The following is a 144179-nucleotide window of genomic DNA, read 5'->3' on the forward strand; positions in this document are numbered from 1 at the left end:
GCGGTGGGGTGGGTGGTCTGCTGTGGCCTGTTGTGGGGTTGTGAACCACTGAGGGCTATGGCGGGACGAAGCCTCTCTGTCGTTACTAGGTTCCCAGTACAATACACAAATACATGAAAGAAATATCATCAAGTAGTTTTAGAACATTTTTACGCATCACCACATTCTCGTCCCCTCCCAAAGGAGTAACAAAAAAATGGTTCAATTGGCTCTGAGCACTATGGGACTTAACTTCTGAGGTCATCAGTCCCCTAGAACTCAGAACTACTCATACCTAACTAACCTAATGTCATCACACACATCCATGCCCGAGGCAGGATTCGAACCTGCGACCGTAGCGGTCGCGCGGTTCCAGACTGTAATGCCTAGAACCGCTCGGGCACTTCGGCCGGCCGAGGAGTAACAGTAGTATCTTATTCTGACATAACTTTTATACAGAAAATGAGTTCCGTACATAACAAATTTTGTTTGGAATCGCTCCAGGCACATTGGGTTATGCTTTTGTGGCCACCCTTCCACCGCCGGCCGGAGTGGCCGTGCGGTTCTAGGCGCAACAGTTTGGAACCGCGAGACCGCTACGGTCATAGGTTCGAATCCTGCCTAGGGCATGGATGTGTGTGATGTCGTTAGGTTAGTTAGGTTTAAGTAGTTCCAAGTTCTAGGGGACTGATAACCTCATAAATGAGTCCCACAGTGCTCAGAGCCATTCTGAACACCCTTCCACCGCACCTTCGGTACTATAGGTGGTATAGGAATCCTACTTTCTCAGCTTCCCTCTCTCCAGATTGCAAATGATACACATACAAAGGTTGACAGAAACTGTTCAGGCGCTCCAGAAATGGGCTAACGTCTCACTGTCATTGCATCCCACACCTCTCTACCCCTCCCCTCAGCCTTGTAAATCCACTACCTCTCCTCTCTGTCTACCTCCTTCTTTCTCCCTTTTTCCACCTCCTCCTCCTCCTCCCCTCTCCGTTCATCTTCTCCTCCTTCCTCTGTCAGCCTCGTCTTCGACCCTCTCTCTGTCCATCTCCTTCTCCCTCGCTTTGTACAACGCCGCTTTCTCTCTTTCTCTGTTCGCCTCGTCCTCCCCTCTCTCTGAAAATCAACTCCTTCCCCCATCTCTTTATCCATGTCCGACGCCACATCATTTTCACCCTACTCGTAGGGCGTTCTTAGCCACACAGTGGTTCTCTTTGGGCAGCACTGTACCAAGTTTGTTTGTAACCGATCTAGTGGTTCAGAAGGAGATGTGGAACATACAGCCACCCGTTTTAATATACAATTTATATATAAATGTATATGAAGCTCGTAGAAGAAATGGTCTGATCTCATTGTAATTTCCTACATATGCATACCAACGGCAGGTAAACATACAATACCAGTTGCACTTCTCTGTGACATGTAGATCGACCACCAAAGTGCTTTAGTGTTGTTCGTGCTTAGTGTTGTTACCGGGCCTATAAGGCTATATAAAGTGAATGAACAGTCTCAGATGGGTTATTGCTGTGATGGATACGGAGAAGCCACGTGCTCGTGTGATAGAGGGTTATATGCACCTGACAGGCCTCGTTTTTGCACTGTATTTGGTTGGTTGGTCGAGTTCTGTAGTATCCCAACTTGTGAGGCGCCCGGATGTGACACTGACCCGTCGCAGGAAAGTCAGGCAGGCATGCTTGTCATCAAGTTTATGGTCCTCCACTCCTGAACTCTAAAATGAAGGATCGTTGTATTCTGCACGTTTCTTTTCTTTGAGTCCTCAGTCTTCTGACTGGTTTAATGTGGCCCACCACGAATGCCTCTCTCGCACCAACCTTTTTACCTGAGAGTATCACATGCACCATACATGCTCAGTCAGTTTTTGCGTGTGGTCAAATCATTGTTATGCTGTAAAGTTGCCACCCTCCACAACTCCCTCTACTAGAGTTATCTCACGACGTCTTAACACCTTTCCTATTATCATATCTGTGGTGTCACCGCCAGACACCACACTTGCTAGGTGGTAGCTTTAAATCGGCCGCGGTCCATTAGTACATGTCGGACCCGCGTGTCGCCACTCAGTGATCGCAGACCGAGGGCCACCACACGGCAGGTCTAGAGAGACTGACTAGCACTCGCCCCAGTTGTACGGACGACGTAGCTAGCGATGCACACTGACGAAGTCTCGCTCATTTGCAGAGCAGATAGTTAGAATAGCCTTCAGCTAAGTCAATGGCTACGACCTAGCAAGGCGCCATTAGTAGTTTATTGCATGTATCTATGGAGTCTCACTTATATCGTCAATAGCGATGTACCAAGGATGGATTAAAGTTAAGTATTCCAGAAGCTACGTACTTTTCTTTATAGCCTTCATTACGTATCCTGTTACAGACCTATCTCTTGCCTGCGTGAGCTACACGAGTGCCTTTCGGCTTCCTCTCATTGTGTCTAGGCTGTCTTGTCTAGACACAACAATATCCCTTATTCTTATCACTTTTTTCCATACGCTCCTTTTTTGACGATTGTGAGAAAAAACGAGCTCATTCCTTATGTTATCAATCCATCTAATTTTCAACATTTCTTCCGAAGCACGACATCTCAACGCTTCGATTCTCTTGTCCCGGTTTTCTCGCAGTCCGTGATTCATTACATACAAAGCTGTGTTCCAAACGTACATTTTAAGAAATTTCCTCCTCAAATTATTAACTAACTTTGACATTCGTGCCAACGGCCTTGCCGCAGTGGTAACACCGGTTCTCGTCAGACCACCGAAGTTAAGCGCTGGCGGGCTGGTCTTGCACTTGAATGGGTGACCAACCGGTCTGCCGAGCGCTGTTGGCAAGCGGGTTGCACTCAGTCCTTGTGAGGCAAGCTGAGGAGCTATGTCAGTTTCCGGTCTCTAAAATTGACATATGGCAGGGAGAGCGGTGCGCTGACCACATGCCCCTCCATATCCGCAAAAAAGACCTGTGGGCTGAGTGTAACACGGCGGCCGGTAGGTACCGTTGTGCGTTCTAAGGCCTGTTCTGGTGGAGATAGCAAGAGTTTGATATTGGTGGACTTCTCTTGGCCAGGAACGCCCTTTCATGCTAGTGCTAGTCTGCTTTTTATATCCTTCTTGCTTCTCCCGTCATGTGTTATTCTGCTTCCAAGACAGGAGAATACCTTAACTTCATCTACTTCGTGATCATTAATTTAGATGTTACTCCTGGCGTCGTGGGACTGATCGGGTGTGACTTCAGGTCGAGGCTGGCTTTGTCTGATGTATCTCTGATGGCACGACAGTACATCAATCACGGACTTCCTGTTTTCTTCTGATGCTACGATTTTGTAATACCAATTTTAAATGCTGGTTCACATGTGGCACATATCCGTATGAACTGTGAGTGGTGTTCAGGACGTGACCAGCAAGATTCTTAGATCAGTCTCAGACAAAACATACGTGGGACCAGCTCGGGAGTAAACTCCTTCTCAGTGGCAGTATCCGGGATTTTCTAAGTTCAGTTAAGCCCTGCCAGACGTCAACCAAAGTGTGTTTCGGTTCCAATACTGTACCGAATGAAGGGAACTCAACTTTCTATCAAATGCCTGTATACAAAGTCTATTTCTATTCACTTTCAGGATATGAAATGAATACTGTTCGAGCTGGACTTAACCAGGATGGGAAAATGAGCGGGAAGCGGGGCGTTCGGTGGTGTCAGCAGAAAATCTTCCAAAGAAAAGACTATTTCCAGTCACCAGTGGAGATTTTATTTCTCAAAAAGTCTACGCGTAAGGGGTACGGTAAGCTCAAACTCGCAACAGGAGGATGCTGCAGTTAAACAGAAAGGCATTGCGCCAATAAAGGAAAGAATTAGTGGACACGTCTGGTCGCGGACGGAACTGGCAAGCAAGAGAGTGTTCTCAATACCGGAGCATTCTCACCAACCCGTCCGTCGCCTCCCTCGTGACTGACCCCTCTCACCCTCTCCCTCCCACCCATCGACCACAGTCCTCCCATTCGTGGGCAGAGGGTGCTTCAGTGGGCGTCTCTCCCTCAGCGATCTCAAACTAACGTCCACAGTCAGCAGTACGATGTCCACATGGACTAAGCATCAGGTAATATGCCAGCCCTGGCATATCCTCTGTCCTACGAAAGAGGCAGTACAGTACATCATACCATAGACAGTTGAAATGGAAAAAATTGAAAAAAACTGTTTTTCCTCTCAATAAACGTGCTCACCACACATACCATTTTTTTCTCAATTTGCATATGTCCTCTCAGATGTTCACCAAAGAGTTTGTAGGCTCCAAAAGTATTCGCTAAACGAATAAGTCTCAACTTCCTGAGTCTGTCAATACTTGAACGCACCGTGAGTTGCTATCCAATTCCAATATACACAACTAACATTGTTTTTCCCAGTTTGACCACATCCATTCACATGTCCGTTAGACTGCAAGGAGGAGCCTGTCGATCCGATAAATGGATAAAGCTCCACCTTCCGATTATATCAAACATCTATATCAATAGCCAGTTCTATTCAGGTTGGTGAATTTCGAACAAACAAAATTTCTCTTGTCTTGGCACCTGTCAGCAAATTCTGTCGAGTTTCTCTATCAAGAATGCTGCAGTGCACTTTCGATTCTAATTTGTAGAAGCAGAAGTTCTTCTTAGTTCTATTTGTTGAATGTGCATACAGATGGCCAATTTTTTCCGTGGTACTGGTATTATATGTTACCCTGTGCCTATCCTGAAGCCCCCGATACAGTGCATTACCTTGAACAAGAGTGTACAACTAAGAGGTGCAAGCACCGGGTGTTACTGAATTATTAACTATTTTATTCCATTTGGGGACCAATTTAACTTACGTTAATATCTGTACTTTGCGGTGGATGTCCATTTTATTATAATTTAATAAAATTCTATCTGGAATTTCTCAGAAATCGACACTTACTATTTTCATAAACCTCCTCCTGCTCCCCTTTTTAAACATACTTATTTACGCGTTATGTGTGTGGTATAGACCGACGATTGCGGTGCCACACCAAAGTCAACAATGTCCCTTAGATACCAGAGAAATTAGCGATGTCTCTCTGCAATGCGCAATGACGAATGGGAAGCACTGCTGAAGACAGCCATTGCACAGAGCTTTATATACATCAGAGTATGGGCTCGCTCTGCCCAGTTCATGACCTCCAAAGCAGCTTTCAACGTCATCTGGTTAGGCCACCAGTGCTATTCAAGTCTCACGGGGGACTGTATTTCAGTAAATGTTGAACTTACAGTTCAAGACAAGAGTTTCTAATTGTGTCCGTGAAGTGTGTGTTCAAAGAAAGTTGTAAATAATCGTCACACTCCTGTAGCAATATATTTCATAAAGTTAAGTAGCTTTTTATAATTTTTTGTGATAAAGTCAATTAACATCCCATATTCTAAAACCAATCAGCCATCTCACAGATCAATCAAAGACCTCGCACTTATAACCGGACGATTATAGTTACGTCAGGTCATAACAACATGTTTCTTCAAAAGAACGTGAGTTCAGTGGAAACTGGTCAACCATGGTCAAGAGGATTTGTTTTAGGGCTATTCTTTGTCTACATGAGGTAATTGTGTTATCTACTGCCAGATATAAAACCATCAAACAATTTTCTCATTTACTGAACTAGAGCGCCCTATGACGATACGAGTGAGCTTTCCATTAGGCCAACAGATTTAACTTGTTTGATGTGCATGACCCTCCAAGTTATATGACTCTTTCATTCAACACAAAATTTTTCGTTATGATATCAAAAACTCGTCCCGTTCTACCTTCACGTTAGCTTCCACATCCAATATGAGGGTGGCTTAAAAGCTGTACATCACCGCCTTCCATGTCAAATGTGTCGTCAAGGTTGTTCTGAATACGAATGCACAGCCTCTTCCCTGTGCACAACTGTCAGTTATGCACTCGTCAACACACACAAACTGTATGGTTTCAGAACTACAGAAAGGGAAAGTCCTGTGCTATTATTTTCTGGGAATCCACGAGAACTTGCTCAGCTCAGTTTTCTTCGCCTGCGTACAATGGACCTTTCTTATGTGTCTGAAGTTGATCCATCAACTATTTCATGAGGCACTGCAGACAAGTTTAGAATTTAATTTATGACATTGGTGTGAAGGCTGCTGATCAAGAACTTTACGCCACCATCTCTTGACCTAGGGCCAGGCAAACATCAGTTGTGATAGTTTTTTCCAGCATCAGGATTCAAAGCGGCTGCTTCCAAGTTGAGCATCACGGCTCGGGTGTGTGTTAGCGACCCAAGTATATCTATTTGTTTTAACTACTCACTATTCACCTCTTTAGCTCGGCCTTGTGTTCGCTAAAGTGGAGTTCTTCGATCAAGGTACTTTACCTGCAATCACAGACGCAAACAGCGTTTACCACTTGTTGAGGTACATCGAAGTTATTAATTCTTGAATTTCCGCATGAAAACTCCTCTTGAAAACTTACAAGCTCTTCTTCGAAAGACGGAGTAACTATCCTTTGAAACAGGGTAACTGTTCTTTGAAAAAGAAAACAATAAATCTTCATCGCAGAACACTTTCTTTGAAATTTAAAGCTTTTCTTCGAAACTATAAAACTCTTTTGGAGTAATACTAAAACTATTCTTTGCAGTAATTAAAATTCCAATTCAAGAAAATTAATTTAAAAAAATTATTTTTCAGAAATAAACGAAAATCTCTTCGTTGCGAAAACTAACATCTCTTCTTCTAAAAACAGAACACCAATTCTTGGATACACAACGAAACTCCTCTTTAGAGACTAAGAAAACTTCTCGAAAGAACGAAAAGTACTCATCGAAGAATTAAAACTGTTTTTGGACAAAATTAAAACCCTTCGCGGAAAAACTAAGAACTATTCCTGAGAAAAATCTAAAAACTTTTCTTTAGAGAGAAATTGAAACTCTTCTTCAGAAAAAAAAAACTAAAACTCCTCTTCGGCAAAACTAAATCTATTCTTCAGGAAAAAATTAAATACCCTTCTTTGAAAAAAAAAATAGAAAATCTTATACTGTCTTAAGTTTCCTGAGCGTGATTGATTAATGGTGTGCCTCGGACTGTTCTATTATGTTACTGTCTCCAATTGTACCTATGAACGAAGAAACTTGAAGAGTTCATTAAACTTTTGAACTCTATCCATTGTAAAACGGAATTCACAATGGAACGTGGAAAAGAGGACCCGCTACCTTTCCTTGAGGCGTTAGTCACAGTGTTAACAGAAAACCCACCCTCTCTGATCTCTGTCTTCGCATGTCGAGCGTCCGCTGTCCACCACTAAGAAATTCAATGGAAACAATCTTAACCATAGAACTCAGACAAGGAGAGCTTTGCTGAAGAAGTACCACACGTAGGAGTAGGAATGGATAATCAGATCGTTAAAATGGAGGGGCGTTGCAGTAAAAATCAAGAACACCGAGAAAGACGTTAAGATTGACAGAGAAAGGAAAACCGTGAATCGTTCATCTATAAGGGATAATCGAATGAAAACGAAACAGACGGAAGAACTAAGTAAACTATTTATTATTTCAAAAGTAACCGGTATAACTGTTGATATACACTCCTGGAAATTGAAATAAGAACACCGTGAATTCATTGTCCCAGGAAGGGGAAATTTTATTGACACATGCCTGGGGTCAGATACATCACATGATCACACTGACAGAACCACAGGCACATAGACACAGGCAACAGAGCATGCACAATGTCGGCACTAGTACAGTGTATATCCACCTTTCGCAGCAATGCAGGCTGCTATTCTCCCATGGAGACGATCGTAGAGATGCTGGATGTAGTCCTGTAGAACGGCTTGCCATGCCATTTCCACCTGGCGCCTCAGTTGGACCAGCGTTCGTGCTGGACGTGCAGACCGCGTGAGACGACGCTTCATCCAGTCCCAAACATGCTCAATGGGGGACAGATCCGGAGATCTTGCTGGCCAGGGTAGTTGACTTACACCTTCTAGAGCACGTTGGGTGGCACGGGAGACATGCGGACGTGCATTGTACTGTTGGAACAGCAAGTTCCCTTGCCGGTCTAGGAATGGTAGAACGATGGGTTCGATGACGGTTTGGATGTACCGTGCACTATTCAGTGTCCCCTCGACGATCACCAGTGGTGTACGGCCAGTGTAGGAGATCGCTCCCCACACCATGATGCCGGGTGTTGGCCCTGTGTGCCTCGGTCGTATGCAGTCCTGATTGTGGCGCTCACCTGCACGGCGCCAAACACGCATACGACCATCATTGGCACCAAGGCAGAAGCGACTCTCATCGCTGAAGACGACACGTCTCCATTCGTCCCTCCATTCACGCCTGTCGCGACACCACTGGAGGCGGGCTGCACGATGTTGGGGCGTGAGCGGAAGACGGCCTAACGGTTTGCGGGACCGTAGCCCAGCTTCATGGAGACGGTTGCGAATGGTCCTCGCCGATACCCCAGGAGCAACAGTGTCCCTAATTTCCTGAGAAGTGGCGGTGCGGTCCCCTACGGCACTGCGTAGGATCCTACGGTCTTGGCGTGCATCCGTGCGTCGCTGCGGTCCGGTCCGAGGTCGACGGGCACGTACACCTTCCGCCGACCACTGGCGACAACATCGATGTACTGCGGAGACCTCATGCCCCACGTGTTGAGCGATTCGGCGGTACGTCCACCCGGCCTCCCACATGCCCACTATACGCCCTCGCTCAAAGTCCGTCAACTGCACATACGGTTCACGTCCACGCTGTCGCGGCATGCTACCAGTGTTAAAGACTGCGATGGAGCTCCGTATGCCACGGCCAACTGGCTGACACTGACGGCGGCGGTGCACAAATGCTGCGCAGCTAGCGCCATTCGACGGCCAACACCGCGGTTCCTGGTGTGTCCGCTGTGCCGTGCGTGTGATCATTGCTTGTACAGCCCTCTCGCAGTGTCCGGAGCAAGTATGGTGGGTCTGACACACCGGTGTCAATGTGTTCTTTTTTCCATTTCCAGGAGTGTATTTATCCTATTATGGGACAAGGTGGTCAGTGGCTTCAAGGAAAAATGTTTGCTGTTACCTACGTAACCATGATTGTACCCACGTGTGCACCTGTTTGTCTGAAGCACGAATTTAGGTCGAGAAATGTGGGAATTGCATGGGGAGAGATCGGGAATTAATGAAGAATGTGTAAGGACTTCCAGCGAATCTTTTACAGAGTACTAAAAACTACATCCAGAATGAATACTATCGTGATAATATTTACTTCTGAGGTCGAAAAGACGCAGCTCCAGTTCATATTGTTCAACAAAAATACTCACTCGCTCTTGGCACAATGGCCGCATTCTACTTTCCTTCCTCGAAATCATTTCGGCAGCGCGGCCCACAGATTTCATATTTACTTCTGAGGTCGAAAAGACGCAGCTCCAGTTCATATTGTTCAACAAAAATACTCACTCGCTCTTGGCACAATGGCCGCAATCTACTTTCCTTCCTCGAAATCATTTCGGCAGCACGGCCCACAGATTTATGTGATGTGCACAGGTGCAGACGTTCTTTCTCACTTGAAAGCTCACGTGCGTGTAAACGATTCGACTTCCATACACAGCACCCGTATGATAAAGTATGTTCTTAGACATGTGGATATATACTGGGTTACTCATAAGTACCTGCGAGGTTTTAGAAAACGACTGCGAAGAAACTACAAAACACACTCAATTTTCACTCTGCTGATGTGTGTGCTGATTTGAAATCTCCTGTTGTACAAAAACTGCGTGCTAGATCGGGACTCGAACACAGAACCTTTGCCTATGGTATGCATGGCAAATTGGCATCGTTGGAGAGTGGACCACTACGGGGCACGGTTGCCAGAACATTTAGACAAGTAACTTGCTCTTTATTGTTGAATTAAATTGGTTCACGCCTGCAGATAGACAACCCAGATTACCAAACTTACTGTAGTTGTAGCGACTTGAATGAATTGCACTTTCATGCTCCTCCGCCTTTATTGCCGTTTACTGCAACACAATTGGCGCCCACAAATAGCACTTGTAATGTGACTTAAAAGAAATGCTCTCGACGCTGTTATGTTGCAAAATCCCGTGTGTGTATAAATGAATTTAAGCGAATCATATTTAATCATGGTACAAACAGCCTTCAGTCCCAGTGCTGAATGAAAAATTGTCATTCTAGCAATGAATCTAGAGGTGGGGATTTTGAATATTGTCTTTTAAAATATTAAATATGATGAAAAAGAAGATTTGAATGAACCCTTTTATTTAGTAAATAAGGGAAATATTAAAATGGAAAAACATCTAAATCAGTCCCTAAATCAACAAAATTACAAAGATAGAATTAATCATAAGATTTAGAAAAGTGGAAGTATCGGTAGTCAAAGTTACTTAAAGGGTTCGTAAATGCTAGCAGTCACGCACCTGATTTTATAATTCTTATTGATGTGTCGACAGAAGTGCCGACACAGTGTTATTTTGAGGGGGCCGATATGCAAGCTATAAGCTCCCGCAGAATATCGTGAAGTCTGAAACAGGACGCTCAATGAAAGCTATAAAGAAAAGTACGTTGCTTTTGGAATACTTAACTTTAATCCATCCTTGTTGTATACATCGTTCTTGTTGAGACATGCTTTAGACGATAATCATCAATTGCTATGTAAGGCTAATGGCGCCTTGCTAGGTCGTAGCCATGGACTTAGCTGAAGGCTATTCTAACTATCTGCTCGGCTAATGAGCGATGCTTCGTCAGTGTAGTCGCTAGCAATGTCGTCCGTACAACTGGGGCGAGTGCTATTCCGTATCTCGAGACCTGCCTTGTGGTGGCGCTCGGTCTGCGATCACACAGTGGCGACACGCGGGTCCGACATGTACTAATGGACCGCGGCCGATTTAAAGCTACCACCTAGCGAGTGTGGTGTCCGGCGGTGACACCAGACTTATCTCATCCTCTGTACAAATCGATTGCAGTAACTGTTTGACTGAATAGTAAACCCATGCATCTGATGATGCGCTGGCAAATGCGAGATGGTGGATCTTATCATAGAATTCTACTACAAACATGGGATTGTCTTAACATACCAGAGCTGATAGCTATGTTCAACATATTCTTCAATGAAAAACGAGCAGAGTGGTGCCACCATATCTGACATCCACGAAGCATGACATTAGAATCGTTCTTCCGAGGATTCAAACACTGGGTCGCAGTTGGCTATTCCAGACGAGGATACAGCCTGTGGAGTGCTGATGTGTTCAGCGCCAAGCCCCGTGACAATGTCTTTTCTAAATCTGTAAGGAATGGACTCCTTCTTTGTTCCCGCCAAGGAAAACTCTTAAAAACTATATCTGTCCACCAAAGGCGTAATTGTCTCTTTAATAAAATATCCCACCAAGAACAGACAAAAAGTTAAAAACCGCAATGCCTTCAGTTCCCTACCCTCTTTTTTAAAAAATCTTGCCTCTATGTGTTATGTCTTCATGATGTCACATTATTTTCAACCAACAGCTAGACTTGCATCACTGGTTCTGGGAAAAGCTGCAAACCGTGCTCGAAGGTAGCCACCAATTCTGCGGCACCTAGTAAACCTGTCATGGCTGTTTTGCCATGCGTTTTGGAAAGCTGGGAAATGTTTGTCTGCTGCATGCGCTTTTGTTAACATGGTCCGTGCACCAGCCTCCACCTGACAGACTTCCATCATCCATAATAAATGCTTTCAGCTCAACTGTCCAGGATGTCCACGTGCCATAAACAAAACAATACGCGGGACGCCAGCATGATACTCACCGAGTTGGCTAACACCCTGTCAATGTGAATCCCGGTATACCTGGACGTTCTATTATCTGCATTTCTGTGGGACGCCGTACTCCCTTGGCTTACACTGACACCTTTTTTGCCATGCCTGTGACTCCAGTACTATATCTTCAGCACTTAACGCTTCTAACACTCATCCCAGAAAGGAATTAATATGGTCAGCACCAGGTTAAATTAGAGAATGTTTGAAAAAAGGAGATGAAGCCAGCCCATACAATCACTGAAATGAAATGATCGTATGGCATTGTTGGATGGGAGGCCCTATTCGGGGGAGTTCGGCCGTCGTATTGCAAGTCCTTTTTATGTGACGCCACATCGGCGACTTGCGAGTCAATAATGATGAAAGACACACAAAACCCAGGCCCCTGTCAAGAATCGAACCCGGGCTCCCTGCGTGGTAGGCGGCAACGCTACCGCTACGCTACGGAGGCGGACACACAATCACTGTAATGTCGTTACTCCATCAAGACTTTTATATTGTCAGAGCCTGCATGGACTTAACTCTCCTCTAGTTGAATTATTTACCACAAAATAAAATGAAAAGAGACATGCCGAATGGCTTGCCCGTTTTCAGTGTGTCATTTTTCTGTTCGTTTCGTAGTTTTGGCGCAATCGTCTTCTGAAACACACAGGAGCCAAATGAGGTTAGCGGGTTTAGTGCACCATTTCGTGGAATCTTGTCGTGCACCAAGAGCATCATGTAAATAGGCGCACATGGAGACGTTCAGCAAATGCCACCTCCATTTCACCTAGCTGCTGCGTGTTGCTCCTAGTGCTGTGTGCCTCAGCCAATCCCCAGCATGATCCTCGCTGAAGCGACTTTCAGATGGTTCAAATAGCTCTAAGCACTATGGGACTTAACATCTGAGCTCATCAGTCCCCTAGACTTAGAACTACTTCAACCTAACTTACCTAAGGACATCACACACATTCATGCCCGAGGCACGATTCGAACCTGCGACCGTAGCAGCAGCGCTGTGCCGGATTGAAGCGCCCAGAACCGCTCGGCCACACCGGCCGGCTGAAGCCACTTCCACCCAGACAACGGGCGACTCTGAGGTTCACGAAAGTCCATGTTTCTCCTGCTCACCGGGAGGCCTTTTTATCGAGCCTGTGACTCCTCTCTCATAATCTCAGCATTTAATGATTGTAGAGCTCACGCAGAAAAGCAATGAATATAACAAGTATCAGGTTAAGTGTTAAAAAGAAAAAGAGATGAAGTTAGCACACACAATCACACTGTAATGTCGTTAATGCAATAGAACATTTAAATTGTCGGGCCCTTCCTAGCTCAACTCTCCTCGAGTCGGATTATTCATGAAAAAATATAACGAAAAAAGACGATACAAGCGGCTTGCCCCTTTTCAAGCAGTCTGTTTTCTGTACCTCTTGTGGTTTTAGCGCAGTCGTATTCTGAAACACTGAAGGTACTTATGATTAAAGTTGTACTTGCGTACAGTTCCGTGCAACACAGCAGGCAGGTGACGGTAGCGAGTGTAGAGCACCACTCCGCGCACTGGACTCTTGTCGCGTTCTAAAAGGACCTGCGCAGAGAGGCACACCTGGGGACCTGTCAGTATATGCCGCCACCAACACCACCATTCCGCCTGGCTGCCGCGTGTGTTGTGCGCCTCGGCCAGTCCGCGCACCCAGAGCGCAGAGTGCCGCCGCCACCCCCTCCCGCTACTGTACTGCCCGGCGGCTCCTCGCAGCCGGTAGGCAGCCCCCCGGTTCATTACAGCGCCGGCGGGTCGGCCTTTGTGCCGGCACGCGACTGTTTTACGAGAGTCCGGCGCCGCCACCTTGCTAATTAGACCCGACCCGCCGCCTGTGTACACGGCGGGCGCCGCGCATAATTCCCGCAGAAAGGACAGACCGGCCGGCCGGCCGCTCCCCCACCCCTTCCAAATCGCTGCCGCCGCCGCCTAATCCCCCGCAGCACACTCACACCACACCCCCTGGCCCGGGGGCAGCTCGGCGACAGCCCGGCCGCACTCTCTTTATTTTTAGCGCCTGTCGCTGTCACCGAGGGCGACTTTTCCCCTCACAGGGCCGGCCGGCGATCGATGGCGCGCCATTACGTCCCGAATTAGCTGACACCTCGCCGAGCGCCCCGCTTTTGGAAACGCCGTAATTTAATCCGTCACTCCAGCCAAGCAGTCTCCCCGTGGAGAGGAGAAACGTTTGAGGTGGACAGATATTGCCGCAAGCACTCACTAACTCGTGCACATGGCCGCCGGTATAATTACTTGTAGGGGTGCATAGGCGGGTGCGAGGGAGGAACTAGAAAAATGCTTACCACCTCAAACGATGTAATTTACAAGAAAATGAGTCTTGTTTCGACGTTAACCCTAAAAGTAAGATCTGCTGTTATTCTAGAGTATCCAGCGTTGCCCAATATATTACTCCATGTTTTCCACCCCCCCCCCCCACTTCCTCTCTGTCTATCTCATTCTCCACCGCGTCTCCATCTCGTCGTTCCGGCTGGTCCCGGCGGACGTTCGAGTTCTCCTTCGGGCATGGGTCTGTGTGTGTTTGTCCTTAGGATAATTTAGGTGAAGTAGTGTGTAAGTTTAGGGACTGATGACCTTAGCAGTTAATTCCCATAGGATTAAAAGAAAAAATCGTCGTTCCCCTTTCATTGTCTGTCCTGTCATCTTCCCTCTCCCTGTTCAACTCCTTCTTTCTCTCTCCATCTCCTCTTCTCCCTTCTCTCTGTCCATGTCTTCGTCTCCCCTGTATATGTCCATTTCCTCCTCTCCCTGTCTCTCTGTTTATGTCCTCCTCCGTCCTCTCTCTGCCTCTCTCTTCCGCCTCCGTCTCTGTCCATCTCTTCTGATTTCCTTTTCGTATTAGAGTAAGTCGGTGAACAACTTCTAGACATTTTTTGCTAATAACTTTTCCCTATTGTAAATGTGGTGTCACCGCCAGACACCACACTTGCTAGGTGTAGCCTTTAAATCGGCCGCGGTCCGTTAGTATACGTCGGGCCCGCGTGTTGCCACTATCAGTGATTGCAGACCGAGCGCCGCCACACGGCAGGTCTAGACTAGAGAGACTCCCTAGCACTCGCCCCAGTTGTACAGACGACTTTGCTAGCGGTGGTTCACTGCCTGCACACCCTCTCATTTGCAGAGACGATAGTTTAGCATAGCCTTCAGCTACGTCATTTGCTACGACCTAGCAAGGCGCCATATTCAGCAGTTAGAATGAATTCTGAACGGACAATATTGTGAATCATGTACCATCAAGAGCGACGTTCATCATTAATGGATTAAAGTTAAGTATCAAACTAATTACGTACGCTTTCTGAATACTCATTCCTTGTCATGTTCCAGACGTCACGTCAGTATAGTTCTTCCATCCTCACGCCAGCCTGCGTGAGGTAAAACGCGTGCATTTCGGCCTCCTCTAGTAACAAGGTGTTGGCTCTTTTGCCAACAGTATATTTTATGTGAAAAGTATTTAAACCGACAAACTCAGGGAGGTTGTAGGGGACATCAAAACAAATATTTTTGCCTAATGTCATTTTTTCCTAGGATGATTATTTAAACCGGTGGAGGCCGTATCACGATCTTCAGTTGTCAGAGGCCGTATTACGCTCCTCAGTTACAGGCAACAGCTGTCCACCAGTGTAGTAGAGCATTGTCTGTACTACGTAGCGCACCACAACGGACGAGCTGCACAGCGGGTTTATCAACAACAATATCCTAATCGCCGTATCCCACATCATACGACCTTTGCTGCAGTGTACCAACGTGTGCGTGAGACCGGGTCATTTAGCAGACTGCCTGGACAGGGACGCCGTCGCACGGTAAGAACGCTGCAATTTGAGGCAGCTGTCTTGCAGCATGTCGAGCGGGATCCTTCACTCATGCAATTCCACGTAACATGGGGACGAATCAGACGAATGTAAGAACACTCCTTCGACAGCAATTGTTAAATTGTTACGTACATTTCACTTACAGCTTGCCCACAACCTGGAATCAGTTGACTATCCACCCAGAGCACAGTTTTCGCAATAGTACCTGGAACAATGTGAAATACATCCTACATCCTCTGTGTTGTTTACCGATGAAGCAACGTTCAGGCGTTATGGAGTCTTCAACATGCACAGTTCGCATGTTTGGAGTGAGGATGACCCACATGCCACAGTTACTACAGCTCATCAGCTGCGGTTCATCCTTAATGTGTGGGTCGGTGTAGTTGGGGACTGTTTAACTGGACCGTATCTTCTACCTAGGGCATTAAATGGCAGGCACTCTTACAATTTTCTCCTCAGAGCATTGTCAGAATTGCTGGAAGACGTCCCGCTCCCTACAAGACAACGCATGTGGTTCCAACATGACGGGGCGCTGGCACATTTCAGTCGTCGTCTGCGTCGATTCCTGGACCGAGGTTCCCAGAAACGTGGACTGGCAGAGGTGGTAATGTACCATGGCCTGCTCTATCCCCAGATATGTCCTCTCTGGACTTTTTTGTATGGGGAGAGATGCGGAACCTAGTTTACGCAACTCCTTTTGCATCAGAAGAGGATCTGGTTGCCCGCAGCAGCAGGAACAATTTAGGATACTCCTGGGGTTTTTGTCCGTGTCAGACAGAACATGATCCGACGTTATAACCTTAGTTTATGTGTCATTGGAGGCATTTTTGAAAATCTATTGTAACTGAAAATGGATTGTGTTAATGCGTTGTCCCTTGGTCATAAGAAATGGAAAAGTGTTTGTTGGTTTAATTAATTTGCCGCCAGAGAAATCATCCTCTACCGGTTTAAATACTCCTCATAGGAAAATACGACATTAGGGAAAAATATTTGTTTTGATGTCCCCTACAACCTCCCAGAGTTTGTCGGTTGAAATACTTTTCACACTGTATATTTATACATTATGTATATTAAAACTATGTGGGCCAAGACCACCCAAATGATTGTTAGAATATCGTGTAAGAATCTGCGGTACTCTTTCCTTTCTCTGTCCATATTTTCCTTTCCCCCCTCTCTATCCATTTCCCCCTTCTCCCTCTCCCAGTCCATCTCCTCCTCCCCTATCTGTGTCCGTCCCTTTCCTCCAGCTCGCTATCCCTCCATCTCCTCGTGTCCCTTTCTCTCTCCACGTTATCACGCTCACATCGATAACACGCTGATGGTTCTTTCTTCCACAGAATTTATTTACAGCTTGTACCAGATTTGGCTGAAATCATTCCAGAGGTTTACGATGAGATTTTAACCCATGTTCATGCCAAGGAATAAACATCTAAAATATATTTCACATATATTGAACATATTTCACAAGTAATTGTATATATTTTCATCTGTATCTCTACCAAATTTCGCAATGCTGTTTCTTTTTCACGCAGCTTAATGTTTATGAAGTATCTCCTGAACTATGTGTTGAATAATGCTATAATTTGGCAGGAATATCCAGTGGTACAATGTGGATATTGTCTGCGAAAAGTGTTGTAAATAGAGTCAGTAATTACGAAGTAATACATGAAAACGCCATGCATGATGGCGCACTTTTTCAAACATCTTAGTGTGGGTGACGTCGTATTTTCTGAAATAAGAGTCGTACAATGATATATGTTTCTAGGTACATTCAGTGGCATATGTGGATACTGTCTGCGAAATTATTGTAAATTGAGTTTGCAATAAAGGACTAATAAATTTAAACGTATTTCATGATGTGGCGGTTTCTCACGCATCTCAGTGTTTATGACGTCATGTATCCTGAATTATGTGTCGTGTAATGATATAATTTTGCTGGTACACTTACAAGGGAACCTCCCCATCGCACCCCCTCAGATTTAGTCATAAGTTGGCACAGTGGATAGGCCTTGAAAAACTGAAAACAGATCAATTGAGAAAACAAGAAGAAGTTGTGTGGAACTGTGAAAAAATAAGCAAAATATACAAACTGAGTAGTTCTTGGCAAGATAGGCAACGTCAAGGACACTGGGAACGCAGGAGCGCCGTGGTCTCGTGGTAACGTGAGCAGCTGCGGAACGAAAGGACCTTGGTTCAAATCTTCCATCGAGTGAAAAGATTAATTTTTTATTTCCAGTTTATGTGACAAACTCTTTATGTTTTCATCACTTTTTTGGGAGTGATTATCACATCCACAAGAAAACCTAAATCGGGCAAGGTAGAAGAATCTTTTTACCCCTTCGCCAAGTGTACAAGTTAGGTGGGTCGACAACATATTCCTGTCATGTGACGCACATGCCGTCACCAGTGTCGTATAGAATACATCAGATGTGTTTTCCTGTGAAGGAATCGGTTGACCTATGACCTTGCGATCAAATGTTTTCGGTTCCCATTGGAGAGGCACGTCCTTTGGACTACTAATCGCACTGTTTTGCAATGCGGTCGCAAAACACAGACACTAAACTTAGTACAGTGAACAGAGACGTCAATGAACGAGCGGACAGATAATAACTATGCTAAAATAAAGAAAGTAAAATTTTCACTCGTGGGAAGATTTGAACCAAGGACCTCTCCTTCTGCAGCTGCTCACGCTTCCACGGGACCACGACGCTCCTGAGCCTACTATGTCCATTATGTTGCCTATGTGACCCGTGGACTACTCAGTTTGTATATTTTGCTTATTTTTTCACAGTTCCACACAACTTCTTCCTGTTTTCTCAATTGATCTGTGTTCAGTTTATCAAGGCCTATCCACTGTGCCAACTTATAACTAAATCTGAGGGGGGTGCGATGGGGAGGTTCCCTTGTTAGTAGTATATGTGAATGCTGTCTGAAGAATGTTTTGCGATCAATAAACTGGTAGCCAAGATCGCAGGAATTCTTTTTATTCCATGATTACCGGTTTCGGCGAACCTAAAGCCGCCATCATCGGATCGTAGGACACATACAGGTTACAACATCAAGGCAAACAATGGTGATATTAATAGTTGCCTATAACATGCAGACCTTACAAAATTGTCGTTAAGTAGTACATAGGCGTCCAAGAGAGATGACATTATAAATGTCAAGTGTCTCCATCACATACAAGCGCAAGGTACCTAGCTTGCGCTTATTCCGCCTCAGTTACAATAGGTCAGCGATTGCTGTCTCCACGTACGCGTACACCATAATTCCTCTACCCCACAAACATCTGGGGTTACACTCGTCTGGCATGAAACGTTCGCTGGGCGGGGCGAAGGGTTGCACTGGGAGCCGAACCGCACAATAACCCTAGGTTCGATGGGGGGCGTCGGTAGGGTGGGTGGACTGCTGTGACCTTTTGTGAGGTTGTGAACCATTCATTGATACCAAAATAGACAGAAATGTCATAAGTAGTGGCAAAGGGGAAGTAAATCCTCGATGAACACCTCTATAGGATGAATGAGAACAAGATAAGGTAACTTGAATATCATGGAGTACATAAAAGAAAAAGAACCAGAAAGAAACAATAGCATAAAACTGGAACTAATAGAAAGAAACTCTTTCGAGATTAAAATGATGAGTTTAGAAGGCTTTCACGGCCGAGGAAATAAGATCATCATCATTGGTATGGCACAAACATGCAGTACATTTATGATATGTAGTGAATGTCATTGCACAAAACAAAACAAAAATAAAACGACCAAATATTAATATCTAGGTTTCGAATCCACTCCACAGCTGTGTCACTGCCATTCATTCCACGTGCCCTTATGGTACAACAGGACTTACGCCTCACTCGTATGTCTGACAGATTGTTTCAGTGTACCACAGTTACAACTCGGGAACTCCACAATAACCCACTTACAGAGTGAGTCAATGCACCAACCACATCCATTGCGGATTCTATGTAATTTCACCCATAGTTTCCTGTCAAGTTCGACACCCGCATTATCACAGATATATTTCTTGGGAATTTCCGATGTGTTGACAATTTTTTGTTCCTGAGATCTACTTTGGTGTTACTGTTTAGCGTACAGTAGTGGCGGCTGTCTCGAACGAAGCCAATTTCTTCATAAGACAGGCATATCGTGAAGAAAGTGTGGCTCATTATTCTCTTGTATATTGTGGTAATCTCTAGGCAGGGTCTCAATTCTGCGATATGACAACTATTACACCACACTGAAGATCGAAAAACTCAGGGCAAGAGCCGATGTGCGCAAAGCCTCCATTGGAGGCACCAGGGTTGTGCCACATAGCCTTTAAATGACATTGTTGCCCGTTTTTATCTTGGCTTACGTGTTTAGTAGATTTTTGTGTAAGATAGAGCGCGGTCGAGTGTAATGCCAAGCCACATGGATGCTTGTCGTGACAGAGAATATTGCCATCAAATTGCACCTTGAGCTCAGTGTGGGCTTGTTCGTTGCTAAGGTCAAACGCACAAACCTCGCTCTTAGTGGTATTGGGCTTCAATCTCCATTTTTTGAAATATGGATCTAGGATCTGTTAGTTTTCAAATGAGCCCACCGCCATTTGACTGTACTGCAGTTTATTTAACTACGACCCAGGTTTACGCCTTTTATGCGATTTCCAAGTGTCTGAGTTTATGTCATCAACATATATTACATGATATCAAGCTCAAAATAGACCATAAATTAAGAAAAATATTCGCCCCCCTGAAATGCCAGATGTAAAATCATCATCTAGTAAAAAGATCAGTAAATAATAGTATGAACTCCATATTTAACAAAAACAGGTTTACTTTGATATGTAAAAGATCTTCTATATGATGTGCTCCCACTATTATTTACTACTCTTTTTACAAGATGATGATTATACATCTGGCATTTCATGAGAAGCGAATATTTTTCTTAATTTATGGCCAATTTTGAGCTTGATGTCCTGCAATATATGTTTATGACATAGACTCAGTCACTTGAAAAATGGCATAAAAGGCCGAAACCTGCGTCGTAATTAAATAAAATCAGTACAGTCATAAACAACAATGCAGCCAAATGGTGTGTTCATTTAAAAATTATTGCATGAATGTTGGGCAGCAACATCAAAAGCTGTCCTCTGTTAGTGTTCCCTCCGACTGACGAACTTCTTTTGATTGACAAGCCAGAGCGAAGATCAGAAATATAAAGGCTTAACGGCAGAGGTGCGAGAACTGAGCCCTGTGGCTGGCCATTATTTAGTTTCCTTTTTGAGCTTCTGTTTTCCCCCAAGGAAACCTGAACGTATCGATTACTTATCGTGTTATTAATTAGGGATGCTGTTGTTCGGCATTTAATTACTGTCAGTAATTTGTAAATCAACCCTTCCCTCCAGGCGGTGTAATTTGCTGCCGAAATGTCGATAAACACCACAGATGCTTTTAATTTTTCCTGGAATACAGCTTCTAGGAAAGTTGTCAGATCTCGGAGCCTTACCACTTTTAACCTCTGCTAAAGTTATCTTTATTTCATCTCGTATGAATAGGGAAGAGAATTTTGAATCTCTTGGAGACTGAGCTTTTAGATTTTACCTCTTTTTTGATCGTGGAGGTATGCTGTTTATTCCTGGGCGACCTGAACGTTTCTCCTATATGGTTAACAATATGACCGGCTGAAATTCCACGCCCATGATCAAATTTAATAAAGGAGGCACTCAATTTACGCAAAAAGGACTAAACCGCCCTACGTGAAATTCTGAAATTCAAGTTTTCTGTCGCCAGAGGCGAGCGCACTTTCCTTGCATCATTAAGACTTTCAAGGAGTTTATCTGCATTGTCATTGTGTCCACTTCTGTTATACTGTTCATAGAGGTGTTCACATCTCTCATCCCACCCCGGGACATATTTTGTCCTGTATCTAGGAGGAGTATGTTTCTTAGCAGATGCAAGAAAAGCTCCAAGAAAACGTCTATAGCCCTGGGGTTCTCGTGTACTGAAACAAATATGGATACTTTTCCAGGTGGTCCGAGAAACCCTATTAGTTTCCCTTTCTAAAGTGCCATGTAGATTGTGGCTCTGACTTAGCCAATAGGGTAGATAAGGAAATACTGAGACTAACATGTCCGTGTTTGGGAAGTGTGACAAGACTTTTCTTGATACAGGAATCGGTTGGCCTTTACAATCATGCGAGACAGAACAGAGGTCTGGGCTACAGTCTCACTGCCATGTAGTTGATCTAAATGTATCCAAATCCTTGAGAAAATGAGAAATTATGATATAAGGAAGGAAAAGAATAGTGGAGAAGTGAAGGAAAAACAGTAAGCGGTAAATAAGAAGGAGGAATTGAAATAGGCACGTTATCCCGATTCATAATTAGTTGCCACATACTCCATGTGGCTCGGTGCATTAGTGGTTGTCTGCCAAACTGCGAAATGCAAACGCCTTGGTTTCGATCACTGGTCACTCCTATGATGTTATCTGTTACTTACCACTGCTTTCACCCTTGGGAATGGTTCTAAATGCGAAAAATGAAGAGTTCTGTCGTGATACGAAGCGTAGGTTAAGATGTAGGTCTCCTTACAACTGACTGCGAAAAATCGGTTCAAGTTCGGAGAAAGGCAACTGCATGTCATCTCCAAGAGGATGGTGCCTAGTCAAAGACGGAGGTGTTTAAAGTAATCTGCTGGATGATGACAGCTTTACTATTTCTTGTCCTGAGGTAATCACATAAAAAACTAAAATTTCTGTTATTTTGCACGTGTTTCTTCAGACAAAACATAACAAAGACAAATGCTTTAACTTATAACAAAAACAGTCTCTGATATTTATTTTCAAGTGATAGATGGCACATAAAAACTATGAAGTTTAAAACTTTGTACTCCATTCTCGGTCTCACACAGAACAGTTAACGTACAGTTTCTTTAGAACGTCCACAAAGCGTTTTTAAGTGTAACGGAAATTATTTGATTTTAGCCATTCACTGAAGATGTAAATTAATAACAGATTTGTTTGTTTTAATGTATGTGGGTCCCTATTAGCTATTTATTCACATATAATCTACTAAAAATTTTGTGCTGGTTTACCTTCGGCGGACAGGTGTCTGTTAGAAATGACTGACAGGCTACAAGACCCATTACAAATTTCGGTGTGCTACCTGGCCCCCGAAAAGTAACCACTACATTATTTAATCTCACAGAGTTGAGACGGCTGTCTTTTGTTTTCCGGCTGACATACAACCAGGAGGCTTGTTTTGCCATATTCTCATCTGTGATCTTTCAATAAATAGGCGTGTTCTCAATATAAATACCACTTTACACATTATTTTCTTATATTAAGTAAATCCCACGTATTTTATTCTTGTAAAAAAATTATAAATGATTCTCTAACATTTTCTTGAGACGTCACTACTTTCCTGCAGCAAAACGAACGTAAGCTGGTGATGCCGTTGCAAACTAAAATACATCACTGATTCTGCGCGTCCGACAGTTTATTGGTAGATTTTTCGAGGTATATGGCATTAGATATCTGCGTACAGCCCTTGTAATTCGGATAAACAACCGGCCGCTGATTTGCATACGCGGTGGTGCCGCCCGATAGCGATCCAGATGGGTTCCATAGAATTTACTACAGGCGGATTTGGTTGTCGAGACGTCAACGTGACTTCACTATAATGCTTCTGAAAGCACTGTAGCGCGGTTCTGGCCCCGAGTCACGGAGATTTATACTGCTGAAGAATGACATCGATGTCGGGGAAGACATCAAGTATGATGGGATGCAGATGGTTCGCAGCTGTCAGCGTGTATTCGATTACTACCACAGGTACAATGCAACAGCGGGGGAATGTCTCCCATAGCATAATACTGCTCCCACCAACCGGCGTCCGTGGCGCTCTGCACATTGCAAGCAGCCGTTGTCTTCGATGTCGGCGTCTGTGGAGAGGTCCATCGACATAGTGTTGCAAAAACGTGATTCAGTTGAAGAGCCCACACATTTCCATTGATCGACAGACGTATCCCGATGGTTCTGTGCCCACTGCAATCGCAACTGACGATGTCATTGGGTCACATTTGAGGACGTAGGGATGGTCTTCTGCGGAACTCCGTGTTCAACATCGTACGATGAACGGTGTGCTCCGAAACACTTGTGCGTGTACAAGGATTATGCTCTTTCGACAGAGATGCCACAGATCACCATATATCCTACTTTAGAGAGCAGACAAGCCTCCGAACTCCACGTTGTGTGAAGAGTCGTCGAGGTCCAACCATTTTGCGTCTAGTGGTAGTTTCACTGTCCTTCTACCTCTTTCCTAAGATGCCCAGCAGGAGCACATGAACATTCGACCAGCTTCTCGATTGTTGGGATACTCGTTCACCGGTTCTGCGTAGTAATAATCTGCTCTTTGCCAAAGTCACTTATCTCAATGGATTTCCCCATTTGCAGCTCATATCTTTGGTAGGATGATCCCCGTCCGTGTCCGCTCTGCTTACATTCACTTGCTACCGCGTCACGTGCGCGCAACGCCAGCAGGTGCCTTCCAACGTCACGTTGGGCAATCGTCAGAATGTTTTGGCTGATCAGTGTAGATGTAGATAGATGAATGTAGATATATAAATATACAATAAAATATGTTGTTGTTGTGGTCTTCAGTCCTGAGACTGGTTTGATGCAGTTCTCCATGCTACTCTATCCTGTGCAAGCTTCTTCATCTCCCAGTACCTACTGCAACCTACATCCTTCTGAATCTGCTTAGTGTATTCATGTCTTGGTCTCCCTCTACGATTTTTACCCTCCAAGCTGCCCTCCAATACTAAATTGGTGATCCCTTGACGCCTCAGAACATGTCCTACCAACCGATCCCTTCTTCTGGTCAAGTTGTGCCACAAACTTCTCTTCTCCCCAATCCTATTCAATACTTCCTCATTAGTTATGTGATCTACCCATCTAATCTTCAGCATTCCTCTGTAGCACCACATTTCGAAAGCTTCTATTCTCTTCTTGTCCAAACTATTTATCGTCCATGTTTCACTTCCATACATGGCTACACTCCATACAAATACTTTCAGAAATGACTTCCTGACACTTAAATCTATACTCGATGTTAACAAATTTCTCTTCTTCAGAAACGCTTTCCTTGCCATTGCCAGTCTACATTTTGTATCCTCTCTACTTCGACCAACATCAGTTATTTTGCTCCCTAAATAGCTAAACTCCTTTACTACCTTAAGTGTCTCATTTCCTAATCTAATTCCCTCAGCATCACCCGACTTAATTAGACTACATTCCATTATCCTTGTTTTGCTTTTGTTGATGTTCAACTTATATCCTCCTTTCAAGAGACTGTCCATTCCATTCAACTGCTCTTCCAAGTCCTTTGCTGTCTCTGACAGAATTACAATGTCATCGGCGAACCTCAAAGTTTTTATTCCTTCTCCATGAATTTTAATACCTACTCCTAATCCGAATTTTTCTTTTGTTTCCTTTACTGCTTGCTCAATATACAGATTGAACAACATCGGGGAGAGGCTACAACCCTGTCTTACTCCCTTCCCAACCACTGCTTCCCTTTCATGTCCCTCGACTCTTATAACTGCCATCTGGTTTCTGTACAAATTGTAAATAGCCTTTCGCTCCCTGTATTTTACCTCTGCCACCTTTAGAATTTGAAAGAGAGTATTCCAGTCAACATTGTCAAAAGCTTTCTCTAAGTCTACAAATGCTAGAAACGTAGGTTTGCCCTTCCTTAATCTTTCTTCTAAGATAAGTCGTAAGGTCAGTATTGCCTCACGTGTTCCTGTGTTTCTACAATAAAATATAAATATACAATAAAATAGGCCAGGGTAAGCGAGCCATAAAACAACTAAATGGTATTCTCTGGAACAGAAACATAACACCCAGAACAAAACATACCATCTACCACACAATTATTGAAAGTATCACAACATATGGTGCAGAGTTGTGGGAACTAACTCAGAGGCAGAAAGATCGCCTGCTGGCTGTCGAGATGGATTTTTGGAGACGGAGTTGTGGATACTCCTGACCTGACCATATTAGAAATGATAGGACCAGAGAGGTTATGAATGTCAAAAGCACAATCCTAGACTACATAGAAAGTGTTGTGACTTGGCAAGACAGCCAAGCCACTATGAGAGGAAGCCGAAAGGCACGCGTTTAAGCTCACGCAGGCTGGCGTGATGTCTGGAACAGTTAAAGTAATTATACTAGCAAAAAAGGTACGTAGCTTCTGGAATACTTAACTTTAATCCATAATTGGTGAACATCGGTCTGACGGTACATGCACCACAAGATAAATAGCAAATGATAATGGCGCCTTGCTAGGTCGTAGGAAATGACGTAGCTGAAGGCTATGCTAACTATCGTCTCGGCAAATGAGAGCGTATTTTGTCAGTGAACCATCCCTAGCAAAGTCGGCTGTACAACTGGGGCGAGTGCTAGGAATTCTCTCTAGACCTGCCGTGTGGCGGCGCTCGGTCTGCAATCACTGATAGTGGCGACACGCGGGTCCGACGTATACTAACGGACCGCGGCCGATTTAAAGGCTACCACCTAGCAAGTGTGGTGTCTGGCGGTGACACCACAGAAAGGAAGCGCCTACTCTGGTATGGTCACTTACTGCGTATGCCAGACACAAGATGGCAAAAACGGGTATGGCAATGGACTCCACATCAAAGAAGAAAACGCGGAAGACCTGCGAGATGCTGGAAAGACTACGTCAAAGAAGCAATGGCGGCGAGAGGTCTTAATGAAGGAGACTGGAATGACCGTGAACGATGGAGATTGGGATGCGAGAGGCGGCGGCAGCCGAAGAAACCTCGCTCATATATATATCACTTAACAGCCAAATCAGCATGGATTGAGGGGGAGGCGATTGGTGTTTAACGTCCCGTCGATAACGAGGTCATCAGAGACAGAGCACAAACTAGTATCAAGTAAGGATGGAGAGGGATATCGCCCTTGCCCTTTTGATGGGAATTCAAAAATGGTTCAAATGGCTCTGAGCACTATGGGACTTAACATCTATGGTCATCAGTCCCCTAGAACTTAGAACTACTTAAACCTAACTAACCTAAGGACAGCACACAACACCCAGCCATCACGAGGCAGAGAAAATCCCTGACCCCGCCGGGAATCGAACCCGGGAACCCGGGCGTGGGAAGCGAGAACGCTACCGCACGACCACGAGATGCGGGCGATGGGAATTCACTGGAAACCTAAATCAGGGTAGCCGGAGGCGGGTTTGAACCGTCGTCATCCTGGATGTGAATCCAGTGAACCTTGAATTGACACCAACGTTCGGGTTGATATCAACTTCAATCCATCGCCGAAGGGACTTTAAACCTCATTCTTCCTTTTTTTTTCGACAGCTTCGATTTTGCAATTATTTTTTTTGCCGCTGAAAATAACGAACGTACAGGAAGTACTGTACAGATAGTTATCAGTGTAATGGAAGCTCGATGAAAGATTAAAACGGCTTCGGATGACCGATCGTGCCGCTGAAATTGATGGCGGTGCGAATGTGTGTATGCAGCCAGTGAATCATTTCCGCAGGCATTTTGTGATATTTGCACAGCATTTTGTCCGGTCAGTGATGAAGGGGGAAATAAATAGAAACCCAATTAATTCTCTTCTGTGTAAGCAACGACAAATGTTTGTCTGGTATTCTGTGTGGATTATGAGACAGTGCAGACGGAACAGTGGAAGATTATCGACACGTTTCTCAGTTTGCTTCAGAGAGGGAACTGGGAAACTGTCACCTCTAGAGAACCTTGTTAGGCAAACAAGGCAAATGTCCTCATGATTCTTGACCATAATTATTTCCTCCAGAGAACTAACTAAACACCCATCTCCACTGTTAAGGCCGGCCGGAGTGGCCAAGCGGTTCTAGGCGCTACAGTCTGGAATCGCGCGACCGCTACGGTCGCAGGTTCGAATCCTGCCTTGGGTATGGATGTGTGTGATGTCCTTAGGTTAGTTAGGTTTAAGTAGTTCTAAGTTCTAGGGGACTGATGACCACAGCAGTTAAGTCCCATAGTGCTCAGAGCCATTTGAACCATTTTTCCACTGTTAATGGTAGTAAACACGCAGTACGATACATAAAATTTTTTAGGTGTCCACGATCAAGCTCTACCTCTTTGCTCCGTGTTACTGTCTTTGATGCCCTCTTTGGCCCACGTGTGGGTTGCACTTACGCGTTTCATGATCTTAATCAGATGATTGGTTGCGGTGGGGCCGGTCGCTCCCTCACTATCCTGTAAACAATCTGTCCACCTAGCTGGTTAGTTTTCAGGTTGTCGGCCCCTTCACTCTGTGATGATAGGTACTGGTTTAGCTGATAAATGCAGCATTGACGAAAATTCGACTAAATACCTACCGCGCAATGGCCACATAACTCAAGTCTTTGAGCACTGCTGAAAGTTAGTTAAACTATCGAGCGTTCGGGATTCTTGCATGACTCGTCTGACAGAAATGTCTATACTTTCCTTGGTTTATGTTTTATGGCTGTCAAGCCCGTATTTAATATTTCGACATCAATTATGCAAAGTTACTAATTGCCTCTGTTACAAGTTCATACGGGAAAGCCGCCAGAAGATTCGACTGTTGGAACGTCCTAAACAGTTACTGGTCAGCGACTGCTTGCAAGTTAACACATTCAATCGTTCAGTAGGCTTCCTGTAAAGAAGAGTTCGCCATAATGTCTCGTAATCTGCACGAAACGCCGTGCGGAGTTCATGTACGACACGAAATGCTCACGTGCGAGTATCTCCTAAAATCAACCACTCACAACGCTCAAACCTTCACAAAATACTCAATACTATAGTAACTTTTCGTCAAACACACGAGAACCGATGAAACGTGCGAATTTCTTCGTTTTGGTACAAATTTGATTAGCGCTGTTTAATATAGGTGTTTACCAGAAGACGGCTCCCGAGCGAATATCTCGACTGATAGATCTGTGGCACAAAGTTCTACACAAAGGCGCGGGATATGCTGAATTCCTATTGGCTAGTGTGCTAAGCACGCACTCACATTAACTCGAGCACTCCTATACTCGTAGTATTTCTAACGTCAGCCAATCAGAGTACCACAAGTAATTTAGTCTAGAAATCTCATAATTCCGAAACTAAATAAAACTTAATGAAAACAAAATAAGATTTCTTTGTTCAAAATAAATTAGTAATAAATTTAATAAATCAACTCCCCTTCTGGATGCCTTTCCCAAAATGAAGCTCACTCGAACATACGTCACCAATTCCTATACATCACAACACCTTTCTCACGCATGCATTTTCATAGGTTTCATAAAATACTATATTCTCGCCTTACGTATGTCCTACATTCTCGCTGTCTCTCTCTCTCTCTCTCTCTCTCTCTCTCTCTCCAAAACACTCACACAACCAAAACACGATGAAATAATAATCTTCCAAAGTGTAGGACATTAACTATTCCCGGCGAATTGAATGTTCAAATAATTTACGGGTTTGCTGCCGGGTGACGTCGTCGACCACCGCCGATATTTCAGCAGGAGCACACCCTGCCATTCTCAAGGCACAACTGCAAGGAGGAAGCAATGTGCAAGAGAATTTAATACCTCGGTTCACAGAGGAGAAACAAGGCAGATAGCACACATAGAACAAATAACCGTAAAGTCAACACACAGCCAAAGGTAACCAACATCAGAAATATCGATAGTGACTGTTAATCAACAGGTGAGGTAGTCCTAATTCTGTCCCTCGGTGTTTTGATGGGAGACAGAGCCGGATTCCAAGCAGCATCTCTGTTTATAAGGTTGCTTGATAGTTTCATTTCAACAGCTTCCTTAATGACACTATTCCAATAGCTGGACAGTCCAACTACCAAGAGGCCAAACAGCAAAAGTACCGTCTACATATCTGAAAATACTCAGGTTTCAAGGTCGCTAACTCCAATACACGTTCCTCGAAGTCCTCCATAAACAAATAGGCCACAACAGGTGACAACGGGGTTTTCATTGCAGCTCCATCAGTCTGTTGGTAGTATTGACCATTGAATAATGGAGGACTTTGAGGAACGTGCATTGGAGGCAGCGACCTTGAAACCGGCGTGTTTTTGCAGATATGTGGACGATACTTTTGTTGTTTGGCCTCATGGTAGTGACAATTTAAACCGATTTTTGGAGCACCTGAAATCAATTGACCCGAATATTCAGTTCACAATGGAGATGGAAATGAATGGATCTCTTCGCTTCCTTAATGTGTTGGTTAGAAGGAAGACTGATGGTACGTTCGGACATTCTGTTTATAGGAAGCCTACTAACACTGACTTATATCTGCGAGCTGATAGTTGTCACCATCCAGCTCAGGGTGAAGGAGTACTTCGTACCTTAGATCACAGGGCCCACGTTACCTCACACCCTGAAAGTTTGGCAGCTGAGCTATCACACCTCGAAGTCACCTTTCGTCAGAATGGTTATAGTGAGAGGCAGATCAAACGTGTGTTGCGCTATCAGCCTTCTGTGCAACGGGTCAGTGACGATAGCAACGAAGTGGCACCTAAGTCTACGCCCTTTTTGCCTTACGCAGGAAGAATTTCTAACAGGATTGGCCGTATTTTGCGGAAATATGATGTGTAATGTGTTTTTCGACCACCTACTAAGATTAAGGCCCTATTGGCGTCCATAAAGGATGATCTTGGTTTGCGTAAGGCTGGTGTCCATCGTATTCCTTGCAGTTGTGGCATGTCATATGTCGGTCAGACAGTCAAGACTGTTGAAGACCGGTGTATTGAACATAAGCGTGACACACGCTTACAACAGCCGAGCAAATCCGCTATTGCAGAACATTGCCTTGACACCGGTCATCCTAAGGAATACAACACGGAGATTCTGGCTTGCACGTCCTGCTATTGGGATAGTGTCATTAAGGAAGCTGTTGAAATGAAACTATCAAGCAACCTTATAAACAGAGAAGGTTGATTTTGTCTAAATGCTGCTTGGAATCCGACTCTGTCTCCCATCAAAACACCGAGGGACAGAATTAGGGCTGCCTCACCTGTTGATTAACAGTCACTATCGATATTTCTGATGTTGATGATCATCGGTCGTGTGTTGACTTTACGGTTACTTGTTCTGTGTGTGGTATCTTCCTTGTTTCTCCTCTGTGAACCGAGGTATGAAATTCCCTTGCACATTGCTTCCTCCTTGCAGTTGTGCCTTGAGAATGGCAGGGTGTGCTCCTGCCGAAATATCGGCGGTGGTCGACGACGTCACCCGGCAGCAAACCCGTAAATTATTTGAACGTCTTCCAAAGTATTTTTAAGTCAGAAATATGTGGTAATGGAACTAAAGAAAATACCAGAAAATTAGATTACATGAACCTATTCTCTTGGTTGTAGTTTCAATTGATACTATAAATGAATACATTATAGTCTCTAACTCGGTTTCACAATAGCACCACGGTTATTATGTGTTTTAGGTAAAAACTTATTCTCCGAAATTAGTGAAATTATTGAACTGAAATTTTAACAGTATGGTTGTGCTATTCATAGAACTTGGTATAGAAAGTATGAAACAGTTCGACTGATATTTAATAGTACTTCTTTGGATTCATAGAGAGTGAGTGTAACGTATTGCAAGCAGCGTTATTCATGTAAACGGCTTGCTGGGCCCAGTAGCCAGCGTCAGCTGTGCCAACATTAGAACCAACCTCTGCGCTCCTCCCGGCTCCACGACAAGCTAAGCTTTCAATGAAAGGTGACAGCCCGTAATAATTTGCTACGTTACGAGGTGACTGTCAATCAGTTGCGGATGCTATAACAAATTACTGGACCTGCCTATTTTGAATAGCATCCGTTTGGCTGGCAGACCAGGTCAGTAAAATGCTAAATCTCCTTCTCTTATGATCTCGTCAGTGACAGAACGTTGGATCCTAATCTTTGAGAAATATTACTATTCGCAGTTCATCACAGGCTTCACGAACACCATTTGCCTCAACATTGCAAAGACACCCAGACATGTTTGACACTGTGTCATCTCTTCCATCCAATTTTGCTTGTAACACTTTATCAGAGAATGACCTTGGCACTTCCGTAACCTTTTGGTTGACTGGGATTCTTCCTTCAAGCATCGGTACATCAGAATTTTACAGATGCTTACTATTCATCCAGAGCCATTTCATATGCTCATGACTTGCCACAAGGAACCATTGCTCACCTAAATGGGTGTCCAGTAGTAATGCCTGTACCACTAACATCCAGAAACCCCTATAAGATGTCAGTATCAGAAACCGTCTTGATCCAAGAACTGATACATTGCTTTCAAGGAATAGGAGGAAAAACCTTAAAAAATGTTCGAATGTGTGTATAAATCTTATGGAACTTAACTGCTAAGGTCATCAGTCCCTAAGCTTACACACTAATTAACCTAAATTATCCTAAGGACAAACACACACACCCATGCCCGAGGGCGGACTCGAACCTCCGCCGGGACCAGCCGCACTGTCCGTGGCTGCAGCGCCTAAGACCGCTCGGCTAATCCCGCGCGGCGAAAAATCTTAACAGAGGATCCTGTTTCTCAAGGCTTCCCTAATCTTCCGTCATAAAATTGATGAGCACTCGATCTGACTTTTATTACCATATATCATGACGAAAGATTCTGTTAGTTGGTGATATCTTTTGTGAAATGTTTGATTTCAAATACACTGTACTATCGCCTCTTGAGGACACTAATTAGTTGTCATCTTGTGATCGGCTAATAAGGCGAAAACTGGTTTGTGATAAACGTTAGTGGAATAAAATTCTCTTTCTCCTGTATCCGCTACATTCTAGGTTATGCATGCCTATATACAAATACCTAAAGACTATAATTTCGACGAGTACCCGGTGTGAGAGTGTTCTATGAGTGACGCATGTGAGGAATTGCGTATGGCTGTAGTTCATGTTTTTGTTGGCTGATGCTCGAGCCAGTTAAGTGGTGCTCCCCTTATGTTTTTGCACCCACAGCTATTTTCATGGTTACGTTGTTGATACACGTGAAGGCTAAAACCGATTGGTAGCACAAAATATAAAAAAAAGTCTTATTCTAAATGAGAAACCTTTGCTGGATCGATGTTGTCTTTCTTGTGAGTCACTTACAGTGAAACACTCATTATAGTTCTCACCTGTTCTGCTCTGTCCAGGAACGCATTACTAAAGTGTGTTGAATGAGGGAACGGAAGAATGCAGAGAATGGCTGTCAGGGTCTGCGATTGATCTCAATGGAGCGGAATTCCGCTATCAGCAACGGACTCGGCGGACTCAATCACGCCGCGAAATTAAATCCTCCGACTGGCCGGACCTCCAAATTCACGCAGGTACAGCAGCTCTGCAGTTCCCTCTGCTGTCGTCGGCGGGTAGTAATGCGTCCCGGTCGATTCATTCCATGAATACATCTCTCTAAACGTCCCTTCTATATCCGGCGGGGAGTCATTACTTAGGAAGCACAAACTGTTCGTAGAGTGAAGTAGCGTCTTTGCAACATGACCGATGTTTATGTTGACTGGAAATCTAGCTTCTACTGTAGTAATAAAAAATGTAAATATCACGTGACAGGGCCTCCCGTCGGGTAGACCTTTCGCCGGGTACAAGTCTTTCAGTTTGACGCCACTTCGGCGACTTCCGCGTCGATGGGGATGAATTGGTGATAGTTAGGACAACACAACACCCAGTCCCTGACCGGAGAAACTATCCGACCCAGCCGAGAATCGAAACCGGGCCCTTAGGATTGACATTCAGTCGTTCTGACAACTTTTTTCTTTTTCTTTTTTTTAAATACCGTTTTGTTCGCTTCATCTGCTGGGGGCGGACCTCGTAAGACACCCATTTAAGTTCGTCGTTGATAGATTAACTTAGTTTTTATTACAGAGGGCTGCTAACCCTCTGACCAAACACTCAGAGCTACCGTGCCGGCATCCACTCAGCTACCAGGGGCGGACTACTGTAGCGATGTGAACACTCGAGTAACAACTCTTCTAATTTCTCGCAACAGCTTTTTCGGGTTAAACTTAGAGACTAAAATCTGAGAGCGTGTGAGAAATTATATTATCAACTAACAAATGCACTCTGCATATTATGAGAGACATTATCGAAGGAGTAGGGCATAACCTACCAATGAGATTTATTTCAATGCCTGTTTGTAAATTTTCTAGACTCGCTCCGGTACACTTCGTAGGAACTTGGTTACCGAAGTCAACTCGGCTAAAAAAGAGTCATGTGACTTCAAGTTAATATTTTTAATGACAAATTTACTTAAATCCACAGAAGAAAGGGGAAAAACAACAAGAAAGAACATGACTATTGATGCATGTGAAGTGCTTTTCTGGAAATACCTTGTGTTACACAGTAAGGAAATATTCAGTATACAGAAAAATCAAAATAAATTGTTGAGGTTTTAAAAGCAAAGAAGTGTCTATAGATAGAGTGCACAAGGAATCCACTGTTAAATGCAAAGAAACGATGGGGTACACGTAGAGAATCCATTTCGTCGAATGGGAGGAGTGGGCGCAGGGAGGGGGGGGGGGGGGGGCGGGTTGAGCGTTAGGGTGCGGGAGGGGCAGCGTAGAGCTACCGACTGTCTGCTCACGAGATAGAATTTGAAATACATGTCGATGTGGAATACGCACAATGTCCAGTATTAGTTTTAGATCAAACAAGTTAGAAGGGAGAGATAAACGTATCTCCGTAATTTCTAAATTCCGTGGAGGCTGTGGAAAAGAATATATTATTAAAGTTAGTGTGTAGAATCTAAGCGACTCATCACGTACCATTTGAGTTTTCGGAAAAATATAATCTGCAAAATCCCGGTGATGGCAATGACAGAGGACTGCCGTACGATCAGCTTGACGACCCGTGCTTTGATGTTTGCTAACAAGAATAACAAGCAGAAGAATGCACGGTTTGACTTTTGTAAAAGGTAAAAAGAACCAGGGCCGCACTTCTGATATTATGCTTCATAATAGAACCAAGACCTACGGAAAATCAAGGCACAGAAAACATTCGACAATGTAATGAGGTGCAAGGTGTCTTGACCATCAAAATAGATTCGTGCTGTGTATCTTACAGTGTACACACTAACCAATAGGGACAAATATCAATGAAAAACCGAGACCGAAGCGCTTCGATTAAGAAGCGCGTAAGGTGGGAACGGATATTTTTGGTGTGACGTCAAGTGTGCTGGACTGCTGTTGAAGTTGCTCGTAACTATTTTATAAAGTTTTAGGCTTCAGTTAGTTATTTTAAAGTTTATTTGTGTTAGTATTTACTGTAAAAGTAAGATATTAGTGTTTGCTATTAATCTCCGTCTTTTTTCCGTGTGTTATTGACTCGAATGGTCTATTATTCGTGAGTGTGCTTACCTCGTTCATCCAAGCCTCAGTAGTGTGTTTACATTTTGCGGGGTGCAGTTGCAGCTGTAGCGGGTATAAAGCTATGTACTGACAAAGTTGTTTGTGCACTGTTTCACAGAGTTATTAAATTTAGTAACTTTCAGCGGTGTTTCGTGCTGTTTGTGGCGAAATAACGGTTTAATAAGCTTTGGAAACGTTCGCTCGCTGTGTTTTCTATGAGTTGAAGTCGTTTAGTAAATTTCGTGCTTTAGTTTTTTGCTGACTTTCTTATTGTTTCTAGTGAAATATTTCAGTAAAATTTTCATTCAGTGTTTTAACGTCGTTGAGTTTTCCAGTGGCCGCTTGAATGTTTGGTTTTAGCTAATAATTTGGTGAAGTTTTGTTGGTATTGGTATTAGCTGTGGTGTATATTATTAATATAAGTAGTTGCTCTCTCAGTAGACAGAAAATTTCGAGACCGCTATTGTTAGTGTAACTGGTTTAACTGAACTTAGGTAACTCAGACATAGTTTTTTTTTCCATAAAAATTTACCGTGAGTGAGAAGTGTGGGCTCTGTCGTAGGTTTGTGAGTACTAGATTACAGCGTCGGATTTGTTCAAAGTATTTTCATTGGGGGATGCAGTGGGGAAGCCAATGGGCATTCTAGTGAGATCCTCTCCTGGGAATGCAGAATCTGTAGAGGAGCAGGAGCGTAAGACCTGTGCCCTTCAGGTGCAGTTACAACGCACAAAGAACTAGATAGGTTGAGGAGGGTGAAGGGTGGTGGGGAATGGGAACTGGCAGTTGGCAAGGAGGCAGCTAGGAGGAGGAGGTATTCAGACAGTTACACTTTGCGTATATGCAATAGATTTGACCAACTGTCAGAGTTGACTGGAGAGGAGCCTCTTGCAGCTGTAGATGTAGGGAACATGCAGCAGTCCTCAGCAGTTAGCAGACCTGGGTTAGTTGGTATGTAACATGTGATCGGGTAACGCGTAATTCCCAGCCCCCCAGATAGAGTTCGCACGTCCCCTGTCAGATCGGTAGGTGTGACATGTGGTGTGAACAATCACCTAAGGAGGGTGTGCCTCCTTGTGAAGGGAGCCCCCAGTTGGAACGAGCGCGCCATCCGAGACCCTGGCAATCGTGGGAAATTTTCTCGCAATGAGTCACTCATCTTCCCAATCGACGACTACAACACGTAAACGTAATGGGGCTATTATTTCGAAGACCCTTCCCGCTGCTCCACGGTTCCTTGTCGTCTCACGCACTGAAGACGGTCACTCCTTTGCCACGGTCTATCAGTTTATTATTCATAAAGGTGTTAATGCAATTGCTGGCCCTGTGAAATCCTGCTCTCAGTTACGGAATGGCACTTTGCTTTTGGAGACGGCTTCTGATTCTCAAAACACACCACCTACTTCTTGCCTCGTTTCTCCACGGCTACTCTGTTCGCGTCGAGGGCCACAGAACTGTGAATTCTTCCTGTGGTGTAGTTTACACCAGGCTGCTTCATGGTCTAACCTAGACGGTAATACAATCTTATCTCTCTGGTCAAGGTGTCAATTCCGTTCATCGTGTAATGAAAAAGGTAGATTCCTCCTTAGTGCCCACCCGCGCTCTCTTCCCCACCTTTGATAGGGTGGTGTTGCCGTCAAAGCTATGAAATTATCACAGTCTGGCCTTACATTCTGAACCTGATGCCCTGCTGCCAATGCCATCGTTTTAACCACACTAGAACATTTTGTCGACACCCAGCCAAATGTGTAACCTGTGGCAGGGATGCACCCGAGGGTGACTCTCCGCCTCCTTCTCCCCGCTGTATCAATTGCGGCGTGGCCGCCTTCTCTCTGGATTGTCCGGTATATCTAGGTGAGTGGGCTGTCCAAGAGATTTGGGTAAAGGAAAAAGTGCCTTACCAGTAGCTCTCAAGTTACTGGCTAATCGTAAACCCTGTGTTCTCCCGTCTGGCGCCTATAGTTCTGTCCTTGTTACCCCTCGCTCCATGAAGGATATGGCCACGCAGACATGAGGCCTCAAATTGGGCTCGGAGATTGTGAAATCGCCCAGTGTCAAGGTAGCATCGCCATCCCCCCGTTCCACTGTGCAACAAACCGTCGAACTCTCTCCTCAAGGGGCGAAGCCACCGACTAAACAACCAGTAGGCAGGAAAGGACAGCAGGAATACTCCGGTGAAGACCTCCTCCGGCCCTTCAGCCAAACAACACCTGAGTCTTCCTCTAACCAGAAAGTCTCGGACAACTCCTCTAAAGGCAAACGGTCTTCTCCTTCACCAACTCGAAGATCCTGTTCGACGGTGTCGCCATGTGCTACCTTAGCCCGACCGGCCTCAGTCTCGCGCACCAACAACCGTTTTTCGTCGTTGGACTCCACGGACCGACCGCATAAGCAAGCCGATGCTTCTGTGGACCCCATGGAGCCTGTAGTAGCGACTCTACACCGGATGTCACTCGGCGGCCTCCTAGTTGACACCCCTCCATCTCTTCCTCCTCATGACTGTCCTCCAATAGAACGTTTGTGGCCTTCGGTCCCACAAAGAGGATTTACAGCTGCTTTTAGCATCGCAGCATCCCCTTGTACTCTGCCTTCAGGAAACGAAATTGCGCCCTCAGGATCGCTTTGAGCTTTCACATTACTTATCGATTCGTTTTGACCTTCCCCCTGAGGTCACCATCCCATCTCAAGGAGGCATCATGCTGCTCATACGGGATGACCATCAAAGTCAACCAATCTCCCTGACTACCCGTCTTCAGGTTTGCAGTTCGCCTTTTCCTTCCCCACCTGACTTTCTCCCTCTGTACCATTTATGTACCTCCATCCTTTGATGTCACCAGGGCAGACTTCCTTCAGCTTATTGAGCAGCTACATCTCTCGTTTTTGCTGCTCAATGACTTCAATGTGCATCATCCCCTCTGGGGTTCTCGCAGAACCTGTCATAGAGGTCCCCTCTTGACTGACTTAACCAACTCAACCTCTTCTGCCTTAACACTGGAGCACCCATTTTCCTTGCCGACTCCTCGCACACCTATTCCCATTTGGACCTATCCTTTTGCACTGCCCAGCTTCCCCATCGTCTTGAGTGGTCAGATATTTCTGATACCTACTCTAGCGACAAATTCCCATGTGCTCTGAGTTTGCTGATTCCTGCCCCATCCACAAGCACGCCCAAATGACAGCATACTAACGCTGACTGGCAGCTTTACTCCTCCCTGTCGACCTTCGAAGAACAAGATTTCCCCAGTTGTGATAACCAAGTGGGCTATTATACAAACATTATCCTTACTGCTGCAGAAGGTTCCATTCCTCGCACTTCCTCTTTATCATGTCGTGTTCCAGTCGCTTGGTAGACTGAGGCATGCCGAGATGCAATTCGCGCGTGGAGACATGCTCTCCGCGTTTTTAACCGTCATCCTACGATGGTAAACTGCATTCATTATAAACAGATGCTTGCAAAGTGTTGTTGCGTCCTTTGGGAAAACAAATAACCTAGCTGGCTTTCATTCACTAGTTAACAGTTCCACCCCTTTCTCTGTCGTGTGGTCCAACCTCCAGTGGCTCTCTGGGACCAAGAACCATTCAGCTATTTCCGGCCTTACAGTAGCGGATTATGTTATTGTGGACCCTATTGATATCTCCAACATCTTGGGCCACCATTTTGCGGAAGCTTTGAGCTCTTCGCACTATCACCTTGCCCTCCTCCATCGGAAACGAGCGGAGAAGGCTTGGGCGATACCCGTCTCTTCTCTGAATCGTGAGTGCTACAATGCCGCCTTCACTATGAGGGAGCTCGATCATGCTTTCAATTCTTCTTGCTCCTCCGCCCCAGGGCCGGACGCCATCCACATTCAGATGTTGCAACACTCTTGCGGGCAAGCACTTCTTGCTTAACTCGTACAACCGCATCTGGGCAGAGGGCAAATTTCCCGAATGCTGGCGTGAAGCCACCATCGTACCCATACCTAAGCCTGGCAAGGACAAAAACCTCCCTTCTAGCTACCACCCCATCTCTCTTACCAGCTGTGCTTTGATGGAACATATGATTCATGCCCGGCTGGTGTGATGACTCGACTCTCGGCATTTATTAATGACTGCACAGTGTGGATTTAGAGCGCAGCGTTCTGCAGTTGACCATCTCGTTACTTTGCCCAACCATGTCATGAATGGTTTTCTGTGGAAACCAGACTGTGGAGTTTTGGAGAAGGCCTACGACACCTGCTGGAGAACTGGTATCCTCCATACTCTTAACACGTGGGGCTTCCGTGGGCATCTGCCCTGTTTTCTTTGGGCATTTTTACAAGACCGACTTTTCAAGGTGCGTGTGGGTTCTGCCATGTCAGACACCTTTAACCAAGAAAATGGTGTGCCTCTGGGTTCTGTCCTGAGCGTTCAAAAAATGGCTCTGAGCACTATGGGACTTAACATCCGTGGTCATCAGTCCCCTAGAACTTAGAACTACTTAAACCTAACTAACCTAAGGACATCACACACATCCATGCCCGAGGCAGGATTCGAACCTGCGACCGTAGCAGTCGCGCGGTTCAGGACTGAGCGCCTAGAACCGCTAGACCACCGCGGCCGGCTGTCCTGAGCGTCGTCCTCTTTGCTATAGCCATTAATCCTGCAATGGCCTGTCTCCTTCTCGGCATTTCCAGCTCTCTTTTTCTAGACGATTTTGCTATCTATCGCAGTTCTCCACGGACCATCTGTCTCACTGAGCAGTGTCTTCAGCACTGTCTTGATCGTCTTTACTCCTGGAGTATGGACAACGGCTTTCGCTTTTCCCCTGACAAAACCGTCTGTATGAATTTCTGGCGGCGCAAATGGTTTCTCCCACCATCTCTACATCTTGGGCCTGTTGCCCTACCGTTCATTGAAACCGCGAAAATTCTGGGGCTCATGGTCAATAAGAAACTCTGTTGGTCCTCCCATGTCTCTTACCCGCTGTACGTGGTCTCTCAATCTCCTACGTGTTCTCAATGGTACTTCCTTGGGTGTCGATCGAACCACCCTCCTCCGTTTGTACCGTTCCCTTGTCCGTTCGAAACTCGACTATGGGTACTTTTTTTATGAGTCTGCACGTCCATCCTTCTTACACTGTCTCAACACTATCCACCATCATGACATCCATTCGGCCAGGGGGCTTTTTACACCAACCCAGTTCTCTATGCTGAAGCTGCTGAACTCCCACTGTCTTACTGCCACGACTTCCTCCTCAGCAGTGTGAGCATGGCGTTGGTTGCTATTCTGTTATTCTGCGCAACGGATTAATTTGAGATTTACCCTTTACCCTGTGGCTCCTGCAAGATGCAATTTCCACGCCCACACTACTACAGAAGTCAGACAGACGCTCCTAACGTTATAAAGAGAAATTCCTGAAAAACTTTCAGCAATAAATATCTTCTGGAATCGTCCGCTGTAAGGAAATGACACAAAAATTCACAAAATTTCTTACGTAACTAGTGAGATACTTAGTTAGTGGAGTAGTTCTAGTTAGTGTAAGAAAAACATGAAACTAACGAAAATTATTATTTATGTTGCAAAAATTCAGAGAAATCACAATGGCACTTTTAGTTGTGAATTGAACAAGTTATATGTTGGTTCTTTTCGGAATGTGATGTTACCTCTCAAGGATAGGATTCACTAATGAAATTTCTATACAAAGTTTAAGATTGTTATGACTTGGCAGAATGGCTGAGAGGCACGCCTACTCAACTTGAATAATTATCCTTTAGAATGTTTCTAGGTATGGTCGAGGCTGTCGCGCGTGAAATGCAGTGAAGTGAACTGTTGTGGAGGAAATACGGGGCTCGCAATAGCTGTAGCGCACAATACCATAAGCTGCGATGACTGCTGTATGCGCCGCTCACTGCTGACAAATAAGATAACTCTCGTTCTATCTGGATTGACTTTCGCCAATCAAACTCTCCCTATGCCTTGATGAAGTCAAGGATTCCTATTCGCCCCTAGTCTATTGGCATGGTACACTGGTCAAATAACTAGTCCACCGCAATGCCACTCAAAATTCGCTCACAGGCGTTTAACTATAACTCTGTCCGTTTACACCGCACGATAAGTGTGTCGGCCAACACGGTGAACAATGCTTAATCGCAAGGACTCAATATAGTGTCTCACTTTGATTCGCTCTCGACAGAGGTGCTCTCCCAGTGAAGTACTGAGGAGAGACTTGTTCCTCACTTCAAGAGCGACAATGGAACGGCGCCACTCCACGCCAGACGTGAAGGGGTATATCTTTCGGTCTCTTCCATCACTCGTTTAGCTCAAGGCGTCAGAAATATCGTCTGCCAATCAGCATTGCTCTTCTAAAACGGGAGAATGACGTTTAGTTTAAGGCGACCAATCTGGAAATCTGTAGTATCGGCGTTTGGCGTTTGCTTTCTCCCTGTGAAAATCTCTGAAACTGCGTGCTATGTGTAAAGAATGCGTAGGTTGGACGCTCCCACACAATGTAGCGGAATTTGCTTTTAAGCTAAACACGGGGTCGTTTCCCCCTTTCACTCGGGCACACGCTGTCTGCTCCACGGGCAGCCGAGGTTGACTCGTCCTCTGAAGGGACCGGCCTCCCTGTGTGTGGTCTGCATCTCTCGAACTAAAAGCTCCTGTGACCGTTGTGTCAGGAATGTATGTGTGTATCCAGCCTCGAGTGTTTCAACTCTGGTGCGCACTTGTTATTTGCATATGGTTTACATGAATTCATACAACATTGACTCTATCTTATCGAGTTCGGGTTCGAATGAAGCGTCTTGATGTGCGGAATATGATTGTATGGACGGAATATGTAAGCAATGAAGGTCAGGAGACCACGACGTCTTACAGCAGGTATGCATGCTGTTTGTCTGCCACGTGTGGCCACTCCTCCTATGCCTCCTTCTTTGATGACTTCTTTGATCGTCAGTAGAGGGCGTGCCCCTCTTCTCTGTTACCTCCTGGAGTCTGCTTTCGCCACGTGCTACGGCGGCTTAACTTCACATTACCTCCAACTTACCCAGTGGGTGTGAACCCTTTACCACCTTGGCTTCATGAAGCAGCCCATGCTGACGGCCTGTATTTGCTTCCTAAGGACACTACTCCAGCCTCGATCTATCGCCTCCAGTTTCAGGACCTTCTCATGGATCTTTGCGATACTACCTTTGTCTACTGTGATGGCTCTCAGACTGACCATGGTGTCGCGTGTGCATTCGTAATTGACACCCGTGTCTTCGATATCGGCTTCTGGTACCCTCCTCAGTATTTACAGCCGAGCTCTTCGCCTTGTATCAGGCCACGGAGTACATCCGGCGACCCAGCCTTTCCAGTTGTGTCCTCTGCTCGGACTCACTCAGTCCCCTCCAGATTCTATGTGCGCTGTACACTGCTCATCCCTTGGTGCAGCGGGTGCAGGAAAACTGTCAGTTGCTCACTTTTGGTGGAGCCAATGTCATGTTTCTGTGGGTCGCTGGTCATGTCGGTCTGCCAGGAAACGAGGCTGCTGACGCTGCTGCCAAGGCTGCAATCCTCGTACCTCAGCCCGCGATTACCTATATTCCCTCCAATGATCTCTGCTTTGCCATCTGTCAGGAGGTGGTGTCCCTATGGCATCGGCAATGGTTCTCCCTTCATAGGAATAAACTTCGGCTCATTAGGCCTCTCCTAGCGCCTTGGAGGACAACTTCTCGACCCTGCCGCCGGGGAAAGATTATTTTAACTCGGTTGCGTATTGGACACTGTCTTTTTAGCCATCGTCATTTGCTAAGTGGCGCTACCGCATCGCTTTGTACACAATGCGCCCAAATTTTAACTGTCCACCACTTCCAGTTGGAATGCCTTTTTTTTAAGAATTTACGTTCGGGCGCCCGGAGTGGCCGTGCGGTTTTAGGCGTTACAGTCTGGAACCGAGCGACCGCTACGGTCGCAGGTTCGAATCCTGCCTCGGGAATGGATGTGTGTGATGGCCTTAGGTTAGTTAGGTTTAATCAGTTCTACGTTCTAGGCGACTGATGACCTCAGAAGTTAAGTCGCATAGTGCTCAGAGCCATTTGAACCATTTTTTTTAAATTTACGTTCCAGCTTGGGTTTGCCGTCTGATTAATCAGCCGTTTTAGTCAATGACGCGTGTGATGTCGACTGCGTTTTAATTTTTATCCGCCGAAGCGATATTGCGAAAGCCATTTAGTTTTTAGTTTTGGATTTCCATTTCTCCATGGTGTTTTTTTAGCCCTTTTTCCTCGTGCCTGTTTTTTTGCTGCCTCCTATTCTGTCCATCGGGGCTGACGTATAGTCGTTTAACTCCTGTGTTTATGTCTATAGTTTTGACTTGGGCGCGTATGAGCCAAGTTGTTTTTTGCGTCATAAAGCAAAACAAAACAAAACAAACCATCACGGTATAATAAGCAGTCTTCTTCATCGTCTGCTCATGCTGTATGTGATTTCCATGGGATAAAAAGGATCCATTGGATTTCAACGGAGAAGAGACGACTGAATAAGTCGGTAGTGTGTGCAAGTGTTGGGAATTGTTTCCGGACTTCGAATCGGGTTTGTTGCTTCTCTGCAGTTTACGAGTGCCACGTAATTTGCATGCCGTTCCCTGTATATCTGTTTTTATCTGCATCTTTAAAGGCCGTTTGGGCCTCCGTTAAGAAAATATCTCCACTTTCATGATTACCTGGCGAGCATTACATTCTATACAAGGTGTTACAAAAAGGTACGGCCAAACTTTCAAGAAACATTCCTCACACACAAATAAAGAATAGATTTTATGTGGATATGTGTCCGGAAACGCTTAATTTCTATGTTAGAGCTCATTTTAGTTTCTTCAGTATGAACTGTACTACCTCGATTCAATGGAGCACATTATCATGATTTCATACGGGATACTCTACCTGTGCTGCTAGAACATGTGCCTTTACAAGTACGACACAACATGTGGTTGATGCACGATGGAGCTCCTGGACATTTCAGTCGACGTGTTCGTACGCTTCTCAACAACAGATTCGGTGACCGATGGATTGGTAGAGGCGGACCAATTCCATGGCCTCAACCCTCTTGACTTTCATTTATGGGGGCATTTGAAAGCTCTTGTCTACGCAACCCCGGTACCGAATGTAGAGACTCTTCGTGCTCGTATCGTGGACGGCTGTGATACAATACGCTATTCTCCAGGGCTGCATCAGCGCATCAGGGATTCCATGCGACGGAGAGTGGATGCATGTATCCTCGCTGACGGAGGACATTTTGAACATTTCCTGTAACAAAGTGTTTGAAGTCACGCTGGTTCGTTCTGTTGCTGTGTGTTTCCATTCCATGATTAATGTGATTTGAAGAGAAATAATAAAATGAGCTCTAACATTTTCTTTCTTTGTGTGTGAGGAATGTTTCCTGAAAATTTGGCCGTACCTTTTTGTAACACCCTGTATAGTAATGCATTACTTTAATAACAAAACGTAAGGACTTGGTAAACGATGTAGTGCAGATAGATAATAATAAAACACACGTCACTTCACAACACACGTTCGTGGTATAATGTGTCTTTTCTCCTGGCAAACTCTACAATAGATTCTGCTAACACCTCGTCTCCCTTTGAGCACATCTCAGCCATAACGGAGAGATGACACAGTTTTACAGATAACCAAGAGAGATTGTAAGGTGTCAGGCAAATCCAACACCTTCCATGAAAACCCTGACATGATAAGCAAATCCAGTAGTATGTCACATAGCTCCGAATAAATCGTGACATTAAATTAACCTAAGTAATACGAGTAACGAGTGAGCAAATGGAATACCACAGACTAACACATCAATGCCTAAATGCATGTCATACCTTCCCACCGTGAGACAGACGCACTTCCGAGGGGAGAAACGAGAACAGAAGCCGAGAGCAGAACCGTGTTAAGTTAGAAGGCCCTACGATAAGGGACGGACACCCACGTCGCCAGCTAACCGTTAGGACCACCCCCCAGCCCATGTTAAAAGCTAGAGCCTTAGTGTGAGACTTTTCGCGTCTGTTGCGTCAGGACCATCCCCCAGCCAATGTTAAAAGCTAGAGCCCTCCAGAAAAACAGTATAGATCTTACGATAACACAAAAACGGCCACCGCAGCCGCATGTTTTAGCGTGAGACTTTTTCGCGTCTCTGTTACGTCAGGACCACCCCCTCCCCCCCCCCCCCCCCCAGCCCATGTTAAAAGATAGAGCCCTGCAGAAGAACTGTACAGATCTTACGATAACGCTAAAAGGACCACACCAGCTGCAAGTTTTAGCGTGAGACTTTTTCGCGTCTCTGTTACGTTGCAAACTTTAAAAGCATTGCCCCACCACAAAAAGTATAACGCTTCTCATTGGATAGACAGAATTTTTGTAGGCAGAGCTTACGGTTAACATTGAGACCCTGACTGGTCAGATGAAAGCACAGCCAGATAGTTTTTTTAAACCAACTTCGGTAAATTGTAGTAAGGAGAAGTTAGGAGAGAGTTGCTTCCTAGACGGTGAGGTGAGCGGAGCTGTGCTTCCCGCCGCCCCCTGACGAACACCGACAAGGTAATGAACGCACGCGATGCTGCATAACAGCGCATAAAGCTTCACTCAGAACTGCAGAAGTCTCATCTGTTACACCCCCTTTTTGCGTAATACTAGTGTCGGTCGTCAATTAAAGCTCATGGTGTTCACATTTGCCACTTGAAGTAAAAATCTGAAACGCGATGATTTTTCTGTTATATAGTTATTGAGAAGCCACATCAGCCACTGTAATTTGCGACAAGTTAGATAAGTAATTAAAGATAATTGAGGGTCACTGTAGACCATTTTGATAGTTTTCTCTTTTGTGAAACTTAATTTAAACCTAGATTATAGATGTGATATGGCATAGGTCATCCTTCGATCCATTGTAGAACTCGGAAACCCATTCAGGGAATATTCGTTCACATTTTTGTTGACCGCAGTTGGTTTTTACCATCCTGTATTAAAACATTTCCTTCTATCAATAGTGCAATTTATAAACAATGTTTTGTGAGTAGAATAAAATTTGCAATGGTAAACTTAACTGCTTTTTCGACGTTATTTTACCAGCTAACTAAAAATAGGAAAGCCTTGAACCCCTTCCACTAAATTTAGTTAGTATTAAGATTCTTTTACAGGGAGTGCAGTGGAGCTGACGCTGAAATCATTAAGTATTATATCATCGCTAGTCTCACTGAACTCTTCTGAATTCTACATGTCATGTGTGGTCTGGCGTCTCCTTCCCAGCAACAGGTCCCAGGTTCAAACTAGTCAATTCCCTAAAAAACACGCTCAGAGCGTCGTTGCGCGAAAGTGATAGGGAGACACGATATAGAACAAACAGACACCACGCGGAATGTTAGAAGATGTTTGTGTGTCCGGTACAGATGCCATATAATCGTCAAACTCTGAATGTCAGCTGATAGTATATATATATATATATATATATACACATATATATATATATATATATATATATATATATGTGTGGGTGTGTGTGTGTGTGTGTGTGTGTGTGTGTGTGTGTGTGTGTGTGTGTGTGTGTATGTATTATGTTCCGCATGCAGTGACTGGTGTTCAGAAATAAATGTAGAGTATAGTGCCAGCAATTTATATTACGAAATTTTTTTTCCAAGGATGCGTAAAGAAAACGGTATGCTACAATAAGGAAAAGGGAACGAGGCTGTTGCGCTGTTGTTCACCAACTTACCTTCTCTCTAGGGGTGATGGAAGCAGTAAACTCCATGCGTCAGTCGCCGAGCAGCCGCACGAGCAGCAGCACGTACACACCGAGATGCCGCGCTATTACACGAGGAGGAGGCGTACACGCCAGACGGTTTATAAAGCTATTGACAGTATTAATATGAATGTTAATCACACTAATGGACAGGTGTTTCTGCACGGCCCTTCTGTTTTTTGTGGAGGAGTGCTAAATTTTACTCTAACAAATAATGATACCAACCAAGCTGGAAATGAATGGGTGACTGTAGCAATTGTACGTTACCCAGCAGACAAAGTGGCTAAAGTAGAAGGACTAGAGGCATTTTATGATAGAGGCATAATGGCCTATCGTAAGTATCACATAGCTGAAGTGTATAACAGAGACATGGAAGCCTCGTATTTTATGTCGACAATGCCACTTACTTTAAGGACAAAGAATCACCGTAAAGTCGGTGAATATGAATCTGTATGTGTCTGGGCTAAAAGGTTCAGGGAATTGTGCTAATGTTAAAATTGTTGGTGATTTGACTCACTATTGTGTAAGAAATAGTTATTATGTAAGAAATAGTTATTACGTAAAAGCCAGTATGCTTTTGTTTGAAATGGAAGTGACTCTGGGTAGTGGTAAAAGGTGGCAAGGGCGAATTGACGCGCTACCTAGGGCAAGCACGGGAACTAAGTCACACAGTGTGTAGGCAGCAGTGATTGAGGCAACACCCTTGTGGGGCAGGAGAAGGTTTGCCTGCAAATTTGCACAAATATGCCTCGGATGATGACTGCTAACGGCTTGTGGCACAGCTGCGAGTGGTTGGGCTACCGTATATAAAACTGAACTACAACAAGAAGAGAGATTGAGCCCATATTGCAAGATACTCGCAGGCCGTACTGTGGGTAGCTTAACCGTCATAATTGTTCGCCACACCTAGGACTACAGCAACAAGATAAGATTTTTTTTTGTATTTTTACTTTTGTACAGCGTGAGCCATTAATTTAAATTGTGTTTTGATGATCGTTATTGAACTTTAAAAAAAGGGTTTCACCCTGTTATTTCATCCTAATCATACACCTATACAGGGTTCCTAACTGGTGTTTGATTAATCCGAGTATCCTGTTTTACAGGCTTATGAAGTGACAAGTTAATGTAAAGAGGCACCATTTAAATTGTTTTTGTGTTTTATTAACTATTGCGAAGTGTTATTGTAAAAGTTTGCTTACGTAAAATTGAGAGTGTAACCAATTTACTAGAATCTGTTAAATGACTATACAGAGTAAGTTCAAAGAATAATAGCTTTTGAAAGTAAATTCCAGTAGGAAAGAGGTTTTCTTGAAGTGAAATGTCCAGTATAAAAAGTGTGTGCTTTAATATCCAATTATTTTAGTATTTAAGTTTGTTGGTTATGGAAAGTGCTTTCTTAAAGGTCCCCCCTGGCCAAATTTTTTTAGCTTCCTTGAAGTTATCTACTGGACTTTTTCTCTTTTAAAAACGTAATGTACAAGGGTGTAGTCCAACGTTGTTTACCTGGAGTAATATTTATTTTAAGAAGCAACTTAAGAGACTGAAGAGACCTCATCTAAAAAGAGAGCCACACTCACCGTATTAATAAAGGAAAAAATTTCCCTAAATGAGACTGCGATCACTGTGTCTTTTTATTTCCGAAGAAACCCTTAGCGATCGCATAACGTATTTATTCCTTTATTTATTTACTTATTATGACGTATAGGCTACTTCTGTCACATCAGCATAAGTACACATAATCGATCACGATTTTGGTAACGACCATCCTGTCCGAAGTTTGAAACATCTAGGAACAAATTTTAAACTTGAGACAAATGTTCATTATCGAAACAAGGATTTTTCTCAGTTAATTTTAAAATGTGCACAAAGCGTCCTTGCAGGGAGAGAGTCACTGCAGTCAAAAGCATCACAAAAACAAGTGCTTGTTGGATCAGTGTTTTAAAGAGAAACACTACCTAATAAGAAATAGGTAATCAATTAATTCGATTAAGCACGTGATTTTCTGATGAACATAATGTGAATGCTAACTTTAGAGCCCCGTATGACATTCAATGTTGCATTGGAATGAGGGGGGGGGGGGTGATACCCGACTACATCACATGGGGTGGAACAGGACACGACAGTCCAGTTTTGCTCCATACTTCAGAGAGAAAGAGAGAGAGAGAGAGAGAGAGAGGGAGAGAGAGAGAAAAACCACAATGCAAAACGCTACAGGGGGACGTATCAGTAGCTGTGACGCTCTAGGTGACGTATCTCAAGGCAGGGTGCTCCAAGGCATTCTTCTAAAAATGAAAAATTTCCGGAACCACGAGATGAATTGAAAGCTGATCCTGGGACTTCGGAAATGACATAAGGCCTACTTATTATGGCGCTTGGAACTTCTGGTAGGCCGTCTTCATCCCTTGTGTCACCAAAGCTTCTAAAGATTCCTAAAAAAAATTACGTGGTAGAAAGTGAAAACAAAATCACCAATAGGGAAAAGGGCAGAACAGTAATACTAACCTCCTGTGCATACAAAAATTATTTGGGATCTGATGGAAAACGAGCAAAGAAGAAAATTCTAAATGAAACCTGTTTATTTGGAAGAACCAAAGGACATGGCCACAGTGAAGGTGAAGAAGCAGAAAACGTCAACTGGGAAGCCTCGTCCGGTTGGACGTTAGCCGTGTCCAAGTGTACGGCCTAGCGTTTAAGACCTCCAGACAGATGTGCCATGCCATCTGCCGACTTTAACAGCTGATGGGAACTTTACAGATAGACTTATTCTCTATTTAACTGTGTGTTTCTTTGCTTCGAACTGTCGTGGAACTGAATCGTATACAGCGCCTATACCAACAATTAGTCAAATCTCACACGTACAGAATCACTCACATACTAAATAACTTCACACCAACGGTCTCCTTCAAACAACACATTTCTTTCGCGGGAGTACAGAAGTTCTACAAAGTGTGCCGCTCCACCCATCAAAAATAATTATACAGCTCCACCCCTAAAAACGTCGACGGCTACAGAAAAGAAGGTGTCAAACAAAAGAATATACGTGGATATAATTTCTAATTGGTGTTATGGTTCAAATGGCTCTGAGCACTATGGGACTCAACTGCTGTGGTCATAAGTCCCCTAGAACTTAGAACCACTTAAACCTAACTAACCTAAGGACAGCACACAACACCCAGCCATCACGAGGCAGAGAAAATCCCTGACCCCGCCGGGAATCGAACCCGGGAACCCGGGCGTGGGAAGCGAGAACGCTACCGCACGACCACGAGATGCGGGCAATCGGTGTTATGAATCGCAGCTTATTCTAAATGTGGAAAAACTATAAACAAAAAAACTCCTCCCGAACAGGCCATTAAGGCCCAACGGTACCGACCGGCCGCCGTATCAGCCTCACCCATAGGCGTCACTGGTTGCGGATATGGAGGGGCTTGTAGTCAGGACACCGTTCTCCCGGCCGTATGTCAGTTTCCGAGACCGGAGCCGCTACTTCTCAATCAAGTAGCTCCTCAGTTTGCCTCACAAGGGCTGAGTGCACCTGGCTTACCAACAGCGCTCGGCAGACCGGTTGGTCACCCATCCTAGTGCTAACCCTGCCTGACAGTGCTTAACTTCGGTGACCTGACGGGAACCGGCGTTACCACTGCGGCAAGGCCGTTGGCCCTGAATGTGGAAAACTGTAGATTAATGCAGATGAGTAGAAAACCAGTCCTTTAATATTCGAATACAGCATCAGTGGTGTGTTGCTTAAGGCAGTAAAGTCGATTAAATATCTAGGCACAACGTCGCAAATCACCTAAGGTCGGCTGTAGGTGAGGTGAATGGTAGACTTATGTTTTTTTGGGAGAATTATAGGAAAGCGTAGTTCGTCAATAAAAGAGATCGAGTACAGAAGACATATACCACCTTTTTATGAATACTGCTCGAATGTCTGGTATCCCTACCAATTCAGACTAAAGGAAGGCAGCGAAGCAATTCAGAGACATACTGCTAGATATGTTACTCGTTGCCGATATTTTCGATCAACAAGCAAATATTGCGGAAATGCTACGTGAACTCAAATCCCCAGAGGAAGAAGACGTTCATTTCGTGAAAGACTGTTGGGAAAGTTTAGAGAGTTGGCATTTGCAAAAAAATGGTTCAAATGGCTCTGAGCACTATGGGACTTAACACCTGAGGTCATCAGTCCCCTAGAACGTAGAACTACTTAAACCTAACTAATCACACACATCCATGCCCGAGGCAGGATTCGAACCTGCGACCGTAGCAGTCGCGCGGTTTCGGACTGAAGCGCCTAGAAACGCTCGGCCACCAGCGGCCGGCTGGCATTAGCAGCTGACTGCAAAGCGATCCTACCGCCACAAAAGCGCTCTTACGTAAGGACAGCGAAGACAAGGTAAGAGCTCGTACGGAACCATACAGATAGCCGTTTTTCCTCTGCTTTATTTGGGAGCGTAACAAGAGAGCGAATTGCTAACAGTGGTACGATGTACTCTCCGACATACATCGTATGTTGGCTTTCAGAGAACTTATATATCAGTAGATGTAGATCTCGTACTGTCTCACTGTTTCCTCATTACAATGCGTCGTTTAGTGAGGTCAGTAACCTAAAGAGGTTGGTGGAAGAAACACGGAAAGGAGGAACACTGTACGAAAAAACAAGGGAAAGGTACTGACATGTTTCGTGGTGATATGTGCCGAATGCAGCATTTCGGAAACACGTAGGGGTCACATTTAGTTAACGGGCAGAAGCAGCAGGTACGGAATACCGGCAAGCTTGCTCTCCAGCGACGCAACCCCAATTACGCCGAAACGGGTGGCCAAGAAGTGCGGTAAGAAGCACCGGCACGACTCTTCTAAGCTCTCCCGCGAAAAGAATGGGCCGATTCTGGAAATCCGAGACAATCCGGCGGCGTGCGCCATCAGTATGGAGGAGGCGCGCTAATTAACGCAAGAACGCTGCGGCATTTCCGGCCGAGTCGATGGCCGAACCTCTCAGCGAGGCGGGCGCGCTCCGAAAAATCCGTGGGCGGACAGAGCAGCAATGCCGTACTTCCGTAATTAGCGGACGCACACAAAGGCATCTCGAAATCACGCTACAAGATTTATCACAACAGCTAATTAAAGGAAATTCTGAGCTGCTCAAGAAGTCGCGTCAGAAGGAAACGCGATATCACAGAGTAAAACAGTTAGTTTTTCGTACTGGTAGGGTAATGCTTATTACAGTCGTTTGCGAAGTGGCTTATGACAAAGAACGACTTGATTCCAAGGAAGCTATATAGTCGGAGGCAAATGCGTATTACAAACTGATACTGATTCATGAATTTATTCGCACAACACTTCTTCCCTAACCACCAGTTTTTCCATTTCCCCGAATTTCCCATACACTTGGAGATCTTTCTGCAGCTACTGACCCCCCACTCTATAATTACTGATTCAAATTAATTATTGAAATTGTGTTTCTGCTGATTTTCAGGACGTATATTCCGTCCTTCGTAACAGCACACAGACCAAACAGACTGGAAAGTTGAGCTTTGCTGATTGACCAAAATAGTTGGCACTTAGCTGGTAAAATTTTTCGTCGTTGTTTCTCGTGGTTTACGTGTAGGGGTGTTGTTTCTCGCTTTCATTTAGAATACTGATGAAATATTTGGATTCGCAGGAGTTCACGTCTTTGATCTTGTTGTATCAATTCTAATCAAAACAGTGAACACGTTTCAGTTTTCACTCTGTTGATATATTCTTGAAATCATTCCACAAATTTTAAATAACACTTATTCATTGTGGTTCCCAATTATAAAAAGATACTTTTGAGCATGGTTATTTAGACATAATGAGCGACACTCGCCCAACTGTGACCACATGCAGCCATACACAACTTCTCTCAGCTTCACAGCAGCTCTCTTACTTTTACCCAGTGATTGTCTATAGATAGTTAAATACAAAGGTAACAACACATTGGTGTAAGATTATTAAATTTCTTCATGCTTACATACCTGTCTGACATCTACATTCGTGAAAATAATCGAGACAAATTTTTTTGTAAGAAATAGCTACAAAATTTATAACAATTAAGAAAGGGTATCACAAAATTTCTGATAAAAAATCTTGTATCGAAGATTACACCTGGTACATAGAACACAATGTTGTCACCAATTCCACTACAAGCTGCACGTCACATCAAGCGACACAATGCCATTCTCAGTTGCTTTACATAATACAAAATATTCTGTCTGCCTTTGCATCTACTGTCACTATCAGAAATGCAGTACTACACCTTTATCAAACACTAGAAAGCTAATATTTACACACAGGGTGGTTATAAATGAAGTTGAGCTACTCTGTGAGCTGCAAGCATCGTATGGTAGTGGGACTTGGTAGATATTCTAACGTGTCAATGCAGAACCGATAAACGTTAGTTCTGATTGAGGCCACCAGGTGCAAATCTGGCGCTTTAGAATGTTTTTCTGACGGTATGACAACCACGCTGTTGTCTGAAAAAACATAGCGTGAGTGAACAATATGGCTACCGAGAAGAGTAAAACAGTTTTGCGTGAAAGGTAGTAATTACAACGGTGCACTGAGAGAACATCGCCTACCGAAAAGTCTGAGGAGAGGCCCCATGTCACTGAATGGTTTAAAGAAGATGACAATGAAATTTGAAAACACGCTTGAGCTTGATGTGGCATCTAGGAGAGAAAGACGTCCAATTCCGGTGGAAGTTTTTGACGAGGTTGCTGTGGCTCTAACTCATCATGTATCACGTGCCCAGCGCAGTGCTGGAGCTTGTGCAGTGTCACGAGAATTGTCCACAGCATGGTCAACAGTATGAAGAGTTTCGAAGTCTATTTTACGCTGGCACCCGCATAAGATCCGCAGCAACGTTCCGAATTTGCTCTTCGGTTGCTGGCACTGATCGAAACTGACGACATGCGGCCGCGAAATATTCTATGGAGGACGAGGCACATTTTACGTAACACTGTGCAGTGAACGCTCAGAACTGCGAACTATGCGGTACAGTTAAAACACATGTTGTGATTGAAGAGGCAGCACACTCGCCGTATGTGACTGTGTGGTGTGCATTCACAAGCACCCAACGGAATGTAGCCGGAGGGCGCACCATGTGCACCAAGACCTCTGCAGTTTATCGAGACCTCCATGTTCAACATGTGATTCCTGCTTTGGAAGATCGCAACTGTATGGAAATCACTGATTTCATGCAAGATGGGCAACACTTAACGGTCATCATCAAATGAAAGATCTGCTTAATGCAATCTTCCACGAACGAGTTGTCTCCAGAGGTTTTCCAGGTGCGTAGCCTCCAAGATCACCTAATCTAAATCCATGTGATCTTTGGCCCTGTGAGATATCTAAGAGAACGCGTTTAACAGAGACACGCTCGGCCTCTGACTGATCCGAAGGCCTGTATATAAGCACACGTTGCTCAGATGTCAAAGGAACTGCTGCGAGAAACTGTTGATCACATCGTTTTACTGATGCAGCATCTCGTCGATGTCTCCGATGCTCATATCGAACAAATTGTGTAAGGGGGGTTAATAACAAAATAAATATTATGCCTTCCTCACTTGTTAGACCATCTGTCCACGTCCCCCACACAGTCCATTGCGTAAAGAAATATTTCTACAAGCCTTTCCTGAATTCACAGCGCCATAATAGCAACTGGTGGCCAAAATTGGAACTAATTGTTTCTAGTGTAAATCGGTTCTGCATTAACACGTTAGAATAGGTACTGAGTTTCGCTGCCTGATGATAATCGCAGCCCATACTGCATCTTTGCATTGGACCTCTCCGCTGCACTTTAATTCTACATCTAAATCTACATTTACATGGTTACTCTGCAATTCACACTTAAGTGCCTGGCAGAGCGTTCATCGAACAATTTTTATAGTACTTCTCTACCATTCCACTCTGTAATGGCGCGTGGGAAACAGGAACACCTAAAGCTTTCCGTTCGAGCTCTGACTTCTCTTATTTTATTATGATGCTCATTTCTTCCTACGTAGGCGGTTGTTAACAAAATATTTTTGCATTCGGAAGCGAAAGGTGGTGATTGAAATTTCGTAAATAGATCTCGCCGCAAAGAAAACCGCCTTTGTTTCAGTGGTTGCCACCCCAAGTCGCGTATCATATCAGTGACACTCTCACCCCTACAGGGCAATAACACGAAACAAGCTGTCCTTCTTTGCACTTTTTACATTTCCTCCGCAGATCCTACCTGGTAAGGATCCCACACCGCGCAGCAATATTCCGGCAGAGAACGGAGAAGTGTAATGTAGGCTCTCTCTTTAGTGGGTTTGTCGCATCTTCTAAGTGTTCTGCCAACAAAGCAGCGTCTTTGTTTCACCTTCCCCACAATATTACCTATGTGGTCTTTCCAATTTAAGTTGCTCGTAATTGTAATTCCTATATATTAAGTCGAATTGACAGCCCTTAGATTTGTGCGATTTATCGTGACCGAAAATTTATCTGATTTCTTTTAGTACGCATGTGGATCACCTCGCACTTTTCTTTGTTTAGCGCCACAGCCAGTTTTCGCACTAGACACATTCTCTCTAGATCATTTTGTAATTGGAATTGATCGTCTGATGATTTTACTAGACGGTAAATAACAGCGTCATCTCCAAACAATCTAAGGCACCTGCTCAGATTATCACCTATATCATTTATGTAAATCAGGAACAACAGAGGGCCTATGACACTACCTTGCGGAACGCCAGATATCACTTTTATTCTACTCGATGTTTTACCGTCTATTACTACGAACTGTGACCTCTCTGAGAGAAAATCACGAATCAAGTCACACAACTGAGACGATATTCCATATGCACTCATTTGATTAATAGTCGCTTGTGAGGAACGGTATCAAAAGCCTTCTTGAAATCTAGGAATATGGAATTGATCTGAGATCCTTTGTCGACAGCGCTCATTAATTCAAGGGAATAAAGAGCTAGCTGTGTTGCACAAGAACGATATTTTTCTGAATCCATGTTGGTTATGTATCAATAAGTCATTTTCTTCAAGGTGATTCATAATGATCGAGTACAATATATGCTCCAGACTCCTTGCATCCTTTTGGGATATATTTATTAAAATTTTATCCTTAAGTGAGAAATTCTTGCAGATGAAGAATGGTATAAGTAAATAATAGCTACTGGGTTTATCCACCATTCCTGGAATTCTTCGGGTGGAGACTGCAACACGATGTGTCCAGACAACGTGCATGTGTAACACATCGACGTCTTTCCGGGTTTAACACGGAATAATTGACATGAAGGACATGGTAGCTTCACACAGAGAAATCATGCAGACTGTTGACTGTCATGCAATGCCTGCAGAGCGAATGGCGACGAGATGGACTCAGGAGAGGAGTGAGGTAAGCAGAACTGGCACGGGTCTCTCTAACCGGATAGCTCCACGAGAAAATCGCATGATTGTCTGCCTTTCTCTGGCGAATACACAGATGAACACAGCATTTACCTGGGAAAAGGATATGAGCAGAGCATATGCACAACTGTCAGAACCGATTACTGGAAGCTGAACTCTAGTTGCTACCAAACATTTCCCGCTGATTTACTACAGAGAACAGAGGCCTGCAGCCAGAGTCAACCGGAACGTCGAATGGCATTCTGTGGTAATCTTTGGTGAGTGTCGTTCCTGTATGTGTCTGTCAGGTGGACGCCATTATGTACGTAGGCCGTCTGGCGAAGTGTTACACGAAGCAGCGATTCTCAAGACCTATACCTCTCCAACTCCTGCAGTCATGGTGTGGGGAACTACTGGATATTGAATATAACCACAGGATTGACTTGGAATTCATTGAATGAAGGCTGAGTGGTCCTCAGAATGGAGCAAGGGTGATAAATCATTTTGTCGTACCTATCATGACCGGGGAACTGAAATGCATATTCCGCCAGGAAAGTACAAACTTTCCAAACTACCGTTACACTTAAAACGTGTCGAGGAATGTATAAATTCTTGACAGGACTGAACTGATTTCTCTCCTATAGAGCTTGTCTGGGATGCGAGTGGAAGACGTATACTTTCATACGAACTTCAGGCACCATTCTTCATGTGCTGGAACAATAGACACTACTGACCATTAAAATTGCTACACCACGAAGATGACGTGCTACAGACGCGAAATTTAACCGACAGGAAGAAAATGCTGTGATATGCAAATGATTAGCTTTTCAGAACATTCACACAAGGTTGGCACCGGTGGCGACACCTACAACGTGCTGGAATGAAGAAAGTTTCCAAACGATTTCTCATACACAAACAGCAGTTGACCGGCGTTGCCTCGTGAAACGTTGATGTGATGGATGCCTCGTGTAAGGAGAAGAAATGCGTACCATCACGTTTCCGACTTTGATAAAGGTCGGACTGTAGCCTATCGTGACACTGCTGCTCGCGTTGGTCGAGATCCAATGACTGTTAGCAGAATATGGAATCGGTGGGTTCAGGAGGGTAATACGGAACGCCGCGCTGCATCCTAACGGCCTCGTATCACTAGCAGTCGAGATGACAGGCGTCTTATCCGCATGGCTGTAACGGATCGTGCAGCCACGTCTCGATCCCTGAGTCAACAGATTGGGACGTTTGCAAGACAACAACCATCAGCACAAACAGTTCGACGACGTTTGCAGCGGCATGGACTTTCAGCTCCGAGACCATGGCTGTGGTTACCCTTGACGCTGCATCAGACAGGAGCGCCTGCGATGGTGTACTCAACGACGAACCTCGGAGCACGAATGGCAAAAGGTCAGTTTTTCGGATGAATCCAGGTTCTGTTTACAGTATCATGATGGTCGCATCCGTGTTTAGCGACATCGCGGTGAACGCACATTGGAAGCGTGTATTCGTCATCGCCATAATGGCGTATCACCAGGCGTGATGGTATGGGGTGCCATTGGTTACACGTCTCGGTCACCTCTTGTTCGCATTGGCGGCACATTGAACGGTGGACGTTACATTTCAGATGTGTTACGACCCGTGGCTCTACCCTTCATTCGATCCCTGCGAAACCCTACATTCAAGAAGGATAATGCACGACCGCATGTTTCAGATCCTGTACGGGCCTTTCTGCATACAGAAAATGTTCGACTGCTGCCACGGCCAGCACTTTCTCCAGATCTCTCACCAACTGAAAACGTCTGGTCAATGGTGGCCGAACAACTGTCTCGTCACAATACGCCAGTCAGTACTCTTGATGAACTGTGGTATCGTGTTGAAGCTGCATGGGCAGCTGTACCTGTACACACTATCCAAGCTCTGTTTGACTCAATGCCCAGACGTATCAAGGCCGTTATTACGGCCAGAGGTGGTTGCTCTGGGTACTGATTTGTCAGGATCTATGCACCCAAATTGCGTAAAAATGTAAGCACATTTCAGTTCTAGTATAATATATTTGTCCACTGAATACTCGGTTATCATCTTCATTTCTTCTTGGTGTAAAAATTGTAATGGCCAGTAGTGTATAAATGTGGTTTTGACATTGTAAGAATTGTAAGTAGCTAGGGCATAACCACCTATGGCAAGCTAATATGCACCAACAAGCGACAAACGTCGGCAAGCCCCTGCGTATCAGCAACGTTGACTGGAAATACTAGCTGCTATTAAAGCCGACCAACAGGCCACAGCAGGACAACCGACGAGATCGCCCACTGACGCACAAACAAATCGCCAACTTTTCCCTACACTGTGCATCCAATATATGACATATCGGACACAAAAACGATGATAAACGTAACCGTTACAGGTATGCTGACGCTGACCGAGACCTCAACACCGGCACCCAGCGGCAGCCGCCGAGCAACAGCACCGCACAACGTCAAAAGTATCGACATGCATGCTGCCCACTACTAACAAAGCCTACCCTTTGCACGACCTATCGCAGGCAGCAAGACATCCGCTACTGCTCTTACCATCCTACCTAACTATCGCAGAGGTTTTTTTTCCCTTCGCTCTTGCCTTGACGCTTTTTTTTCCTCTGTCCTTCAAGCCGCTACCCTTCAACTTCGACCCAATCTATCTCCAGATGAGCGCGTATTAATGGTTAAACCTTAAGCAGACGTACGCAAACATCGCAGTACTCACATCATGCGACACTTCACTCTAGTGAAAGCTAACCCTTATACAGATATGGTAGTAGACCTTTTGAGTTGGCCATCTTGCCGGTGTGGGCCTGGAGGGGCTCCACCTCTATTTAAAAAAAAATTGTAAGTAATTTCTCACGACTTGTTTCTAAGATTGTCTGTTCAGACATCACAATTAATAAAATAATATATTCGTGCCAATGTGGGTCACACATCATACTGATACTGATAATGGTCATCAGTTCCGAGTATGGTGATACTTTATTCATTTGATACACAACTGATATGCTGAAAATATCCAGAAAGTTGGATAAATACTGCAATGGTTCTTTAAAGTGTAACGCACTATGTTTCTGTATGTACACAGATACTCATCAAAGTACACGTACACCGCTATGTAACGCACAGTCCACTACTGGATATCACGAAGGGAGGACCAGTCAGTGTAAAAGGAAGTGGACAGTATTGTGTTGTCATTACAGAAACACTAACAACAGAATAGGACTGTTTGGAGATATCAGTGACTTCAAACGCCGACTTGCTCTGGACGTCACCTGAATAACAAGTCCATGACGTACAAATAGACCCTTTTAATTCTTGCAGAGTCGACAGTTAGTGATGTGATTGTGAAGTGGAGCCGTGATGGAACAACCAGAGATAAACCAAGATCTGGCAGATCTCACGTACTGACGGAGAGAGATCGTCGATTATTGCTGAGGTTGGATGTATAAAATCACACGAAATCAGCGAAACGAATCACTCCACAGTTGCAAAGTGAAGGTAGAACAGTCACTGTGCGTATGGAGCTAAAAAGAATTTGGCATAAAGGTCACGTAGATCCTCATAAGCGACACACTTCCGTTGTCAATTTCAGTTCCAAGCGACGCTAGTGATGCTGTAAAGAGGGACGCCACTGGATAGTGGATGACTGTAAAGTATTGATTTGAAATGATGACTCACTGTGGCAGTTGATGGAAGGGTTTACATTTGGCGAATGCCAGGGGAGCTTTAGTGGCCATCACTCCTTGTGCTAACAGTGAAGTACATAGGATGTAGTCCTCCAGTGTTGGAGTGTTTTTCGTGAGGGTGTTCAAAATGTTTCAAATGGCTCTAAGCACTATGGGACTTAATATCTGAGGTCATTGGTCCACTGGACTTAGAACTACTTAAACCTAACTAACCTAAGGAGGTCACACACATCCATGCCCGAGGCAAAATTCGAACCTGCGACCGTAGCAGCAGCGCGGTTCCGGACTGAAGCGCCTAGAACCTCTCGGTCACACGGGCCTTTATTCCACTTAAGGAAACGTTAAATGCGGAGGGATACGAGCACACTCTACAACAGAGTGTACTACCTACAGCAGAGGAACAGTTGAGAGCTGATGATTGTATCACGACTATTCTGTCATAAAGCAGCATTTGTGAGGCAGTGGTCAAGTGGACAATAACATTCCTGATATAGACTGACATGTCAGGTGTTACTACCACAATGCAGTGGAACACCTTTGGGATAAGTTAGAACTTTACTAGAGTTCTGTGTACAACATCACAACCTTCTTAGGTTTTGGATGTTGAGAAACAGTAGGCTGCCATTTCTCCACAGAGCATTCAGACGCTTCGTTGAAAGTATCGTCGGCAGAGCTGAATCCCTCATAAAAGCGAAGGGTGAACATGCCACATAATAATGTCCACTAATAGGTGTCTTTTGGTACAGAAGTGGTCCGCAAAAGTTCATCCCAATACTATTAATGTCAATCTGTTGTAGAATATTACAACATATTCTGATCTCTAAATGTAATAAGTTATTCTGAACAGAATGATCAGCCCCATGACAACCAGGCAACTTGCAATTTTCTCCTATGGAACCCTGAAATTCATGGATCAACGCAATGAGTAGGATGAAAACATTTGGCTCACTATCATACCAAGCCCTATTAACGAAGGTACTTTGATATGGGGTATCAAATGAAATTTCTGACTTGATTGGTGGCTAGCACACTGCTTGGTGCCTTAGACAGAGAGTTAACAACATGCAAATACATGCCCCAAGGAAGTGTGTCAGGACCTTCGCTGTTCATTTTGGTATACTAATGACCTGGGAAACTAATTGATTGTAACACCGGACTTTTTGCAGATGTTTCAGTTATCTGTTAAACATATAAAGCATAATGTATGTGTATATGTATGGGATCTTTTTCCAAACTCATGGATCCATTTCAAAAAAATTTGGAATGGAAACAGCAGGCCTTATGGATATCAGCATTATAGGGTATGTACCCTCCCAGCTCCAATAGGACCACAGATATGGGCAAAAATATTTTTCACAGCCTCTGGCGTACAGGCTGCCCTGCAAGACAGGCATGTCATGTAGGAACTGTTGGCATGCCAAAACATCATGCCGCCTGGTGCAAGTCTGTTCACACGACGCAATTCAGCTGAGTTTTCTGCTGGTGGTGATGTAATCATCATGAGGACAAAACATCATCAGTCCTCAAGCAGAGAAGGCCCCTTCACTTGGTATTCAGTCCCACTGACCCTACAGCTATTGAGCCAGGGGCAGATATTGGAAACAGTTTTGTGGGCTCTGACAAGTACATTGCTCTATGCAAAAGGTGTGATATTCTGGAGTAGTATCAGGCTGCTTCATCGATCTGCTTTGCAATGTGGTCTGTGAGTTAGGTGAAAATGAATGAATTTCAAGCTTCTTATGTGCAGTCTGCCCAGCATGGAAAGTTTGCTGTGGGAGAAGTATCGGTCTGCTTTATTGGGCAGTATTGCGGGGGTACATGTGCCGATGATCATGGATGGGAACATATTGAGATGGCTAGAGGAGGGGATGGACAGAGCGAAGAGTAACAGGAACTTGACAGAGAGAGAGGAGGAAGGCGCAGATGGAAGGTGTAGATGGGCAGTGGACAGGTGGAAAAGGAAGAGAAGGAGGCACTGGAAAGAGAGGGGGGAGGAGAGAAAGAGAGAGAGAGAGAGGAAAATACGGACAGAGAGAGGAAGTGGAGAAATCTGACAAAGAGATGGGAGGATATAGAATGGAGATGAGGAAACGGACAGGTGTGGCTGGAGGATGAGCTGAGCAGATAGAGGGAGGAAGAGGTGAACACAGAGATGGGAAGGAGGACGTGTGTTCGGTAATTATGTCAAGTGCACATGCAAGTGAAGCTGCGAGTAAAAGGCTAGTCTATAAGAAAGTAAAGTCAGAAATAAGATGTACAAATGTTCAGTCATATCTTGAGGCTCCTTCAAACTGTTTTAAAGATTGGAAACTCACTCTAAGCTAGATAAATGTAGAACCATGAACTTCAAAAAACAAAAGACAGAGTATGCTACTACTGTAGTATGAGAGAGTCACAGTTGCTATCGATCAATCCATTAGAAATAGTTAGGTAGGAATTTGATGTAGAACAATAACATAGGCTCAGTGGGCGGTGAAAGAAATGGCAAACTTCAGTTGATTGGTAGGATACCTGGCAAATGAAATCAGTCTGCAAAAGAGATAACTTACAATATACTTGCGTGGACAATTCTATATTATCGCTCGACTGTGTTGGACTCATACCAGACAGGCCTAGTGAGGTATGCTGAAAGTATTCAAAGAAGAGTATAACAACTGGTGACAGGATTTTTAGACTACAGGGAGAGCGTCACAGGCAGGTTGAAAAGTCAGTACTTGTGGACAGAAGCTCTTCTGCGAACCTTGCTGAACTATCACTCCTGGAAGAAAGGATATAGTGCAGATATGGCTTAGCCACAGCCTGGGGGACGTTTCCAGAATGAGATTTTCACTCTGCAGCGGAGTGTGCGCTGATATGAAACTTCCTGACAGATTAAAACTGTGTGCCGGACCGAGACTCGAACTCAGGACCTTTGCCTTTCGCGGGCAAGTGCTCTGCCATCTGAGCTACCCAAGCACGACTCACGACCCGTCTCCACCCTTTCAATTCTGCCAGTACCTCGTCTCCTACCTTCTAAACTTCAGAGAAGCTCTTCTGCGAACACAGTTTTAATCTGTCAGGAAGTTTCATATCAGCGCAGACTCAGCTGCAGAGTGAAAATCTCATTCTGGAAACATCCCCTAGGCTGTGGCTAAGTCATGTCTCCTCAATATCCTTTCTTTCTTTCTTTCAGTACTTGTGGATATTTGAAGATAGACCTTAGCTATCCAACTAAAGCCCACTTTCAAAGATTCGAGACGTAGTTTTAAGTGAGGAAATTCACTAACGTGCTATAACGACCTACGCGTCACTTCCGTAGGTACCTTGACGGTAAGGTCAGACTTATTACAGTACCGGCACTGACATTTATGGCGTCATCCGTTCCGCACTCTACACGCGAATAGACCGCTAAGAAACATTAATACATGATATAATGGCTAGTATGCTCTGTAGTACACTTCACGGTAGTTTGCCAGAGAACGAACGTAGGTGTTGATGTAAAAATGTGTACTAAAAGTTACCTTTTCGTTACAAGCTGTATAGGGTCCCAGAACTTACATTGTCGAATCGCGTTAATGTGACCACTGTCTATGTACGACGTCAACGCGTAATATCCACTCACAGACGGCAGGTGCAAGCACTGGTAACGGAGGGTATACAGCGTGGTCCATTGATCGTGACCGGGCCAAATATCTGACGCAATAACCGTCAAACGAAAAAAGCTACAAAGAACGAAACCTGTCTAGCTTGAAGGGGGAAACCTATGGCAGCGCCATCTAGCGGACCAACCATGGCGCCATTGGTTTTCTGCCTTCAAGCTAGACGAGTTTCGTTCTTTGTAGCTTTTTTCGTTTGACGGTTATTCCGTCAGATATTTGGTCAGGTCACTATCAGTGGACCACCCTGTACAAAGCGTGTCGGTGATGGCGGAAAACAGTGTTGTCGTTTTCGTAGTGTGAATACAGAGAGATTTATCTGACGTCCGTAAGGGCATGATCATTGGAACTCGGGTCAAGGATGGAAGCATTTCTAAAGCAGCTATGTTTGTAAACTGCTCATGTGCCGCGGCGCTTAAAGTATGTCGTCCGTGACAAAATGACGCTATCCAAAACCGACGCTAAGGCAACTGTGTTGCACCACGTGCCATAGATACAAGTGGTGTAGATGGGTTTCGAGATGGGTACGGGCGAGTAGAGATCCATCTGTTGATCAACTGACCGCTCAGATGAAACCTGTGTCCTCAACGATCGCTCACCGACCGTTGCTGTGTATATGCCTTCGTAGCAGGTGCCTGGTTTATGCAGCTATGCTGTCTGCTGTTAGTAACTGACGAAGGCTGGAATTTGCACGCCAATACCGCAAGTGGACGTCCACCGCGTTGCGTCAGGCGGCCTTTTCAGGGGAACCACGTGTTGTGCCCCATCGTACAGACGGCCGTTGGCGTGTACGGCGTGAAACGTCTGAAAGCGAACACCCTGCAACTGCAGTCGGAAGGTTCCAGGCTGGAGGGGGGAGCGCTGTTCTCTGGATAAGGGTTTCCTGGCATTCCCAGTGTGACCTCGTATCTCCGGAAGGCACAGTGTATAAACAAAGGTATACATCTCGTTGTGTCTAGACAAGACAGCCTAGACACAATGAGAGGAAGCCGAAAGGCACGCGCTTAAACTCACGCAGACTGGCGTGAGGTCTGAAACAGGATACGTTCAAATGGTTCAAATGGCTCTGAGCACTATGGGACTCAACATCTTAGGTCATAAGTCCCCTAGAACTTAGAACTACTTAAACTTAACTAACCTAAGGACATCACACACACCCATGCCCGAGGCAGGATTCGAACCTGCGACCGTAGCATTCCCGCGGTTCCGGACTGCAGCGGCAGAACCGCTAGACCACCGCGGCCGGCCAGGATACGTAATGAATGCTATAAAGAAAAGTACGTAGCTTCTGGAATACTTAACTTTAATCCATAATTGTAGAACATCGCTATTGATGATACATGCTTCATAATATTAATTAGCAATTGAATACGGCGCCTTGCTAGGTCGTAGCAAATGTAGCTGAAGGCTAGGCTAACTATCGTCTCGGCAATTGAGAGCGTAATTGTCAGTGTACTGTGGCTAGCTACGTCGGCTGTACAACTGGGGCGAGTGCTAGTACGTCTCTCTAGACCTGCCTTGTGGTGGCACTCGGTCTGGGACCACTGACAGTGGCGACACGCGGGTCCGACGTATACTACCGGACCGCGGCCGATTTAAAAGCTACCACCTAGCAAGTGTGGTGTCTGGCGGTGACACCACACATCTATCCTTGGGTACCACACAAACCTACCCTCCTCTTCTCGATACGATGACATTTACCAGTAGGACCATGTGTCGTGTCACACAGCTCGCACTGTGGATGCGAGGTTTGAACAGCATTAGGGTGAGTTCACTGTGCTCCCCTGGCCCCAAACTCTCTGGGTTTAAACCAACTGAGTATATGGGACCACCTCGATTGGGCTGTTCGCGCCATGGATCCTCAACCGAGTAACGTAGCGCAGTTGGATACGGCACTGAAGTCGGCAAGCCTTCATGTCCCTGTTGGCACCTTACAGAACCTCACTGGCATTCTTCCTTCACTAGTCCGCCGCTGGTAGTTGAGTGGTCAGCGCGACGGAATGTCATACCTAACGGCTCGGGTTCGATTCCTGGCTGGGTCGGAGATTTTCTCCGCTCAGGGACTGGGTGTTGTTGTGTCCTGATCATCTTCATTTCATCCCCATCGACACGCAAGTCACCAAAGTGGCGTCAACTCGAAAGACTGGCACCAGGAGAACGGTCTACCCGACGGCAGGCCCTAGCCACACGGCATTTACATTTGCCGGCCGCTGTGGATGAGCGGTTCTAGGCTCATTAGTCTGGAATCGCGCGACTGCTGCGGTCGCAGGTTCGAATCTTGCCTCGGGCATGGATGTGTGTGATGCACTTAGGTTAATTAGGTTTAAGTAGTTCTAACTTCTAGCTTTACTGTATGGTTAAATGATGATGGCGTTCTCTTGGGTAAAATATTCCGGAGGTAAAATAGTTCCCCAGTCGGATCTGCGGGCGGGGACTACTCAAGAGGACGTCGTTATCAGGAGAAAGAAAACTCGCGTTCTACGGATCGGAGCGTGGAATGTCAGATCCCTTAATCGGGCAGGTAGGTTAGAAAATTTAAAAAGGGAAATCGATAGGTTGAAGTTAGATATAGTGGCAATTAGCGACGTTCGGTGGCAAGAGGGACAAGACTTTTGGTCAGGTGAATACTGGATTATAAATACAAAATCAAATAGGGGTAATGCAGAAGTAGGTTTACTACAAACAGCATAGTGAACGCATTATTGTGGCCGAGATAGACACGAAGCCCATCCCTACCACAGTAGTACAAGTTTATATGCCAACTAGCTCTGCAGATGACGAAGAAATTGAAGAAATGTTTGATGAGATAAAAGAAATTATTCAGATAGGGGAGGGAGACGAAAATTTAATAGTCATGGGTGACTGGAATTCGAGTGTAGGAAAAGGAAGAGAAGGAGACATAGTGGGTGAATTTGGATTGGAGGGAAGAAATGAAAGAGGAAGCCGCCTGGTAGGACTTTACACAGAGCATAACTTAATCATAGCTGATACTTGGTTCAAGAATCATAAAAGAAGGTTGTATACATGGAAGAATCCTGGAGATACTAGAAGGTATTAGATAGATTATATAATGGTAAGACAGAGATTTAGGAACCAGGTTTTAAATTGTAAGACATTTCCAGGGGCAGATGTGGACTCTGACCACAGTCTATTGGTTATGAACTGTAGATTAAAACTGAAGAAACTGCAAAAAGGTGTGAATTTAAGGAGATGGGATCTGGATAAACTGACTAAACCAGAGGTTGTACAGAGTTTCAGGGAGAACATGAGGGAACAACTGACAAGAATGGGGGAAAGAAATACAGTAGAAGAAGAATAGGTAGCTTTGAGGGATGAAGTAGTGAAGGCAGCAGAGGATCAAGTAGGTAAAAAGACGAGGGCTAGTAGAAATCCTTGCGTGACAAAAGAAATATTGAATTTAATTGATGAAAGAAGAAAATATAAAAATGCAGTAAATGAAGCAGGCAAAAAGGAATACAAACGTCTCAAAAATGAGATCGACAGGAAGTGCAAAATGGCTAAGCAAGGATGGCTAGAGGACAAATGTAAGGATGTAGAGGCCTATCTCACTAGGCGTAAGATAGATAATGCTTACAGGAAAATTAAAGAGACCTTTGGAGAAATGAGAATCAGTTGCATGAATATCAAGAGCTCAGATGGAAACCCAGTTCTAAGCAAAGAAGGGAAAGCAGAAAGGTAGAAGGAGTATATAGAGTGTCTATACAAGGGCGATTTACTTCAGGGCAATATTATGGAAATGGAAGAGGATGTAGATGAAAATGAAGAGGAAGATATGATACTGCGTGAAGAGTTTGACAGAGCACTGGAAAACCTAAGTCGAAACAAGGCCCCAGGAGAAGACAACATTCCATTAGAACTATTGACAGCCTTGGGAGAGCCAGACTTACAAAACTCTACCGTCTGGTGAGCAAAATGTATGAGACAGGCGAAATACCCTTAGACTTCAAGAAGAATAGAAAAATTCCAATCCCAAAGAAAGCAGGTGTAAACAGATGTGAAAATTACCGATCTATCAGTTTAATAACTCACGGCTGCAAAATACTAACGTGAATTCTTTACAGACGAATGGAGAAACTGGTAGAAGCCGACCTCGGGGAAGATCAGTTTGGATTCCGTAGAAATATTGGAACACGTGAGGCAATACTGACCCTACGACTTATCTTAGAAGCTAGATTAAGAAAAGGCAAACTTACGTTGCTAGCATTTGTAGACTTAGAGAAAGCTTTTGACAATGTTGACTGGAATACTCTGTTTCAAATTCTAAAGGTGGCAGGGGTAAACTACAGGGAGCGAAAGGCTATTTACAATTTGTACAGAACCCAGATGGCAGTTATAAGAGTCGAGGGGCACGAAAGGGAAGCAGTGGTTGGGAAGGGAGTGAGACAGCGTAGCGTTGTAGCTTCTCCCCAATGTTGATAAATCTGTATATTGAGCAAGCAGTAAAGGAAACAAAAGAAAAATTCAGAGTTGGTATTAAAATCCATAGAGAACAAATAAAAACTTTGATGTTCGCCGATGACATTGTAATTAAGTCAGGGACAGCAAAGGACTTGAAAGAGCAGTTGAACGTAATGGACAGGAGGGTATAAGATGAACATCAACAAAAGAAAAACGAGGATAATGGAATGGACAGGAGGGTATAAGATGAACATCATCATCATCATCATTGTAGACTTATTATGCCTTTCAGCTTTCAGTCTGGAGCATAGCCCCCCTTATAAAATTCCTCCATGATCCCCTATTCAGTGCTAACATTGGTGCCTCTTCTGATGTTAAACCTATTACTTCAAAATCATTCTTAACCGAATCCAGGTACCTTCTTCTTGGTCTGCCCCGACTCCTCCTACCATCTACTGCTGAACCCATGAGTCTCTTGGGTAACCTTGCTTCTCCCATGCGTGTAACATGACCCCAACATCTAAGACTGTTTGCCCTGACTGCTACATCTATAGAGTTCATTCCCAGTTTTTCTTTGATTTCCTCACTATGGACACCCTCCTGCCATTGTTCCCATCTACTGCAATCATCCTAGCTACTTTCATATCCGTAACCTCAACCTTGTTGATAAGGTAACCTGAATCCACCCAGCTTTCGCTCCCATACAACAAAGTTGGTCGAAAGATTGAACGGTGCACAGATAACTTAGTCTTGGTACTGACTTCCTTCTTGCAGAAGAGAGTAGATCGTAGCTGAGCGCTCAGTGTATTAGCTTTGCTACACCTCGCTTCCAGTTCTTTCACTATGTTGCCATCCTATGAGAATATGCATCCTAAGTAGTTGAAACCGTCCACCTGTTCTAACTTTGTTCCTCCTATTTGGCACTCAATCCGTTTATATTTCTGTCCCATTGACATTACTTTCGTTTTGGAGATGCTAATCTTCATACCATAGTCCTTACATTTCTGATCTAGCTCTGAAATATTACATTGCAAACTTTCAATCGAATCTGCCATCACAACTAAGTCATCCGCATATGCAAGACTGCTTATTTTGTGTTCACATATCTTAATCTCACCCAGCCAGTCTATTGTTTTCAACATATGATCCATAAATAATATGAACAACAGTGGAGACAGGTTGCAGCCTTGTCTTACCCCTGAAACTACTCTGAACCATGAACTCAATTTACCGTCAACTCTAACTGCTGCCTGACTATCCATGTAAAGACCTTTAATTGCTTGCAAAAGTTTGCCTCCTATTCCACAATCTCGTAGAACAGACAATAACTTCCTCCTAGGAACCCGGTTATATGCCTTTTCTAGATCTATAAAGCATAGATACAATTCCCTGTTCCACTCATAACACTTCTCCATTATTTGCCGTAAGCTAAAGATATGGTCCTGTCTACCTCTAAGAGGCCTAAACCCACACTGATTTTCATCCAATTGGTCCTCAACTAATACTCGCACTTTCCTTTCAGCAATACCTGAGAAGATTTCACCCACAACGCTGATTAAAGAGATACCTCTGTAGTTGTTACAATCTTTTCTGTTTCCATGTTTAAATATTGGTGTGATTACTGTTTTGGCCAGTCTGATGGAACCTGTCCCGACTCCCAGACCAGTTCAATTATCCAGTGTAGCCTTTTAAGACCTGACATTCCACTGTATTTGATGAGTTCCGACTTAATTTCATCCACCCCAGCTGCTTTATTGCACTGAAATCTATTGACCATTTTCTCCACTTCCTCAAATGTGATCCTATCTCCATCATCATTCCTATCCCATTCTACCTCGGAATCTGAAACATTAGTGATCGTATTTTCACCTACATAGAGCAACTCATCAAAATATTCCCTCCATCTGCCCAAGGCATCCACAGGATTCACCAGCAGTTTTCCTGACCTGTCCAAAATACGAGGGCGGTTCAGAAAGTAACCTCCGATTGGTCACAGTGCGGGTTGTGGGGAGAGTAGCGACGCCATCTGTGCGTTCACGCACTCAACAGGTCAGTCGGCATCAAGCCGTGGTCGAGTGAACGTCGTACCTGCGCTAGTTTAGTTTTTGTGGCAGTTTGAAATGTGTGCTGCAATAGAAAACCCCGCCAAATGTGAAGTGCGTGCTGTCATAAGGTTTTCTACAGCCAAAGGATATTCTGCAGCAGCTATTCATCGTGAGCTTTGTGCCGTGTACGGACCAAGAGTTATGAGTGAAGGAGTTGTCCGTGAATGGGTACGTTTATTTAAAAGTGGACGAGAAAACGTTCATGATGAAGAGAGGAGTGGTAGACCATCATTGGTGACTGACGAACTCGTTCAGACAGTTGATGCAAAAGTTCGTGAAAATCGACGTTTCTCAATGTCGGAGTTGTCTATTGGTTTTCCACAGATTTCTAAGACTCTCTTGTACGAGATAGTGACAGCAAGATTGGGTTACCGTAAGTTCTGTGCACGATGGGTGCCCAAAATTCTTACCAACCACCACAAAACTCAAAGAATGGCCTCTGCATTAGACTTTCTGTCACGTTATGAGGACGAAGGAGAACCATTGTTAAACAGAATCGTGACCGGTGACGAAACCTGGATTAAGGATATGAACCCTGAGACAAAAGAACAATCAAAGATGTGGGCACATTCAAATTCGCCTACCAAACCAAGAAAAGCCTCGCAAGATTTTTCTGCCAGAAAACTGATGGCAACGGTGTTTTGGGATGCCAAAGGGGTGTTGTTGGTTGAATTCATGGAACGTGGTACGACCATTAATCAAGACGTGTACTGTGAAACAATAAAAAAGTTACGACGGGCTATACAGAATAAACGCCGTGGTATGCTGACTTCCGGTATCGTTTTTTTGCACGATAACGCCCGTCCTCACTCTGCTCGCAGAACAACGGCCCTTCTTGAGTCCTTCAAGTGGGAGGTTATCAACCATCCACCTTACAGCCCAGACCTGGCGCCAAGTGATTATCACCTCTTCATGCATTTGAAGAAATGGCTCGGGTCACAGCGGTTTGATGACTACGAAGAGCTCAAAGATGCGGTCACAGGCTGGCTCCAGGCACAAGCGGGTGATTTTTATGCAGAAGGAATTTCAAAGCTTGTGAAGAGATACGATAGGTGCCTCAATCGCTATGGAGACTATGTAGAAAAATAGTGCAAAGATGTAGTTGTAAGATGTATATATTAAAATATTTTTATTTAACTTGGTGTATTTTTTTAAATCAACCGGAGGTTACTTTCTGAACGGCCCTCGTACTTGTCATTTCCTTCTTACCTCCCTTTCGAAGACTGCTAATTACACTCCAGAATGGTTTTCCAGCAGCTTGACCCATAGTCTCCAACCTGTTTCCAAAGTCTTCCCAAGATTTCTTCTTGTATGCTGCAATTATCTGTTTGGCTTTGTTTCTTTCTTCAACATAACTTTCTCTGTCTACCTGAGTTCTAGTATGTAGCCATTTTTGATACGCCTTCTTTTTCCTTTTACATGCTGCCTTGACTGTGTCATTCCACCAAGCTGTTTGCTTCATCCTACTTTTACACACTACTGCTCCAAGACATTCTTCAGCCACTTCTAGTACTGTGTCCCTGTACCTTGTCCATTCCTTTTCCAATGACTGTAATTGACTACATTCAACTAACTGGTACCTTTCTGAGATCGCTGTTATGTACTTGTGCCTGATTTCCTTATCCTGAAGTTTCTCCACTCTTATCCTCCTACATATGGACCTGACCTCCTGCACTTTCGACCTCACAATCCCAATTTTACTGCAGATTAATTAATGATCAGTGTCATCAAAGAATCCCCTGAATACACGTGTGTCCCTCACAGCCATCCTGAATTCCTGATCTGTTGTTATATAGTCAATGACAGATCTGGTTCCCCTGCCTTCCCAAGAATACCGGTGAATGTTCTTATGTTTAAAAAAGGAGTTTGTGATTACTAAGCCCATACTAGCACAGAAATCCGAGAGTTGCTTCCCGTTCCTGTTGGCCTCCATATCCTCTCCAAATTTACCCATAACCTTTTCATACCCTTCTGTTCACAATGCGAATATACTGACACAATCCTATTTTTCTTGCTAGACACTGTCAAATCTATCCACATCAGTCGTTTGTTTACATACCTTATTGCAACTACGCAGGGTTCCATTTATTTCCTGATGTAAAGCCCTACACCCCATTTTGCTATTCCTGCTTTGACTCCTGACAGGTAGACCTTGTATTCTCCCACTTCCTCTTCTTTCCCACCCCTTACCCGAATGTCACTAACAGCTAAAACGTCCAGCCCCATCTTACTTGCAGCCTCTGCCAGCTCTACCTTCTTCCCAGAGTAGCCCCCATTGATATTAATAGCTCCCCATCTCATTACCATTTGTTTGCCAAGTCGTATATTAGGAGTCCCTGGTTTGTCAGTTAGAGGTGGGACTCCGTCACCTCCAAAGGTCCGAGGCATTTTGCTCTGATTGTTACCAGCATCATATTTAAAGTACCAGGGAAGCAGGTTGCTAGCCTTACTTGCCCGAGTCCCATTAGGTTTTACCCCTAACGGCTGAGGGACTAACCGGTGGATTTGGTAGTCTTTGCCGTATGAGCACAAAGGTGAACACGACTCCGAATATGTCCGAGATGGCCAGCCTTATTCCAAAGTAACTGGTATCCCGACTGTCGGGACCACTTACTTGGCCACTCATACGTTGCCCGTGGTTCATGAACTAGGACATGACTACAGGAACCCACACCATGAACCAAAAATGAACATCAACAAAAGAAAAACGAGGATAATGGAATGTAGGCGAATTAAATTGGGTGATGCTGATGGAATTAGATTAGGTTCAAAATGGTTCAAATGGCTCTGAGCACTATGGGACTTTACTTCTGAGGTCATGAGTCGCCTAGAACTTAGAACTACTTAAACCTAACTAACCTAAGGACATCACACACATCCATGCCCAAGGCAAGATTCGAACCTGCGACCGTAGCGGTCACGCGGTTCTAAACTGAAGCACTTAGAACCGCACGAATTTGATTAGGAAATGAGACACTTAAAGTAGTAAAGGAGTTTTTCTATTTGGGGAGCAAAACAACTGATGGTGGTCGAAGTAGAGAGGATATAAAACGTAGACTGGCAATGGCAAGGAAAGCGCTTCTGAAGAAGAGACATTTTGAAACTTCCCCTTTGAACAATTTATACACGACTGTGCTTAAACTGACACACAATATTTTGTTAGCGCAACGCAATCTGACTTTCAAAATTCCCTACAAAAGAATGGCCCTGACTAACATTAAACTACACCTTTCACAAATCACTAAATCACTTACCTCACAATAATCTTCGTTTCTCCCACTACTGCAATACAGCAAGCGCCACTACTGCCAGCTAAATAAAAGATTCAAACTACTGAAGGCACTAACTACTGATAGGGATAGTTAGCAAATGAAAGATATTAATAGAGAACAAACAATGTATTTACCTTGATATCATCATATATAAATATAGCAGTTCATGACAAATTACAAAACTCCGCCATCTCTCTCCCCACATCCACCACTGCTGGCGGCTCACCTCCAACTGCGCAACGCTACGCGCTGTTCACAGCCAGCTGCCTAACACTACAATGGCGAGTATTACAACAATGCAAAGCAGACACAGACTGCCCACAGCACAGCCAGTGATTTTCATACAGAGGTGGCGTTACCAACAAAAAAACCTAAACAGCCTACTTACATAGAGAAAACATAAACAGCCTACTTACATAGAGAAAACATAAACAGCCTACTTACATAGCCCCCATGCTCCCCACAAAAAATTTTACAAATTTTTTTTGGGCAGTGGCCAATAATGATTTGATAAAATTTTTCATAATTACAATAACAAAGAAATCAAATGCACACGCTTATTGATATTATGTTGGTCAAAAGCTCAAATTTTCTCACAGTCTATAAAGACAGTCCTGATCATTCATCACAGTGAAACTGCCGTTTCTTTTCTCAAAGTCTGAGCAGTAAAAGACAATGCACACGGAAGTAGTGGATTTCCTTGCCGTCTTGAAGAAGTAGTGTTGGCCTTCCAACGGAAAGACAGTGCTGACTCTTGACATGCATACAGGTAATGGGCCACAACAGAGCAAACCCACAGCAGAGTCAGTCGAAATTTTCAAGAGTATTGGTAGGTAGGTCATCACAGAGCAGACCCACTGTAGTCCTGGTAGAGATTACGGTATTGGTGGGCCACCAGAGGTGCAGACCCACTGCAGTCCTTGTGGAAATAATGGTATTGGTGGGTCATCAAAGATGCAGACCCACTGTAGTCCTTGTAGAAATAATGGCGTTGGTGGGTCATCATAGATGCAGACCCACTGTAGTCCTTGTAGAGATGGCCAGCAGCCATCTGTTGCGATTGTGCAGGTGCACATTCACCATCGAAGAGTCTTGCGGACAATATAGCAAGTCCATAACCACCACTTGTGCACTCACAAAGTTTTTGGAATTGCCCTTAGAACCAGCAATGCTGTTATCCAGTCCCTTGCTGAATCATTAACACACGTGCAAACACTATCAGTCCCTACTTCTCACATATTGTCCATGTACTATGACCAACAGAAACGTGTGCAGTGAAATGTTACGTAATTTGAAGAACTGGTAACAATTACAATTTGGTAACATAAAAATACAATAACAAAGGTACAAAATACATCATTAAAGAACATAATAATACAGATAACATTTGTAGTAATAGGGGCTTTACAAAAGAATCGAAATAACATATACATCAGAGTTACAGGAATTGTGACGTAAGTAAATATATAAAATAATGAGAATAGTTTTCGAAACATTAATTTCACACATGAACATTGAAACAGAACAGAATTGTAAACAACTTTACAAAGAAAATAACATATTATTAATGCAACTTATACACTCCTGGAAATTGAAATAAGAACACCGTGAATCCATTGTCCAGGGAAGGGGAAACTTTATTGACACATTCCTGGGGTCAGATACATCACATGATCACACTGACAGAACCACAGGCACATAGACACAGGCAACAGAGCATGCACAATGTCGGCACTAGTACAGTCTATATCCACCTTTCGCAGCAATGCAGGCTGCTATTCTCCCATGGAGACGATCGTAGAGATGCTGGATGTAGTCCTGTGGAACGGCTTGCCATGCCATTTCCACCTGGCGCCTCAGTTGGACCAGCGTTCGTGCTGGACGTGCAGACCGCGTGAGACGACGCTTCATCCAGTCCCAAACATGCTCAATGGGGGACAGATCCGGAGATCTTGCTGGCCAGGGTAGTTGACTTACACCTTCTAGAGCACGTTGGGTGGCACGGGATACATGCGGACGTGCATTGTCCTGTTGGAACAGCAAGTTCCCTTGCCGGTCTAGGAATGGTAGAACGATGGGTTCGATGACGGTTTGGATGTACCGTGCACTATTCAGTGTCCCCTCGACGATCACCAGTGGTGTACGGCCAGTGTAGGAGATCGCTCCCCACACCATGATGCCGGGTGTTGGCCCTGTGTGCCTCGGTCGTATGCAGTCCTGATTGTGGCGCTCACCTGCACGGCGCCAAACACGCATACGACCATCATTGGCACCAAGGCAGAAGCGACTCTCATCGCTGAAGACGACACGTCTCCATTCGTCCCTCCATTCACGCCTGTCGCAACACCACTGGAGGCGGGCTGCACGATGTTGGGGCGTGAGCGGAAGACGGCCTAACGGTGTGCGGGACCGTAGCCCAGCTTCATGGAGACGGTTGCGAATGGTCCTCGCCGATACCTCAGGAGCAACAGTGTCCCTAATTTGCTGGGAAGTGGCGGTGCGGTCCCCTACGGCACTGCGTAGGATCCTACGGTCTTGGCGTGCATCCGTGCGTCGCTGCGGTCCGGTCCCAGGTCGACGGGCACGTGCACCTTCCACCGACCACTGGCGACAACATCGATGTACTGTGGAGACCTCACGCCCCACGTGTTGAGCAATTCGGCGGTACGTCCACCCGGCCTCCCGCATGCCCACTGTACGCCCTCGCTCAAAGTCCGTCAACTGCACATACGGTTCACGTCCACGCTGTCGCGGCATGCTACCAGTGTTAAAGACTGCGATGGAGCTCCGTATGCCACGGCAAACTGGCTGACACTGACGGCGGCGGTGCACAAATGCTGCGCAGCTAGCGCCATTCGACGGCCAACACCGCGGTTCCTGGTGTGTCCGCTGTGCCGTGCGTGTGATCATTGCTTGTACAGCCCTCTCGCAGTGTCCGGAGCAAGTATGGTGGGTCTGACACACCGGTGTCAATGTGTTCTTTTTTCCATTTCCAGGAGTGTATTTGAGGATAACAGTATTCCTCCTCATAGTGAATATAGCTTAGTACTAGAAAAATTCTACAACATAAATCGTATTAGCTAAACACATAAAGCCAGGAAAAACACAAATACACAAGAGTACACACACATATAGCGGAATAATACAAAAGGAAAGGACAGGGTTTGTTTTACTGCAGTATTTTGCAAACAAAACTTTCTTTACTTCTCGGAGATCTCCCTTCGTTCTTCATTATTTCCAAAAGTCCTATCTATGCCTGCTTTCTGTATTCTGTTCATATTTCTTTCAAAATAAATATGGCTCATTGTACAATACTCATTTAGGCCCAAACCGTTTTCATGTAACTTTCAAAGCGTTCTTCCCCTATTCTCCATAGTTAGGTTCTTATATAGTCTACCCCCTCTTAAGCTAACTTAAATCTACTGAGCTCAGATATTAAACTAAGGGACGAGGCAATGCAGCAGCACAAAACAATTAACACAAACAGCAATGACAAAAAAATGGAAATTTGCAAAGCAAGCTACAGTAAATCTAAATTACCAAGCAATTCACATTACAACTAATATGAGGCAATGCGCAGCAAACAAAAAAATAAGTCAGTAGTAAAACTAGCTTAACAGAGTAACACAATTTAAAATTCAGTAGCACTATGCCTGGCAAACAGCAGCAGCAAATAAAAAAAATATAAAAAATATAAAACTTATATCTATACATGACAAAGCTCAAGCAGAAAAGATATTACAGTAAAAACAACAATGCAGATAAGGGAAGTGTATATTCACACCTTAATGTCTATGTAAATTAAAGTGGTGCACCACAACAACTTATTGTAAAAGAAATATTACCATGTACTTGAAAAGATTATTATGTATGCAGTTACTGTTACTAGTCCCTTCTTATTGTTCTTTCCTTTCCAAGTGCTCCTTTTTTGAAGAATGTGGATCACAAAATTATTATTTAATAGATCTGTTGACAGAAAGTGTTCGCATTAGCAAATGCATTTAATTTTATTTTATGAAACCAATGCTGCAACACAGCTGAAAACAGATGTCAAATGAAATAAGCAATTACGCAAACCAAAGCATAAAAACATCATTCAATAGTCATGTGGCATTTCGTAAGTCAGTAGCTCTCAACTCTCATAGAAAGACACTTGTCATAATCGGGTGTGCAGATGTACGAATATTTCCCATCAATTCATAAGCATTGCAGTAATTAGCACAAAGTACGAGTAATCATATGTTTTCAGGTAATGAGCGTGTAATATTTGCGATGCTTTCTACAAAGGAATGTCAATAGCAAGGTTAATGGAAGTAATGAGGGTGTCGCATTTGCAATATTTTCTCTAAAGGAATGTCAATGGCGAGGATAAAGGCCTGCCTTTTTTCTTTTTTTTTTTTCTACCTGTGCTTCCGGAAAGGCACACCCTAATGGCTTGTTCTCCAGGTGTTTGACACAGCTGCGTGCCCACAACGCATTACGTGCAGGTGGTCACTTAACTTTCTTACGGAAATATTTACGACACCAGTTTCCGCTACAGTGACAGTCTCACATAAAAATATTTCACAGGTCAAGAATTAGCGCTGCAAATCTGTAGAAAGAAAATCCTATGAATATAACGTTGTCCAAAAAATTTTCGCCGGCATTGTGATACATTCACGCATATACACACATTTCATAACTCTTAAAGTACGATTCTTGGTTTCCAACAACCTTTTCCACAAATCAGAGTCCCTAAACACTGCTCATTATTCCTTACCTTATTCGTCGACACTTCTTCAATATTTCATCATAACAGCTACGTGGCTTAATCAAATAACTCATATAGCATCAGCCTATTAATCATAAACATACGTCAGCAGCATAATACACATTGTCGTCGTAATAATAACATCATAACACCTCAGTCAAATCTCAAAAACGTCGTAGCTTTCTGCAATAATTTCAAAAACTAAAAAAAATTCTCTGCTCATTTCAATAGTGTCATCTACCTCAAACGTACTTTAAAATCATGCTCCCTTACCAAATATATCATTCAAAGCTCTCATAGTATCACAATGGTTCCGAAATAATATGAACAGATCACACAGTACAGACAAAATACAATTTCGTAAGTGTGAAGTTATACAACGGTGTAATTACGTAAACATCTGTCACTGACGTAATAAAAAAGTTTGTCTCTCTCAGTTAAATGATCAGATAGCTGTGTAATTTGTGTTAGAGAAATATGGTACCGATGTGTAAAGTTGTATAAGCAAATACCATATTAGCTAGGGCTCCTTGTGCTTGCCAAACACATGGTACACAAAGTAAACGTGTACCCCCCTGAGGATAAATGTAATTATACTCCCAGGTGTTACAAATTACAGCAATGGAATGAAATGTATCACGGAAAACTTTCTTTGTAATTCAAAAATCTTGAAAAATAAATGGTTTAAGTACAAAATTAATCACTCAAATACGTGTGCTGTAGCGCTAAATGTGCGTCTTGTTGCAACATAATCTGTGTGGAAGTGTCGTAGTTATCGTCCTCCAAAAGCTAAGTTCTGCAGAAGTCAATGTACTTACCTCATAATACACAAAAGTGAAATGCTTTGCGTATAAATGTCTTAGTTATTACGCTTATTGCCGTGATGAGGAAAGTACATTGCTGTAACGTATTGTTGTGCTACGGGAAAGGCAGTCTCATTGTAGCTATACCACAAAAGTTACTACTAAAACCTGTTTTACTTTCCAGAATAAAACAGAAAATTGTGCAGATATAAAACAGAAACACTGCAAAAGCAACATTGTAAATTGTCACTCATTAGTAGCGTCGTGATAAAATCGTGTAGTTGTCACTTAAACTAACCACTGTGTCATCTGGTATCTCACAGAAAGTACATTAAACCCAGAATGTATTTTCAAGTAAACCAAAATGTTGCATTAAAATCTCATTAGCAGTACCAGTATGTGTCCTAAGTATGTAAGCCTGATAGTCGTTACGTAATCGTGCAACTAACAAGCAAGAATGTACAAATACAACACTGTGCCGTCTGTTCACTATAACAATGCATTCGTAATTTCTGTTTAAAAATGTTCCCTAGGTTCTTGACTGGATATTTAACTTCAAACATTGTTGCATGTTAACAGATTCTAAGTCTGACAAGCATACTAGTAATATAAAGTGAAAAGTTTTATGGCAATGACAAAGTTAAAAAGCAGATTATCTTTCAATAAACGGTTTTACATGTGAAATGGTGTAAACCTTTACTCTTCATAGTACTCAGAGTTTGAACTTGAATGCAATTGTCAGGCGGTATACGTCGGCAAAGAATACTGGAATTTTTCTCAAGTTTAGCGTCTATGTTATTTTTCTCTGAGCCAGCCGGCGCACGTGGGTGCCTGTGGCGCGAGTCATTGTCTGTCTCTTTGTTGGCGCGTGTTGTTATTGGGATTAGGAGGCCTAACTTCTACAAATTCGCCTTGCCGAGAGGGCCCAGCTCTGTTAGAATCCCGCCAGTTCTGATGAAATTCACGTCTGTCGTTTTGTCGGTAGTTTACATAGTTTCTTGTTTGTCGGTCATGTGGTGGAGAATTTCTCCCTGAATCGTAACTCTGCGCCGAACCGTTGCGTCTAAAGTTATTCTGTCTCCCTTGATAATAATTGTTTTGGTTCCCATATTGTCTGTTTCTCTGATTGTCTCTGTGATAGTCATTACTACGGAAATGCGATCTTTCTCTGTAACTATTATTACTCTGCCAACGGTTGTCGTACGGGTGGTGTCTATTTTGGTCACGATTTGCATTGTAAGAATAGACCAGTCGTGTCCGGTTATTGTTTCTGTCGTCACGGAATTGTGACGGATGTGACCTGTAATTGAACAATTTATACACGACTGTGCTTAAACTGACACACAATATTTTGTTAGCGCAACGCAATCTGACTTTCAAAGTTCCCTACAAAAGAATGGCCCTGACTAACATTAAACTATACCTTTCACAAATCACTAAATCACTTACCTCACAATAATCTTCGTTTCTCCCACTACTGCAATACAGCAAGCGCCACTACTGCCAGCTAAATAAAAGATTCAAACTACTGAAGGCACTAACTACTGATAGGGATAGTTAGCAAATGAAAGATATTAATAGAGAACAAACAATGTATTTACCTTGATATCATCATATATAAATATAGCAGTTCATGACAAATTACAAAACTCCGCCATCTCTCTCCCCACATCCACCACTGCTGGCGGCTCACCTCCAACTGCGCAACGCTACGCGCTGTTCACAGCCAACTGCCTAACACTACAATGGCGAGTATTACAACAATGCAAAGCAGACACAGACTGCCCACAGCACAGCCAGTGATTTTCATACAGAGGTGGCGTTACCAATAAAAAAACCTAAACAGCCTACTTACATAGAGAAAACATAAACAGCCTACTTACATAGAGAAAACATAAACAGCCTACTTACAATTTATTAAGATCGAGTATAGATTTAAGTGCCAGGAAGTCGTTTCTGAAAGTATTTGTATGGAGTGTAGCCATGTACGGAAGCGAAACATGGACGATAAATAGTTTGGATAAGAAGAGAATAGAAGCTTCCGAAATGTGGTGGTACAGAAGAATGCTGAAGATTAGATGGGTAGCTCACATAACTAATGAGGAGGTATTGAACAGAATTGGTGAGAAGAGGAGTTTGTGGCCCAACTTGAGTAGAAGAAGGGATCGGTTGGTAGGACATGTTCTGAGGTATCAAGGGATCACCAATTTAGTATTGGAGGGCAGCGTGGAGGGTAAAAATCGTAGAGGGAGACCTAGAGATGAATACACTAAGCAGATTCAGAAGGATATAGGCTGCAGTATGTACTGGGAGATGAAGCAACTTGTACAGGATAGAGTATCATGGAGAGCTGCATCAAACCAGTCTCAGGACTGAAGACCACAACAACAACACAAGTTCTAGGGGACCGATGACCTAAGATGTTAAGTCCCATACTGCTCAGAGCCATTTGAACCATCTTCCTTCAAGTTTTGCAGCGGTCTGCGCTGCAAAAGGTTGGTTATTGAGGCCTTTGATAGGTGGTCACATTCATTTGAGTCGTCCCTGCACTTCTGGAATGCAATACAGAATTTCAGTCTGCTTGACAAACGCACCAATAATACTGAAACTTCTGGCGGATTAAGACTGTGTGCGGGGCAGGGATTATAATCCCGGACTTCTTTTCTTTCGCGCGCAATTGATCCATTTAATGAGGAATCTAAGTATGACTCGCCCTTAGCTGTCGTGAGTCGTGATTCGGTAACTCAGTTGGTAGAGCACGTGCCCACGAAAGACAAAGGACCGAGGTTCGATTTCTAGCTCCAGTCTACAGTTGTAATTTTCCAAATGTTTCAAATAGCGCACACCCTGCTGCATAGTGGAAATTCATTCCCTTTCTAATAGTACTGTTTTCTTCTGCTTTATGGCTGACTAAAAGACAGAGAAGTGGCCAGATGAGATTTAATGTGCCTATGTAAGACAGGAAATGCGTATGTGGCAACAGAAAAGCCTTGTTTTGTACTGAGCTTGGTCTGCTAGTCGCCGAGTCCACTAGTACGATGGCCAGTGACAATCTACGATGTCGCGGGTGCATAAACACTTGCGTAGACAGACTGAAGTCTTCGCAGCGAGGCACCTCGGAACGGACCGATAGCAGGCACACGCTATTGACACGCCGAGTCTCGGCAATCTCTTAGCTCATTACAGCGGGGAAAAAGGAAAAGGCGGCAGCAACTCGCATTTCGAGCTAAGGCATTAAACTTAGCATCAAGACGTCTGGCGGACGCTCCCTAATGCAGCTCCACGTAGAGGACGGCACTATTCACGTAATGGACTTTTATGTATCGCACCGGTGATAAATGTTGTAATTCCTGAATGCGGTGATAAATTGTTGCCGGGAAACGGAGGAGGCTCCGTCCGGGGAGCAGGCCGATGCTAATGGCCGCTTTGCCAAAGAAAAGCTTTTACGGGCTGATTTTTCATCATCGTTCTGCCCGATTCTTTCATCATCTCCTTTTTTTTTACGTTGCGCTGCTCTGCCGACGAAGGATGGCTCGAGCAGACAGACGGGCGGCCGGGTCTGCCCGTTCTGCTCCAGCGAACAGAACCGGACCGGCCGCGGTCGGCGGCGTGGCGTACCGGACAGAAGAAGATCGCGCGCGCATGCGCACTCGGCGCCCCGTCTCGGCAGCCGCTTTCATCGTTCTTGCGTCTGACAGAGCTTGATGGCTGCCACCAATCTCGAGGGAACGATTGTATTTTAGCTTTAGAATCGTTTATATGCCGATCGACTGCTCTTTCCGGCGCATCCGTCTGCAATAATACTTGAGTAATAGTGGAAATGGAAATTTGATGAAAGTGCAGAGTATCCACAAAAAAAGAAGTGTGCCTGATTCTGAAATGAAATAACATGAAAAAGAGAAGGACGATAAAGTAATGCAGTGAACGGTTTTGATACGTTTTTCTTGTCGCTGTGGTTATTAATCTGGCTCAGGGGCGCAGTATGTCCTTGAAGTGAATTACGCAGTATCTGCACAGCGCAAACTCGTTAACCAAAATTAACATGAAAATCACGAAACAAATATTCAGTCCTAGCGCAACAGAAATGTCTCTCACTGCTTCATGAACAGATTTATTTTAGTACTAGACGAGCAAGTGCAATAGTCATTATCTTCGCTGAACATAAAATTACTGATAGTAACGTTTCGCCATTGCGTACAACGAATACAGGATCACAGTGAGAACAGCACCTTACAATAATTGCCATTAAAATTGCTACACCACGAAGATGACGTGCTACAGACGCAAAATTTAAACGACAGGAAGAAGATGCTTTGATATGCAAATGATCGACTTTTCAGAGCATTCACAACGTGCTGACATGAGGAAAGTTTCCAACCGATTTCTCATACACAAACAGCAGTTGACCGGCGTTGCCTGGTGAAACGTTGTTGTGATGCCTCTTGTAAGGAGGAGAAATGCGTATCATCACGTTTCCGACTTTGATAAAGGTCGGATTGTCGCCTATCGCGATTGCGTTTTATCGTATGGCGACATTCCTGCTCGCGTTGGTCGAGATCCAATGACTGTTAGCAGAATATGGAATCGGTGGGTTCAGTAGGGTAATACGGAACTCTGTGCTGGATCCCAAAGGCCTCGTATCACTAGCAGTCGAGATGACAGGCATCTTATCCGCGTGGCTGTAACGGATCGTGCAGCCACGTCTCGATCCCTGAATCAACAGATGGGGACGTTTGCAAGACAACAACCATCTGCACGAACAGTTCGACGACGTTTGTAGCAGCATGGACTATCAGCTCGGAGACCATGGCTCCGGTTACCCTTGGCGGCGCATCACAGACAAAAATGGCTCTGAGCACTATGGGACTCAACTTTTGAGGTCATTAGTCCCCTAGAACTTAGAACTAATTAAACCTAACTAACCTAAGGACATCACAAACATCCATGCCCGAGGCAGGATTCGAACCTGCGACCGTAGCGGTCTTGCGGTTCCAGACTGCAGCGCCTTTAACCGCACGGCCTCTTCGGCCGGCGCATCACAGACAGGAGCGCCTGCGATGGTGTACTCAACGACGAACCTGGGTGCACGAATGACAAAACGTCATTTTTTCGGATGAATCAAGGTTTTGTTTACAGCATCATGATGGTCGCATCCGTGTTTGGCGACATCGCGGTGAACGCACATTGGAAGTGTGTATTCGTTATCGCCATTCTGGCATATCACCCGGCGTCATGGTATGGGGTGCCATTGGATACACGTCTCGGTCACCTGTTGTTCGCATTGGCGGCACTTTGAACAGTGGACGTTACATTTAAGATGTGTTACGACCCGTGGCTCTACCGTTCATTCGATCCTTGCTAAACCCTACATTTCAGCATGATAGTGCACGACCGCATGTTGCAGGTCCTGTACGGGCGTTTCTGGATACAGAAAATGTTCGACTGCTGCCCTGGCCAGCACATTCTCCAGATCTCTCATCAATTGAAAACGTCTGGTCAATGGTGGCTGGGCAACTGGCTCGTCACCAAGGCCATTCACTACTCTTGATGAACTGTGGTATCGTGTTGAAGCTGCATGGGCAACTGTACCTGTACACGCCATCCAAGCTCTGTTTGACTCAATGTCCAGGCGTATCAAGGCCGTTATTATGGCCAGAAGTGGTTGTTCTGGGTACTGATTTCTCAGGATATATGCACCCAAATTACGTGAAACTGTAATCACATGTCAGTTCTAGTATAATATATTTGTCCAATGAATACACGTTTATCATCTGCATTTCTTCTTGGTGTAGCAATTTTAATGGCCAGTAGTGTAGGTATGCATCATGTTGTATTCGGGTGGCCGTGCGGTTCTAGGCGCTGCAGTCTGGAACCGCGAGACCGCTACGGTCGCAGGTTCAAATCCTGCCTCGGGCATGGATGTGTGTGATGTCCTTAGGTTAGTTAGGTTTAACTAGTTCTAAGTTCTAGGGGACTAATGACTTCAGCAGTTGAGTGCCATAGTGCTCAGAGCCATTTGAACCATTTGTATTTGGGTTGTATTTGTTATATGGAACTTTCCTAAGCACCTGAAGGATAGTAATTACGGAATTTCTAAATCTAATTGAGGAACGATTATGACAAATTTTTATTTGCTTCACTGAATGGGCATTATTCACGTAAAACCTGACAGCGAGTCAAGTTCTATAAAATCTAAATTGAAATTACCGAAAATCAGGGTTGGTTCCTGTGTTGGTTGAAGGTTTGGGTTACCACCAGAAATAATTCTGTTCAACTGTGGTTGCTCCTGATCTTTGTATTCGTGTGGGGAAGTAGTGCGCCATCTGTTTCTGTTCTGAAATGCTCGGACTCTGGCTCTAAGCGCCGAACGCAAGCGTAGGCTTTATTGACGCTTTTCACCCTTTTGAGTCATCTTCAGAAACCGTATAGGAACTGTGGGTAACGCATTAGCCATAAGTATTCGAAATTTTCGAGTGCATCTTCGGAGATGGCACGCATCTATACTTAGATAGGGCCACACTTACAGATTTCGCGCAAGTGTTGGTATACAAATTGTGTCAATCTTCTATACCAACGCTTGTGTCAAGGTGCGATACGCACAGTTTCTATACAGTTTCTGAAGATGCCTCAAAAAGGTGAAACGCACCAATAAAGCCTACGCAACTTTTGCAACCTAGACTTTTTTCCTACTGAAAATATTTTCTGTGCATTTTGTTCGTTATTTTAGCGAGTGCTCTACTGAATTTTAAGGCTCAAGTATCAAACAACTAAGTTAAATAATAAATCAATGGATTTCCTTGTCCCCTGAACCTTTAAGTTTACGCAAATTTGAAGAAAAATTAGAACTCAAGAGGCTGAATAGGCTAAGTAGGCCGACTTTAACTATTTCTTAGACAACTGAAACGAAAAGTCGTCAGTTCAATAGAAAATGTAACTCCGAGCAAGAATGGTTGTGTATTTGTGACTTGACAAACACCTTATTCTATTTTTCTAGTTTATTATTTGGAGGTCTGTGACATTCAGCATCCACATAAGCGAGAAAATACAAAGTTTACTCGGTCCATGTCAATGACGTTTTATATCTGGCAGGTCTAGGCAATGCAAATACAGCAACCCAATTAGAATGTGGGTACAGAAAGTCCGCGACATATATATTTCTATGGTGCGTTGGAAATGCCTTCAGAGGACATGATGAGACAGAATAACTAACCAAGCATAGAGTTTTTCGTTTCTTGATTAATTTTAGTGCAAAATCAGATTCTGTGTTAAAGTCTCATTTAGAAAAAGCAACGTTATCAAGGACACATCTGAAACCTTCCAGAATGAACTACTCCAATGCATGCTTCAAGTCTGCCAAGAGGGAATTAGAGAGGAAATTAAGGGTGCCGAGTTTTTGGCTGCGACAGCTGACGGAGCAATCAATACACAAAGACGTGGGTACAGACGTACTAAGGAATGAAGAGATACGCTTGAATTTCTCTGAGGCTAAAGATACTGCTCAGTAGTAGTTCAGTTGAAGAGAAATGGACATCTCTAAGACGGACAATGAAATCATGGGCAGCAGAAGAAGTACTTCAGTTGATCGACGGAGGAAGAAGTATAAAAACATTCTGGGAAATTTGTGAAAAAAGAAATACAGATCACCTAGAAATGAAATAAGTAGGAAGGGCATGGAAGCTAACGGGATATGGGTTCATGAATAATGTGAAGAAATCGAGAAAGAAATTGTCAGAAGCACTGACTCTGCATGTAGCAATATCAAAACAACCTTCGGTGATATTAAAAGCAAGGACGGTAATGTTAAGAGCGATATGTGAATTCCACTGCTAAATGCAGAGAAGCGAGCGGATAGGTGGAAAGAGTATACTGAAGGTCGCTGTGAAGGACAGAACTTGACTGATGACCTGACAGAGGAAGACAGTGGAATCTGCAGGGAGGAGATACGTGATCCAATATTTGTCAGAATTTAAAAGAGTTTTGGACGACTTAAGGTCAAGTAAAGCAGAATGGATAGAAAAATATTCCATCAAAATTTCTAAAAGCATTTGGTGAGGTGGTAACAAAACGTCTATTTACGTTGGTGTGTAGAATGTGTGAGACTTGTGATATACCATCAAAGTTTCGGAAAACATCATTGATACATCCCGAAGACAGCAAGAGCGAACAAATGAGAGAATTGTCGCACAGTACGTTTAAAATTTCATGAATCCAATGTTCTGACAAGAATAATCTGTAGAAGAATGGGAAAGAAAACTGAGGATATAACGATCAGTTTGGCTTTAGGAAACGTAAAGCACCAGGAATCTGACGTTGCAACTTCTCACGTCCGTCGGCAGTCGTAATTTACTATATATATTATTATTGTTATTATTATTTTTTGATTGTTGCCGACTTACGTGGTGGGCCTTAATAAAAATGATATTTAAGTTGAACAATGTAATAAACTTTTCATGTTAATTTCCTCGGCTAGTCAGTTCACTTTAAAGCAAAAGATCTTTAGTTATTAATTAAAACTGCGGCCCACACACGCGCGAGAGTATTTTTCTTACCTCCGTTAACCACTGTATTGTAGTCGGAGTCCTGGCTCTGGCTCTCAGCTATGGTACTGAAAATAAGAATCTTAAAGCTACGTATTTCTGCAACTTAGTGCGGCTGTGGAGAAAAATTAATATTATGTTAATAGCGGGCGAGTATTTCGCTTCCGCTAATTTTTCATAAGCTAATATCGCCACGTAATGGCGTCGTTGGCTGCAGCGGCCGCTGCGATTGTTGAACTGTAAATTACTTGAATGCAGGTTAATTCAAGAAAGGCGGACATGAAATCGGGATCACCTCTTACAAATTAAAAGTGCACAATAATATTAAATCGGTATATTATATGCTTAACTCATACAAATATGCTTACATTTGCCAGCACTCGCAAGATGTCCGTACGTACACAATAAAGACAAGAGAAGAAGTGAAGTCGACTAAAAAATTAACAAAAGAGCGTATCTTGTCGTCTCTTTAGATCATTCTGTCATAAATTATTTCTTAGCAATCTAAACCTACACAGAGAAATTATTATTTTACGGCTACATGATAAAAATTTGGCACTGGGGACGCTATAAACTGATAATGGAAGTAAGACTAAAGAAAATCCAAGATGCGTTCATACGATTTGTGGACCCGAAAGAAGCGTTCGACAGTGTAAAATGCAGCAAGATGTTCGAAATTCAGAGAATGGAAAAAAAGAATACAGTGGAGTGTGGCCAACATTTTCCATTACATCGTCAGTTAAGTTTTCTGTCCGTTCTAATTTGTAAAAGAGCTTGTGAATGGGTCGGTAAAGGGTCATTTTGGTGCATTAACTACTGCATGGTGCCTTAAGATGCGATTGCCAACTAAACCTTCTTTTTCGACGAGTTGAGCCACAAATTTCTTTGTTTCGTGACTCAGCTTAGTACCTCTTAATGAACGTGAATGCCGTGTGACGAGGGCCTCTCGTTGGGTAGACCGTTCTCCGGGTGTAAGTCTTCCGCTTTGACGCCACTTCAGCGACTTGCTCGTAGATGTGGATGAAATGATGATTAGGACAACACAACACCCAGGCCCTTAGGAGGGGAGAAAATCTCCGACCCAGCCGGGAATCGAATCCGTGCTTTTAGGATTGATATTCTGCCGCGCTGAGCACTCAGCTACCGGGGACGGACACCTCTTAATCATTTGCCCGGACAATAAATTTTAGCTTCAGGATTCTTCTGCATTTTTAATACAAATGACTGTGAAGGGTGTGGCAGAGGGAACTTCAGTTTGTACCATGTATTACAGTTTCTTCTCATTCCATTCACATATGTAGTGGAATAGAATGACTGCTTAGACACATTTGTGGGCGCTGTAATTGGTCTTTGCGCTCCCTAAGGACAGTAGATGGCTATCCTCTAGCATGTGCTGGTTCATGTTGTTCAGAATATCTGTATACCGTGTCAGTAGTATTTCTTTTGGATCTGGCACATTTCGCCAATATTGTTAAATGTGTCGCGCAGGTTACCTGTAAACGATCTCCATTGTAGCTTGAAGGTATTTTCCCAGTATCCTACGAATGCACCGATATGTGTCACGTGATTACATGCGACTCAGCCAATGTGATCATTCCATTTCATAATGATGCAACCACCCAGTTATTTATATAAGGTAAGCTCCCTACGCGACTGTGCCTATATGATAATTCCATTTCATATCGGTACAAACATCCGGGTGTTTGCATACGCCAGGCTCCCTGCTACCAGCATAACGTGCTTATTTCCGTTCACATCGCTTTGCAGCGTTACACCTAGATATTTAATGAATGCACCCTACTAATGCTGTATTCGAACGTTATAGGAGTGTTTTCCGACTCATCCGCATTAACGTACATTTATCTACATTTGGAGCAAGGTGTCATTCATCGCAACAATTAGAAATTTTACCTTAGTCATGGTGCGCACTCCTACAGTCACTCAACGATGGTACTTTCCCTACACCACAGCGTCATCAGCAAATATCCGTAAACTATAGCACGCCCTGTCTGTCAGGTCATTTATGTTTATAGAGAATAAAAATGGTCCTATCACGCTTCTCTGGGTCACTGCTGACGATACCTTTGTCTCCGATGAACACTCACCGTCGAAGACTACGTACTGGGTTCTATTACTTAAAAAGTCTTCGAGCCGCTCATATATTTGGCAAGCTAAACCGTATGATCGGAAGTTCGTCGACAGTCTACAGTGGGGCACCATGTCAAACGCCATTCTGAAATCTAGTAATGTGGAATTTGTCTGCTGCCCTCCATCCATGGTTTGCGGGATACCGTGTGAGAGTCTTGCATGACCGATGCTTTCGAAATCCGTGCTGGTTTCTGGGCAGAAGTTTCTCTGTCTCAAGGAAATTGATAATTAATCGAAACCCTCAGCTGCCGACAGGTGGTGTTGGTATACCTCGATGGGTACAGCTGAAAATGTGTGCCCCGCCCGGGACTCGAACCCGGGACCTCCTGCTTGCATGGCAGACGCCCTATCCATCTGAGCCACTGACGACACAGATGAATAGCGCGACTGCACGCTTCCCGTGAGGCCCACATTCCCAACTGTCCACAATCTACATACGTAATGTACCTAACAGATATTTGCCCATCCACTCATTACTCGCGCACACTAAGATGACGATTCCCGTAAGAGTTCGGGCAAACTGTGCTCATTCGCACAGACGAAGGTCAATGGCTGGGCAGCCTTTAGCTATATATATGAAGATAGTAACTGTTCTCGAAAGAACAGATACCACTGACGACCGTGCAGCTTCTCTAGAATAAATGATAATTAATTGAAACTCTCAGCTACCGACAGGTGTTGTTGATACACCTCGATAGGGACAGCTGAAAATGTGTGCCCCGACCGGGACTCGAACCCGGGATCTCCTGTTTATATGGCAGACGCTCTATCCATCTATTATATTAGAACTCAGGAATTCTGCAGCAGACCGATGTTAAGGATGTTGGATTGTAGTTGTTCGAGTCAGTTCTTTTACCTGTCTCACATAAACAGTCACTTGCGCTTTTTTCCAGCCTCTTGTGTGTTTTCGTTGGATGAGAGATTCGCGACAAATGCAACTAAGCAACGGACCAGTGCTGTACTCTTTGTAAAACCGAATTGGGATTCCATCTGGCCCTGACGGCATCTCTGTATTATGGATGCCAACTTCTATTGCCAGTATTCAGGAGTCTGCAGGTCAGTCAAACTTCCAAAAAACCATAAAAACATGCCGTCCTGTTGCATTCTCCTCTGAGTAACTGCGCACTGCACTTTGTAGGTGCGGTCAACAGGGGGTGGTGATGATCGCAGACGGCCACTACGATGCAGATCTTCAATTTTTTATGTCCCTTGACATCGGCTGCATGCCGGAAAGACGTCGCTGTTGTGTACTCAAATTCAGCGGACAAATTCACGTGTGGACACTCTATCTTACCGTGTTGCATGCCGACTACTCTTTTGAGTCCTTTTCTAAATACAGAAAAGTATGTCTTCAGAAAAAAGCTGCTGAGTATGTGCCCCTTTTTGCTTAAATTTCTGACGGAAGAAGTAATTTATATCGTAATCTGACCATAATTCATAACTATAATCATAAGTAGTTAGTGCTTACTTTGCGCAACAGAACTGAATTGTGGGCGTCTATGAATACTTGAGTGAATTTTAAGATCACAGCTACTTCTAGCAATCTTACAATTCCATCTTTAGAGTATATATATATATATATATATATATATATATATATATAAAACCCACTCGATAGGTGAATCGTATGCAATGAGAATGCGTGGCTGTGTCTGATACCTAAAGCATTTCTGCACGAAACCTGAAATATAAAGGTCGAAATAATCACGCTGAACATAATTTGGTAAACAGCAAGCAGTCTTTCATTCTCCACAGCGTGGATAATTATAAGAATAGCAGAAAAAATTTCTGCCACTCTGAAAAAAATCGTACTGACTGAAGAAATTCAGCCTCCCATCGACTAACATTCTTGCTGAAGGTGGAATACGAATGAGAAGATAGGCACACAGTGAAAAATGCATCAATGCCACGTAAATTAATAAAGGCACATTAAAGGTCTGCCGATACTGCAAGCCAGTACTACGCCAAGTTGCCAAAGTGCAGTCTCCAATCTAACGAAACTTTTTAACTCGTTCCAGAGGAATGACCGTCAGAAAGCAACATCAAATCATATTACTACCTCCGTCGTCCATAACAAAAACATGGGAGCAACAGCTAGAGCCGCTTGCGGAAGACCAGCCGAAAATACAGACAGGAACAGACTAGCCTGCTCTGTGTCTTTCGAAGGGGGCACACACCGAGACCACGCCGTCTTGCTGGCTTCCTACTGGCTTACACTTCTAGTTCCAAACTACCTCTCTCAGGCTTGCCTTCTCAACTATTCAAGGACTGCGATACCTTCAGTAATCGATCACATGGTACAGAACATCTTCGCTATATGCTTGTGATTCAGGATACACGGGAGAAAGAATAATTTTGTATGTTGGCATTGTGACAAGCAATTTTCAAATGGCAAACTTGAAGTGACCCTTCCAGGCGTGTCCACCGACTCCATGCGCCAGAGGCACACATCTCAAAGAATCAGATAAGAACAAAAATTTGGAATACACGTAAGGAAACTTCAACTTCTACAGCTCTGGTTCTGTGGCCGCTGTGCATTTGTGAAAAGTTAAGGACTTGGGCCACACTGGAATGTAAGCTTTGGTTAAAAATCAAAATTTATTTACACTTGGCGACTTGGATGTTTCTGTTGTGTCGGCTACTGTGGAAGCCAGGACCGACACTAACAAGATAGGAGAGAAGTTGCGATGGCCAGTGGCAGGAATCCAAAATTATCTGCACAAAACACTTGCAGATTAATGGAACACTTTATCTCTAAAAAGGAAAGAGAGATAACTTCTCGTTATGAGGTGGCTTCTTGTGCCTCTTACATCCACTTACTTTTACACACTGTTACTACTCGCAGAAGGCATGCCAAGTATTGTCTTCGTATTACTCAGTACTACCGCTCTCGAAGTTTGCGACCGAACCGGGCCCAACCAGCGACGGGCGGCTGGTTAAATCACTGTTGAAAGGGGCGCTGAACTCTGTCTTTCTGGAGGTGTGGCGCTGCCCGTTCTTTCTATCAGTGCTCAAGTCAGCGCCTTCTTGATGCGGTTTCGCGACGCTACGTTGGTCGCTGTGCAGTCGATGCCTTAGGATACTGCCTAAAGTCAATATTTCAAATGATAACCAAGGAACAGACAAACACATCAGCTGCGATAATACTAAGGAACAGGACACAGTGCTTGTCTCGATCTCGCGCTGATGCCGTCAACTATCTCAGCTCTCTTGCTGTTTTGAACCAGTATACAGCATGTGTTCTAATGTTACTACGTACGATGATAACCACCTCAACTGTACTACGTCGATGAAGTAAATGAAATACTGCTTTAAATAAACTAAATACTGAAATCAACAACTCAGCCGTCAGAATACCAATGGCCAATAGACCTTATCCGAAATAAAGTGAGAAATTTCAGCTTGAAATGATCAGTCAGTCTGACACGACCATGGCGTAATAATGAAATAGATAGTAGGATGCATGTTTCATTACAAATGACATCCTTTCGCATGGTATCTATGCCGAGGCTTGAAAGAGAAGTAATTCGCCGAAGAAACTTTCTAAATTAATTCAAGTTTAAGTTTTGTTGGACCTCTGATGTCACACACTAGGACGCGACTGCTACGGTCACAGGTTCGAATCCTGCCTCGGGCATGGATGTGTGTGATGTCCTTAGGTTAGTTAGGTTTAAGTAGTTCTAAGTTCTAGGGGACTGATGACCACAGAAGTTAAGTCCCATAGTGCTTAGAGCCATTTGAACCATTTCACACACTAGGAGGCAACTGTTGTTGTTGTTGTTGTGGTCTTCAGTACTGAGACTGGTTTGATGCAGCTCTCCATGCCACTCTATCCTGTGCAAGTTTCTTCATCTCCCAGTACCTACTACAGCCTACATCCTTCTGAATATGCTTAGTGTATTCATCTCTTGGTCTCCCTCTACGATTTTTACCCTCCACGTCGCCCTCCAACAGTAAATTGGTGATCCCTCGATGTCTCAGGACATGTCCTACCAACCGATCCCTTCTCCTAGTTAAGTTGTGCCACAAGCTCCTCTTCTCCCCAATTCTATTCAATACCTCCTCATTAGTTATGTGATCTACCCATCTAATCTTCAGCATTCTTCTGTAGCACCACATTTCGAAAGCTTCTATTCGCTTCTTGTCTAACCTATTTACCGTCCACGTTTCATTTCCATTCATGGCTACACTTCATACAAATACTTTCAGAAACGAGTTCCTGACATTTAAATCTACACTCAATGTTAACAAATTTTTCTTCTTCAGAAACGCTTTCCTTGCCATTGCCAGTCTACATTTTATATCTTCTCTACTTCGACCATCATCAGTTATTTTACTCCCCAAATAGCAAAATTCCTTTACTACTTTAAGTGTCTCATTTCCTAATCTAATTCCTTCAGCATCACCCGACTTAATTCGACTACATTCCATTATCCTCGTTTTGCTTTTGTTGATGTTCATCTTATACCCTCCTTTCAAGACACTGTCCGTTCCGTTCAACTGCTCTTCCAAGTCCTTTGCTGTCTCTGACAGAATTACAATGTCATCGGCGAACCCCAAAGTTTTTATTTCTTCCTCGTGGATTTTAATACCTACTCCGAACTTTTCTTTTCTTTGCTTAATTACTTGCTCAACTGCATCCACAAATGTCAATGTTATAGGAAGAACATTGTGCCATGACTGACACAATACAAAAGAGATCTTGCCGTACACTATGAGCAGCATATGAAACTATTCAATTACCAAACGGATTTTCCGGCATGTAGCCTATAAACAGTGGTATGTGACACAGAGGACAAACAAACAAATATATACACATCGATGACCATAAGATAAGAACATTTTGTTTATATTACAGCAGAAGTACAAGGTTACTTCCACGTTGTGTACGCCTATATCAAATGACGTGCGTGAAGTATGACGTCTTTATTATGTTAAAATTGGTATGGATGTAGAAAACACTGAACGCTTTGGATATTTAGAATCTAATTATAACGTGTCTTAATGAGCACGATACAGTTCGTTGCCTGCCTTACGACTGAGGTACACACTGCCGGCCGCGGTGGTCTAGCGGTTCTAGGCGCGCAGTCCGTAACCGCGCGACCGCTACGGTCGCTGGTTCGAATCCTGCCTCGTGCGTGGATGTGTGTGATGTCCTTAGGTTAGTTAGGTTTAAGTAGTTCTAAGTTCTAGGGGACTGATGACCACTGTAGTTAAGTCCCATAGTGCTCAGAGCCCTTTGAACCATTTGAGGTACACACTATGTACATGTCATAGCTGTCAAACGCTAAACGGCCACACTTCTTGTACGGACTGGATGCTATTGTCACGGGAAGAAAACATGGAACTGGTGGTCAGGGCAAAAAGTCTTATGTTCGTGGAGGTAAAAGAAGGATGCAATTTTTATTACGTCACAAACTTGAAGACGATGTCCGCCATATAATATAGTCCAAAACATTAGGTTCACCGTTTTATACCTCCATAGTTCACCGCGGTGATACTTCCCCGCCGGCCGCCTAGGCCGAGCGCTTCTAGGCGCGCAGTCCGTAACCGCGCTACTGCTACGGTCGCTGGTTCGAATCCTGCCTCGGGCATGGATGTGTGTGGTGTCCTTAGGTTAGTCAGGTTTAAATAGATCTCAGTTCTAGGGGACTGATGACCTCAGATGTTAAGTCCCATAGTGCTCAGAGCCATAGTGCTTGGAGCCATTTAGAATGGCAGCGGCCATGTGTGTGTGTTTGTGTGTGTGTGTATTTTGAGTGTATAATTGTATTAATGTGTGTGTCCGTGCTTCGCATCCTTTTTGAAGAAGACCTTGGCCGAAAACGTAAGTGAACCAACTTTTCGTTGTGCCTGCCTGCTGTTCGGCGTGTGAATAGCAATGTATCCGTTCATAGTATGGTCATTCCCCCATGAAATTTGTTGTAAATAACTCTCTTGACCTCAACAGGAACAATGATGTACATCATCACAAGACAATAAGCGAAAAACATTCATTACGTAACAATAAGGCTGTCTGTAGCTCAAACAGGGCATCGCAAAGCTGCAAACAAAAGTTTTGATCACTTGCTCAGTGACATAAAACGCGTGAGAGACGGCAAAGTAATATCTGAAACTAAACTGCAAACGTTTCTGTTTGACAGGTCCTCCTATTCCGCAGAACACTATCTATTATGGTAATATGTAAATGTTGATGGGTTGTTGATGTTCATCTTATATCCTCCTTTCAAGACACTGTCCATTCCGTTCAACTGCTCTTCCAAGTCCTTTGCTGTCTCTGACAGAATTACAGTGTCATCGGCGAACCTCAAAGTTTTTATTTCTTCTCCATGAATTTTAATACCTACTCCGAATTTTTCTTTTGTTTCCTTTACTGCTTGCTCAATATACAGATTGAATAACATCGGGGAGGGGCTACAACCCTGTCTCACTCCCTTCCCAACCACTGCTTCCCTTTCATGCCCCTCGACTCTTATAACTGCCATCTGGTTTCTGTACAAATTGTAAATAGCCTTTCGCTCCCTGTATTTTACCCCTGCCACCTTCAGAATTTGAAAGAGAGTATTCCAGTCAACATTGCCAAAAGCTTTCTCTAAGTCTACAAATGCTAGAAACGTTGGTTTGCCTTTTCTTAACCTTTCTTCTAAGATAAGATGGGTAGGAGTTACTAAAATTTGTCTATAATTAAAAAATTAATAAACGATCAGCATGGAGGTATATTTACAAAAAAATTGATGTTAGTACAAAATGACTCGTTCCACATCATTAAAACTTAACGTGAAAATGACACGTGGAACATTAAAGCAACTAACTAGCTATTTAGCTATTGGTATATCGCAAAACAGGATATACATTATATACTTTGAAAACATCAAAATGAAATTTAGGAGTAAAATGAAGCAGATGATCAAAGTAGAAGTACATTCCAATTGTAATATGTTTTGTTATTCCTGAAAAACTGACAGAGCTACTGCTGAGGAACATTCCAGGGAAAGGAGGAGATAAGCTACTATTGGAAAGATAGTCCTATATGTTACACAGATTTACAGTATTGCAAAATACTGGAAAATATTTAAAAAATCATATCGTTTTCCTACCCTGAAAATTACTTCTATTGGTCGCACACTAAATGACGCATCATAAGTAATATTTCAAAGGGAGAAGATGTGTAAACTGCAGTTAAACTAATGCACTGACAATCTAATACAACAAGAACTTCATTCTACATGGAAGTATACCTGTACGCAGTTCTATTTCTTTGACATGTCAGTAACTGTTCACTTGGCGGAATGTGCAAGATACGATAGCATGCCTTGAGTCTTTCCTCATTGCACACGTTTATTGGCTAGCAAAGAACACGTAGGCCAGTCTTTCCCAAACGTGAACATTAAAAATGTGCATACGAGATGAAAGTTGAAAATGCAACGAACAGAAGCAGTACCAAGAAGTAAACAAGCATTGGTTTCAGAATTCCAGCCATCGATACAAATACAGTAAAAGAGGAATTAAATGGAATACGGAAGCATACTTTTCGCATCTATTCCTTCTCTTCTTGGTTACTTGAAGTGTATCAAGAAAAACAAATTACATTAACGAGGCCCAAAGGTTGGGATTACTAGCGAAGATACGCATTCAAAAAGAGAAAAATCCGAAATTGCCTTCCTGACACTGTTATTGACGTAAGCACTGTAATTTTTAGAATTTATACAGGTGTTTCCTGCATACGACGGAAATAATGAACAAGAAGCAACCGTAAACAGTAAACTGCTAATGTTTTGGGCTGTTTAAGATGGCGTCAGACTCTGCCCATTCAGGCTTCAAAACAACGTTATAGCGGAAGTATGTAGTGGCATCTAACTTCTTTTTTATGATAGGCTGCCCTTATGTTACAGGTCTCTTGATATCTCCGAGATCATATGTAGATATATCTGTGACACGCAGTAACTACATACATTGAAAACGGTATTTGGACAAATTGTAGATCAGGGTAGAATATATGAAGTTTATAGGGACAGAATATAATAACGAAATAAAACTGATGTTAATTGCCACGAAAAAGTCATGGACGTAACTAAACAAAATCTGTGTCTACAGTATAACGACACTGCCAACTCTGACCTGGTGAACCAACATATCTTGCCAAATACAGTCAATTTTACAAACGAGAAAACCGAGAAGAGTCTAATATGAATCAATTCGGTTGAAACACTGTTAAAACTCTGTATATACATCCTTTTTTGTAACCCTGTCCCTTCATTAGGAACGTTTTGTGGGTGTATATCTCTGTTTCTTCCAGGAAGTGCAATAACCAACCATCTTCTGCCTTGTGAAGAAAGGTAGTGTTTTTAGTGGGGTTATAAACAGAATGATTGCATTCTCTCAAATGATCGCTAAATCCAGAATTAAATTCACTAACATTAATGTGTTCTCTAAACCTCAGACTAAAGTTTCCTACTATTTGCCCAACGTAAAACGTGTCTTACTCATACATTGTTTCATATACCTTGGACGTTTTATGCTTTACTGTTACCTACATTGTTAATAAATGATCCTGCAGTATTGTGTGTTCCGGAGCCAATGTGAAGCATAGTTTTGCGAAACACAAAGCTTAACTTAAAAAAAGAAAAACAGGTTACAGAAGAACACAAAAGTCCTTTTCGTTTCGTAGTATCGTCCAAGACTGCAAAATCGTTGTGACTGTTGGAGCCGGCCAGTGTGGCCGAGCTTTTCTAGGCGCTTCAGTCTGGAACCGCGCGACTGCTACGGTCGCAGGTTCGACTCCTGCCTCGGGCATGGATGTGTGTGATGTCCTTAGGTTAGTTAGGTTTAAGTAGTTGTAAGTTCTAGGGGACTGATAACCTCAGATGTTAGGCCCCATAGTGTTCAACCATTTGAACCATTTTGACTGTTGGACGGTGGGTCCGGTTCTCGTTATAATGCGTGCACGTAACACCTGTGTGCCTTGATGATTAGGATTTATTTTCGTAAAGTTACATATGATCACCCAATATTAATACGTGAATATAAAACGAATAGATTATCACAGAAGACTGTAACGAATAATAATATATCATCAATTAGCCATAGTGCCCATTAAAATTGTAACTCCAATGAAGATAGCAAATTTTACTTATTACTTGTATGCAGTATAGTAGGAAGTATACATGAATAAATTTTTAGTTGTTTTGGAGGTGTTATGTGTGCGAAATTTGGTTCAGAGTACTGCCATCTCCAGCAAGAACTGTGGTTCTAGCCCAGTTGGGGATCCAGCTAAGCCAGGACAGCACGGTTGACATGCGGCCTTGCATTATCTTCACGGAGACAGGGCTTAGCAATTGGCGTTAAGATGTCAGAAGCTCAACAGTTACTGCCCAAATGACCGGCTTCACGAAATAGAGGTGATTGTGTTTCTACCCAATGGTATCCTATATCTTTACAGCCAATGCTGGATCCGTATGCCAACGATTCATGAAATATGTAGAAGGTGTGTTGTGACTTGTTTTCACATCGAGAGCGTGTTCTACCACCGTACAAGAGGGAATTCTCTGTTCTGTTTGTAAACAAACTTAAGGTTTGACCAGCTACTGAATATAGCAATATATTTTCTCGATTTTGTGTTACTATTGTTGTCCATACACCAGGTAGCCTTGCTTGCCCTATTGAATTTAGCAGTAGTAAGTTGCTGGTGCAAGTACTTGGTTGTAGACGTACATACTGTAGCGATTTTATTCATTCACTGTGCTGCCTTTAAACAATTGCTCGATTGCAACGTACTGTGGGAGGAACGTGTGAATACTGAGCTTTCTATTCGCGTCTTCTTAGCTGGCCCCTACTAGTGTGCCAAAGGAGCTGGAGTACATTTTATATGTATAGAGCGTGATTTTTCTACCATGTACACACTATAGGGTTTGATCGATGACAGAGTACGGAACAAAAAAGGACTAATGAACTTATGTCCGGAAATGCATGGTTCCCATGCAAGAGACCATTTATTCAATCATACTTCGTTACAGAGACTGTGATCTAATACGCGCTGTACCATGCAGCCATAGTGATAGTAAGCATGGTTTCCTCCTAGAGGGTGGTACTGTTCCTCATATGTCATACCCTTCCGCCCTCTCCTGCCAGAGTAATTGGTAATGTTGTGTCCGATTCACTTCTGTTGCCGACTCATCATGCAGTGGATGTGATAGAGCGTTGTATACAATGGATCCGTATTCGAATCGAGTGTGTTTACTTACAGAAAAGCAAATGGCGACGGGCTGTGGGCAGCACGATTGCATCAAGAGATCTATCCCCGCCGACAACAACAACATTTAATGTTTACAACAACGTTTCACCGTTTGTCTGAGACAGGGTCGTTTAAGGAAGCAGGAAATGATGAAGGACGTAACCAAATTGTTCGGGCACCAGACTAGGAGGAAAACGTGGTTGACATGAAACGTCCCCTTAGAACAATTTATACAAGACTGTGCTTAAACTGACACACAATGTTTTTAGCGCAACGCAATCTGACTATCAAAGATCCCTGCAAAAGAATGGCCCTGAGTAACATTAAACTATACCTTTCAGAAATCACTTACCTCACAAAAATCTTCATTACTCGAACTACTGCAATACAGCGAGCGCCACTACTGCCAGCTAAATAAAAGATTCAAACTACGGAAGGCACTAACTACTTATAGGGATAGTTAGCAAATGAAAGATTTTAATAGAGAACAAACAATGTATTTACCTTAATAGTCATAATATATGTAGCAGTTCATGACAAATTACAAAACTCCGCCATCTCTCTCCCCACATCCACCACTGCTGGCGGCTCACCTCCAACTGCGCAACGCTACGCGCTGTTAACAGCCCAGCTGCCCAACACTACAATGGCAGACAACAATGCAAACTAGCCACAGACTGCACACAGCACAGCCAGTGATTTTCATATTGAGCGCTATGTAACGTTGCCAATAAGAAAACATAAACAGCCTACTTACGTAGAGAAAACATAAACGGCCTACTTACATAGCCCCCATGCCCTCCACAAAAAATTTTACAAATTTTTTTGGGCAGTGGTCAATAATGATTTGATAAAATTTTTCATAATTACAATAACAAAGAAATCAAATGCACACACTTATTGATACAATGTTGGTCAAAAGCTAAAATTTTCTCACAGTCCATAAAGATAGTCCTGATCATTCATCATAATAGTAATTACAGTTTTTTTTTCACAAAGTCTCATTAGTAAAAGAAATTGCACACAGAAGTAGTGGATTTCCATGCAGTCTTGAAGAAGTAGTGTTGTCCTTCCAACGAACAGACAGTGCTGACTCTTGACATGCAGACAGGTAATGGGCCACAACAGAGCAAACCCACAGCAGAGTCATTCGACGTTTTGAAGAATATTGGTAGGTAGGTCATCACAGAGCAGACCCACTGGAGTCCTGGTAGAGATTGTGGTATTGGCGGGCCACCAGAGGTGCAGACCCACTGCAGTCCTTGTAGAAATAATGGTATTGGTGGGTCATCAAAGATGCAGACCCACTATAGTCCTTGTAGAAATAATGGTATTGGTGGGCCACCAGAGGTGCAGACCCACTGTAGTCCTTGTAGAGATGGCCAGCAGCCATCTGTTGCGATTGTGCAGGTGCACATTCACCATCGAAGAGTCTTGTGGAGAGTATAGCAAGTCCATAAACCACCACTTGTGCACTCACAAAGTTTTTGGAATTGTCCTTAGAACCAGCAATGCTGTTATCCAGTCCCTTGCTGAATTAGTAACACACATGCAAACACTAACAGTCCCAACTTCTCACATATTGTCCATATACTATGACCAACAGAAACGTGTGCAGTGAAATGTAACTAACAAGTTAATAATATCATGAACTGGTGACAATTACAATTTTATAACATAAGAATACAATAACAAAGGTACAAAATGCATCATTAAAAACATAACAATGCAGATAACATTTGCAGTACAGGCTTCACAAAAGAATCGAACTAACATATACATCAGTGGAATTATGACATGAGTACATACATAAAAGATCGCAATAACTTTTGAAACATCAACTTCACACATGAGCATTAAACAGAACAGAATTAATAATGTCTAACATCTTTACAAAGTAAATAACATATTATTAATGCCAATTATATTCGAGGATAACAGTATTCCTCATCATAGTGAATGTAGCTTAATATTAAAAGAAGAAAAAATTCTATGAAACTACACAGAGACAGGAAGAAAACAAATACACAAGGATACACAAACACATAGTGGGATAACACCAATAGGAAAGGACAGGGTTCGTTTTCAGTGTAACATTTGGTACTGCAGTCCAACCCAAAACTTCATATATCTTTCCTCTTATTTCATCCTTTGTTTCCACCAAAGAAATTCTATCTAAGCATGCTTTCTGTATTTATATGTTCACACATTTCTTACCTCAACATTTATTTCCAAGAAAATCCTACCTAAACCTGTTTTCTGTACTTTTTTTCGTATAACTTCTCAATGCATTTCTTCCAATTCATCGCAACTCATTCTCTTATAGGCTACCCCCTCTTAAGCTAACTTAAATCTACTGAGCTCAGATGCTAAACTAAGGGACGAAGCAATGCAGCAGCACAAAATAAGTAACACAAACAGCAATGACCAAAAAATGGAAAATTGCAAAGCAAGCTACAGTAAATCTAAATTACCAAGCACTGCAACATTACAATTACATTAATGAGCCAATGTGCAGCAACAAGAAAAATAAATGAGTAGTAAAACTGGCTTAGCAGAGTAACACAAAGTCAAATTCAGTAACACTATGCCTGGCAAACAGCAGTAACTTATACCTAAACATGACATAGCTCAAGCAGAAAAAATATTACAGTAAAAACAACAATGCAGATAAGGGAAATGTGTATTAACATCTTAATGTCTATGTAATTAAAGTGGTGCACCACAAATTATTCTACAAAAGAAATTACCAAGTACTTGAAAAGAAAATTATAGATGCAGTTACTGTTATTAGTCCCTTCTTATTGTTCTCTCCATTCCAAGAGCTCCTGTTTCGAAGAATGTGGATCAGAAAATAATTATTTAATAAATCTGTTGACAGAAAGTGTTCACATTAGCAGATGCATTTAAGTTTATTTTATAAAACCAATGCTGCAACACAGCTGGAAACCAGATATTAAACAAAATGAGCAATCTCTTAACTACAAAGACAATAGATGTAAAATGTTTCTAATCATTTCATTAGGCATTTTAGTAAATATCATAAATTACGAGCTCCACAGTATGCTTTCAACAAGGAAATGTCAATAGCGAGGAAAATGGCCTCCCCTTTCTTTTTTTCTACCTGTGCTTCTGATGAGGCACTCACTAATGACTTGTTCTCCCGGCGTCTGACACAGCTGCGTGCCCACGACGCATTACGTGCAGGTGGTTACTTAACTTTCTTACGGAAATATTTACGACAGCAGTTTCCGCTACTGTGACAGTCTCATATACAAAATTTCACGGGTCGAGAATTTGCGTTGCAAATGTGTAGAAACAAAACCCCATAAATATAACAGTGTCCAAAAAATTTTCGCCGGCATTGTGATATATTCACACATTTACACACATTTCATAACTCTTAAAGTACGAATCTTGGTTTCCAACAACCTTTTTCACAAACCAGAGTCCCTAAACACTACTCATTATTCCTTACCTTATTCGTCGACACTTCTTCAATATTTCATCATAACAGCTACGTGGCTTAATCAAATAACTCATATAGCATCAGCCTATTAATCATAAACATACCTCAGCAGCATAATACACATCATCGTCGTAATAATAACATCATAACTCCTCAGTCAAATCTAAAAATCGTCGTAGCTTCCTCCAATAATTTCAAAACCTAAAAAGAATTCTCTGCTCATTTAAATAGTGTCATCTACCTCAAACGCACTTTAAAAATCATGATCTCATACCAAATACATCATTCAAAGCTCTCATAGTATCACAATGGGTTCGAAAAAATATGAACAGTTCACACAGTACAGACAAAATACAATTTCATAAGTGTGAAGTAATCCAACTCTGTAACTGCGTAAACATCTGTCACTGACGTAGTAAAAAAGTTTATCTCTCAGTTAAATGATCAGGTGGCTGTGTAATTCTGTGTTGGAGAAATATGGTACCGATGTGTAAAGTTGTATAAGCTAATACCATATTAGCTAGGGCTCCTTGTGCTTGCCACACACATGGTACACAAAGTAAGCGTGTACCCCCCTGAGGATTATTGTAATTATACCCTCAGGTGTTACAGATTACAGCAATGGAATGAAATGTATCACGGAAAACTTTCTTTGTAATTCAAAAATCTTTAAAAATAAATGTTTTAAGTACAAAATTAATCACTCAAATACGTGTCCTGTAGCGCTAAATATGCGTCTTGCTGTAAGATAATCTCTGTGGAAGTGTCGTAGTTATCGTCCTCCGAAAGCTAAGTTCTGCAGAAGACAATGTACTTACATCATGATAAACGAAAGTGAAATGCTTTGCGTATAGATATCTTAGTTATTACGCTTATTGTTGTGGTGAAGAACGTACTGTGCTGTAACGTATTGTTGTGCTACGAAAGAGGCTGTCTCATTGTAGCTATACCACAAAAGTTACTACTAAAACATGTTTTACTTCCCAGAATAATACAGAAAAACTTTGCAGATATGAAACAGAAACACCGCAAACAGATTCTAAGTCTGACAAAGCATACTAGTAATGTAAAGTGAAAAATTATATGGCAAAGACAAAGTTAAAAAGCAGATTATCTTTCAATAAACGGTTTTACATGTGAAATGTGGTAAAATCCTTTACTTTTCATAGTAATCAGAGTTTGGACTTGAATGCAATTGTCATGCGGTATACGTCGGTAAAGAATACTGAAATTTTTCTCAAGGTTAGCGTCTATGTTATTTTTCTCTGAGCCAGCCGGCGCAGGTGACTGCCTGCGGCGCGAGTCATTGTCTGCCTCTTTGTTGGCGCGTGTCGTTGTTGGGGTTTGGAGACCTAACTTCTACAAATTCACGTTGTCGAAAGTGCCCAGCTCTGTTTGAATCCCGCCAGTTGTGATGAAATTCACGTCTATCGTTATGATTATATCGTCTGTCGTCATGTCGGTAGTTCCTGTAGTTTCTTTCTTGTCGGTCATGTGGTGGAGAATTTCTCCCTGAATCGTACCTGCACACTGAACTGTTGCATCTGAAGTTATTCTGTCTCCCTTGATAATAATTGTTTTGGTTCCTATATTGTCTGTTTCTAAGGTAATCTCTGTCATATTCATTACTATGGAAATGCGATCTTTCTCTGTAACTATTACTACTCTGCCAACGGTTGTCGTACGGGTGGTGTCTATTTTGGTCACGATTTGCGTTGTAAGAATAGACCTGTTGTGTCCAGTTATTGTTTCTGTCGTCACGGAATTGTGACGGATGTGACCTGTAGTGATTGTATTCCTGTTTTCGCATCCCGCGACTGTCTGTGTCAATTTCTAATTCTTGTAAGAGTCCCTGAAAAGCTTCAATGTCGTCTTTGCAACGTCCTGCCAAAATAATATGGCGTAAATGTTCAGGTAATTTGATTAAGCAAATGCGGATGAGCTCTGAAGGGCTGTATGGGTTTGAAAGATATTGACTCTTATGCAACATGTCTTCAAAATATTTGACAAGACTGGAAAATTCAGATTGTTCAAAGTGTTTCATCATCATGATGCTATGTTTTACTCGGTCTTGTGTAGCTTGAGACCAATATGCTGAGAGGAAGGCATGGTAAAACTCTCCTTCACTGTGGCACCGTGAATGACCGATCGCATTCTTACAGCTGGTTCATTCTCTAAGTAGCCACACATAAATTCTAATCTGTGCTCTAATGACCAGTTGGGAGGAAAACAATGAGAGAATTGATGGAGCCACGCTTGTGGATGAATGTCGTTGCCAGAATTCTTAAATGTTTTGAATTTACGTGTAGTAATGAACAGCTTATAGTCAAAATCATCATATCGGCGAGTCGCATGTCGGTCATTGTTACGTCGCTTCGGCGGTTCCAACTCAAAATTCGGTGCACATTGCTAATTTCTTTCATAACTTCCGAAATGCCCTATGTTATTATTTTGTGGCTGTTCCGTATTTCTATGTCCCTCTTCCCTTATTGGGGCGCGAGTGTCCTCTGAAATACGTAATTCTTGTATTACCTGTGTTAGCTGATCTTGTACTTCCCGGATTTCTCTTTGGTGTTGCGTATCAGTTTGATTCAGATTTTGTTTCAGTTTCCTAATTTGTTCGCTCTCTTCTGTGTTATTAAAGACTACCGGTTTTGTGTCATTCAGATTATCATCTACCTTCGTAGATAAATTATTTAGCTCATCCGAAAGTTCAACTACTTTCTCTGATAATGAACTAATTTCCTCCATGTGTCTTTCTACTGTGTCCTTTAAGTTTTCCTGAGTTTTTGCAAGTTGCGTAACCGAATCGGTAGACGCAACTGAGTCAATTTTAGCTTGCAAGGTCTCATGATTTTCATGAACAATAGTTTGCAGTTCTTTTATGGCTGCTTCGTGATTCTATAATGCATTTTCATGACGCAAAAAAATAGGTTGGAAATGCTCACAAATTTGTGTTTTTACGTCATTACAGGCATTTTGACATTTCGATTCTATTTTATGTAACTCAGTAGTTAAATCTTCACGTGTTTGTTCAAGTGTGGTGTGAAGATTTTGTTCCATTGCGTCTAACTGTTGCCGTGTTTGTCTCTGATGTTGTTCCATTGTGTCTAACTTTTGAAGATTTTGTTCCATTGTGTCTAACTTTTGAAGCTTTTGCTGTGTTTGTCTCTGATTTTGTTCCATTTGTTGCATTAGTTGTAATAACAATGCATTAGTGTCTGGAATCTGTTCCTCTACGCTTTTCGGCAGTGCATTTGCACCGGCAACATTCACATTTTGACAAGCTGAAAATGTGTCTTGACTTATTTGAGAAAACGGCGAGGACGCAAAACCTGAATCTACAGTATTTGTAAAATTGTGTCCTGTCATTTCGGATTCCTGAGGAGAGCTGTTGCCGACCGATCGATCGATAATGCTTCCCTGTTCACAACCTGTTTCGCTGTCTGCACCATTATTTGCTGCCCGCTCCATTTCCCTATGCACAATCACCAAATTACTACTTGGAATGTCTGTTAATTCACTACACAGTGGTGCTGATAAGCTACGCTCGTCGTCACTAGTATTTCTCAGTTTACTTTGGAGCCTAGTGTTACGTTTTTCACACGCCATTATTGTGACAATATTTCACACGATATTTCAGAAAAACACAATTTGAAGAGCAAAAATAAGTGAACACATTAACATAGCACTGAAAATAATATGTAGTTAATTGCAACTGCGAAATACTTGCTGCAAATCTACATGCATGCCACAACAGTTTTACTGTGCAACAATGAAAAACCACAACTACCAAGGAAATTCTCTCTATAATTACGCGCTAGCAATAAACAAAAGCTTCACTAATTCCACAAACTACAAGAAAAAATCAACAGATTCCAGTGAGGTATCCTCGGCTAAGGGTCGACATATGAAACGTCCCCTTAGAACAATTTATACAAGACTGTGCTTAAACTGACACACAATGTTTTTAGCGCAACGCAATCTGACTATCAAAGATCACTGCAAAAGAATGGCCCTGAGTAACATTAAACTATACCTTTCAGAAATCACTTACCTCACAAAAATCTTCATTACTCGAACTACTGCAATACAGCGAGCGCCACTACTGCCAGCTAAATAAAAGATTCAAACTACGGAAGGCACTAACTACTGATAGGGATAGTTAGCAAATGAAAGATTTTAATAGAGAACAAACAATGTATTTACCTTAATAGTCATAATATATGTAGCAGTTCATGACAAATTACAAAACTCCGCCATCTCTCTCCCCACATCCACCACTGCTGGCGGCTCACCTCCAACTGCGCAACGCTACGCGCTGTTAACAGCCCAGCTGCCCAACACTACAATGGCAGACAACAATGCAAACTAGCCACAGACTGCACACAGCACAGCCAGTGATTTTCGTATTGAGCGCTACGTAACGTTGCCAATAAGAAAACATAAACAGCCTACTTACATAGAGAAAACATAAACAGCCTACTTACAGACACTGTGGACGGTGACCGCCGCGTCAGTACCAGGCAGTTAGCCGCCAGTACAGGGTAAGCCAGACGGCCGTGTGGAACCTTCTCCGTGACAATTGTTACTACCCTTATCACTCACAGTGTGTGCAAGGCTTACTGCCGATAGACTTTCCATATTGGGAGTAGTTTTGTCACTGGTTTCTTCACCAGGCAACCACGATTCTGGGATTTGTGTCATCCATCCAATTAACAGACGAGGTCAACTTTATGCGGAGTGGTATCTTCCATTTTCATAACAGAATCGGAGAGATAGCATGAGGATCTCCCTTGGTATGGTGGCAGCGAATCATCAGCCGGAATGTGTGGGCCGGGATAGTTGTTGACCGTATTTTGGGACTAGTCTTCCTTCCAAATCGCCTAACAGGCCGAACTATCAGCGTTTCTTGCGGTTGACTTCGCCTCCCCTGCGGGAAAAAGTACCATTGACGATTCGAAGCGTTATATGGCTACTACATGATTGTGCTTCAGCCCACTTCACCGTTAACGTCCGGACGCATCTCAGTTGTGTCTTGCCGGATGGGGTGGCCGAGCGGTTCTAGGCACTACAGTCTGGAACTGCGCGACCGCTACCGTTGCAGGTTCGAATCCTGCATCGGGTATGGGTGTGTGTGATGTCCTTAGGTTAGTTAGGTTTAAGTAGTTGTAAGTTCTAGGGGACTGATGACCTCAGAAGTTAAGTCCCATAGCGCTCAGAGCCATTTGAACCAATCGTCTCTTCCCTCGTCGATGGATCGGACAAGGTGTCCACTTGCATGGCCTGCTCGTTCACCGGATCTCAACACGTACGATTTTTGGTTATGGGGTCATCTCAAACGTATCGTGTCTGTAGAGCCCATTCCAGATGTGGAGGCACTGGAGGAACGCAGTCATGCTGCCTTTGACATTGTTCGGATACAGCCGGGCCGATGTGAACGTGAGAGACAGAACACGCTAAGGCGCGTACACGCATACGTTGAGCCACATGGTAACACAACATTTTCAACACTTACTGTAACTGTGGCTGCGTGGTACAGCGCGTATTAGACTGCAGTCTCTGTAACGATGTATGATTGAATAAACGGTCTCTGGCATGGAAACCGTGCATTTCCGGACATACGTTTATTAGACCTTTCTCGTTCCCTATCCTCTCATTGACCAATCCGTAGAGTTTTTACGCAATGGAAAATATCACCCTGCATATATTGTCTTGTCTGCGAAGTTCATTATTTTTTTAATATTGCACTAGCTAGGGTACCCGGCTTCGCTTAGCGAGTGAGATATCGAATTTTTCCATTCATGCGACATAATCCTGGCTTTTGTCTAGTGGATTTTTTCGCGTTTCAAAACTGGCAGCTGTTATCCATTTTTCCGATTACGATATGTTTGTGTTTGTTATATTCTTTCGTCGGGTGGTACCGGAATGCTTCCTTTATTAGGTTGTATTGGTTACTTGTCCTCGTCCGCGCGTCTCGTAGGGTGATATTTTCATGGCTGGCTTGAGTGGCAGTTGTTTATTGGAAGATTCTGTCCCAAATCTTAATTCCACAGTCCGTTTATTTCGTTGTTCTTCGGTTTGCCTGCTTCTCACGGTGCTCATTGTCGTTCGTTGGGAAGCTAAATGTGCATCGCGCTCTGCACCTGTTTTGATTTTTCGGTGTTCTTTTTATTTTCGCCGTTTTGCTTCCAAATTGGCAAGATCTTCTCCTTTTTACTAAAATGTAGTTCAGATCAACTTTTCACTAACAATTACACTAAGCACACATTAGACACATTTAACATTTTACTTTCGATTTATGTTTAGTCACTGTATCACGTTGACTACTCACATTTCACTGTTTGTTTTTATTCACTTACTACACTACTTTTCGCTTCCTCCCTTCGTCGCTGATAAGAAACTGAAGTTCGAACCAATACCTATGGGTAGCCCCACCACTGGCGAATTCCAGAACATCCCAAAAAGGCTTCAAATGGTCCAAGATGTTCTAGAACATTCCAGAATATTCGAGAATGTTCTTGAATGTTCCACAATGATCTAGGATGTTATTCAACTTTTTGGAATCTCCCAAAATGTTTCAGAGTATTCCCAAACATTACAGAAAATCCTGGATCATTGCAGAACATTCCGAAACATTCTGGAATGTTGTGGAATGTTATTTAATAGTGTCGAATGTTATCGAATACTCTCGAAGTTTATCGAAAGTTCTAGAACGCTCTAGAAATTTCTAGAGGGTGAAACTTCCTAGCCGTTATATTTTCAAAAGCACGACCTTCAGGTAAAAACGGGAGCCTTCTTCATGGATGGGGGATAGACAGTTACCACACCATGCAACTCCCTTGATCGTACACTGACTATTTTCTGAGTTTTTGCGGCACACACATTATACATTTACTTTTATATTAAATAGCGATTACGACAGTTTGTATAAAAGGATTAACTCTGGGCAGAATGTTTTTGGTTTATTATTGATTGCCTAACATGCAGTTGATTTCATAGTCATTATGGAAGATATATTTTTAGAAAATAAGCCCATATCTGCACAGTCCCCTGCCCAAACTCCACACAAAACCTGCCGTACAGCAGAAAGCACTTATGCTGTACCCGCCAGTGTGTGACCAATGACCTCGTAGAGTCCAGTCAAATAGCGCTCAAAAAGCCCAAATAGAGGAAAGTATCAAAATTTCAACCCGAATATGGGTCAAAAATGAAAAAAAAGGACCACGAAAATTTTGACTTCATTTATGTTCTTCGCTTATAACTTGGGAACGACGCAGTTTGTACCAAAGTTAACTACTTATAAAAATAAAGAAGATCAAATAGGTCATAGTGACCTTTATTGCCAGAGCAACTGTATGACGCGTAGTGTGTGTTGACGGTACCCGAATATGGGTCAAAAATGAAAAAAAAGGACCACGAAAATTTTGACTTCATTTATGTTCTTCGCTTATAACTTGGGAACGACGCAGTTTGTACCAAAGTTAACTACTTATAAAAATAAAGAAGATCAAATAGGTCATAGTGACCTTTATTACCAGAGCAACTGTATGACGCGTAGTGTGTGTTGACGGTACCGCAGTTTTAAAGCTGAGGAGATGGGCCATCTCGAGACCTACCCTGCACGCCCTTACCACACTTGGCTGCACGTCCATTGCCAAATTCCATCCTCCACTACAGTCAGGATGTTACTGGAGTGGTTGGTAGCTGATTCTTGCCGTTGTGGCGGGTAAGATGTTTGTCAAATGTTAATGACCTCCCCCCCCCCCCCCCCCCATAACGGCGGGAAGACCGGTGCTTTAGCTTGGTCTCCTGCGCTGGCAGTTGTTTACGAGTTCGCCCTCGCACGGTCCCTTAGGAGGTAATTGGAGTCGGTAAATTCAATTCAAGTGTATAGAATGTATATAGAAATGTATGTGTTTTAAACATAATGAGGAAGTGAGAAGTGTGTTCTTGGCGATGTTTTACTGGATGATGCGAGAAAAGTGTCACAACTTAGGTCCGGAGTGGGCTTAAAGAATGTTCTTGAAGCAAGTAAGAATAGCAACGATGAGAAAGCTGTCCATTAAAAGTGCAAAATTGTTGTTAAGTTTCGTTAATCATGTCGAAAAAAGTACACAAACGAAAAGTTGATTGATGCAGAGGCCAAAATATTTGCGGCTGGTCGCAGCCGAAAAGAAAGTCGATCTGCTTAACAGGATCTTGATTTCAAAACGAACGATCTTTTGTGGGTCCTCTACTATGCCAGGATTTACGGCTAAACAAAACAAGCTCGCAGCCAATCGATGGAACCTAGTGTGTTTAAGCTGGGGCTGTGAGAGACTGCTCTGAACATTGCTGAGAGACAAGACAAGAATTAGGACGTTCAGTATTATGTTGGATTGGACCAGTTTCTGATGCCTAGTACCTCATCAAACGCATGAAGGTCCTGCACAACAATCCAAAGAAGGTGAAGAAGAAAGACGAGGTCCACGTGCCATTCGTGGCGCTTGCAGAAAATTTTCAAGTACCTCAGTGTAACTGGTGACGAGTTTCCATTTTCCCTTCAGTGGTTAATAAACCACATCTATGGTGGCTACCATAGTAATGTAATGTAAAGCTCCACTGTTGAAGAAGTATGGGAATGATACAGTGATTGTGAACAAATCAACTGTTGTTTGCTTCAAAAACACTGGGTACAAAAGATAGTTGGTGTCAGTCAAAAAACTATTCACCAGAGGAAGAGACCCTCGACGATTCACTGAAACAGCTGCAGACATACTGGCTGCAGACATACTGGTTGCAGACATACTGGTACATCGCAGTTTACAACATAACGAATACCACTCTCCAGCTCAGTTTCTTACACAGAACGAAGTCCTCGTCCCTGATACCGTCCAAAATTTCGTTAATCGACTAGCGATGAAACCTGAATAAGTGGATGATCAAAAGCCTGACCACAGCACATAACACGGCGGCAGCTGTCTGCCAAAACACTTTCTTGTTATCATTGCAAGCTGACCTGGCCGCATTCATCTACAAGAAGTATGGCTCTTAGAAACAAGATGATGTACTGTCTGCCTTAGGATACAGTGTCTCCTACACAGAAGCAGTATGTTTTGAGGTGTTAGCAATGATAGCAAAGGGATTAAAACTTCCGCGTCATTTCACTTCGTCTTCGACAGTGCTCACTACAGCTCCAAAACAATTTATGGAAACAACAGTTTCCATTTGGTGGAATCCGGTGTACCACACCACAGGAAGGTAAGCCGTATTTCAAATTGTTGTTGTTATAATTTAACGTTGTGAAATACCATGACCTCATCTAGTATGAATTAAAATTAGTCATTTTTTATCTTATTTAACCGCAATATACTCGCACATATTCTCATTTTGCAGATTAATCATGTGAAGACGAGCGCAATGGTGTACGAAACGCGAAGAGGATGGATCTTCTTTGAAATTTTTAAAAAGTTTCTGTGTTTGTAATATAATATAATGATAATAATAACAATTATTATTATTGTTATTACCAAAAGCAAAATAAAACATAATTACTATGTCATTTATACGAGGTATTTCAACACAATTTAACTTTAGGAGAGTTGAAAGCTTTCATTTTGGTGTTTGCATGAACAACATCATTGCATATTAAGAGATGAGGAGTTGGGGTTTGGAGATGGCGCCAGAAATCGCACTAACTTCAATACGCGCTATACGTCGTACGATTGGTCCTACAAAAAAGGTCACTGAGACCTATTCTGTGGTAAATTGTATCCTCTTTATTTCCATGAACCGTCGATTTGGCGCACATTGCATCGTTAACGAGCCATAAGCGAAAATCTTCCCTTTCTGAGCCACTTCCGGGACGATATTTTGGTGGGGCTGGAAAAATTCGGAATCAGAACAGTTAAAAAGACATAGAAAGCTTGTCAAAAAAAGTCTACAAAGCTCTCCTCCAAGATTCTACATTTGACTGGACGGATAGACAAATCGATGTCTCAGACACCACACACTGTCATATTTAGAATAACTCATAAGTGTACAAGTTTCTTTGTTATTGAATTTACAGTCTAAATCAAACCATGGGTGTAGTGTTTGTAACTCCAGACCTCCATTTGCTGATTAACAACGTCGCCCCTACTTCGATAACGTGTAAACAGAGTTAGCCATGTGCTTCTCTGGACGTACAGCACGCGTACTATTTGTTTTGGCATGCCACACAAGTCAATACAATAAGCTAAGCGCTGGATTCTCCTGCTTCGCTGTCGTCGGCACACTACTACTGCGTCACTTGTTCCTCATGTGTCAATATTTAGCTGATGCGAGTATGCAATCCCGTTTAAGTCTGCGCAGAAGTACAATTAAATTACTTGTTATAATAGAAGACTGCACCTTGCATGCGTGTATTACGAGAGGAGCAACCAATAATGGTATGGAAACAGTGTCCACCACGCGCTGTGCAGTGACGTTTGAAATGTGTACACAGATGTTTACATGTATGATCAGGCCAGTGCATGGCCCGGAGCTCTCGTCGACTGCAAATCCAGTACGAGGTGGGTGTGCCCACCTCGTACGATGCGGTATTAAGGAGTGGTGATACTATGTGTGTAATTAAACATGGAAAGAAATATGGAGTTCGAAACTAAAGAATTAATACGTAAAATGATTGACAGTTACAAAATCTGATATAAAAGTATTCACATTTACAAATTAATATTACCTACGTAGCCCGACTACGCATCCAGCGCTGGTCTAATGGCTATCGCGTGCGGATCTCGCCTCGAGCTATACGTGTTGTCAGCCGTGAGTCGATGTAGCTTTTGAGTATAACATAATGAGAGAACTTAGAAAGTCTACGTCAAAGTTATCGTTTCAGTTCGGACATGACAGACCGAAAGGGCTTTAACTCGACAATTGGTTGTTCAGATTGAGAGGTGTGCAAGATGATGACGATTACGGTTTGGCATATCATTCCTTTGATAATGCAGTGTGTATTATGGTGCTAGTCGTTGAGGTATCTACCTGGGTTATATCAAAAACAGGTGTTTCTGCGAACTTTGTTCGTTGCAATCGCAGTTAAATCAAGATTAGCTGTGCTGGTTTAAGATTGGGATCTGTGCGCATATTCAACATCTCTTTTGAACAGAAGTTCGATCTAACCAAACAAGCGCTAACGTCTTATGGCACGATTTTGCAAGCTACAGGTGATAAATGGTCAGGCAACAAACATTTAAAAATGCTGACGATGGTGCGCGGAATGTTGTAACTGCTCTTTGTAAGCTTATCCTGTTGAATAATATGGTACAAGGCTTCAAAGCGTTTAGTTATTTATGACTGCCAGCGAAGGACCTAAGTAGTATTGGGATCCAGGATCGTCTCAAGGCTACCTGCCTCCCTCTAAAATCTAGCACTGTCCTCCGCGGGCGATGGGCGGAATCAAGGAAAAATAACTAGTACACAGACTCTATCAGCCCCACTGCAGGGAAACGGGAATTGGCGGGGACTGGACATATCACGTGGGAGAGAAAATGTAGAGAATCATGATTCAAGTGCACGTAGCGTGTTGACGAACGAACGGAGTCCAACGATTAACACGCCAAGTTGGTCGAATCAGGACTCTCCAGGAGAAACTAGTGGCCAGACCATAGGCGGTAGCGACACACTTGCAAAGGAAGTTAGTGTGGTTGTTAAACATCCCGAAGTAACACCAGGCTGCTATCCACATGACGTTCTATTGTTACCATTAGAAAGCGACATGTTCGAATCAGGACTCTCCCGAAGAGACTAGTGGCCAAACTTAGCCGGTACCAAGACACTCGCAGAGGAAACTGGTATGGTTGTCAAACACCCCGATGTACCACCAGGTTGCAACCCACATGATGTTTCCATGTTGCCAATAGGCAGCGACATGATCGTATCAGGACACTGCAGGAGAGACTAGTAGCCAGACATTAGACAGGTGCAAGACTTTTGCAAAGGAAACTTGTACAGTCGTTAAACATCCTGATGTACCACCAAGTTGCAATCCAGATGATGTTCCATTGTTACCAGTAAACAGGGTCATACTAGTTAATGTGGACAAAAACCGAAACAACCTAACGTTAAACGACTGGTCTGATCATCCAGTAACGAGAAGAGACAGGTTGAAAATACCGCTTCAGTTGTAAAGTTCTTTACCATCACACGACAGGTTTAGGGCTCTTATAAGCCCATCTTCGGGTGTCTTAACTTGGTGCTGTGACCCCGACTGTCGCGGTGGACGTGTACTAGTACACTTGTACGCTTTGCACAGTTGTGTTGGGTAGTGTCTGTAGTATTCCTGTCGGTCGCATCACGTCGCTCTTTTCGGTTCTGAGCACATAGTAATCAAGTAAAGTTGCCTAGAACAATAGCGTCACCCGTCAAGTATCGGTACCCTCTGCGGGGTATCGCCTGATTTCATGCAACCCCACATAACGTTCCACCTCGTATTTTCTTCTTCAGCACAATTCTCGGCCGCACAGTGCAGGGGCTATGACCACGCCCTTTCGATAGGAAATGTTTGATCACTCACCGTAGAGTCCATACTTGGCTCACTCGGATGTTCATCTCTGCTCACTTGAACCGCTGGCTATGAAGACATTTTGGCACAGACGACGAACTGCAGACTACAGTAGAGAAGTGGAGGAGAGCACAGGCAGCTGCCTTGTATGGCGAGGGTATCGAAAAGTTCCTACAGCGCTACCAGAAATGTCTAAATCGGAGCAACGACTATGTAGAGAAGTAGCCGGAAGGTGTAGCCAACTGATGCCAGTAAAACATTTTTGATTTTCACTGTGGTTTCCTTTTCGTGACCGAAAGGACCTTAGTTCTCGAGTAGTCCTTGTATTTGGACTCTTTTGAGTTATGTCAAAAGAAAGGACTCTACCAACTAGAAGTGGCAATCTGTTATTTATTTTACCTTAATTTACTACTTCCGTTTGGCTTTACAGTTTAAGGCATAAATGCAAACAAATTTGTGACAGTGCCAGCGTCGAATTTTATTTTCATTATAAGCGATAATTCCGGAAATTGTGGCGTATGCGCCAGCACCGACGGAGGCGACGTTGTGAAATGTAAGGTATGCCTGTGAGCTGAGGATTGAAGCTCCCTCCTCTCCCCCCTCCCCCCTCAAAAAAAAAAGAAACGAAAGAAGGTAGCCAAATGCTTAGCGTCGCGTTTTTTTCAATACTCAAAGACTAGCTTTCGATTCCCAGTACACGCTCAGATCTTTTGTGAGGTAACCAGATCTGGTAAAAGATCCACCCAGTGCTTGTGAAGCCATACGAGGAACTAGTTGAATAAAGAAACAGCGGCATCATCAGGATTCTTCTCCTGGCAATGACGGTTGGAGGGACTGGTGATACACTGATCACATGTTCCACGATCATAGATCGCTCCGCGTACCGTGGTGTTGGCAACAGTCAACCAGTCGAAATAGGCCTGAGAACTAATCCTTGATTTACGTTTACGGTTCTTTTATCTACGTTACTGGGAAGATCGAGAGCTGACGATAAGTGAATGATGTTCCTTCGTTAGAGGGGTATTTTCCACTGATTTTTGCAGTTCAATAATTATTGGCGTCAATAAGTTACCAGTAATCACCAGTATGGTGACTTCTGTTAAAGTGTTTGTGCGTAGTTGAATCCACAGAATAGGCAACATATTGAAGAAACAGGGACTTCAAATAGGATACAGAACAGACAACACCACACAGAAAAAATCCAAACACAGGAGACACCCACAGATAAATTCAACAGATCATGAAAATGAACTCACACGCAGCACTTGTCAACCAGTATACACAGGGCAAACATGCAGTAAATTTAAAACAAGATACTTAGAACACCTCAGAGGCATCAAAAAGTAACAACACCCATAGTACATTTGCTGACCACCTAACAGTCCAGAGCCACCACCCAACTACAGTAGCAACAGATTCAAAAATACTGAAATCCACCCGCAACCTATACCACAAACTGACAACGGAAGAGAACTTCCCCAACAGAAGGCAGACAAGTTTTAAATGAAAACACTACACTCTGTAAAGGAACGTTACATAAAAAGCAACGCAAACAGCTAAAAGAGCTTACACACACACACACACACACACACACACACACACACACACACACACACACACGCTTGTACACAGAGAGAGAGAGAAAAGGTAAACACAATTCATATTCGGCACTAGCTCTCTCGGAAACAAATGAGCGTTGACTGGGCTAGGAAACACAATGACATAGTGGTCACCGCGTTTTACGAAGGAAAAAGGCGTTTACAAAGGAAAGAAATTACACAAAGTAGAGAAATATATGTGTACACTGTCCTTGGAACCCAAAAGAAGAAGGATCAGTCACAGTAATGCGTGAGCAGTAACAAATATATACGCTCGGGTGTCTGGGACCTCCACCACCTCGGATTAAAGAAAGAAAACGAAGTAATTCTGATGGTTGTATTGTATTGTATTGTATGGAACTGCGTACCTAGAAACGACGGAGAGGCTTCGTCCCAGCCGTAGCCCTCAGTGGTTCACAACCCCACAACAGGCTACAGTAGTCCACTCACCCCACCGCCGCGCCCCACACCGAACCCAGGGTTACTGTGCGGTTCGGCCCCTACTGGATCCCCCCCTCCCCCCTCCCCCCTCCCCGTCTACCCCCAGGAACGTGTCACACCAGACGGGTGTAACCCCAATGTTTGCATGGTAGAGTAATTATGGTGGAGAAAGTGTTTGGGCAGCAATCGCCAACATAGTGTAACTGAGGCGGAATGAGGTGAACCAGCCCGCATACGCCAAGACAGATGGAAAACCGCCTTAAAAACCATCCACAGGCTGGCTGGCGCACCGGACCTAGACACTAATCCGCCGGGGACCGGCACGGCACGCCTTCCCGCCCGGAAAGCAGTGCGTTAGACCGCACGGGTAACCGGGCGGGCAATTCTGAGGGTTACTGCGAGATATGTTACCAGTATGTTCGATCAACATGCGAGTATTACGGAAATGGTCGGTGATCTCAAATGGAAATCGCTGGAGCGAAGAGGGATTTATTTTCGCTTCGCTACTGTGAATAATTAGAGAACTGTCACCTTCTGTTGACTGGACAAAGATTCTACTGCGGCTGACGTACATTTGGCGTAAGGAGCGAGCAATCGAAATGAGAGAAATTTAGGCTCGTGATGGAGGTGTATGGATAGTCGTTTTCCCTCGCTCCAATTACGAGTGGAATTAAAAGGGATTGACTAGTAGTGGTAAAAGGTACCCCGCAAAGTGTTCCAAATGGTGTCTTACGGAATATGTACGTAGTTGTAACTCTTGGTACTAAGCGAAAGGAGAAGTAGGAAAAACCTACCAGCAATACATCGCACGAAACTACATGGCGTAGAACCAATGGTGTGTTGAAGCGAAATGCAGTTGGCATCCCTGCACAGAGCCTGTGTTTGATGTGAAACTGGCGGAAGTCTCATTGTTGTATGTCTGTTAGGTATTGTTGCTCAGTGCTGTAGTCAGTAGAACGTTGTGCCACATAGTTGCGTGAATTTCGAGAAGGAAGATTTAGAGGAGCAACTCCTATGCATCAAATGTTCCGTAATACTCAAGAAGACCTTTACAGAGACATACCAAACGATGCTAGAAACCTACGGTGATGAGTGCTCAAGCCGTGCTCGATGTTACGAATGGTTAACACCGTTTAAAAATGACCGGACATTAGTTAAAGATGACCCTCGTTCTGGAAGCCCCTCGACGTCTGCTGACGACACTTATGCCAGGAACGTCAACGAAATCGTGCATGACGGTCGAAGACTCGCTGTCCGACAGATTGCAGAAGAATGTGACATTTCACTTGGGTCATGACATGAGATCCTGACACAGCACCTCGGAATGCATGGTGTTTTCCCCAAGTTTGTCCCACAGCTCATGAGTCAAGGCCAGAAAGACCTTCGCCTCGCAGTCAGTGAACAGCTTTTGGATCGCGCAAATGAGAACGAATGTTTCTTAAGAGAACCCTAACTGGTGATGAAACATGGGTCTTCGGTTACGATGTTGAGGCCAAAGTTCAATCTTCGCAATGGGTCTGGAAAGGTCCTCTATGATCAAAAATAGCTCTTCAGGTCAGGTCAAATGTCGAAGCCATGCTGATGGTCTTCTTTGACTTTGAAGGATTACTTAACAGTACAAACTGTACTATCGGCACGTGTTACGACTCATGCGAGAAAATGTGAGAAGGAAACGGCCTGACATGCGGTGAGACTCGTATTAGAGTTAATTGTGTTATGTAGCTATGCTCCAGTGATAGCTCTGTACCAGTGTTTCGTGCTATGACATGCGAAGTAAAAGATGATGTATACAGGGTGGCCTATTGATCGTGACCGTGCAAAATATCTCACGAAATAAGCGTCAAACGAAAAAACTACAAAGAACAAAACTCGTCTAGCTTGAAGGGGGAAACAAGATGGCGCTATGGTTGCCCCACTACATGGCGCTGCCATAGGTCAATCGGGTATCAACTGCTTTTTTTAAAAATAGGAACCCCCATTTTTTATTACATATTCTCGTAGTACGTAAAGAAATTTGAATGTTTTAGTTAGACCGCTATTTTCGCTTTGTGATCGATGGCGCTGTAATGGTCACAAACATATGGCCCACAATTTTAGACGAACAGTTGGTACCAGGTAGGTTTTTTTTAAAGTAAAATACAGAACGTAGGTACGTTTGAACATTTTATTTCGGTTGTTCCAATGTGATGCACGTACATTTGTGAACTTATCATTTCTGAGAGCGCATGCTGTTACAGCTTGATTACCTGTAAACAGCACATAAGTGCAATAAATACTCAAAATGATGTCCATCAACCTCAATCCATTTGGCAATACGTGTAACGACATTCCTCTCCACAGCGAGTAGTTCACCTTCTATAATGTTTACACATGCATTGACAATGCGCTGACGCCTGTTGTCAGGCGTTGTCGGTGGATCACGGTAGCAAATATCCTTCAACTTTCCCCACAGAAAGAAATCCGGGGACGTCAGATCCGGTGAACGTGCGGGCCATGGTATGGTGCTTCGACAACCAATCCACCTGTCATGAAATATGCTATTCAATACCGCTTCAACCGCACGCGAGCTGTAGGCCGGACATCCATCATGTTGGAAGTACATTGCCATTCTGTCATGCAGTGAAACATCTTGTAGTAACATAGGTAGAAAATTACTTAGGAAATCAGCATACATTGCACCATTTAGACTGCCATCGATAAAACGGGGCCCAATTACCCTTCCTCCCATAATGCCTCACCATACATTAACCCGCCAAGGTCGCTGATGTTCCACTTCTCGCAGCCATCGTGGATTTTCCGTTGCCCAATAGTGCATATTATGCCGGTTTACGTTACCGCTGTTGGTGAATGACGCTTCGTCGCTAAATAGAATGCGTGCAAAACATCTGTCATCGTCCCGTAATTTCTTTTACGCCCAGTGGCAAAACTGTACACGACGTTCAAAGTCGTCGCCATGCAATTCCTGGTGCGTAGAAATATGGTACGGGTGCGCTCGATGTTGATGTAACATTCTCAACACCGACGTTTTTGAGATTGCCGATTCTCGCGCAATTTTTCTGCTACTGATGTGCGGATTAGCCACGACAACAGCTAAAACACCTACTTGGGCATCATCATTTGTTGCAGGTCGTGGTTGACGTTTCACATGTGGCTGAACACTTCCCGTTTAGTTAAATGATGTAACTATCCGGCGAGCGGTCCAGACACTTGGATGATATCGTCCAGGATACAGAGTAGCATACATAGCACACGCCCGTTGGGCATTTTGATCACAATAGCCATACATCAACACGATATCGATCTTTTCCGCTATTGGTAAACGGTCCATTTTAACACGGGTAATGTATCACCAAACAAATACCGTCCCCACTGGCTGAATATTACGTGATACCACGTACTTATACGTTTGTGACTATTACAGCGCCATCTATCACAAAGCGAATAAAGTGGTCCAACTAAAACATTCATCGTTCTTTACGTACTACACGAATATGTAATAAAAATGGGGGTTCCTGTTTAAAAAACGCAATTGGTATCCGTTTGACCTATGGAAGCGCCATCTAGCGGGCCAACGATAGCGCCATCTGGTTTGCTCCTTCAAGCTAGACGAGTTTCGTTCTTTGTAGTTTTTTCGTTTGATGCTTATTTCGTGAGATATTTGTCCCCGTCACTATCAATGGACCACCCTGTATAAAGGTCTCTCTGTTATATTCAATAATCAGTTAAAGCTAGAAATTAGGTAATTAAGTAGCCAGACTATTTTACAATTTAAACTTGCGGACCGAAAATGAAAGACGAAAGTCATATAGGATGTGCTGTTTAGTGACAAGTGATTTCATTAGGTAAAATGTTCCAACTACCCTAGAATCGTCTCTATTTTCAGTCGAAAGCACTGCAGTAATTGAGGCACTGAAGTCTGTTAGAAGAATCCTAGCAACGAAAGCGCTGTTATTAACATACTCGTTGTACTATGTGAAAGCTCTAGAGGCCAGGAACTGGCCCGGGACAGAGAACCACTTCCGCAAACAGAGAGAAGTAGTATCTAGGTTAAAAGCTAGAGTGGAACAATCGATACGTAGAATGATGACTAGATGGCAAAATAAGGAATTTATAATGGATTATGTCTTAATATCAAGCTTCCAAATAAATAATTTTGTGTCTTCCTGGCTTAGAGAATTGCGACAGACTGGCCTGAACAACAATGGAATACGTCTAAACTCGTTCAGGCAAGCCACTATGGAGAGGTACAATCTACCATCCCATCCAAGATCTGGTTTAGTGATCGCAGTTTGTCGAAATCAATCGTTGCCACGAAATGCAGGACGAGATTTGGACACGGATGTTTTCTGACTCAGCTACATACGGCCAGCAGCAGAGTAGGGCATTTACTTCTCCAACACACACAGAAAACTATTACACTCTTCAATGAGGAAAATGTGCAAGTTCTAGTAGCAGTCACTGAGCTCATATCAAAAAGCAATTTTACAACTTTAATTCGAGTGTAACAGTTTGGGAGTCGATACGCTGTACTGTTTTAATAAGAGTTACATATTATATGTATTTTGACATGTATTAATGCCTACTGAGTATCCCAGCTCGCCCTAAAAACTTGATTTTCTTTTCGAGAAAAAGAACTGTAAAAGAGCGATTATTTTAATGTGCAACTCTCAGTTACCAAATAAGATGTCTTTAACTACCAAATGTAGATAAATTAGAAAGAGGATGTAGCGAGAAGAACCACACATGCTTTTCATCAGGACGACATGAGCTTCCGCGGCGGTATTGTGTTTCGCCAAGGCACATGGATCTATGGTTTGGGCGTGAAGGTGGTACAAGTTTCACTGAATGCTGAAGCTTCAGGAGAGAACACGTAACAAGAACTATTACGAGAAACAATTTCGTTCGTTTTATTGTGGGACAGACGCGATAACCTAATTTAACAATGGTGTCATGAAAGTACAATCGTATCGATTGTCGAGACACACGCACAGGTAAAGCCAAAATGTTCTCCTGCAGCCGCATCATTTCTCGTCGATCTTTCTCTCTCGCTTGCCTCATTATCTACTCTGTATTTTTATCTGTGACTTCCTTTTGAATCCATTATGTGAGAAATGTCTGCCAGATAAGGTTTTTTTCCTGTTTTATGGCTTGTGGGCTCTTTGCCACCATTTCAGTGTTACTTGCATCACCAAGTTGGTGTGCTATAACCGCACATACATTTGAAGGCCATAACAGATGTGTTTCATTGGCATCCAAGTAAGATTCTCTTCTTTCTGCCATTTGTAAAACATCTCTTCTGTTCTACTACTTTATATGTAACTCTAACCTAACTTTTGCTTAGGTATTACGATTCTGGCGGTAAGTTTTCAGGGAGGTTCTCACATTTATTGTAACTTAAATGCGGACAGAGAATACTACGGACTCTCCACCGCCTAAGCTGAGGGAGCACTTTCACATTAGCTCAGTGAGGAAGAATGAACTGGTGGGTTACCTTAAACTGTAAGCTCCATAATGAAATGTATCTGAGGGACAGGTAAATTTACATTACTACAGTAGCCGATACCAACGTGTATAAAAGCTCTCGATGCTAACTTATAACTGTATTTTTCGATACATATGATACCTTGCAACTAATTATTTAATTCGGAATATATTGTAACTAATAAATGCATTTGTTTTGAGCTTTACTTAAATACAACACTTCTGTTCGACACATACTAAAAAAGATTCATCACATCATTTATTTTAATATAAACTAAGCAATTAAAAACAAAAATGGGAACTGAAGATCCAAATAACACTTCATACTTCTTTTACACTGTCCATTTTGTACATAATGTGTACTCAATATATTCCAGAAATGGTCGAATTTTTAATAAAGATAATGTACAATTAACCAGTAATTAGTTCTCGATCTCTTGATTATAACAGTATAGGTAGTTATATTAAAATATCTTATATAAAGAAATATGATAAAATTATGCTACGTACGAAGTATGTATTACCTCAAAATCCTAAACAGGTGACATTATTTGTAGTAGCCTTGACATACTTCAATTCGAGACCACTTTTCTGCACTTTTGAAAGAATAGTGTTTTTGCATAAATAATTTATGTGACAGGGTAAGATAAATAAAATCTTTCGCATTCTTTTGTGAAACTGAGTAAGAACTGTATAAGCAGTTCTATATTCTTGTAGTGCAAATTCTCAAGATTCTAAAAATGTATATGTTTGTCAGAATTAATGTGTTAATGCTAAAATTACTGAAGTAAAAATCTCTCCTTTTCGAAGAAATTCTTGTGGCAAATGCGAGATTATAAACATGGGCGTTGTGTACCAATTATGGGAGTCTACATTAGCTTTTGACTTGTGAAAATACCATGTCAGTCAGTCTGTGATTAACTTACTACTTGAAAGATGCTACGTCGTTTGTCTCACTTTTCTGCTAGCGTTGTGTCGTGAACAGCTGACCTGATGTTAAAAAATGACGAAAAAAACAACGAAGTGTGCTTCAACCATCGCGCAACAAACACGACCTTAGACAACGAGTACGAAGCAAAAGCGAAAAATAAGTGAAACACGTTGTGTGAAATTATTTCCTGTCAATGGTAATAACGTAGTGCGAAGATGATGAACACTTATACCTAAAATGGCTTTACTTCGATGCTTAACTTTGTTGGATACTAAGTGGGATGTAATATTTTACTTGGAAAGCCACTTCATCATGTGAAGGAGCTTAGTCAAAGCCGGTAACGACAAAGCGGCAGCGAGCTGTAGAAAGCCGCCCCCATCCGCCCCCAGCTGCTGCGGGTGTAGGCGGCAGCGGGGGCGAACACGTGGGAGGCCGCGTGGGACGCGCCAGTTTGTTCGCGAAAGACACAGTAGGCTAAAAGCCGAATGAAACCTTCTTCCGGAAACCGGGGTCGTACCGATTTGGCTCTGCACGAGGGCGGTAAAGACACGGGTAAAATGTTCGCCCTGCTTCCAGGTAAAGCAGCACGGAGAATAACGCAGTCTGTAGATTGCTCCTTTCATTTGGCTAAAGAGGGACCGAGATGAAAGAAATAAATGAGCCCTGCCTGACCCTGTATTTCTTATCATCATATTAGAAGAACCTCAACTGCTGATTGAAATTAATAGGTTAATGATTAGAACAGGGAGAAACTACAGACTGATAAGACAGCTATAAGAAAAGCAGGTACTTTCTCGTAAACACGTTGAAATGAGGGGCAGTCTCGATAGAAACAGATGGTGATAGACGGACCACAATTTCGGAATAAACGGGTGATCCACAGGATTGCTGTGATTCAAGCCATAAGTACATCGAAAGACATAAAATACGAACAAAGATATTTATAGCTACGACAGTCTCTAGATAGAATTTTGATGTACTGTAGTATAATAAAAATGAACTCCAGGATACGTATCACAAGTTATGTTAAAGAGCCACGAGTAGAAACACGTTTCGAGCACACGGACAGGTGGAGACCGATAAAGATTGCCGAATATTTGCCGAATATTGGCACCTTAAACACGGTCGCCTTTGCTATGAGCGTTCTTTAACGAATGACTTGAAAAAACAGATGAGACTAACTGTGCCTGGTTGCTTTCATCGTGGTGGTGCAGAACACATGAAACGCAAAATAGCGGATACTAACGTGCTACTGCTGCTCATGAAATAAATTCTACAGTGTACTGCCACGAACTGAGCCTCCCAAGCATTGCAACGAACTGAGCGCGAGAGGGTGACTCTGAGTAAACTCGGGTTCTCGCACATTGTATGCTTCCTCCGAGAGCAAACTGTCCCTGATGACATGAGCGGGGTGGGAATGCTAACAGTCGCTCGACCTTCAGCAGAGGGCTAGTTCAGCGAGCCCAGACAAGAGGTTTGTGTTTTGAGGTGGAGCCAAGCGTCACTAGTAGGACAAACGTATTCAAGATGGTGGATCCAAGATGGTGGCCATATATGTGACAACATCGCACTGACGCATGGCGGGATATTCAAATTTTGGCGGAAGAATAGGTTAATTGGGCTACCTCCACTCCAGCAGGAAATTAAAATTTATTGGCAGAATACCAAATTTTGTGTTCACCTTGAGGTCTGGAGACCACCTGACCCAGTTCACACCGGCACCACCAGAGAGCGCTGATGGCCCTCCTCCACCACCCTCCTCTCACCTAACCTCCCCATCCCCCCCCCCCCAAAAAAAAATCAGGAAATCGCTCAGTCTGTGTCGAGCTGCCAAACAGGGAGGAATCTCACAACAGTAACCTGATATAACATGAATAAGGCATTGTTTAAACAATTTGTTTAAGAGTATTATTTATTAACGGATATCACAGTACACCTCGAAATTGACGCAGATGTTTAAAAAATTGAGACGATGTTAAACAATTGCAGTACTTTTTTTTTATTCCAGTAGTGAAAGGAACTACTTAATTTCACTATCACAGATCACTCTAAACATATCTGAAAGACATCCCTGCGTGCACTCCGTACACCAGAGTCATGGCTGCTGGAAGAAACCACTCGCTGGACCACTCCGCAGTGGCCACCGGCCACCACCAACCACAGGGCCGCACTAAGCATTTCCCGTCGCACTGGAAATACCTGCAGCCCCCCTCCTCACTCCTGGCGTACTTTCATTCTTTGTGGCACTCTGATACACCTCATCGTTAAACATGAACTGCTTCAGAAGTCATTAAATATGGTGTTCAAGCAATGTGCATAATATGGTCACATACATATCTTCAGGATGTCACGGGAACCAAATGTACCACTGCACAAAGAGAGAGAGAGAGAGAGAGAAAGAGAGAGAGATTTGCAGATGACGCAAGAATATTTACACAATTTGCAATTTAATTACGTATTTTATTCCAACAAATACTGCCACACTTGAACACAAACAATAAAAGTTGCGAAAACTCCCATTCTTCATCTAGCCTCCGTCCCTGAGACAAATCACGTGCTTTTGTGACGATCTAATCCATAGTAATAGTTGTCATGGCTAGATGTTGGAAATCACTATCAATCGGGAATCTGAAGTCGCGATTGGGATTTTAAAGCACTATAGAATTCCTACATTGGTTCTCTTTGGTAGTTTCGAATGATGATGATGAGGCGGAGGAGCGGGAAGGATGTACTGCGTGATAGAATACATCTACATCTACATGGATACTCTGCAAATCACATTTAGGTGCCTGGCAGCGGATTCATCGAACTACCTTCACAATTCTCTATTATTCCAATCTCGTATAGCGCGCGGAAAGAATGAACACCTATATCTTTCCGCCCGAGCTCTGATTTCCCTTATTTTAGCGTGGTGATCGTTTCTCCCTATGTAGTTCGATGTCAACAAAATATTTTCGCATTAAGAAGAGAAAGTTGATGATTGGAATTTCGTGAGAAGATTCAGTCGCAACGAAAAACGCCTTTCTTCTAATGATGTCCAGCCCAAATGCTGTGTCATTTCTGTGACACTCTCTCCCATATCTCGCGATAATACAAAACGTGCTGCCTTTCTTTGAACTTTTTTTGATGTACTCCGTCAGTTCTACCTGGTAAGGATCCCACACCGCGCAGCAGTATTCTAAAATAGGACGGACAAGCGTAGTGTAGGCAGTCTCCTTACAAGGGAACCTCCCCATCTCACCCCCCTCAGATTTAGTTATAAGTTGGCAGAGTGGATAGGCCTTGAAAAACTGAACACAGTTCAATCGAGAAAACAGGAAGAAGTTGTGTAGAACAATGAAAAAAATTAGCAAAATATACGAACTGAGTAGTCCACGTGCAACATATGCAACTTCAAGGGTAATGTGCAGTCAGGAGCGCCGTGGTCCTGTGGTTAGCGTGAGCAGCTGTGGAGTGAGAGGTTCTTGGTTCAAGTCTTCCCTCGACTGGAAATTTTGATTATTTTATTTTCAGACAATTGTTATCTGTCCTCCCGATGCGATCACTTTTTTGGGAGTGATAATCACATCCACAAGAAAAACTAAATCGGGCAAGGTAGAAGAATCTTTTTACCCATTCGCCAAGTGTACAAGTTAGGTGGGTCGACAACATATTACTGTCATGTGACGCACATGCCGTCAACAGTATCGTATAGAATATATCAGACGTGTTTTCCTGTGGAGGAATCGGTTGACCAATGACCTTGCGATGAAATGTTTTCAGTTCCCATTGGAGAGGCACGTCCTTTCGTCTACTAATCGCACGGTTTTGCGGTACGGTCGCAAAACACAGACACTAAACTTATTACAGTGGACAGAGACGTCAATGAACGAACGGACAGATCATAACTTTGCGAAAATAAAGAAAGTAAACTTTATCACTCGGGGGAGGAACTGAACCATGGACCTCTCATTCCGCAGCTGCTCATGCTAACCACAGGACCACGGCGCTCCTGACTGCATATCACCCTTGAAGTGACATATACTCAGTTCGTATATTTTGCTAATTTTTTTCATAGTTCCACACAACTTCTTCCTGTTTTCTCGATTGGTCTGTGTTCAGTTTTTCAAGGCCTATCCACTGTTCCTACTTATAGCTAAATCTGAGGGGGGTGCGATGGGGAGGTTCCCTTGTTAGTAGGTCTGTTACATTTTCTAAGTGTCCTGCCAATAAAACACAGTATTTGGTTAGCCTTCCCCACAACATTTTCTATGTGTTCCTTCTAATTTAAATTGTTCGCTGTTGTAATACCTAGGTATTTGGTTGAATTTATGGCTTTTAGATTAGACTGATTTATGATGTAACCGAAGTTTAACGAGTTCCTTTTAGCACTCATGTGGATGACCTCACACTTTTCGTTATTTACGGTCAACTGCCACTTTTCGCACCATTCACGATATTTTTTCCTAAATCGATTTGCAGTTTGTTTTGATCTTCTGATTACTTTATTAGTCGATAAACGACAGCATCATCTGTAAACAACCGAATACGGCTGCTCAGATTGTCTCCCAAATCGTTTATATACCGGGTGATCAAAAAGTCTGTATAAATTTGAAAACTTAATAAACCACGGAATAATGTAGATAGAGAGGTAAAAATTGACACACATGCTTGGAATGACATGGGGTTTTATTAGAACAAAAAAAGTTCGCAAAATGTCCGCCAGATGCGCGTCGTTTGATGATAATCGTGTGCTCAGCCGCTACTTTCGTCATGCTTGGCCTCCCAGGTCCCCAGACCTCAGTCCGCGCGATTATTGGCTTTGGGGTTACCTGAAGTCGCAAGTGTATCGTGATTGACCGACATCTCTAGGGATGCTGAAAGACAACATCCGACGCCAATGCCTCACCATAACTCCGGACATGCTTTACAGTGCTATTTACAACATTATTCCTCGACTTCAGCTATTGTTGAGGAATGATGGTGTACATATTGATCATTTGCTGTAAAGAACATCATCTTTGCTTTTCTTACTTTGTTATGCTAATTATTGCTATACTGATAAGATGAAGCGTCATCTGTCTACCATTTTTTGAACTTTTGTATTTTTTTGGTACTAATAAAACCCCATGTCATTCCAAGCATGTGTGTCAATTTGTACTTCTCTATCTACATTATTCCGTGATTTATTTAGTTTTCAAATTTATACTGACTTTTTGATCATCTGGTGGATAAGGAACAGCAAAGGGCCTATGACACTACCTTTGGGAACGCCAGTAATCACTTCTGTTCAACTGGATGACTTTCCGTCAGTTGCTACGAACTGTGACCTCTCTGACAGGAAATGACAAATCCAGTCACATAACTGAGACGATATTCTATAACCACCCAATTTCACTACGAGCCGCTTGTGTGGTACACTGTCAAAAGCCTTCCGGAATAGAGATAACAGCTAATACTACTGGAAGACAGAGTCCACTGCGATGTACTGAGAAGCGCTAAGCACGCCACGATCCATTCCGTAGCAGTAGTAGTCATGACTAGATGTGTGAGATTTAGTGAAGCACTCAACATCCCGCGCACTCATGTCCCGATTCCCCACACACAGCATGCCAGTACCCTCATACGTTGCCAGCGCCAACGCTCAGAGGTCGGTGAAAAAAACTGCCGCCGCGACCGCATGCGCAGTTGTGGACGAGCGTGTACGTCGGACGGCGCCACTCTCCATGGCGGAGGGCATCCATGGAAGATTGGAACGCCAGACGTTTGGATGTCATCAATACGTCCAGTGCCAACACTTGGCAATGATCGATATTAAATAGCTCAATTTTCCAGGATGCATGCAACACACGCAATAGCGGAGACTGCCCAACACTTACTGTGTACTATTTCGATATTCAGCAACCCAGACAGCGGCGCAGCTGGGACCTGTGAGCAAGAACTGACTAGCCAGCCAGCCTTTGTACCCACCGCTCTCTAGAGCTGTAAGCTTGAAAAGCCATTCGTTCTGGCCACAAGATACCTCTGCCATGCCCCCCACACACTAAACAGTGTCGTCCTAGGAAACCAACCACACGTTTATCACTATAATTACAATTAAATATTACGACTGCAGTCTCCACCTGATGACATTTGACAAATGAGTTAACTATGGGAAATGTCGCCTCTTGACGGTTGTGGCTCTGGAAATATCAACATCTATATCCTTCTTAAGGCTGGACATAACTTTCCATGTAAAGCCTTTTAGCCCCCTTTGCAGCTATTGCTGCGTTGAAATCGCAATTCTCCACGTCAATTTCACACCCCCCTTATGATCAGACATAGTCATTTTCTTTGCATATGTTGGACTACTGCCGGCCGCTGTGACCGAGCGGTTCTAGGCGCTTCAGTCTGGAACCGCGCGACCGCTGCGGTCGAAGTTTCAAATCCTGCCTCAGGCATGGATGTCTGTGATGTCCTTAGGTTAGTTAGGTTTAAGTACTTCTAGGTTCTAGGGGACTGATGACCTTAGATGTTAAGTCCCATAGTGCTCAGATCAATTTGAACTACTTTGTTGGACCACTGACCACAGTAACTTCAGACCCCAATATATACTTTATAAGCCTGCTGATCAGAGCGCATCTGTCACATAACCCCTACTAAGTATAATACTTCGCGAGTAACTGAATGCTGGTGACACCAAATAATACTGAGCGAAAATCCGCGATGTATGGCCATGCCACATTTGTTTTTCTTGTGAGTGGCTCTAGTGTGTCTTAGGAAGCGAGACGTAACCGTTTTATAAGCGACCAGCCAATACAAACACGATCGCAACGACTGTGTTATTTTCACCCCGCATATAAAGCGGTCTTGGTTATACCGGCACACACAATTATCGCTAACGATATCCATGTTAAAGACTCTACAAACATGATGGTGTTGCTTCCGAATGAAGTGCTTTTCCATACAAATACCGCGACACTGAATGTAAACGCTGATCGCTCGGGCGTGTTTTACCAGACCGAATGCGCCAGTGAACGTCAAAAATGGTTCACATGGTTCTGAGCACTATGGGACTTAACATCTGTGGTCATCAGTCCCCTAGAACTTAGAACTACTTAAACCTAACTAACCTAAGGACATCACACACATCCATGCCCGAGGCAGGATTCGAACCAGCGACCGTAGCAGTCACGCGGTTCCGGACCTAGCGCCTAGAACCACGAGACCACCGCGGCCGGGCAGTGAACGTCGCTGGCAGTGTAAGCTCGTAATAAAATCACCCTTATCATCGAATTTAGAAAGTTATTCGGCTAAGGGACTTGGTATTAAGCTGATATTTGCAACTCCCCGATGCCGCCGCTATATATTTTTCACGATAATGAAGAGTATTTGTAACACACTCCCTGTACACAGTGCAACACAGGTTCTGTGATATATCCACTGGGTTACAGGCGAGTTAGCATTATGGTTGACTGAGATGATCAGATACTGTAGATGGTGTACTATGTGAGGAATTACTTAAAAAATGCGACGCTGAAATGAAGTCATAATAAATGTACGAAATCCTATGACCAATATGCCAACTTTTCAGATCAACATTGTTACAGTTTCTGGTAGAAATGCTGTCTGTGATTTGGAATCAAGTCTTTCCATTCAACTACACACTCTTGCATTGGGTCCCATGGAGACGTCTTTTAACGATTACAGCCAGTGGATCAAATGGTTCAAATGGCTCTGAGCACTATGGGACTTAACTTCTGAGGTCATCAGTCCCCTAGAACTTAGAACGACTTAAACCTAACTAACCTAATGACATCACTAACATCCATGCCCGAGGCAGGATTCGAACCTGCGACCGTAGCAGTCGCGCGGTTCCAGACTGAAGCGCTAGAACCGCTCGGCCACTCCGGCCGGCCAGCCAGTGGTGAATCATATTTGTGGCACTCTCATATATCAAAACGAGTCACCTTCCTCGAACCTATCTGCTAAGGGTCCCAAAAAACAGCAAAACTCCAGCGTGGCTTTTTTAGACAGTACCTCTGCATCTTATAACTGTTCGTCTCACTATGCCGCACCCTCCCTGCAGCTTTGTGCATGTGATCCTTCCAATTTAAGTCAGAACTGAACGGAAGTCAGAGAGCGCTATATCTACCACCTTCTGGATCCCATGAAAAAAAGGGTGAGGTGAGTCAGTGAGACAGGACCGTGTTTTGACCACTCGGTGGAAATGAAAAGTGTCGCAACTCAGCCAACCGTGTACACTGAGTAAGGCCAGTACAAACGAAGTTTTATTCTGCAACACGATGTAGTAGAAAAGACAGTACAAGGAGTTATGATGGTGTTTCTTATCGGTAAAAGGACAAAATGTAATATAGGAGCATACTGTATCTACCAAATAATACAGTTGTTGTATGTATAAAAGGAAACATGTATTACAGGCCATCGATTATGTAAGTAGGCTGTTTAGGTTCTTATGCTGGTAACGCCACGTAGTGCTCTGTATGAAAATCGATGACTGCGCTGTGTGCAGTCTGTGGCTGGCTGGACTCATTATTGGAATATTCGCTAGTGTAGTGTTGGACAGTGGGATGTCAGCAGAGTGTAGTGTTGGGCAGTTGGAGGTGAGCCGCTAGCAGTGGTGGATGTGGAGAGAGAGATGCCAGAGTTTTGAGAGGTTACTATGAGCGGATGATTTGGACGTGTGTCCGTCAGACAAAGGAAATTTGTTTAATTGGATGTCAGATGACTTTTGAACGGTATTAAGGTAAATACATTGTTTGTTCTCTATCAAAATCTTTCATTTGCTAACTGTGCCTATCAGTAATTAGTGCCTTCAGTAGTTAGAAACTTTTATTTAGCTGGCAGTATTGGCGCTCGCTGTATTGCAGTAGTTCGAGTCACGAAGATTTTTGTGAGGTAAGTGATTCATGAAAGACATAAGTTACTGTTAGTCAGGGCCACTATTTTGTAGGGATTATTGAAAGTCACATTCCGCTGTGCTAAAATATTGTGTGTCAGTTTAGTATTGATCAGAATAAGTAAAGAGTGAATTGTCTGAGTACGCTGAGCTTTGCTCAGCTGTCTGAAAATCAAATAACGTAAGAGTTTTTACAGCACTTTCATTCTTTTCATACAAAGGGGAAGTTTCAATGGTGATTCCCAAATAAACGAAGCGAAACACGTATGGCAATCAACAAACTGAGTTCAATCGGTTGGATAGATGGTACATACCTCCACGAATTCTGACCCTACTTTGAATTAAGTATTACAAATCACTCAACATCAGGACTCGTGTGATAGTGCCGTGGGAAACTTTGAGGTAGCTTCCATTTGCATTGTATCACAAAGTGACGAATAGGTATGGCCTTGCGACTGGCCACCGCGTGCAAACAGGCCACTGCACCGTGGACGGAATAAACAAGTGTCGCGCATGTATCTGCTGTGAAATTGTGTCCTAGCTGCTTTTCCACACATAAAAGATAAAACTGCCCTTCACGGAACGTGACTTGCTTTGCTTGTGGAAAACCAGTTCATATGCAGTCTCTGTGCTTGCAACAGAAAAAGAACTCCACCTACATTAGCTCTCATAACGACGGAACACCTTCTGACTCAGCTTTTTTTAAACTGGCTACCGGTACTAGAATACTCAAATTCAAGATGTGCATTCACCCCAACAAGGTGCTGTGCAGTGACAGTAAAAGAGCTGTCTTTTGTATCCCGCCTGGGAGGTGGCGCGTGGGTAAGGAACAAGAACAGGAAAAGGTACAAATCTCTCGGTACTGGAAATACGGTTTGAGCACCTTTGCTAGTGGATAAACATATGCAAACACATTACATAACTTGCAAGGTGGTGCGAAGTTGAAGTGAAGTGAAATGTCCTGGCTAACTGCACCTGATTAAATGGACTTAAGCAGTCGCGGAACTCTTAGTCCTCGACAGCATCGGCTAGAGGGCGCTGTCGTCGGTGTCGTAGTGCCAACCTAGCAGAGCGGAACTACGTTGTGGCATCGTAGCTATCGATACCACACTGTATGTGAAGTTTGACATTGTCGAATGCTGTGTGCGACTTCACTTAGACACTGGGGCTCCCGTTATACTGCTTAGTCGTGCCACTTATGAACAGTTGGTCTCGCCACAGTTACCAAAATCTCGCACGCAACTTACTGTGTATAATGGTCGGGATATTGCAGTGCTTGGTACTTGTAGTTTGCCTGCCACGTTCCAGTCTCAGACCAGAACAGTGACATTAACAATTTTGCGTTTGCGAGAGTGAAAACGTTTCCGGATTAGATTCATTTGATTTGTTTCTTCTTCATATTCAGGACAAAGTACTTTGTTTCTATTTTAAACCCAAAAGGCAGTTTTAATCAGTTGATCGAGAAGTTTTCTGAATTATTTTTTGGAGAACTTGGCAGAGCAAATAATTTTGTGGTGCACGTTACAATGAAGGACAATGCATCACATCCCTCATGCACTGGGAGACAAACTTGCAGTTGAACTTAAAGAATGGGAAGACAATGGGTGTTATTGCTCCTACCCAGGCTAATCAATGGGCTTCCCCTTTAATAATCTTACCAAAGCCTACTGGAAAACTTCGCCTTTGTGTTGACTTTAACTCCACTGTGAACCCACAAACAATAATTGATACTTATGCGTTGCCTCACCCTGAGGCATTAATGGACAGGCTTGATGCAGGCCGCTATTTTTCAAGAGCTGACTTACGCGACGAATACTTGCAAATTCCGCTGGATGAGGAGTCTCAGAGAGTGTTTGTGTTTAACACACGTTTAGAACCGTTCACATTTATGCGCTTATCCTTTGGCAGAGTTTCCGCACCTACCATATTAAAAAAAAAATGGCTCTGAGCACTATGGGACTCAACTGCTGAGGTCATTAGTCCCCTAGAACCTAGAACTAGTTAAACCTAACTAACCTAAGGACATCACGCACATCCATGCCCGAGGCAGGATTCGAACCTGCGACCGTAGCGGTCTTGCGGTTCCAGACTGCAGCGCCTTTAACCGCACGGCCACTTCGGCCGGCCCTACCATATTCCATTGCTGCTTAAAACAGCTTACTGTAAAAGCTCCATTCTGTTCCAATTACTTGGACAGTATTGTGGTGTCACGACGTACACCAGAGGAGCATATCAGTAACCTTCGTACAGTTTTTCAAGTTCTTTCAGCTCCAGATTTGAAGTGTCGACTGGACAAATGCGCCTTTTACAGACTGAAATTGAATACTTGGGCCATGTTTTTAATAACCTAGATGTTCATCGCATTCACTCACATTTGCTGGCAGTCCGGGACCTCCTGCACAGCGGAACGTGACGGAACTGCAGTCATTTCTCGGGAAGATGACGTTTTATATCCAGGTTGTATCCATTGCAGCCCAGATTGCGATTTCGTTGCATCGGTTGCGCTCGAAGAATATGCTTCCTGTTTGGATCAAACAATATCAGGGAACTTAACAATGGCTTGTTGAGTGACATATAACTGGTTCATTTCGATCCCGCTAAGCCTGTGCTTTTTGCAGTGAACGCTTCTTCATATGGGATCATATGGGTTCATTTCGATCCCGCTAAGCCTGTGCTTTTTGCAGTGAACGCTTCTTCATATGGGATCAGAGCTGTGCTCGCGCAGGTTTGGTTCACAGGACAGGACGACTGCGTTCACTTTCAAGGTATTGCCCAAGCTCAATGTAACTATTCGAAAGTCGGGAAGGAAGCTCTCGCTATTATATATCATGTGACAAAGTGCCAGTATTATCTATGTGGTCGAAAGATTTACCTAGTGACGGACCATAAGCCGCTTCAGTCTGTTTCATCCGTCCAAACCTATTCTGCCACACAGAGCTCAGATGCTGCAACTTTGAGCTTTGTTATTGTCACAATATCGGTACGAAATACTGTTCTGGCCTAAGGTGAGGGAACAATTGACAGGAATGGGGGAAAGAAATACAGTACAAGAAGAATGGGTAGCTTTGAGAGATGAAGTACTGAAGGCAGCAGAGGATCAAGTAGGTAAAAAGACGAGGGCTAGTAGAAATCCTTGGGTAACAGAAGAAATACTGGATTTAATTGATGAAAGGAGAAAATTTAAAAATGCAGTAAATCAAGCAGACAAAAAGGAACACAAACGTCTCAAAAACGAGATTGACAGGAAGTGCAAAATGGCTAAGCAGGGATGGCTAAAGGACAAATGTAAGGATGTAGAGGGTTATCTCACTAGGGGTAAGATACATACTGCCTACAGGAAACTTAAAGAGACCTTTGGAAAAAAGAGAACCACTTGTATGAATATCAAGAGCTCAGATGGAAACCCAGTTCTAAGCAAAAGAAGGGAGAGCAGAAAGATGGAGGGAGTATATAGAGGGCCTATACAAGGGCATTGTACTTGAGGACAATATTATGGAAATGGAAGAGGATGTAGATGAAGATGAAATGGGAGATACGATACTGCGTGAAGAGTTTGACAGAGCACTGAAAGACCTGAGTCGAAACAAGGCCCCGGGAGCAGCCAACATTCCATTAGAACTACTGACAGCCTTGGGAGAGCCAGTCCTGACAAAACTCTGCCATCTGGTGAGCAAGATGTATGAGACAGGCGAAATACCCTCAGACTTCAAGAAGAATATAATAATTCGGATCCCAAAGAAAGCAGGCGCTGACAGATGTGAAAATTACCGAACAATCAGTTTAATAACTCACGAATACAAAATACTAACGCGTATTCTCTACAGACGAATGGAAAAACTGGTAGAAGCTGACCTCGGGGAAGATCAGTTTGGATTCCGTAGAAATATTGGAACACGTGAGGCAATACTGACCCTACGACTTATCTTAGAAGCTAGATTAAGGAAAGGCAAACCTACGTTTCTAGCATTTGTAGACTTAGAGAAAGCTTTTGACAATGTTGACTGGAATACTCTGATTCAAATTCTGAATGTGGCAGGGGTAAAATACAGGGAGCGAAAGGCTATTTACAATTTGTACAGAAACCAGATGGCAGTTATAAGAGTTGAGGGGCATGAAAGGGAAGCAGTGGTTGGGAAGGGAGTGAGACAGGGTTATAGCCTATCCCCGATGTTATTCAATCTGTATACTGAGCAAGCAGTGAAGGAGACAAAAGAAAAATTTGGAGTATGTATTAAAATCCATGGAGAAAAAACAAAAACTTTGAGGTTCGCCGATGACATTGTAATTCTGTCGGAGAGGAGGAGGAGGAGATTAGTGTTTAACGTCCCGTCGACAACGAGGTCATTAGAGACGGAGCGCAAGCTCGGGTCAGGGAAGGATGGGGAAGGAAATCGGCCGTGCCCTTTCAAAGGAACCATTCCGGCATTTGCCTGAAGTGATTTAGGGAAATCACGGAAAACCTAAATCAGGAGAGCCGGAGACGGGATTGAACCGTTGTCCTCCCGAATGCGAGTCCAGTGTGCTAACCACTGCGCCACCTCGCTCGGTCTGTCAAAGACAGCAAAGGACTTCGAAGAGCAGTTGAACGGAATGGACTGGGTTATGAAAGGAGGGTATAAGATGAACATCAACAAAAGCAAAACGAGGATAATGGAATGTAGTCGAATTAAGTCGGGTGATGCTGAGGGAATTAGATTAGGAAATGAGACACTTAAAGTAGTAAAGGAGTTTTGCTATTTGGGGAGCAAAATAACTGATGATGGTCGAAGTTGAGAAGATATAAAATGTAGACTGGCAATGGCAAGGAAAGCGTTTCTGAAGAAGAAAAGTTTGTTAACATTGAGTGTAGATTTAAATGTCAGGAAGTCGTTTCTGAAAGTATTTGTGTGAAGTGTAGCCATGAATGGAAGTGAAACGTGGACGATAAATAGTTTAGACAAGAAGCGAACAGAAGCTTTCGAAATGTGGTGCTACAGAAGAATGCTGAAGATTAGATGGGTAGATCATATAACTAATGAGGAGGTATTGCATATGACTGGGGAGAAGAGAAGTTTGTGGCACAACTTAACTAGAAGAAGGGATCGGTTGGTAGGACATGTTCTGAGGCATCAAGGTATCACCAATTTAGTATTGGAGGGGAGCGTGGAGGGTAAAAATCGTAGAGGGAGACCAAGAGATGAATACGATAAACATATTCAGAAGCTTGTAGGTTGTAGAAGGTACGGGGAGATGAAGAAGCTTGCACAGGATAGAGTAGCATGGAGAGCTGCTTCAAACCAGTCTCAGGACTGAAGACCACAACACAACACAAGATGAGGCATACAAATGCTGACGCCCTTTCTCGTCTTCCTGTTGGTCCTGATTCATAATTCGATTCTACTGCAGCATGTCGTTGTCAGATCGATGCGCAAGACAATGAACTTCTACAGTCTTCTCCACCGCACTACAGGAAAATTGCACAGGCCGCAGAAGCTGATCCTGACTTGATCCTTCTGTTGCACTACATCCTTACTGCTTGGCCTCGAACAACGAAAAACGTTCAGAATTGTTTTGTACTTGAATATTTTGCTTGGCTGCGTAGCCTCTCCGTCCAGCTCGGTGTGCCTTTGTTGGAAGATTTATCTGGACAATCGCGTTTGCTTATTCCTATGGCAAAATGTTGCAAAAATGTGTGTTGAGATTGCCCCACCAAGGATATTGGGGAATCGTACTCTCGAAAGACTTAGCGCATCGGCGCTGTACTTGGCCGGGCATCGACGCCCACATTGGACGGGTGACGTCACAGTGTCGCGCTTGTGCTGAAAATTTGACGCCCCTGCCGAAAACGTTTTCAGCTTGGCCAAAGACTCAATCGTCACGGCAGTGAGTGAATATTGACTTTGCTGGTTCCTTTTGGACCACTCATTGCCTTATTGCTGTGGAAGCTTCCAGCAAATATCCGTTTGGAGTGCCCATGAACTCGACTACGTCGCGTGGTACCATTCAGGCTTTCTCATCTATTATTTGCTTGGGAGGTTTGCCTGAAGTATTGGTTACAGACAACGGACCACAGTTTACGGGACATTGAACGATTTTGTACAGCCAATGCTATCACTCACCTTACCAGTGCTCCGTTTATTCATCCTCATTCGAACAGAGAAGCTGAACGATTTCTGCGTATGTTCAAGCAACAGATGAAGAAACTATGTGGCTCCCACAAAAAAAGGGTCAAATGGCTCTAAGGACTATGGAACTTAACATCTGAGGTCGTCAGTCCCCTAGACCTAGAACTACTTAAACCTAACCAACCTAAGGACATCACACACAGCCATGCCCAAGGCAGGATTCGAACCTGCGACCGTAGCAGCAGCGCTACCGTGGGTGAAGCAGCTGGAACCATTTAGAATGTCCGCTGGCGAAGGACCGTCGAGGGCTTTAGCGCAATCATTTGAAGAAGAGCAGCAGCGCTTTCTCCCGTGTGTGGGAGGCACGGCCGACAGCTGTGGCCGAGCGCTTCTAGGCGCTTCAATCCGGAACCGCGCTGCTGCTACGGTCGCAGGTTCGAATCCTGCCTTGGGCATGGCTGTGTTTGATGTCCTTAGGTTGGTTAGGTTTAAGTAGTTCTAGGTCTAGGGGACTGACGACCTCAGATGTTAAGTTCCATAGTCCTTAGAGCCATTTGACCCCTTTTTTGTGGGAGCCACATAGTTTCTTCATCTGTTGCTTGAACATACGCAGAAATCGTTCAGCTTCTCTGTTCGAATGAGGATGAAAAAACGGAGCACTGGTAAGGTGAGTGATAGCATTGGCTGTACAAAATCGTTCAATGTCCCGCAAACTGTGGTCCGTTGTCTGTAACCAATACTTCAGGCAAACCTCCCAAGCAAATAATAGATGAGAAAGCCTGAATGGTACCACGCGACGTAGTCGAGTTCATGAGCACTCCAAACGGATATTTGCTGGAAGCTTCCACAGCAATAAGGCAATGAGTGGTCCAAAAGGAACCAGCAAAGTCAATATTCACTCATTGCCGTGACAATTGAGTCTTTGGCCAAGCTGAAAACGTTTTCGGCAGGGGCGGCAAATTGTCAGCACAAGCGCGACACTGTGACGTCATCTGCTCAATGTGGGCGTCGATGCCCGGCCAAGTACAGCGCCGATGTGCTAAGTCTTTCGAGCGTACGATTCCCCAATATCCTTGGTGGGGCAATCTCAACACACATTTTTGCAACATTTTGCCATAGGAATAAGCAAACGCGATTGTCCAGATAAATCTTCCAACAAAGTCGCACCGTGCTGGACGGAGAGGCTACGCAGCCAAGCAAAATATTCAAGTACAAAATAATTCTGAACGTTTTTCGTTGTTCGAGGCCAAGCAGTAAGGATGTAGTGCAACAGAAGGATCAAGTCAGGATCAGCTTCTGCGGCCTGTGATGTTCTGCAAGTATTGTTTTACGCATAATAAGCATATTTTATCAGTTTTGGTAAACATTTTTGGAATACAGTGATCAATAGATTATTATATTTTGACTAAAGTTCAGTCTTGATCACACCATTTATGTGTCAATGAGATCTCATTGAAACATAAATGGTGTGATCAAGACTGAACTTTAGTTAAAATACATTTTATCAGAGTTTTAGGTCTCACCAGACGCTAGGAAAGAGGATCAATTCTTCGAAATTTTGGGGTTTCCATGTATTTAATTCAAGATCCTGCTGGGTTGCTGCGCTGGCATCAGAACCAGATTCTTACTTGTCGATTGCGAGATGGTTCCGCAGATTTTCTGTCGCCAGATCCGCATCCTACAGCTATTTTGCGGCCGACAAGGACGCCCCCAGGTGCCTCTTCGGCACCGCCTGCGCAACCGATGGATCTGAACCCACTGCCTTCGTTGCCGCAGCAGCCCAACTTCCCGGAACTCGTCCCGGCGTCCGCTGTGGATCCTGCGCCGCCGCCGTCATCGCCGCCTTCTCCGTCTTTCGTTGGATCAGCTGAGGAAGAGGGTGGACGCCTTTTTGGGGGTTATCCGACCGATGTTCGCCTCAGAGTGCAGGACGGATGTAGAGGAGCCGCCGGGGGGTTCGGCGTCAGTCCCAGTTACGGCTCCCGGCTCTTCACGCCACACAGCTTCTTGTCCCCGCCCAGTCCCCCATCCCCCCACCACAAGCCCTATTTTTGTAACATGCCTCCCTACACGACACCGGCGCGGCGTATTGTGTGGAGGAAGGTGCGCTTCTAAAGCGTCGACTGCACTCCGACCAGCGCAGCTCGTCCCGGCGGAGGTTCGAGTCCTCCCTCGGGCATGGCTGTGTGTGTTTGTCCTTAGGATGATTTAGGTTAAGTAGTGTGTAAGCTTAGGGACTGATGGCCTTAGCAGTTAAGTCCCATAGGGTTTCACACACATTTGAATTTTTGAACCAGCGCAGCGCTGCAAAATGGCATCAACAAGGCGCTGACTCGCGAGCCAATGGAAAGAGCGGACTGCGCCACACCTCCAGGAAGACAGAGTTCAGCCCCCCATGTCAACGCTGTCCATCGCTGGTCGTGCCCCAGTTTGGTCGTAGATTTCGAGAGAATCAGTATAGAGCAAATAGGAAGATGATACTTATCCTGCGTTCTGGCAGCAGTGAAAGTGTATAATACAAAAGAAGGGTTTCAGCCACAAAGGGTGCAGGCCGAACACAGGAAGAACGTAGATACAGGAAACATCGGTATAACAGTCGTAAATTGTCGTAGCTGTGTTGGGAAAGTACCAGAGCTCCAAGCGCTAATAGAAAGCACTGATGCTCAAATCGTTATACGCACTGAAAGCTGGCTAAAGCCGGAGATAAGTTCAGCCGAAATTTTTGCGAAGAACCTAACGGTGTTCCGAAAGGATAGGCTAAACAGGGTTGCCGGTGGCGTCTTTGTTGCTGTTAGAAGTAGTTTATCTTGTCACGAAATTGAAGTAGATACTTCCTGTGAGTTAGTATGGGCAACCGGAATAAAATAATGATTAAATCCTTCTACCGATCTCCCAATTCAGATGATACTGTTGCTGAAAGGTTCAAAGAAAACGTGAGTTTGATTTCAAACACGTACCCGACTCATACGATTATAGTTGGTGGTGACTTTAATTTACTCTCGATATGTTGGCGAAAAAACATACGCATAAAACACATCCGATATTGTGCTAAACGCATTCTCTGAAAATTATTTCGAGCACTTAGTTCATGAGCCCACGCGAAAAGTAAACGGTTGTGAAAACACACTTGACCCCTAAGCAACAAATAATACTGAATTAATAACGAGCATCAAAACGGGTACAGGGATTCGTGAACACAGGGTTGTCGTAGCGAGACTGAATATTGTAACCCCCAAATCCTCCAAAAATAAACGAAAAATATACCTATAAAAAAAAACAGATAAAAATTCACTGTACGTCTTCATGAGAGACAAACTCAGCTCCTTCGGAATTAATAATATAAGTGTAGACCAGACGTGGCGTGAATTCAGAGAAATAGTATCGGCAGAAATTATGAGATATATACCAAATCAATTAACAGATGAACGAGTTGATCCTCTTTGGTACACAAAACAAATCAGAACACTGACGCAGAAACAACGAAAAAAGCACGCCAAATTTCACCAGACGCAATATCCCCAAGACTGGTGTTCTTGTACAGAAGCTCGAAATTTAGCGTGGACTTTAGTGGGAAATGATTATAACAGTTTTCACAATGGAACTTTGTCTCGAAACCTGGTAGAAGATCCAAAGAGGTTCTGGTCATATGTGAAGTATGTTAGCAGCAACAAACAATCAATGCCTTCTCTGCACGATAGCGATGGAGATAGTATTGAAGACAGTTCTGCCAAAGCAGAGTTATTAAACATGGCCTTCCGAAATGCATACACAGTGGAAGACGAAGTAAATATTCCAAAATTCGAATCAAGGACAGCAGCCAACATGAGTAGCGTAGAAGTAAATATCCTCGGAGTAGTGAAGCAACTTAAATCACTTAATAAAAGCAAGTCTTCTGGTCCAGACTGTATACCAATTAGGTTCCTTTCAGAGTATGCCGATGTATTGGCTCCAAACTTGACGATCATATAAAACCGATCGTTCGAGGAAAGATCCGTACCCAAAGACTGGAAAATTGCACAGGTCACACCAATATTCAAGGAAGATAGTAGGACTAATCCTCTTAATTACAGGCCCATATCATTAACGTCTACATGCAGCAGGATTCTGGAACATATATTGTGTTCGAACATTATGAATTACCTCGAAGGAAACGGTCTATTGACACACAGTCAACATGGGTTCTTGTGAAACACAACTAGCTCTTTATCCGCGTGAAGTGTTGAGTGCTACTGACAAGAGATTTCTGATCGATTCCGTATTTCTGGATATCCAGAAGGCTTTTGACACTGAACCACACAAGCGGCATATCGTGAAATTGCGTGGTTATGGAATATCGTCTCAGTTATGTGACAGGATTTGTGATTTCCTGTCAGAGACGTCACAGTTCGTAGTAATTGACGGAAAGTCATCGACTAAAACAAAAGTGATTTCTGGCGTTCGCCAATGAAGTGTTATAGGCCCTTTGCTGTTCCTTATTTATATAAATGATTTGGGAGACAATCTGAGCAGCCGTCTTAGGTTGTTTGCAGATAACGCCGTCGTTTATCGACTAATAGTCATCAGAAGATCAAAAGAAACTGCAAAACGACTTAGAAAAGATATTTGAATGATGCGAAAATGGGCAGATGACCCTAAAACGAAAAGTGAGTGATCATCCACATGAGTGTTAAAAGAAATCCGTTAAACTTCGGTTCCACGATAAATCAGTAAAATACGAAGGCTGTAAATTCAACTAAATATCTAGGAATTACAATTACAAACAACTTAAATAGGAAGGTTCAAATGGCTCTGAGCACTATGGGACTTAACATCTGTGGTAATCAGTCCCCTAGAACTTAGAACTACTTAATCCTAACTAACCTAAGGACATCACACACATCCATGCCCGAGGCAGGATTCGAACCTGCGACCGTAGCGGTTGCGCGGCTCCAAACTGTAGCGCCTAGAACCGCTCGGCCACCCAGGCAGGCAAATAGGAAGCAACACACAGAAAATGTTGTGGGTAAGGCTAACCAAAGACTGCGGTTTATTGACAGGACACTTAGAAAACGTAACAGTTCTACTAAGGAGACTGCCTACA

Source organism: Schistocerca piceifrons, chromosome 1, assembly GCF_021461385.2.
Source record: "Schistocerca piceifrons isolate TAMUIC-IGC-003096 chromosome 1, iqSchPice1.1, whole genome shotgun sequence".
Lineage (NCBI taxonomy): Eukaryota > Metazoa > Arthropoda > Insecta > Orthoptera > Acrididae > Schistocerca > Schistocerca piceifrons.